The sequence below is a fragment of the Triplophysa dalaica genome, chromosome 5 (genome assembly GCF_015846415.1).
Source record: "Triplophysa dalaica isolate WHDGS20190420 chromosome 5, ASM1584641v1, whole genome shotgun sequence".
Classification (NCBI taxonomy): Eukaryota; Metazoa; Chordata; class Actinopteri; order Cypriniformes; family Nemacheilidae; genus Triplophysa; species Triplophysa dalaica.
In genome coordinates, this window is record NC_079546.1 from 11,973,831 (window position 1) to 12,118,009 (window position 144,179).

Genomic DNA, 144,179 nt, shown 5'->3' on the forward strand with positions numbered 1-144,179 from the left:
ACACAATTTCCATGTAACAAAAACTTTATGTAACAAGTATCTCTAGATCATGCATTACAAATTTTGTGCCAATTGAACAAACGGCGTAGGAGAATTTTGAAAAAGGTTTTATAAATCAAAATAGCGGAAAGGAAGAATGTTGCATTATGATTTGCGTCAAATTACTTGTCATGACCCGTCAAATTTAATTGGGTAACATACCATTATGGCAATATATTCATGTTATTAGCATTTTTTATACACTTTATTTTGACAACATGGGTCTTATAGTACTCTCTAAAAAGACTGCATTTTATGACAATTAAAATAGCCGACCCATGAACACTGGGTATCGTTTAACTCGGCATGATTCAATAAAATAAATTAAATCACGGTGTAAAAAATTTATCGTTTCATATTTTCATATTTCTTGTACAATTTTGTGGTTCTTATTATTCCGGTAATATTTAATTTCCTGTAGTGGTGTATATTTAGCTCAAGAAAGTTTTGAACTTATGTCATCAGTAATGATATATATATCAGTATTTTGCAAATAAACTAAACCTGTACAATTTTTTTTAATTAAAGAAATTATTTTCCAATTGTCACTATCAGAAAATTCTAGAAATTTCTGTAGCACAGGGAAGGTGGGATGAAACGATGATGGGTGACCATGTCTGGAACTTGGTTAATAAGGACAGTAATAGTTAGAGGACAAAAACGATCAAATGTACACTTCTGAAGTTTTGACGACTCTTTTTTAGTAACTGTCATGTTAAACTATTGTTTTAAGTTCAGTGTTGAGCCACTACCTTGTCATTTTTGCAGTAATAATATGGAAATGTATAAATGTGTGAATTTTTTTTTTTGAGTACAGTCACAAAAAAAAAAAAATCATATCCAGCATGTTAAACTCCACAAAGAAACAGAAATATTTAAAGTGAAACAAATTAAAAATGAATGTGTTGCATTGATTTATGAATGATTAAGAATGAATTATCTTATATGTAACAAGGAGATTTTTTATCACTCCGCTTCCCAGCTGTCAGTGAATTGCCCCGATATTCAACCATTTCCAGGGTTGTGCAATTATCAATATATTTTGAGCATCGGCCATCACCATCCCAAAGTTTAGTTGGTCAGTGCGCTTGCATTTATGTTTGTCTGGTACTCTGATTCAGTGTACTTGCAAGTGGGATGAGACACAACCTGAGGTTAATAGTTTGTCTTTATTCATAGTTTTCAGTCATGTTACCTGTGCAGTGAGCTAGAGAGCAAAACAGTGGCCTTTTCTTAAAACAGCAGCCAATTTTCCTTCCGTTTCAAGCCATGAATACTTGGATCACTTTTCAACAGAAAACAAACCCAGATTTGAGCCCCAGCAATCCATATACAGCACCCGTTGCTGTTTACAGCAATTAAAAACCAGCGGCGTGCGTAATATTGCGTTGTTTTGTCCTCCAGGGGGTGCTCCCCCACGTGATGTGAAAACTGCGAATAGGTGCTATGCCGTGTTATACAGCATCCGGCAATGAAGCCATCCATGAGGCTTATTTGGAAGAATTGTATTATGTATTACAATAAGGAGTTTATAATTAAACTGAATTCTACATTTTATTGCATGTTTAACTGCGATAGTTTGTTTAATATGATACAAATATGATGTAAATATGAGAGAATGTTCGTACTGTTTCATGTGAGCAATTAAAATGAATAACTGAAAGCACAGTGAAATAAACCCTTGCTTCATAAGAACCATGTCAATAAAGCTTGTGAATTCTTCGCTCAATAACAACCTTGTGCACCAAGGGCGTGTACACACACACACACACACACACACACAATATTCAAAACACACACACAAACATGAAACATTTTTCATTTCAAGCATTTAATTGCAAACACAGAAGCTACACACACATTTATTAAACCTCACACACACCCTGGGGATAGCCATGCAATACTGCAAAACAGGGTTTATTCAAGCTGAGTAACTGACCTCTCCGTCTGGTATGAAACAGGCTGTTCGCGTCAGGCACCATTTCCCCTTTCTATTGTACATGAGCCCAGGGCTACTTTAGACTGTTATTGGACCATAAGCTTCTAGAGATGGATAATCTATAAAATAGCTCCCTGCTGGCCTGGAGTACCCCCGAGTCTACACACGCACACAAACCCTACACACACAAATATAATCCTTTCACAAAGGTATCGCAAAATTGTCGTTTTCCACCTGCATTCACAGAACAGTATTGTGCAAAAGCAGAAGTGAACTACAGTTACATGTTGCAACCTGTGAACCCAATGCACCACATCTCTAACAGATACTGTACACGTCTTTAATACCGTACATGTTTCACTCTTGAGTGCATGTTTGCGAGTGTGCTTGTGTTTATCATAGGCAGAAAGCACCTGCATGGATTAGAGCATTTTCCCAAATCAGCTAATTACAACAGGCTTCTCTGTTCTCTCCAGTAATTAAATCAAATGATCAAGCGAGACAACAGCTCTCCCTGAAATAAAGACTGGAAACAACAGCATCAGCAACAGATAAACACCTGTTACAGCCTTGCGCACATACATACTCTACCCCCGACGAGCAACAAAAGCAATCTACACAAAACAAAATACACGTTCACAAGCTCAGCGTTGAAAATAAGTGCGGCGCAATTGAACCCGAGCAAAACGACAGCACCTAACAAAATGTCTCCGCCAATAACCAACGGTTTCAAGTAGGTAGATCTTTTTTCCACATGTCTTATTGAGGCTGCCACTGTCTCTCTCCTTCTCTTCCCCGTTCTCTCGCCTCGGCTATTGTCCCTCCCTCTTTAATTTGCACCTGTCTGGATGTACTGTCGGACCGGCCCTACGGGAACCCACAATCCTGTTCGGTAAAAAATCCTACATTAGGGTCCTCTGGGGACAAAGAGAACGATTTCAAAGAAATGAAGAGATGGCAGGAGAGACAGGGAAAGAGAACATGCACTCAAATTGAGCTCTCTGCAGTCGTCACTCGCCCCCACACTGTAACTCTCTTGGGGCTTGACTATACTTTGCCTAACCACAGTTCGCTTGGAGACCGAGTGGACACTTCAGATCCGTCAAGAGGGCAAGTTACAACATAAGCCAATGACTGAAAAGCAAAGTCAAATTGTGCGGGGACTGCATAAAAAAACGTGATATTTGCAAATGGCTAATGATTAGTACAGTTTGCAATATAGGTCTGTCAGTTATTGAACGTTACATTTTTATTTAAAGTATTTTATCAGCTTATTTTTTTACGAATGCAGACAATCTGCGATGAAAACCCATTTATTGGTTTTAAGTTAAGACGTGACGTTACGATGCTGGGAACCGACGGTTTAATGTCATGTTATTAAAAACATATTTTTTTCATTTAATTTTGGTGTAATATTAAACTGTGCCTGTCAAAATGTGTATCATCTGGGTGACCTTGTGTTATTCTTTTTAAGTGTTTTATCTGGGAATACCTTGGAATGTCCTAATTGGTCAATCAGAATCTAAAATAGCACAGCATGAAAGACACCGATGTCATTTAGAAAAATTATCTTTCTCATGAGGAAAACAATTGAGCAAGGGGAAATATATGTCGCATTTGGCAAATACATGGAGATCACTGTTGCAGATGGCTAACAATTAGCCGCTAAGTACAGTTCTTATATAGTGACAAAATGAATCGGATTTTGTTTAGTTTAAAAAAACGGCATTTAAAGCAGGGAGTCAAATTTGACATTAAGATATTAAACATCAGATCGCACGTCATGGTTACATGACAAATAAATACCAACTATATTTCTATGAGGAAAATGTTTGATGACAAAACACTGAATGCGTAAACGCACACGATTAGCTGCAAAGTACAATATAAAAAACGCCAACCTAAAACAAAGTGAACAGTGAACAGCCCCATGCCGAGTTCACCTACAGTTCTTAGAAATGTCAGGCGAGCTTGCAAAAAGGTCTCCGGTCCACAGCAAACAGGTGTAGGTAGGAGGAAAAATTGAAACGTCTTGATTTTCACACTGCTAATTTCATTCCGATCAGCCAATCTCGCCGCCCATGCTTTCTCGCCACTTGCTTCTGAACGTGTTAATTATGAACTCTCGCTGACGTGAGCGAGGTTTAAAGGCTAATTAGCATAAAATCCTACATGTTGTATTTTTACCTCCCTAATCAACACCCTCACACAGACATGTTTTTATAGATGTGTGAGGGAGAGAGAAACAGAGAGAATGCTTTGAAGCAATTAAAATGCGATTTAACACGCAAACACGACGGGGGTTGGAGACGAAAAGCATTGTACATATTTCTCCTGAAAACACTCTTATTGTGGTTGCTTTCTCCATGCTTGTTTTTAGCACAGAGTAGCAGAAAACAACTCGACAAACGGTCCAACATTATCTGGACCCTTTACGACATGGTCACTTACTCCTTAAACTGACAAATTGATGTTTTATTTCTGATCTATACCAGGGGTTGCACGAACTGGTCTGACACGACATTCAAAGCTTGATGTCGACTAGTTGCAGGTCATGTGATTTCTGACACTGTACCTTTAAGAAGACGGCTGACTGTTCTAAGAGACCTGCGCGCGGGACAGATGTCATTTCCACCTGCTTCAGCGGGATTCTGTCACACTGCAGGCAATAATATCTGTTATCTTGCCCTGCTTCCGCACGCATCATTCTCAATGTGTCCTGTTTTCGTCGGCAACATTCACGATTTGTTCAGACGCTGCAAATGCTTGCAAGAAAAGCCTAACGTTTCATTGTGCTAGATCCATACGCAGATCTTTTAATAATATAGGCTATTTTTGTACTTGTTCCCCATTTAATAAAACATGAAAGAAACTGAATAAATGAAGAGCTCTTTTCCAAAACGCATTACACGCCAAATTTAAAAAAAATGAGTTTATCCTGCCATTTTGCTGTGTACTTAACCTATTCACTGCTCCATCAATGTTTCATGCCAAATCGCTATATTTCCTTGTTTAAAATGTACTGCAAGATGCAGTTTGTAGTGGAGTAGGCGGGCCGAGACCGTGGTTCGAGTCCGGTGAGTAATTGTGAATTAGCGCCAGCTATGCACACACCGGGCTCGAATCACGTAGGAGATTGGGAGCATATAAAAGGAACGAGCGACCGGACCGTCGAAGAGAGAGGTCCAGGACCGAAGTTATGTTAAATTTGTATTTATGTTTTGTTTGCCGGCGGGCTTTTATTATTTCTGTTATTAAATGTTTAAATGTTTGCCGGTTCCCACCTCCTTCCTTCCATGTCTGAATTTTGTTACATTGGCATATAAAAGGTCGCTCGTTCCTTTTATATGCTCCCAATCTCCTACGTGATTCGAGCCCGGTGTGTGCACAGCTGGCGCTAATTCACAATTACTCACCGGACTCGAACCACGGTCTCGCCCCGCCTACTCCACTACACAGTTCCTTTCCAAAACACTATAAGTGCCGAACCTGTTATTAGCCTAATTGCGACATGTCCTCTCGACCAATTAGAATTCGCTTGTTAGTGGTATTTGTATGCGTGTTATTTTTTTTTATTTGGTGAATGTGGTGGAAAATATTGAAACATAAAAATTGAAAATATTTATTTTATTTTACTGTTTAGTTTGTTACTATTTATTTTATTTGGCTGTTTCTTATTTCATGCATTTGCATTTATTTGATTTATATTAATTAATAGTATGAGTCCCTGATGTCATTTGCTGCATGTTCTCTTGTTTGTTTGCTTTTTAAAAGACATAAACCGACATAAAAAAAAAAAAAATGAATTTATAATCGACAATATTGTTGTTTCATTTAACAATCATTGTTTAACATGTTCAGACTGAGCCAACAGACCATTTTAACAGGATAAATTGAATATTTACAAAATGCATGGGTCTAGGTAAAAAAATGACATTTTCATGAAAACTATTAAAATGGATTTATAGCGTTTTGGAAAAGAGCTCTTCAAATAGGTTTCTCATATTGGCTGCTGTGTCACTGAGGTGCTGCGTTTGTAAATCCGCTGTGATTAAGCGTCTGCTGCATTATGGGAATAAATATATATTGACATTGTTTTAAAGTCATAGGCCGGTACAAACAAACTCAACATATTTTTGTGTTGTTCTCAATGAAGCAAAGGTGAGAAAAAATTAAAAGGGAGGGAGAAATGCGCTATTGCGCTAGCTGGACGGAAGTGTTTAAACGCGGCGTTCACATCTTTTGAAGTGCCTCACATTGAGGCGGGACGAGTGTTGTGAGCTTTGGTTTACGAAAGCATGACATGGCAATTTCTGTTATCAAAGCGTGTCTCGAGACACTTGCGTCCTGAGCGCTAAGAAGGGATATGGCTTTGACGTATGGTTCTGTTGTTCTTCAATTGGTTAGATATAATTGGTTCACTATACAAACTATTGCTGTGAAATCCTTTTAGAGAGATTGCTTTTACTTTCACTTCTTATAAAGGCCATTGCACATTTGTATCTGAAATTTCCGCAACGTTAAAAAACCTCACACTGTGTCAATCACATTTAAATTGATCACATTAATTCCATGTACTCACTACTGCTATATAATTCAAACAAAAATGTTAGGCAATGTGTGGGTCTATCACCGACCTCACTTATTTAAACAGTTTTATTTTAGTTTAGTTGTTGCTCTTGTGCAATTGATGAACAAGTTTTATATTTGTATTTCGATACTATATATTTAGAGGCTATTTTGCGGGAGTCCTGCCATTCTCCCACACTCGCACACGAGTGTCTCACTACCCAAACCCATCAAATCTTGTTGAATTTTTTTTATTTATTAAGTCATAGACTAGTGAACTACGACGGAACTTTTATCACATTAAATTCGACTTAAAGAAATCAGAGGTCGTTCAATCCCAAATCTATACTATTCTCAGTATTATATTATATGATCTGATGCTCAGAGGTTGCCATATTGGGTGCCACCTGGTATTGCCAGTGGGTCTTGGGTCATGCCACTGCCTGGCAGGGAAATCCACAGATGGGTTGAGCTTCGGGGCTGGTCAGAATGCGATGAAGTAAGGGTACTGAAGGAGATCTGTGCACTTGAGGGACGCTTAAGGGTGGGTTGCAGGGATATGGATAATATGCCATATGCTTCTGCTGACCTTTATCAATGTTAATAGAGTAGTCGAGTCCGTTTTTGCCTTCCTGCTTTTTTTGGTGTAATCACATTGTCATGAAATTAGGATAACCTTTGAAAGTAACGTAAGGTACACAAAGTAAATTTACACTTGAACAAGCCTTGCAAGAACATGACACATGACAACGTGCAACAAATTCTTAACCTGCTCCTGTCGCTACTATACAGCTTTATTTTAATTTGCATCAAATTTAATGTAGGATGTTTTACAACCCTTTATTGCACTTGCTTGGGGATTTGGTTTGGTTTGAATGTGTATTGATTCATAGGCAGTGCTGATTTGAGGCAGGGATTAAGTATTGAATTTAGAAAGGTTCCCACTCTGTCCGTCTCAGAAATATTTTTTGAGACACGTCGATAGCCATGCCATAAAACCTCAGAGATAGATTGTGATCCTCTGTCCCAACGTTGCCCTGCATCTCCCACCTCTTGCAAACGCAGATAATTTGGACTCCTATGACAGGATCCGATGACCCCTAAGGGAGACATAATACCCGATTCCACCATCCATCCACACACAGCGTCTCATTTTGACCTGAATCGTAAAACAACTGTACAATCTTTCCTTGCACCAGTCTGTAAGCAACACACTCCCTATATCTTAACAGGCAGTAAACTAGGTGAAAACATCTGCCAGCTCTCTGAAGGCATTGCTGCCACCCATGTCTCAAAGGTAGAATGAGAGCGAGAGAGAGAGAGAGAGAGAGAGAGAGGTGCACGCCATCATGTGTAGGTGGTTAACACTGATGTCTGAATAGTTTGGCGGTCACAGGGGGTAGGAATATGGAGATGACTGAAGCCTCTGCCAAGCCAATTAGCACGTCTGCATTTAAATAGAATGTGTTAGAGCCACCCCCACTAATGATGTCATCGCTCTAGGGTCTCCACGGAGATTGGAACACCGCCGACCCCAATAAAGCCAAATCTTCCAACGTCACTATCTCTCAAACACGCGTGCCATTATCCGGCGAGCACATACCATCTGTGTACTAAGAAACCCATTACATTATGCATTTATTTGTCCTGATTCACAAAACAAACACAGATCTCACAAAGAATTTGTGTCATCCAGTATCAATGTCGCTAGAGATGATTTTTAAAAGATTTCCTCTAAACTGTAAACTTTATTCTCTTAATTTCACACATTCCGTTTTATCGGTTAAAACCTTTTTGTTCTCAGCTTTTTTCCTCACACACTCACTTAGTTTTTTATGTCCTCTTTAGAAGAACTGTTATGTTGTCCAGAGAGCCACAGACTGTAGTGGGCATATGGAGGGAGAGAAGAGCTGCTCCGAGAGTCCCCAGAGGCCCTAGATCTATGAAAGGACCCAAATGATGTTCTGAGATCAGGATGGAGAACAGCGTGTCTCTGATAACACCCCAGATGCTCTTCTCAGATCAGTTTCACTGTGAAACGGTGGCAGGGGAGAACCCTCCGAGCCTTCACACACCCAAACACACGCTTGCACTTAAACACACACACAATAGCAGGGTCGAGTGTACCGAAAAAAAAGTGGGCATTAGGAGAAAGTCAAATTTAGATTTTGTCAGGCACAATAAAACAATGCAAAACAAAAACAGTATTGTTCTTGTTTGGATAAGGGCTTCAAATTTCTCCAAAGTATGATATTAAATGGGTAAAAATACTGTTAACTTACATAGAAGGGAGGTATTCAGCCATATCTGAAGACCAGACTGGACTGCAAGTTACAAACAAATCCCCTATGAATTCATAGTAATGCAATTAAAATATCTCACAACTGCATAGCAACTGCAAAGCAACACCCTGGCAACCGCATGAATCTTTGAATTTTTATATATTTATTAAAGGTTTTGTTCTTTATAAACATCTGTTATGTCTTTAAACTAGAGCTGTCAATAGATTAACATTTCAATCACGATTAATCGCACACGTTTAGTGAAATTAAATATATACTATTTATTTTGTTTAACATGTTTATTTTAGTCCTGTCAATCCATTACAAAAGTTACTAACGAATCACACACAGCATTTATGATGTTAATTATACTTTTGCATTGTAATAATTTCAGATTTGATCTCCAAATGAATGCAGTAACAACACATTTCTTTGACAGCATCATTTTATGAATGAAAGCTAACATTGTAATTTTGTTGGCTTTGCAACTGATGTCTCTTTATTAAACTAGTCATTTTTTCAACTAATCAAACCTATTACAATAAGTGTGCCTGTCTAACAGCTAGGAAATAAAAAGAAAGTAAATAAAGTTCTCAAACACTTTACAGTCTTTTCTGCTAAATACATGAAATAAAGAAGAATCCTCATTAAAGCTACACAATCACATTGATTTATTCTTTCTTTTGTTCTCTTATTAACATTAGTGACAGGAGTCACTGCAGCACGTTTAAGAACGCTGCCCCTTTAAAGGGGTCATATGGCGCGAATATGTATTTTTATGTGTCTTTGGTGTGTTATTAATTGCCCATGCATGTATAAGACAATTAAAATTGCAAAAATCAAAGTGTCGGTAGAAATTATGCATTCTACCTAGAAGCGAATGTTAACCCAGACTTGAAATGCCTCGTGTAACCACACCCCCACAAATTTATGTCAGTTTGTGGTATGATTTGACTATGACCACCCAAATGTATACGCAAGTAAGGTGGGCGTACCTGTCAGTACAATTGCTTCGAACCCGATGTTCCAAATATGGTAAGAGGCGTTACATTTCTGTCACACGCTTGCAGTATTCAACCAATCCCTACGCACTAATTAACTGGCCAATCATAGCACACCTCGCTTTTCAGAGCGATGAGCTTTGTCAAAAATCTACGCTTTTACTGAGGCGGGGCATATAGAAGACACAAACATTCATGATATGTGGAAAATACAGTTTATATACAAACGATAATAATCGTTTTGGCCGTGTCATACGACCACTTTGAGAGCTGCCACTCACAGCAGGTCTAATGCACTTTCAATTTCTCTACTCTTTACATTCATTTAAGACTTAATTTAACTTGTTGAAGACAGTGCTTGCGAAAATACTACAGAAAATGTGCTTTCTTGCGTTTTCTGTGCGTTTTTGTTCACTCAAGCATGTAAGAGAAGTTAATACTGGTGAGCTGTGAGAGATTCTGACCAGCCTTTAGCTCATATGTTCACCAGACGGGACCGCTGTCGTGTTGCGTTGAACCACGTCCCACAGCCAAAAGCTGTCAATCTATACTGGACATGTCAATGCAACCATTTAATTTTGTTTTAAAGGTCATTTTATGAATAAAAGGGTGGTTATATAATGTAACGATAGACAATGATGACAGAAAACTACAGCAAAGTTTTACAGTCTCGCACATTTCACAGCTTGATCTCAGGTTTTATATAGCATAACATTTACACAGTAATCCACGAGTGAGAAAGCGTTCTGTAAATAACACTCTGTCACACACTCAGTTACACAGTTGCTCATGCATTTATACTTTTGTCCTCTTGTTTTGGTGACAAGTTGCAGCAGGTGAACTTCAGCATCTTAATGTTGCTATGAGACAGTTGATGCTTTCTCAACAGTTACCATGGTGAGGCGGACATAACTGGACACTTTGACCCAACTCTGAGTTCACCGAGCACTAGGAGCTGTGACAGACACTCCAAAATATCATCTGCTTCGCAGAGCACAACATTCATAACCTGCGTGTATGTTGAAACAGTGCTGGAAAGACAAATTCTCTCATCATTTACTCACCCTCATGTCAACCCAGATATTCATGACTTCCTTTCTTTTCTGTGTTTGTCCATAGAATACAGTGAAAAGGACTCAAAACGTTTAAGCTCCAAAAAGTCATAATTGAAGTAATGTGAAGTAATGGATTAATGAATGTCTTCTAAAATAAAATATTTGGTAAAATATATTAATTTAGTAAAGTTTTTAATTATAATAGATATTATAAAGTATTTCTCAAATCAAATATATTACTCAATGTTTGGCTCTAAAAGCAAAAGCAAGTGATATGAGCATATTTTGAGTTTTTATGTTTGTTTGTTTGTTTGTTTTAAGCCATACCAGCTGCAATGGCTATTTTAAGAGCAATATTTTTTTTCTATATTATATTAGTTGTTTATTATTTAATTTGAGTTTTAAAAAAATCATCTTGAAAGATGATCAAATTATTCAGGATTTAAAAGCAAAATGTAAATATTTGTTGGTTCATAGTACATGTTTATAGTAAATGTTGTTGATTTGTTGTTTGTCAGTAACTCAATGTTATAACCATATAACATATTGAAATGGCGATTTAAATGTATGTTTACAGCCCCGATCATATATAGCATCCCTTGATCAGGACTGACGTCTTGCACCTCTCTTGATGGGCAGCCGTATTTTGAAAAAAACGATTTAAATGAAATCCGAGATGGTGAATCCTTGATGTGGTTTTAAGGGCTTCAAACTGATTCAGTTCAATGGCGCATCTATCAGTGCTCATAAATAGAAACATCACTCATGGCTATTGTGTTTCAAATCACTTTTACTTTATTCTCAAGAATTAGGACTTAATCCACATAGTTTTGTCATTTTTCCTTTTAAAATATTCTTCCTTTATTCTCATAATTTTCGACTTTACTGTCATAATGCACTATATTTTTTTCTCATCCTTTCAACTTCGTTTTCATAACCTAAGATATAAATAACCTGGTACGCCACCCTAGCACATATGCTGTTGATACAGCTTAAGACGGAAGACTGGATAAGGTTACATATTGTGATATGTGCTCCGAATGGACATGGGGTTGGAGAAGACTAGGGGTTATAGGTGACAGAAGTGAACCTTCACACAGACGATTACACAACCAAGAAAGGTGATAAGAAGAGTAAACAAGCTCCATTATGCCTAGAGAATGTTCTAGCATGTCTGAGTGCAGTCTGACTCACTGGCCTGCGTGGGTGCTTTAGACCCATCTAAAACCTCCTGATACCTTCACCAGGAGAAAAAGGTCTGATATTGACTTCAAATGCCCTCTCATGTACTTCAGGGAATTTTCACATGTACTATAGCGAAGAAATAAAGAAAAACTGCAGGGCAAACAAAAACCCAGGTTGTCTTTAGGAGACATTTAGTGCTACCTTGGGCAAACCAACCTTAAGGCTTGTTTTATACAATAAAATTATAATTACTGAATTTTCATTTCTTTTTTCTTTATTATTATCATTTATTTATCTTTATTGCCCAATCATGATTTCGGCACAGCTACTTTGCGACAATGCAGATTGTAAAAATCACTATAGACAGTTTCCTCGGACCTACAAACCCTGGCCCGAGGTTCCCTTCATATATACATTCTAGGTTCAGAGATTCTGCACTTTTTCCCAAAGGTGTATAACAGCGCCACCTGCTGTACAACAGTACAAACACCGATTGCCCTAATAATTCGTCTTTGGCAGGGAACTGTTGATTTTTTAAATGACAATATACTCATCAATGGTGGGGAAAGAGTCAATAAACAAGAAACGATAAAATGTAAAGACTGTTTATACAAAATGACATATCACCTTTTTATTAAAGCATTTTAGGTATTTGTTTAAAGGTGAGATGAATAAAAAAGTAAGTTTCAGAACTGAAAACGCCCTTGTAACTGAGTTTACATCTGTTAGGCCCAGCGAACACCAGGTTCTGGAATGCACCTATCTATGATGACATCGATAGGTTGAACACTGCCTCCATAGAAAAATATCAACGACTACTTCTCTAGGCCCCCCACTGGTTTGTGCATGACAGAACTCAAGTACCACAAGTGGCACGTGCCATTAAAGAAAGCTTAATATTGTGCCATCCCTGGTTGTGGAAGAATACAGTCACTGCATAACCCTCCTTGGATTCCGATATTAGGAAAGCGGGGTTAAAGTTATTTTTAAAGACATTCCAGCTCATGTGGAAAAACCATACAGCATTTGTTCATTTCATTTCTCAGAGGATTCCTTCTTGAACAAGGCACAGGTAGACACTGGATTTGTGGAGAGACTGAAATTAAAAAGCAGTGCTGTGCCGTCAATACTGGAACCGATAGGAATGGTGCAGCAATCTTATGCGAGTAAAACATTTCTCTGTGGGTCTCTGTGATTTGACAGGCTAAAATATAATTTTCAAGGTTTTATACACCGTTTGCAAATAATGGAGGCTGTTTTGAAGTGTTTTGCTATTATTTCGGGTGCTGGGTGAAATGCATAAGTTACCGGGAGTCTCCCGTTTGTTTATTTATCATGGAAACTCACATAACATTTCAGACCCCCGATCGTGGTGATCTTTTGTCCAGTTCGCGATCACGGGTCTCAAATGCTGACAGGTTGCGTCACATGAAATACTGATGTGGGGAGGTCATTTATAAATCACAGGAGGTCTCCAGTTAATACTAATGCCGTGCGAAAACTGTGAATGGTGATAATGTGTAACCTAACCGTCTCTAACCAAATTCAGGCTCCAACTACGCAAACTGCGATTCAGTCAAAGCAGTGGGCGTTTACTTCCAAATTAAGAAAATAGCCAATTCCTTATTGATTTTGATGTTGAGATTTGTCCATTCGTTTTTGCATGTTTCGTCACAAATCATAATTTATTTGATTCAAATGCAACCACAAATAAGATATTCGGTTCATAATGACTTTGTTTCCCAATTTGCTACAATATGGCCTATTTGTAATACATATTTGTTTGAGATCGATGGGTCTGGTTACTATCCAGCTTTAATATTAGAAAAAGAAAAACCTGGACATTTGACGTTATATAACTTTCATATATGTCTTTCTTTGAGAAGTGTCATATGGGTAAAGAATGACAAAAGGGTTATTAAACAGCAGGGCATTTATAAACCAATCATTAAAGACACCACCTATCCTGTGAAAGTTTCCAAATAGTCTTAAATATAAAAATGGTTCATATGATGGTGCATGCAGTATCATCAAACGCCCTACAACATCTTTTATCATCAGATATTTAAGATTTGATCTATGACGACTCAAGTCCACAAACTGTATTCAAGACAAGAGCGTCATTCTTAGTGAACTGATGTTGTTGACATACAAAAAAATTATAATAATATAAAAAAAAAAAAAAATCACGCACATATTATAGAATAGGGCTGTCTTCCATTATGCCCTCAAGTCATGTGCTTTTATATAAGTACCCACATGACCAATGTACTTCCTAAGTCTAGAATGCACAAAAGAGTTGTGCAATTATAGCAGCTTTTAGATATATGTATATGAGCATAACAGCTTGAGCGGACATTTCGAGAAAAATTACAATGTGTGGGTGTTTGTGCAGCCAATAATGACACTGTGATTGCAATGACCAACAGTGTCCAAGCGTGAGAGAGGAGAGAATTGAGAGAGAAAGATAGAAAGAGAACGTAAATCATGGTATTTAATGGTCGGTGAGACAAGCCGCACAGCATCTCGCAACGCTTTACAGCACCTCATTGCCACTGTAATGACAAAAGCACATTCCCTGAAAATTGATGAGGGCCTTTATACGGTAGGCTCTAATTTGTGTTAATAACCAGCCACCCCTTCCCCCAGGAAGACGCCCAGGCTGGTAGTTTTACGCCCTGAAATCCACAAAAAGGTCACCATCCATTATGTCCCCAAACAGACAGCGATCAATGGCATCTAATATCGTCGCCTTGTAACTTTGTTGTTGCGGCTGACAAGAAAATCAAAACCATATTTATGATTGCCATTTTTCCTCCGGCCGAGCATTAAAGGGACTGTCTCCGCATCGGCAGATGAAAGGCACAGCCCAGCGGTTCGCTCACCCCCGTGTTCTTCGTCATTTAAATTGGGAGACTATCCCGCTCGCCCTACCACTTTAAAGCCCAGTCGTCCTTTAAACATTTAAAGAGCTAAACAACGGCAGCAAGGCCATTTAGTTAAATCCAGCCAACTGATTGGGGCCCAGGGTAGGCAGTTCCGGAGAATCAAAGCACCTGGGCTCTGCTGGACTGGTTATAGATTACGAAATGGTGCGTCTGGGAGATCATTAGATCAGTTCGGGGCCGGAGACACACAAAGGCATGAATATAATAAAAGCTATAACTCAGCGGCATGCCTGCAGAATAGCCCGGGGAAAGAAAGGGTCAACTGTGGCGCTTATGCCATTTTAGCTTTTTATGCTGTCATGACATTGTAATAAATACAACATAACAGGTATTACAAAGATCACTCAAACCATCATGGCTGATTATGTCTAAAGTGAAAAAAAAACGTGGCGTGCAAGGTGGCTACAATGTTAAATGTATTTTAGGCTAAAATACTGATAATGATACACATTTTTAAGTCATAATGATGAAATGTACATTTCATTGACCCTGCAGTCAGTGATTTGTTTGGCTTTTATTCTTAATACAGTAATTGGTAGCTTCCATCTTTCATGGTGGACATTATGTTGAATTGTGTTGTGAAATTCAACGGCTGTTAATAACCTAAAGTAATTTACTGTAAAATAAATTTCAAAGGAACTTACCCAATACTCAGACATCTTCCAGCTTATATCCACAGGAAGAGCGTCACATGATTTTATGTGTTCCCGACCTGATGGGGCAGAATAAAGACATGTATTGGAAACTAATATGAAAAGTGTGTTGGTTAAATTTTATGGTCTCTTACAAAGTAAACACAACTGTGTCTTATTCCCGTGGAACCACATTTTTCACGAAATATGTCTCTTAACTTCTAAAATGATATGTTTCAAATGCGATTTTATGTTCAATCTTTATCATGCATAAAGCGCAGAATTTTGGTTTAATGTCTTTTACAGCTGTACAATGATAAGTCGTGACTAATCGACAGCAAAAGAAACGTTTTTGTTTACATAATACATGTTTATGTACTATGTATAATAATTATGTACATGTTAACACACACTTGCATGTATAAATTTAAGAATTATTTACTGTACACATGCAGACGCATTTTATTTATATATTTACATATATAATATACATTATATAATTACATTATATATGCTATGTTTGTGTTTTTTTAAGTTTGTGTCTCTATTCGTGGATGTAACGATTCACTCACCTCACGATGAGATTCACGATTCTGATCTCACGGTGCGATTTAATCACAATGTATTTTTTTACAGAATGACTTAAGTATCATTTAAAATGAAAAACCGCCCTTTCATTAATTCTCTAATGCTGCAAAATTCTTTGGAAATTAAAAATATATTTTATGTCAAATAAAAAAACTAAATTGCAGTTTTAAAACAAATTCCAAATCAAATGAAAAATGAATAATTCAAAAGTCTCTTTAATATAAACAAATAAGACTTTGTCTCTGCTTTTCCTAACTTTAACTTTTTTAAGAAATATCAGCATATCCAGAGTTTGATTTAGAGTCATAAAAATGTACAGAATGTGTGCAACAACCACCACAGTTATTGTACAAGAGATTTGGAGTATTAACGAGATACAATGGCACATTGATTGAGCATGTGTCCCGTAGCCTCACTGTTGTTTTCCCAATACAAGCCATTACAAGCACCAATTCAGACAGAAAACATCAAAACAAACTTCTGTAACATTGCAAACCAGAAAAGAAAAACAGCAGAGAGAAGTGCAGAGAGAAACAGTATGCGCATATTTTTTATTTCAATGTGGGATCATTACAGTCTAGAGCATCAATCCAACATGTGACTTTGATGCATGGCTGTGTCTACACCATCACAATTATCTCCCTTTGTGCATCTGATACAACACACACGTACACGGTTTGATGGATAGATTGAAGCTGGGGCCCAAAGGCTGGTTTTGATAGGAGTGTGATCCATTGCTCCTTGCCACCATGGCCTATTACTGTGCTTTTCTATGGTTTTCCATTAGCTTTAGTCAACAGTTCTAACTGCCACCACCCTGATGAGCTACAATCATGCCCAAAACACACACGGTGAGAGATATTGGTCACTATCCTCATTTAGAAACAATTTGTTTCCAAATGAGGATTGTTACTTTGTTTTAAAACCTAGTGAGCTGCCTACAGAGACAGCATTTTCAATCATAACACACTTTCCAAACGAATGATGTCTTATGGTTGGCAGTTTAATTATGATGCTTTTGTTTGAACCAAATTTAAAGGCATTTTTTCTTTGCGGGGAATCCCAGAATGCACTGTGTTAATGGAAAAATAATTCAAGATAGCACAAAGACAAACGCGCCTTTGTTTTAATTGAAAAAAAAAAACATAATTAAGCAATTAAACATATGCAAAAATATGCCATATATGCCTTTTTTTAACAAGCTCATTGTTCAAGCAAGTTTTTGCATGTCTTGCGAAGAGCAACACACTGATGACTTTTCTTTAGGTTCAAAATGTAACTTAAAATCTTTTACATTTTTGAGGATGCTCAGAGTGGTGCTCATAGAGGGGGTTAGGAGTAATGTTTGTTGGTTTTATTCAACATTGAAATTGAATCAATAATTATTATTTTTGGGCTGGAATGACGCGTCATTAAAATCGATTAATTAATTCAAAGGTAAAATGGCCTGTTTTCTTTGCGGGGAATCTCAGAAGGCACTACGTAAATGACGCCATCAGGGCCAACCTGGCGTGCCGCACATGGCTAGGAAAGTGAAACCAAAGCAATTTGATCGCCCCCTGATGGCTGGCTGCAGGGGGGTGTTCACCATTTTGGGGGCCCTAAGCAAAGTCAAGACCTGAGGCACCCCACACATTGCCTAACATTTTTGTTTGAAATGCACAGCAGTGTTGAGTATATGGAATTAATGAGACATATATATATATACAAATAAAAACTAGATTTATTTAAAGTTAAACCACATAACAGCAAAAAAACTTTACAGTTTGTTAAACTGTACCTTCTTGGTTTTGGGATGAAAATTTTTCCTTTGTTTTATTCAGAATAATACAGAATGCTTTAAGCTACATAAGAAAGTAAAAGGTGCAAGATTCTTCTTTTCATGCTTCTTTTCAAATAATTGTTTTGATATATTAGTAAAATTAGTATTAGATTTATTTTCTTTTGCTTTCTTTCATTTTTGAGCACCGCTTTGATACGTTTGCGTCATTGCGTATATCTGAGTGTCTAAATCAAGCGTCAAATGATTTTACCGCCTGTAGCCACCAGGGGGCCCCCCAAGCATGCGGGGCCCTACGCATTTTCGTCCTTGCTTTGTGGTTAACAACGGTACTGGCTGGCTGCAGTATAACTCATTAACCCCCCCTCTCCATGACAACAACGTACAACGAAAATAAAAAAATTAAATAGCGTATATGAACATAGAGCGATGTTGTCTGTCCACGAAAATCTCAGACAGCTCTATTACATCCGATCCCCGTAATGTCTGTAGGGAACAATGGGGATTTTCACTGGGACGCTTAAAGATGAACGCAAGATTACAGTCAACAATTTACGAGAAATTATCCAAACACTGCGTCATACATCGACAACCAAAAAAAGAGAACCACTTCAGGCTTTCCATTTCAAGCTAGATTCACAAATATGAAAAAACGTAAGTAAACGTTTGCACTTACTCGAAGCTTGATCACAAAGGCAACTAACAATGCTAAGCTGTAGTGTCGTATGTTCGTTTTCTTATTAAACGCATTGTAATTGCTTAGTGAAAAATTCCCTCAGCGCGAAGTGGCTTAGCTGGCTTAGATTTTACTTGAAGTACTTCATCCCTCTGTGTGCATATATATCAATGCAACCAATTCAATGTTCGTTTTTAGAATAACTTTGGATTTAGTTATATGATGTCACAAAAAATATGGTTTTGTGTTTTCTTCATTTCGTGATTTCTCGCACTTACTACTGCGCAGACTCTATGTCCAAATGATGTCATCGCCACAATACGTCAACGACCATATTTTCCAGTGGAAGTGAATGGGGACAAAAAAACAGTGAACCTAAAGTAGATTCTAAATTAAAACACTAGAAAACAGACCATGTTTTATGTTTAATATGACGACCTACACAAATATTACCCAACATCTTGTTTTCTACCCAGTAAGTTACAAATACATCTATTTCCGAAGTTTCAACCTTGCTTAATTTTCCGCACCCGGGGCCTGCGATTTAATCATCACAATATCAGCATTCATACCTTCCCCTCAGCTGAGACCAAAAGCCACAACTTCATTAAAAACCACGGCTTCTGTTTACAACTGCGATATTGCATCAGACAACAAAGACGGACAAAAAGAATGCTCCTCGTTCACTGCTTCAAGAATACAACCCTCGCAGTATATGAAAGCAAACTCTACTCTGCCATCTTCAATAAGTCAAAGATATTTCTGTCTGCCTCTCATGTAAAGACATAATTATTTCCCTCTCTGTCATAATCTACACCCGGCAAGCAGGGGAAGCGATCCTGATCCGAACGCCGATGATTCCCGCATTGCTCCGAGGGGTCCCGGAAGGGTATTGTCTTTGAAATTGGATTACGATAACCTTTCGGCTGTTTTAATTCAGAAAGGTATTAGCTAAGGAAATGACAGGCAGAATGGAGTGTTATGAAAGGAAACATGTCACAGATACGTTAAATGTTCATTTCATTTGAATGCTTTTTCTAGTGTCTGGACCGATGCCAACGAGAACGACCTCTCACAAATGCATGTCATTTCTGCAGGTCTTTGACATAGTGCCCTTTAAATATCCATTAAATGTGAGGGCTCTCCTCCTCTCATCTCTCTCTACGTATTCGCTCTCTCTTTCTCAGTCTTTTAGAGGGCCTGATGTCTGTCTGAAAGGAATGGGGTTTCAGCATTTATTTAGATTTGTGTGTCATTTTATCTTTCAATCGGTTCTCTGTCATTAATGCACATATCAATTTAGGCTTAAAAAATGTGTCGATTTATCAGCAAATGATTGCAACACTGCTTGGAATATCTACAGTATATGGAAAATTGGACCAATCTAGTTTCATTCCATTAAAGTTTAACAACCAGAAAGGGTCAAGACATCTCAATAACCTCTCTAGGCTATAAATGAGCAAGGTGGGGGATAAACCAATTCATATTTGGGCTTATTTAGAAACAAACATATATTTGTGACCCTGGACCACAGAACCAGTCATGTGGGTAAATATTTTGAAATTCAGTGGGTAATTCCTAAAGAAAGGGCAGCATCGAGTGAAGTTTGTAGGCGTGTATCCGGACATTTTTGTTTACAAAAATAAAGTTTTGATATATTTACGGCAGGAAACTTACAACATATCTTCATGGAACATGATCTTAACTTAATATCCTTATGATTTTGGACACAAAAGAAAATTCCATATTTTTGACCCATGCAATGTTGTGTTGGCTAATGCTACTAATATACATGTGCTGGTGACTGGTTTTGTTATTTTTATTTAAATATGCCATCATGTTATTTTCTTATGGTGAGTCAACGTTGCCAAGCTTCAAAAAGCGCACACATCTATTAACAAACTCATCCGAATGACCCCAGGGGGCTATAAATATATTCTAAAGCAAAACGATACATTTGTGAACGAAACTGAATAGCATTTTGAGCTTGTATAGTAATCGGTACATCCCTCACATTCATTGCAACGTACAGATCCGTTTAGTAACATCACATACGATGCCATGTAAAAAAACAGATTCTTATTGGTTCTTGTGTGTCATGTGTCTAGTTGTCATATGTGTTTCATCATTACATGCATTTCATCATAAGACACGTAACAACCATTGAGATTCCACAACTCCGATGTTCCGACATATCTATGGTATCCAACACAGTCTCACCAGAATGCATGACTTTGTCACAGATGTTATCCATTGATTTATGTTCATACAGTAGACACAAATTTCCCCTTAATATAGTATAGCTCACTACGACTTTCAATCTAATATATTTTAATTTGCTGTATCTTTCATATAAACATCAACGCAATCTGATGGGAATTTGTCCCTATTTCTCATGGTGCCTCATTCGTGAGAATTCCTAGGATCTCATTTGTGTATTTTATGTGATTTGACGTTGCCCCTGTGACGTTAGGTTTAGGGGCGGGGTTAGGTCAGTGCTTAAAAAACTCGTAACTTGTGCGTTTTAGCAAAATTAGCCTTCGCAGCTGTGATTTTCGAGTTTGAGGTAAGGTGAGGTGTTGGTTAGCCACCTCCTTAAATATGTAAGACCTCCTTTGTTATCATGCTACAAATTCATAAAAGTTTGACGTAGGGTCGGTGTATTGAAAAACCGTGCTAAGTGACATGAAAAAAGGGGGAAATTTGTGTCCATGTCGTACCTAGGCAACGAACTTCCATGACACCTGGTTGTGGTCTCATACAGATCAGTGTGGTAAGTTTAAATGGAGAAGCACATCAACAGCGCTGAATCACATAGGTTCTTGCACGCTGATACAAGAGATTCAACGTTGTCATTGTTCCACTATATTTTGACTCACTGCCCTGATCTGTATGTTACCATGGATAAACCATGTAACCTTCGCCAAATTAGCTCAAAATATTAATCGTTTTCTGCTTTTTGTGAAATCGCCATATATTGACCCCCAATTCAATAAAATATTAGTCATCTGTGTTCAACAGAAGAAAGTAATATACACTCACCTAAAGGATTATCAGGTAAACCTGTTCAATTTCTCATTAATGCAACTATGGTGGTGGTGTAATTGTGTGGGGGATGTTTTCCTGGCACACTTTAGGCCCCTTAGTGTCAATTGGGCATCGTTTAAATGTCACGGCCTACCTGAGCATTGTTACTTACCATGTCCATCCCTTTATGACCACCATGTACCCATCCTCTGATGGCTACTTCCAGCAGGATAATGCACCATGTCACAAAGCTTGAATCATTTCAATTTGGTTCTCCTGAACTGACAATGAGTTCACTGTACTAAAATGGCCCCCACAGTCACCAGATCTCAACCCAATAGAGCATCTTTGGGATGTGGTGGAACGGGAGCTTCGTGCATCCCACAAATCTCCATCAACTGCAAGATGCTATCCTATCAATATGGGCCAACATTTCTAAAAAATGCTTTCAGCACCTTGTTGAATCAATGCCACGTAGTATTAAGGCAGTTCTGAAGGCGAAAGGGGATCAAACACAGTATTAGTATGGTGTTCCTAACAATGCTTTAGGTGAGTGTACATCTGGGAGTACGCGAACATTTTCATATTTGCATGAACTACTGTTTTTCTTTACAACCCAAACAATCTTTATAAAATATTCTGCTTGAGTAAATGTGATTTTATCCCACTTGATTCAAATAAACCACACTTAAACATGTCTGAGCATAACTGCACAAAATGTCCAAATACCATTTGGGGCTACTGCATCAAGCATAAATAATGATGTTCTTTTTACTATTGATCGTCATACTTCATAAGTCCAATTTAAAAGCCAGAAATGAAAAAATGTTAAAGGTCTGAATTCTTTCTATACACAACAAGGATTCTGACAGCAGAGAATGTACACAACAAAAACACCTATACACAGAGATCTTAATTATTTTTAACAAAATACTGTATATTTGAAGCTTCAACAATAATAAGGGTTAAAATTCCTGTGCAGAGATGAAAAACATCTTTCACACTTTATAAATGCTTATAAAACTACCTTGGTGCATTGTGGCTCTTATAATCTGTAATGAAATGGAAAATCTTGTATCTAGAGTGTCTAGTGGATAATATTGTAACTGCATACTTTTAAAAAAAAACAGCTTTATTAAGGCAAGAATCTGTGTTTTTATTGCTCATAAGGTTAGAAACCATCACCCAAAATCCCAAAATCTTTGTGCCTATTTAGATTTTTTTTTTTTATGTCACATCAGAGTGAAATATCACTGAGCTTCAGGTCACGGAGTGCTTTTGGGAACATGCCAGAAGCACAAATCATTTAAAAGACCCCAATCTCTCATTTTTTCCATCTCTACCTTGTCTTTGCACTGTTCATTTGCCAGTGACTGTTAAAGTGCATACAGCCAGAATAACTAACCAAGGAAAGAGAAAGATGTGATGCGTTTATACATGAACTGCTGCAATAATTCAAATCTCAATGGAGAGGCTACGAGATGACGTATTTTTGTAGGCTAACCCAGAAGTTAGCGCCGCGCTGGCTCCCTCGAAAAAAAGCCTATGCATTTTCCCCATGGACTTTGGAAGATTGCAAAAAATAAGCTCTGTGATATCAAAGGTTTATGATATTTACACGTTTTGTCTATCAAGATAATCCTTACTAATTAACACAACATTTGTTACTTTTGAAGCCGAAATACTATCGGGAGAAGTATCAATATCAACATCATCACCACCAAAAATTATATAAAAAAGTAATTACTCCATGAATGAATCCGCATCTATGTTTTTATAGATTTGTGCTCATGTTGCATTATGTGTGAGATTTATATGCGAGATGACCTCTAACAAATGGATCAACAAATGACACAAACAAAATCACACTTCGGTCAAACTAGACTTTTCGTTCCATTGGCTTTCAGTCACATGGATGCAAACACTGGAGACCGGAAATGCAATCTTATGCGGAGAAGTTTCAAGGTGAAAGTTCGGTGAACTTTGCCCTGCGATTTTTATGAGTTGAACATGTGTGACCAGTAGAGGATCGATACTGTGTAACCTCTTCTTACTATGAAAATTTAAGTATATCAAACAATTCAATTTGTAAAAATTCAGCTTTAAAAAAATATGATCAAAAATGACTTTTGAAGCACAGTTCAATTCATAATGCTATTCCAGCCACTTTATTTTCCATGTTTATCTGAAATGTTATTTTTAACTAGATTTGCATTTCCTGGAGGAAATAGCATTGCTGCAAGGCAGAAAGAGTTGTGTTAAAGTTCTGGGTTAGTTTACATTTTGCGCGTTTGTTTCGTGTAAACAAAATGCAGCAACTGAACATCTTTTTGAAGTTGTGACACGACCGAGGGTCTTTTTGCAGTTGGATGCACACAAAGCTTAAAACAATTACTTTACAGGGAAGATTAGATCAAAGATCTCAAAAAAGCAATACAGATATCCCTATGATGTCATTGTTGACAGTTACATTTTGAATGCTAAACACTGTCAATGAAAGATTTTTATCATAAAGTAAAATACAACAAACTAGGTGTCTTATGTGGAGTCCATGATATTATTGCAAATTCTCTTCTGACTTGTTGATAATATATCTTAAGTATCTCAAGCACATCTTGCAAGACTTGCAATAAGACCATAGGAGTTTTACTCCAATTTATAAAGTGACATATAGATATAGATTGGTATGTGTGTGTACCTTTTATATTTCAGATTACTTTTGAGGTTATTCTGTGTGTGTTCAAAAGATGTTCTCTTTTTGTTTTTGGTATTTCTTGTACATCTGCTTTAGTGCAACACAAGATGTAAAAAGTGCTATAAAAACTAAACTGACTTGACAGTGCACACAGCAAAGTGTATGACAGAGCTGTTCAGAACATGGACGAAGACTTTAAACTGAAGCCCACCATATGTCGCTTGTTTGAGGGCAGGTTATGTCGTAAATCATACAAAATCCAGCACCCTCAAACTAATCTATTTTAATTTAAACAAGCAAAAAATCCCATAATATTTATAGTCATACGATTAAAAGGACAACATCGTTCAAAACTGTAAAGGGTCCACTTTTGTGTGCACTCACAAAAAACAATATTTTCAATAGTAAATAAAAATATATGAACAAAGAGGATAAAAATGTCTTTAAAGTATGACGATCTCGGTTTAAAACATAAAATTGTTGGTTATTATATTATATTTATCTGGGTTTAGATCAAATGAAACTGTGAAACTGTAACAGACAGCTAAAATTCGAAATAATTATTATAAAATGACGCTTGCAAATTGGGGATAACTTTTTGCTTGAACATTTTTTATTATTTTAACTCTCTCAAAAAAGGATGTGTTCATTATTACTACATTGCTTTGTATTATGCTTTTTAACACATTTTGTACTTATTTTGCATAAAATAAATGAAAGGGACAACACAACTTGAATTCAAAATAACACAAAATGTGTTGTCCCAGAAATAACAGAGGTGTGTTGTTTTCAACACAACTGTTTTTAGAATGTACCAAAAACTAATGAGTTACCTGGTTGTTAATTCAACTTAAATAATATTAGTCAAGACAACGAGTTTGCATCAAATTAAAAGTCTTAAGGAATATTAAAAAAATTTTTCATTGCGCTTTCAGGATGTCGTCCTCTTTTTCCTTCCTTTCTTAACAATCTAGGTGACTTAGATTACCCCATTTTGGCCTCACAAAGTAGGCGAAACCTGGCCCGCGTACACACGCACAATTACACAGAGAAGCGAAAATCTTTCCTCAAAACAGAAGAGCTGCTTCAATAAAACCTAATCATTCAGAAAACATAAAAAGCCTGCACCCCTGCTCACACACCCGCACGCATACCCCGTTTCATAATTTCACACCACCGACAGAAGATTAAAACCAGCATCCTTGTTTCATGAAGACAGATCCATCAGAAAAGCAAGCCGAGTGAGGACCACAGACTCTCTCTCTCTTTCTGTCGTACGTCTTTTTTTTAAAGCATTGATTCAAAAGTTGGCATCCTCTCCATCGCTGCAGCTGCACTCGTCTTTTGATGTCTGTGTCACTGTCCGTCTATACATCTCTCTTTAAATTAATCACTGTGTGCTTTGAACACATCAGGATAAAGCCGCTTTTTACCGCCAGAGGGTGAGACAGAGCCAGGAGTGGGGGTGACATGGTTTGTTGACTGAACGGATCTGCGCGGCACTTTATTGAACTTAAATGAAAGGAAATAGGAACGCTGGAGCCGAGGTGGGAGCCAAAGAAATATGTTAGGTAGTTCTTCTGTGACTTTAGCTCATCAACACGTACCTTCTCTGAGTCCAGAGATAACGGCCAATCGTGTGAGGTTCTGGCACCCGTGGACCAATCAGAATGCAGTTGGGTTGCTTGTTTACATAACTTTCCATCAGCCACCAGTGGGTGACAGGGCAGGGCTGCGATGAAGAGATGAAAGAGAGCAGAGAGATCAGACGTGAAGCAAAACGAACATGTGAGAGATGCAGCCTCTCCGCGGAGCCTCGTAAGCTAGTGCATAAAACAGAACATCGGGCTAACAGACACAACCAACCATGCTTGAAAACACACTTATACTGACTTAGAGAGACACAGAACTCATTACAATTAACCCTTAAGTATAACTTTTGTAGAAATATAAATAAGAAAACATATTTGTAAACTCACTATTACTTCCTGTGCTTTAAAATAGAGTTTTATTGAAGATGTTAGGCTGCATTATCTTTACTCAATGTTGGTGGATGACCAAGGCAATATTACTCTTTTCAATTTTTAAAAACTATTTTGGGCTACTTATGGCTTCCTATAGTATATATGGATTACCATAGAATACATTTGAAGTTATATTTTGAAAAAAATAGTAGTTCTAGGACGAAATGTAGTGCAATTCTTCGCCACATCCGAAAGCCAAAGGGCACACTCGAAACTCGGAATATGGGAAACAGAAGAAGAACGATTTACACACGGAGTTCCAGGAAATGCCAATGGTCATATTCTATTGCTGTTCTTCAAATCTTTCCAGATATTTTAATAATAATAATGTATATTTATAACGATGATGTGTGACGAGTGATTCTTTTTTCGAATGCACAATATAAACGATTCAATTTCATAGTGATTTTAGATAGAGCGGTACTTCTGCTGATCAGAGCCTCAGTTCATGCAAGACTTGTGCATAAAACACAGAATCGAACCCTTTGCGATTTCAGAATCGCACTAGACAGGTATGATTAGTGTGAATCTCGATATATATCGTGCCAGCCCAAGGAAACATGTTTAAACCTTACAAACAAATACTATAAGGACAACATAGACACCATTACGTCTCCAAAGAGAAATAGATTAAGGAAATATTTTAATAGGAACCCAAAAAATAGCTCACCAAAATAACTCTTAGTCTTATGTTATTCCAATCATGACTTTCTTACAATACTCATTCTGTTTTGCATGGAGAAGGAATATTGCGTCTTATTTTTTATTTATTTTTCTAGAAACTTTCAGTCGCTTACATGCAGCTAAGCATGTCCTTTGGTAGCTGATGTAATAAAGAGAATCATTAAGGTTTGGAACATGAGGGTGAGTAAAGATTTTTTTTTAATTTTCCTATTTTTTGCAGGAGTGTGGCAACCTACAACATAATGTCTTTAGGTCAATCTGGATGAATAGCTACAGGAAATAATCAGCACAAAAGCCAGTGTCTCTCTCCTCACCCCAGTTGCCCGCACGCAGGCAAACATTCATCACATTAACGGTCTATCTCTCTCACTTTATCCTCCCGTCTGATCCCGTTTCTTTATGCCCGAACATCGACTGTAACTCTTTTCTTCAAATGCCTCTTTAACAAGTAGCAAATCCTTCAGCGTCTTTCAAAGCAGATTCTATTTTTCTGATTCCCTCATTCCCTGAAACGGTGTGTGTCAAGGCCAGTTTGTCAGTGTCAGTAGGGGGGTTGTGATTGTGCCTAAGATACTACTTAGCTCTAAAATCTAACACGCATGCACACACGATCGCATTCTTTAAAAATCAATGTCTTTCAGCGTGCTCATGTTGGGTCGTGAGTGAAAATAAACAGTGCTGCATTTCATAAGGAATCAATGGCAAAGGACAGATGAGTGGGAGAAAAGGAGGACATAGAGAGATGGAGAGATTTAGATAAACAGACAGACAGATATAGATAATGCACAGATGCAAAAATTTCCTATATCAATGTGTCACAATAATTGCAGAAGTCAATAATGCAAGCAAAAATACACAATTTGCTCCTGATATTAAGATGACTAATGTGCTGAATTGTTCGCTATTAAATTGCATGTCATTTTATATAACAAATATACAAATTGCGTAAAGCTTCCAGAGTATTACCATAAACCGTATGCATAGACTTTTAAACAAAGGCGTTTCACAGTGCTATAGGAGAAAAATCATGTCTGGCTTTATGGTTTGATAAGGAACGTTTAACATCCACAGAACCTTTATATTGCACATAATGTTCTTTTAACTATTTTTGATCATGTAAAATGTAATAATTGGTTTGTGACTGAAACGGAATGGTACTTCAGGCAACCAAAACACGGTTCCCTCATAGCATCACTGTGAAGAACCTTTTGTAGTATATTCTTTAAAAAAAGGTGCACAATGCCATTTGTCTTAATTGTTCCACAACATATCTTTAACATCCGAAGAAACTTTCCCAAAAGTTATTTGTGGTGAAAAAGGTTCTTCAGTTTATGAAAAGGTGAGAAAGAGATGGTTCTTTAAAGAACCTTGGACTGAACAGTTCTTGTGGACCCAAAAATGGTTATTCTATGGCATTGCTGTGAAGAACGTGTTAAGCTCCTTTACTAGAGCTTAACTTTACTTTCAAGAGCGTAAGTGGAAATAAGAATACTGTATAACTTTTTGGACTGGGGGTTTGTGGGACCATGCTTTCACTTAATGGATGAATGCATTTTCCAAAAATCACTCTACAAGAGCAAGACATGTGTTAATTTTAATGATGACAAATAGGTTTTGGATGATCTATCTCTTTAAGAGAAAAAAGAAAGAAGGCTTTAAGACATCGCAAAAAGCTTGATAAGATGGAAAGATAGGAAAAAAGCATAGATGCAGTAGTGTATTGTTTTAAATGGTTGAGTGACATTGAAAGCCCCAGGAGGTGAGCCTGTTTCTCTCTTTCCACTGAGTAAAGAATCTCTGCTGCCCCTTAGGAAACATCCAGGGCTTTAATTAAACTCACATTACAGGTGAGTAATCTTATCTCAATAACCATTTGTAAATGGGAAATAACATCCCATTGGGGGCCAAGGAATGAAGTAGAAAAACAAACAAACAAACATACACACACACACACAAATACAAAGATAAATGCTTGCCTGGAGCAAACACACTTAAAAACACATTTGTGTCCAATGACTAAAAATATAAAGGTTTGATGGAAACAGTGCACATTTCATAGTATTTAATGTAACACACACACCTTTTAAACCGTGATGGATCATAACATTGTAGTTACTAAACCAAACACTCCACAGTGGGACATTGCTCTCTTATAAGACACCATGTGCAACCAGAGGCAACCGCTGAGTGAGCGATTATGCTGCGAATAATATCATTCTTCCTAAGGATCTCCATTCCTCTTACATGAACACAAAACAGATACACATTTAAGTAAAGCGCATGCAGGACATCAAACAGATCTCGGGTCTCGTGTGTGGCGATATTCATGCTTTTCCGGACTGCTGTGTGTGTGAGAGATGTTTAAAAGAGCTGAACGTGAAACGGAGTGTGAGAAGATCACTGCAGACAGATGGAAAACATAGCACCAGCGGAGAGGAGACGAGGGGAACTGTTTAAGGTGAAAGCTCTGGATTTGAGGGGAGGAGAGACGGAGACGGAGATGAAGAGGAGTGGAGCGGGACGGAAAAGAAAAGCTAGGTAGGAGAAGACAGGAGAGGGAAAGGCAATGGCAAAGGCAAGGAAAGGAAAAGCAAGGAAAGGAAAGGAAAGAAGAGGAAAGAAGAGGGAAGGAGAAGAGAGGAGAGGAAAGGAGAGGGAAGGATAGGGGAGGAGAGGGAAGGAAATGAGAGGGAAGGAAAAGGAAGGATGGCAAAGGAGAAGGGAAAGGCAAGGCAAGTCAAAGAAATGGCGAAGAAAGGAAAGGAGAGGAAGGAAGGCAAGGGAAGGCAAGGCAAGGGGACGGCGAGGAAAGAAGAGGGGAGGAGAGGGGAGGACAGGGAAGGAAATGAGAGGGAAGGAGAAGGAAGGATGGCAAAGGAGAAGGAAGGATGGCAAAGGAGAAGGGAAAGGCAAGGCAAAGGAATGGCGAAGAAAGGAAAGGAGAGGAAGGAAGGCAAGGGAAGGCAAGGCAAGGGAAGGGCGAGGAAAGAAGAGGGGAGGAGAGGGGAGGACAGGGAAGGAAATGAGAGGGAAGGAGAAGGAAGGATGGCAAAGGAGAAGGAAGGATGGCAAAGGAGAAGGGAAAGGCAAGGCAAGGCAAAGGAATGGCGAAGAAAGGAAAGGAGAGGCAGGGAAAAAGAAAGGCGAAGAAAGGAGAGGGAAGGAAGGCAAGGGAACGCAAGGCAAGGCAAAGAAATGGCGAAGAAAGGAGAGGGAAGGAAGGCAAGGCAAAGGAAAGGCGAAGAAAGGAGAGGAAAGGCGATGAAAGGAGAGGAAAGGCGAGGAATGGACAGGAAAGCAACTGAACGGAACGGAGAGGATATAAAAGGAAAGGTGACATGGGAGAGGAGGGTTGGAGAGCAGATTTAGGAAGAGTAAAAGAGAGAGCAGAAGAGGAGATGGACGTTTTGAAAAGGAGGGAAGAAATTTGAGAGGAGAGCAGGACAAGAAAGTGTGACAGAGGAGAAGGAATCAAAACTCTCGAAGAAGAGAGAAGAACGTAGGGGAGGACTGGAAAGGAGAAACGCTTTTTGAGGAGAGGGGTGTAGAAGGGAGATAGGAAAAGTAACGTCAGGAGAGAAGACAAGATATCTAAGGAGTGGAAAGGTGAGAGCTGGGAAGGAGTGGACAGGAGAGGGCAAAAGAGAAGAAAGAAGAGGTAATGGGACATTTAAGAAGAGGAGAGATGAGATGAGGAGAGATTCACATTTAATGAGGAGAGGCTGCATAACTGTCTTGACAGTCTCTAGACTCAAAGCACTCCACAAATTGCTGAGCACAGAGTCACAGACACACACACACACACACACACATCCTAATACTCGATGGAGAGTAAATCTCCTACATCCGCACTTCATAAGTAAATTATTTTGAAAGCAAAAGCTGAAATAAAGACTCTTATTAAGGGAGCAACGACTTGGTACAAAGCAGCGTTAAAAAAAATAACGTGATGGATGCCTAAGATTAAATTTTTATAAACTAAACTGTCCCGCACACACATATTACACTATCATCTAAACGCCACACTCTCTGTGTTCAGCTCCTAGCCATACAATTATGCTCCAAACTATCGACATCTCCAAACAATAGACTTCATTCTTCTTTTTAGCAGGTCACGTGACACAGACTTTATTCAAGCAAATACCAAGCGTGAAATAAGCCCACACGCGTGAACACACACACACACACCTAGTTTATGGGTTGTAAATGGCCATTTGGAACCATGTGAAAAGACATTAGCGCCCTCTGTGAGAAAAAACTGGCACTGCAGCACTGTAATGCCAAAAATCCCTGTTAGTGCATTTCTGTGTGGATTCACTTGAACGGCCTTTGTAAGAGCAAGCTTTACATTACTTTTGAGCTTTCAGACAAATTTGCATCATAACACAATAAAAAAGGAGAGCTTCTGAGGCTCTAAAAAGTACATTTCATGTACAGTTATGCATCTGGTAGACGCTCTTATATGAAATGAATTACACACTGACAAAATATATACTTTGAATGCACTGTGTGTTCCCTGAGAACCAAAGCCATGACCTTTACGCTGCCATTGCAATGCTCTACTAATTCAGATACAGGATTAAAGTGCAATGATAGTATCTTTGCGTATTATACTTTTGTATATTGGAGTTCCATGTGAATCCCATATAAACATATTCATTCATCACTTTGGTGTCTTTCCAAATGTGACGAAATCTTTTTTTCTGTAAAACTAAAGAAACGTTCCTACAACATGAATGAAAATGTTTTTGATTCCAAATACATTCACTTAAAATCCAATATAAGAGACTTTGGATAATACTGCCTGCCAAATGCATGAATGTAAACAAACACAATTGAACGTAAAAGTCAGATTTCTGTTTTTATTGAAGGACATTGAAAGAGCTTTCGAAAATTGAGGTCATGTTGGGAAAACACAGATCATAAGGTTTTGCACTTCTGGAATCTCGTGGAATCAAATGCATGTTGTCATTGAGAAATTCCAATTTTTTAGTATGTTTTAAAATTAAACTTCACATTTTAAGTAAAAACTATATTAAATGAAAAAGACCTTACATATAATTTACAATAATGACTTAACAATAATAAAATCAGTGACTGGTTATAAAAAAACAATATGCATTTATATAGTTTATTAGGGTTATGTGTAAATCACAATGAATTTAGAGACGAAAGATTAGCATATTGCTACAAGATAAACATCCGTGATTAAGAAATACTGTACAACTTAATTCCATGACTGACCAATCTGAATCTAGTTTTCCTGAGATCTGTGCAAAAAGAAGAAAAAAAAAAATCTCAGGTCTGGTACCATTTTAAAATTTTAATACTGTACTCAGATTTTTTATGTTGTTTTCATTCATTCTGTTGAATCTATATTCTTCTCGAATGTTGCCACATTCGTTCTCCTGTTCTTCTGATCTTCTCTTTCATTTCTTATCTCCGTTTCTTCAGCTCACTTCTTCAACTCCTCTCATTTGTGCCCTTCTTTCGTTCATCCATTTTGCGTTTTGTGACGCTTTGGTCTCTCCATCAGGGACGGCTCTTGGATCGATATTGTGTTTAACATCTTTTAGCTGCATGCAGCCTCTAGCTAACAAGTCCAGCACTGGTGCCCTTTGACCCGTACGATCGATGCTGACTCAGACCCTCGTGGGAGTGCTGCTGTGGTATGGGGGATTCTGATAGGTCTACAAACCACTACAGCTTCACTTCCGTTACTGTTTTACGAGGACAACTAACAAACTATCAGAAACAGGAAGATGCGTGAGATGGTGGTCTAGTGGGTTAAACCACTGAACTGGTAAATCAAAGGTTGCTGGTTCGATCCCAGCAGCCACCACCAGTGTGTCCTTGAGCAAGACACTTTACTCCATGTTGCTCCAGGGGGATTGTCCCTGTAATAAGTGCACTGTAAGTCTCTTTGGATAAAAGCGTCTGCCAAATGACTAAATGTAAATGTAAGGAATGACATTTTTAGATTACACAATTTTTGTCTGTTACAACAGTAAGTGTGTCAAATTATGTGATTTTGACCATGACCTGACCAGAATTTCGATGACAGACTGTTCGTTGCTTCCCAACAAGTACAGCTTTACATCTTTTAGAATGTGTGATGTCACAGAGAAAGGCGGAAATTTTAAAGCGGCCCTGCAACGATGTGTCATGCATTCTGACTTCTTCACAATGTTAAACGTGGTGTCTTCTCATGCTTAACATGGCCAGCTTGTCAAAAAATGAGTTGGGTGTATTACGTAGTATTTCTGTGCGATCGTACAGGTTTCGGAAGGTTTTGTTTCGAACATATAAAACTGTTTCTTGACAACTTTTCTTAGTTCTTTATTGGACAATTCTCCCGGAAAAGCACGTGGCACGCAGTGCGCAGACGTCACTTTCACTTGTAAGCAGGAGAAAGAGAGAGGTTCAGGTGTTTGTTTGTTCACTGCATTTGGGTGATGAATATTATATAAACGGTGGATATAGCGCTGGATTTGGAGATTGTTTGAAACTGATATATGGAGCTATCCTAGCGCTAAAATATGCTGGACATGAACCTCATGCAGTGAGTGAAACTGATGTCTGTGTTCTGTTGACAATGGGTGTGCACGTGCTTTGGTTCAGCCTACCCCTCCCCCCCTCACGTGCAGTATGTTGTCTGAAAACAAGAGTAAAGCTGTATCTATCTTTTATAAATGTGATCAAACTAAATACTCTTCGAAGATACGAGGAAGGCATTACTACTCTATAGGTACTGAAGATTAATATGAGATTGGCAGAAACCCTGTGTGTTACCCCCGCTTTAAACAACTTAAACATAAGCTAAACAAACAGTGTCTTGCTGGCGGTTGCATCATCAAAATAAACTATTTAGTAGTTTAATGTTCAACGTATAATCAGCTATATCATTGTTTCTTTTTCGTTTTGCTATGTTTGAAAGTTGTACACGGAAGAGCAATCGAGTATTGAACAACGAGGAAAAACTTTAAACATGCTTGTATTTCTGTGGGGACGAAATAAACGAATCTTGCATCCCTATGCCCCACATTGTTTATGAATTACTGACTAATTCTTTGAATACGTGTCCTGTCATTTTTGTTTCACTGTTGTTAAATTCCAGCACAATGGCAAAACAGAAGTTGTTCTTCTTGTTTGCTGCAAGACGGATGTTATGATACACTGCTTTGCGAAAACGCGGAAGTTAAGTTACGTCATTGTGAAAAGGGCCTTTTCGCCATGTTCAGTCAGCCATTGTAATGTTTCGAACAGGAGGGGTGGAGTGAGCAGTTGGCTGCAATTCGCAACTTCCCTGTTAGATTTGACTTACTGGACGTATAAATAATTTTAAACGTTCATTTAAATGTCTTCCAAATAAATGTATTAAAATAAAAAATCTGTTAAGTAATGTAGTCTACATTTTTTAATTGCACTGTGCATGTATATTGACAAAAATGTAACCTAGTCTAATATCGTTTCTTTGTGGTTTTCTATAAAGTTATCATAATGTAAAGAAAACAAAAAACAAAAATAACCTTGATATTCTAAGATATTGACCAAATAACCTCATGTTAAGACTGAAATGATAGTAAAATAAATGGTTGAAATCAATCTTTAATGCTTGTCATCTCAAAATTAGATTTTGAGACTTTAGCCTGGATTTCACAGAATGGGTCACATTGTAATATTTTATGTTACTATAAGAAAAGTGTTTTGCATTAAGTTTAAATATGCTTTTTTTACCTATCTATTCATACTTATGTTCAGCACCCATAACTATATTCATGTCAAGAACTGATTAATCGACACATATTAAGTGTTTTAAAAATCTGTAACTTGTATATCTGTAAATCTGTAATCTGTAAAATTACTGTAACTCAATAAATCCCCTATGTCGTCTTCCCTTTTTTTCCCTTTTAAAAGTTTCCACATCTATATTTAAAGTGTCAACTTGAACAAATTATGGTTGCATTTGCACATTGCCACATGATAAAACCAATAAAATATAAATGCATATGTCAAACACTGCACTAATCTGCATCAACATCAACATCAAAACACATCTGATATTAAAGCTTTCTCATAGTCTCGGCTAACATTTTTAAATGTCATCACCATAGACTTTAATAAACTCTGAGACTATTTCCCATTCATAAACGTATGTAATTACATTTCAGTGTGTTCATACACTTCTCTGTTTATTTGCCATTTGGTTCTAAATTGAACCCAAATGACAGCTCGCATATAAGTCTATGTATGTGTGTGTGTGTGTGTGTTTCTAAACTAATAAAGTAGTGCATTAAAGTAGTCAGCAACTAAAGTGATTGTACTTCAAATGCCTGCTTCCATTTGCGGGCTCTTGTGTTTGACCCCGCCCACACAGCACCTGTTGACTGACAGCTATGTCAGCCATTAAGCAGCCAGAGGACCAACAGGCCGCGCAATAACTGCGGTTACATGTCTTACAATAGTATGTGGGCCACACACTTGACAACCTTCAATCCTGGTAAAGCCAATAGGGAAACCAACATCAGCGTCCATTACAGCTCTCACTGAACACAATAAAGTACAGTCTGCCATATTGGCGCTTTACTCCCTGACCTCTTTTTTTCCCTTAAAAAAGTGTGTTTTTTTAACACCAAATGAGAAGTTATGAGTGATTTTTAGCCAGGTCTAGTAAATTTAATGGTGATTTTTTTGGGGAACAGTAATTGTTTGACGGTAGAGGGCTCTCATAGCGGGGAGCTGATGATAGCTAATAGTGCCCCATCCTTAGTAGGTTTAATAACCCATCAAAACCCTCATTTACACACTCCCCGCAAAGGCACTGGGATAATGTATGCAATCAGGCGGCGACAATTACTCGTAAGATTTGAGCATGTGTATGCTTCTGTGCAAAAGTGTTCTTAAAAACATCTACAGCATGCAGTAACATTATTGTGCCCTTAAACTTCTAATGTGATCTAAAAAAACATAAAACCCAGGCCTGGTATCAGGCTGGGGGTTAATGACATGAATGCATTTCTGAAATAGACCGTTATTTAATAGATAATACAAATAAGTTTTTACTAGGTATTTAATAATAATAATTATTATTAAATAATAATATTTTTTAATGATTTTAATTGTCAGGTATTTTTTGATTTTTTGGGCCCAAGCAAAATCTGTAGGTGCAATGGCAGGATTTTGGATTAGAACACAATGGCAAGTTTTTAAACCATTTCAAATATAGCATTTAAAAGGGGTAGTTTACCCCCCCAAAAAATTCATCATTTAATTCATCATTCATAATTACAAACCTGCATATTCTTTTTTTATGTTGGTAACCAAACAACAGTGGTAACCATTGACTTTTGCATTGGTTTTGTGTCCATACAATAGAAGTGAATGGGCACCGTCATTGTACGGTTACCAACATTCTTCAATTCTTCAAGAAAGCCTATTCTAGGTTTTCTTTGAGCCCTGACTTTCAGAGTTGGGTTGTTTCATTTAAAGACTGCTGTTTGGGTATTGATCATAATTAGGTTCCAATTGTAAATGTTGACTGTACAATTTAGCGTACAAGAATTATTTACATCATTAATAAAGAAGATTGATAACATTTGCAAGAAAATACTGCTCATTCAGCAGCTTTATGAGGCTTGGGCGACAAATCCTCCCATCATTCTCTGTGGCAGTACAAGAATGATAAAATACATACATAAAAGCATCAATTACACACCTGTCAGTGAGTAAAAAAAAGATAAAACCGTTCAGCCTGTCCAGTTTTTTCCTGGTTTAAAAAATACCTGAATGCTCGTGACATGTTAAGTATGCATTTCAAATTCATAAATGGTAACTTCCCAGGAGGCCTTTAGGCAACATAAATCTTAATTCAAAGAATTTAACTGTCCACTGAAGGTATATACAGTTGAAAGAAAAAGTATGTGAACCCTTTGGGCTTACTTGGATTTCTTCATAAATTGGTCATAAAATGTGTTCTGATCTTCATCTAAGTCACAACAATAGAGAAACACAGTCTGCTTAAACTAATACCGCACAAACATTATACGTTTTCATGTTTTTAATGAACACAACATGTAAACATTCAAGGTGCAGGGTGGAAAAAGTATGTGAAACGCTAGGCTAATGACTTCTCCAAGAGCTAATTGGAGCCAGGAGTCAGCCAACCTGGGGTCCAATCAATGTGATGAGATTGGATGTGTTGATTAAAGCTGGCCTGTCCAATAAAAAACACACACCAGTTTTGAGTTTGCTGTTCTGAAGAAGCGTTGTCTGATGTGAACCATGCCTCGCACAAAAGAGCTCTCAGAAGACCTACGATCAAGAATTGTTGACTTACATAAAGCTGGAAAGGGCTACAAAAGTATATCTAAAAGCCTTGATGTCCATGTGTCCACGGTAAGACAGATTGTCTACAAATGGAGAAAGTTCAGCACTGTTGCTACACTCCCTAGACGTGGTCGTCCTGTGAAGCCAAAAGGGTTCACATACTTTTTCTTTCAACTGTAGTTCATCATAGATATAAAAGGAACATACTTTTGATTATGTAGTAAGACAAGTGATAAAATGTATCAGTCGTTTTCTATTCACTGTAAACCCGGATGGGTTGGAAATACTCAAACATTTTGAGGCAACTCGAGTTTAAGAGGTCCTTGGCTTAAGTAAGCAGAACTTAAAAACTTTGATTACTGTTAAGTTAAAATTCTTACAAAATCTTACCAATGCAACTTAAATATTGAATTTATCCTTTTATGAAATTAAGTAGACAGAACTTAAATACCTACACGAAAATTGCATCTTTAAGTTAACTAAACTAAATTCTTTCAGTTTTTTTATTTTACATATTTCTTAGTCTTAATATGCATAGATCAAACACTTTGACTTATGCATCCCAAAATGAGCAAGAAGAGACTGATCTCAGAACTGGCATTATCACAGTTCCTGCTCACTGGTAATATAACACATGTTACAGGTCAAATGTAGCTTCGCAGAGACAAAGCACATGCACCACTCTTCTACACAATGGTAACCACAAAACTGTCAAACTCTAAATTCACTCTCCTAATGCTGTCTGACGCACATCATGCTGGGAATTGGAAATCCTTCTTGACCAATTGTGTTGAATTAACTTGTTTAAATTAAGTTATTGAACAAGGCGTAAATCCATTTTTTTTGTTTTGGTAAAAACTTCAAGTTAATCAAAAATAATCATTATACTTCACTCAAAAGTAAAAAAAAATCATTTAGGACTTTTACAAACTATGTATCACTGTAGAGGTACTTTACATAGTATATATCATGTCACTACTGTAAATGATTACCATAGTTATATAGTCATTGCATGCACAACATGATATTAAATATATATATTTTAAATTGTGTAACAAATTGCATATTGCGATACATAAAAATGTAAGCTATACTGTAGAGCGATATGTTTGAAAATTGTTCTACAATATGATACTAGAGTGCTATTAAAAGCCCAAATTCATTAGACGCCTTAAACAGCATTCTTCTACATGCACAGGGAAACAAGTAAAGTTTTACTTGTGTTAATGTTTACTTTGCTTTCCAATAGAAGACGTGTTACATTATTTAAGCATACTGCATTAAGATTATTAATTTAAAAATGTCTTAATATTAAATGAAGTAATGCAGTACATAAATCATTTATAAAGCATATGTACGCCAAGTATATGAACGCAATGCTACATGCATTTTAGAATGTCCCAGGGCCTCACATTGCATTTGCAAGTTATATAATTGATTGTAGTATACATGAGGGATCATGTTTTTCTATATATTCTATGTAGTATTATGTTATAAAAGATGAAGTGCTATGCACATGCCATTTAAAAGTTTATGGCTTTACGAAACATGCACCATTCAATACATAACCCTTATATACACATATTCAAAGAAAGAATGGTTTCTTTATTTACCCTTGCAATAGAGGCAGGGTGGAGTTATGCAGTTTTACTGACCGTACTGAGGATCTAATGGAGTTACAGGGTTTTGTCGCAAGCTTTTTTTAAACTGATTTATATTTCTGATTGGTTAAATATTTGTCAAACCCACAGACATATGTCAGGGGTCACTTTTAGAAAAGATAATCCGAGTAGGGCTGTCAAATGACTCATCGTGATTAATCACATCCAGGATAAAAGGTTTCGTTTACATAATATATGTCTGTCTACTGCATATTAACTTTGAATTTATAAACACATAGCTACACAGCTACACATACATGTAGGCTATACATATTTAGGAAACATTTGCATGTATTATTTATATTTAAATTATTTATAAATGTTTATTATTTTTATGTTTTATATTTTTTTCTTTAAAATATGCATGCATGTGTATGTTTTTGTAAATACAAAATTAAAATATACAGTGCACAGCTATGTACTGTGAAAACAAACTTTTATTCTGGATGCGATTAATCGTTTGGCAGCCTTAAACCTGATAAATGATAATGCATACGTTGTTTTTTTTAACTGCATTCCTTATGTTGCATGTGTTAAATAGTTTATTCTTCAGTGACAGACCTATTAAATCTGCAGTAATGTACATGCGGTTAAGTTGAATTAAACATGAAATGTTGTCAATTCTTAAATAACAAATCTATGAAAGATTGGTTAATGTTTTCAAATAAATCAGTCATTTAAATTCAAATTTTATTTTTTATATTGTTTTGTATTGTTATATTGTGATACAATCAGTAAATTAAGCATTTGTTGAAATACATATTGGGCTATATGCCACGGATAGAATACAAACTGGACTTAAGACTATGTTTCTCTCTCTACATGTCCCACAATGCTTTGCTATGTTTTTCCAATTGACCATGTTTGATCTACTTACACATGTTTTGTGTGCAGACTAAGAAAAACAAAGAAAGCCTATTTGTGATTTTGTGTGTTTTAAGTGTTCTACGGCCTAAGTGTCTGACTATGTCAACTTTCTATTTTGAGCATGATCCCCTATGATACACAGCAAACAAGGAACTCTAGAGCGAGCGACTTTACCAAGGGAATGACTTGGTTTGAAGAGGCTTTTAAGGAGACAGAAGGAATCGATTTCAAAAGAACAACTCCTCTCAGTTCTGCTTTCCCTTCAAATATGTTAGGTTGGGTTTGTGAGCAAACAAACAGCTGACCAAAGCTCAAATGATTGTCCGTTCTGACGTACAACACACATAACCATTTCACAGCTTGAGTCTGAAATGTACAAACAGTAACAAGCTTTCTGGGCCACCGTTTGGGTCACAGGATGTTTTATAAGTGGTCCTTCCCTTGTTACCAGCTTTGCCTTGTCCAAATATGCATAGTTTGATAAAAAACCTTTTGAAATTAAAACCCATCAATTTGTTGACATTTATTGACTATTAAACCTCATTTGTATGCTGGACGGTTAAAATGTTTAACATACATTAACATATTTGAAAAATGCCCTATTAACGTGAATGTGATTGTGAACAGTGCTGTACCGTATGGTTATAAAAAGGAACAAGTTGAAAGACACTGATTCAAATGGATTGGACAGAGACTTATTTAAAGTAAAACAAAAGGGAAAGAGAGAGGGAGGTGATAAGGATGGAGTGTGAAAAATCGAGCGAAGCTGATAATTAAAAATGGCACCCTAATCCAACATGGCTGCCATCCAGAGCCCTTGGCAAGCAGGTGCCACTCGGGTGAGAGAAAGAGGAGAGATTCTAAAAAAAGACTTAAGGCTGAGCAATATAGCTACAATACTTACTATGTTTATACATGAATTTGGTACGAAATGGCTTTTTTCCTCAAAGAGATTGTTTTACTTCTGTGATCAATGGACAGTTTAAACTGATTCATTAAAAGTAATTGAACTTGCCAACCCTACAGCGTTTTTGCTAGCTAGTTAAAATCGAACCTTAATGGCCAATTGAAAGGTCCCAGCAATCTTTCCAATTGCAATTATCGCAAAAGTCATGATGTTCTAAAATACTAAATCGCGAATGCAACACGGATGACATATGACCCAACCCTAACAGAGACTATTACAAGCCCTTACCCTCAAAACTGGTAAGGTTACAGTTTGACAGTGTTGCCATCTTACATGCGCATATTAACACTGTTAATATTAACACTGTTAACACTGACACAGAAACCAAGAATCAAAGTAAAAGCCCTCGTATATCAATTCAACCTGGTTAAGTTCTTGACCGTATTAAAGCGTGTTGTTATTTCAGGAGGATATTGAGGTTGCACTCTCTTTGCACTTAATGCACAGGGGACTCGCTGCTGTTGTACACCACCATTGTGATGTGATATGAAATTTGTGAGACCTTTGGGAAGCTCTTAAAGCGGAGCTTTAGTGTGTTTGTGTGTGTGTTTGCTTTGTGTGTAGGTGGACCACTGATGGGCGGAGGGTCAATAAAGGCACGGAAATCAAAGTGTCACATGGATAAAATAGCAGCAATGAAAAAGAGAGAGAGAAGTGATGAATGCAGTAACAAAGAGATGCTTTTTTAAATGAAAAAGTAACAGGAAATGAGGTAAAACATGTGAATTTGTGAAAAAAAGACACCAGTCACACATTCCAACACCCTTGAAGCACGTCCTGTTCTTATTTTTCTAAGAAACATTTTCATGTTTAAAGATTTGATGTTTATTGTTGGCAAGCAATCTAAAAGCGTATATATTGTAAAAAAAAGTGTTTTTTTTTACAGATTTTCCACATTAATTGTCAACAAAACTGAATTATTTTTGCTTTTTTTACACATTTTATGTATTTTTAAAATATATTTACAAGAAAAACCCAGAAACCATGTAATTTTAAAGGGAAAAACACTATTTTAAAGTTTATGTCAGGTGCAGATAATTAAATTTTTTACGAGATTACATTTTTGACAGTTTCTTTTTTAACTACGGTCAAAAACTGTAAAATTACTGAAAGTACCGCAAATTTACAAGAAAAACGGATTAATCCAATTGACAGAAATTGTTCGTTGTTTTTAACAGATTTTTTACTGTGTAGTATTAATGTGCTGTTTGGGATTAAACCACTATACCACAGCCACAACGTCCAGCCTTTTCATTGTATTAGACAATGACTATGCTACAGTATGTTAATACACCTTAAAAACACACAAAAAAATAATGACTTTACATGGAACAAATAAAAAACAGGTAAAGTTCATATCTCATATCGACATTCAAAATTCATTTCTTTAGCTTTTGCATTTTCTGGGATTTCTGTGTCAGCATTAATATGATCATTCTGGAGGTTTTCATAAAACCTTGTCCTGGTTACACTTCATAAACACACACTGTGTGGGTATTTATTAAAATGAAAAATGTGTGAGCGGATCCTCGCTCATGAATATTTATGCAGGTTAAATCTTATTCACTCTGCCTGCAAAACATTGCAATAGAAGTGAGACAAATAAAAATACAATTAATACAGGATCAAGAAAAGTCTATATTAAAAATGCAATATCTAAGGCTATAAATATTATATAAAAATGAAATATGTGTAAATATACAAGCGTAATTAAAAGTTGAAGGGTTCTCTGCCAAAGAATGGAGATTCAGTCATCATAAATTTTAAAAACATGTGCGACTGATTTATTTGAGGAATGCAAAAAAAAATGCTTTTCCATGCACATAAAACTAGAGCTCAACGATTAATGGATGCAAATGCAATAATAAAGAGAAAAAGTTGTCCATATTCAGTGTTAATTTGAAAGGAAATGTCCAATAACTATGTGCAATATCTTGTAATATTGCATACATTTTGACAGTCATGCATTTGAATCTATTTTAGTAAACAAAATATTTTAGTTAAAAATGTCAAACCATATGAAAACCATCATACATCAAAAATGTATAAACAGTTTATAAGTTCGAAAAAAAAAAGAAATAGATGTGCACATCCAAACCTAACTAGGGCTCAGGTGGAGAACAAGAAAACAGTAAACAATAAATAAATGTCGGTTGAAAGTAAAGAATCTTTTTGTTTAATTATTATTTTATTTTAGTCCATAGGTACTGAATCTAATTTAAGTCAGTTGTACGAAAGAAAATGTCATAATGGTTTAGCACGACATATATTACGAACAAATTATTTTTGTTTGAAATTGATTTATTTCTTTATTATGCAAGTATCCTTCTCTACATTTACTACATCTAAATACAACAAAAACAGAGCAGTTGCCTATGAATATAACAGCCGGCTTTCATTGAACCTTTTGATTATCAATTTAGATGCATACCTGGCACACACAAAACAAATATCTAGGTAGGTGGAAATTTCGCTAATCAGGTTTCATGCTCCTCTGAGAACTATGAGTGGGTATCCACTTCATTTATTTATTCATTTGTTTATTTATTCATGTAGTTGGTCCATTATCTCACACAATGCGGAGATTTTCCCTTGTAGACCATCGAGCAGCAAGACAGATGAACGTTTAATTGCTGTATACTTCAAAAGACAAAGAACTCTCCGTCACACTTTCACTCGGGCTATAAAGCACAATGGTGCTGGGACTGGCACTAGAATAGAAGGACTACAAAATTGGACTCTTCATACACCCAGCATCATATTTACAGTATATCCCAAATAAAAAAGATTTTCTCGTCCTCCCAACTTTAATAGCCTACATTTTAACACCGTGAGTTCACAGTCAAGATGACATGTTAAGTAGAAACTGCTGACGACGGCCAAATGAAATCTTCTAAACCTCATGGGTGATACGGCCTGTGTTCTATTACATCACTTCCTCAAAGTGATTAGGTTAATGTGGATATATTAAATCAATTAGTCAAGACAAAGAGAGGTGTGCTGTATTAATAGGTGTTAATAATTACACAGCAGTGAATGCAAGCCTGGCACGATAAGTTATGCTAACTTCTCCAGATCATCTTACAAGCCCCCCCAAGGTAGACAGACCTCTTAAAGAGCTTAAAGAAATGCGATCATTTTACGTCTGCCACACCACACACACACATTAAAACATAATTAACCTCTCTCTATCGTGCCACTCAACACATTACCTAATACCATCAGAACAATCCACTGAAAGATGGTAGTGTACACACTTCCCATAAATCACTGTTGACACACAGATCGCTGTCTGATCCAAAGTAAACACAAGCTAGTGTTGTGTTGCAGATGAAACCCACTGAGGATAAAATCCCTCTAGAAAGAAATGTCCTTCATGAACAAAACATACCGGAGGATTATTAATCAAAAGGTACACAATTAAAAAAACACAATTGGATTGCTTTCTCCAGAAATAGCAACATTTAAAATCATCCTAACAAAAGTAATAAGACAGACTGAAGTAGTGATTCGTAGTTGCTTGTGCAAAAGTCACTGCCGAGTTATGAACTCACTGTACAGTAGATTGTTGCTTCAGATGATTTCCAAATAAGGTGTTTTAGGGTGTTGCTATCTACTGTACGTTTATTGATATTAGGGTGCTCTGTGCATTTCCCTATACAGGCCCAAAACAAAAGTTTGTGTAGGGAAAGTTGACAAACAAACCATACACACAAGGGCGAAATTTGGGGTTTGGACACTGGTGGGGACATAAATAAAATTGATCTGAGGTGCCGCATTATCACAACAGTTTAGTGCAGTTTCCTTGACTTATCTAAACAATATAATATTTTAACGTTTTTTATATTTAACCTTGTTAATGTTACACAAGTCAAAAACAAAAAATAAACAACAGGTCCATTTTATTTTTATGTTTTGATTTTTGATTTTTTGTGATGCTAGGCGGGGCAAATAAAAACGTTACAAGCAGATTTCGTCCAGGTCTGCTTCAATAGAAAAAAATATAACACATTGCATCGTGTTGCCAGGGCTTTGGCGCTTCGTTCAAACGAATGCCGCTTACATCACACTTTGGCGAGAGAAGTCAAGGGCTCGAAGCCATTCATAATGCGACCTGGGTTAGAGAGGCAGGACTTAAAAAAGCAAAGCCAATCCTGTTTTTTATTTGTTTGATTAAGTGTTTTATAGTCGAAATACAAATAGTCGACTATAAGGTGGAAAAGACGTAGTTTATTCGAGGCAATTTGTCAAGTAATGTCAACTCATAGCAGATTTTACATCACTGCACTGAGAAAGTAGTCTGTAAATTTAGGAATTATTTTACACAGCCTAATGAGGCCCATTTTTTAGATGCGACTTTTATGCTATGAATCACTCTTCATACACTTTAAGCATGAATACTGCTCCCCCTGTGCTAATGAAGGCATTGCTAAAGACAAAAACCCCTCGGCGTATGAATATAGATACCGCTTAAAGCGATGGATTAGACCTATGAGCTCTAAATGGCAGACCGACTCTTAATATCATGGGCGCACTGAGTGACATGCGGCTGGTGTGGCCTGTAATTAGAGCCTGCGGCGTGTGTTTGGCTAAAGATGAGTAATTACTCATCACTTGAAGTGGCTGGCCTCTGATAAAGCACTCATTCTCTATGGCTTATCAAGAGGTCAAAAGAAAATGGTGCGTGTGAGGGGGGGCTGCAAAGAGAGGGTGGAGAAAGATAAAATGGGATTGACAGGCAGCTAGTCCGGCTAAATGCTAATGCACCTGGTGACATTTAGCAGTGTCGTTAAATGCCCTCCCCACCAACCGCTACCCTATCACACACGCACACACACACGCACACGCATTAAAGATTATGTCCTTAGTTGTGTTAGGAAAGCTACTTGTATTATAAATAAATTCAACTACAGTCAAGCAACTCTTTTCAAAGGGTTGTTGGCTACTTCATCTTAGTAGCTTGCAGTGTAGCCAAGTGCGTGATGCTAGCCGGTATCTTTTAAATAAAGTTTTACCCAAAGTCTGTTTGGAGACATTGTGCCACTAGGCGGCCATTTTTGAAACACCTTCAGTCCTATACTTGAAGACAAATATTTCTATAACAAAAAAATCACAATTAAATAGCATGTCCGACCAAACGTTAAACTTAATATTAAATGTACCATTATCTTGCACTTAAAACCAGGGCTGGAATGGGAAGAATAATCAGCCCTGGCTTTTTGGCCCACATCGGCCCCCCACCATATTTGTTGACGGGGGGGTGGCATGCAAATGTGTCTTTTGCATTCATGTTGCGTGCATTCGCATTAATAATACGTCAATCTTAGTGGCCCAAGCACGTTAGCGGCCCACCGGGAAAACTCTCGGAACGCCAGACGGCTAGTCCGCCCCTGCTTTTCAATGTCACTTCAGCAACTGCGTATGACAACAGGTTGGCAAGCAGCGTATCTTGTTAAATGTCCCTAGATGATGTCACATGCTAATAAACATATTAGCTTCTGGTATGCTTCTCTTTGCTACTCTATGAGCTTTCAGATACAGTATTTTTTAAACATAATACAGCCAAATGGACATTACCATGTTGTTAATTACTTCTGTTTACAGACATCAAAAAAGTAATAGTAATTGAGTAAGCTCGACCACTTAAAACTATACCACAGCAGTCACTTTACTGCTTAAATTTATATGTGTTAATGTTTATAAACCAAATCAATATGTGTATAAAGATGTGAGGTTTTATTAAAAAGTCATTTTTTTTAATAATGCCATCAAATTCATATTTATTTTCCATTTATCATTTTCAGTCAATGAATCACTCAAAATACAAAATTTAGTGAGCAAGAGAGAGAGAGTCTATATTCATTGTGGGCCCGAGGCAAAACTTTAAATGTGTGCTGACTATTTTAATATTAAATGTGTAGTATTAACAATATATCAATAAACATAATTTTAACTTTCGCAGTTTTTATCAAAACCAGTATATTGTGACATCCCTAGTTACAGTACTTCCCAACATTGGTCCTAAATTGTTAATGGGGCATGTCAAAGCAGATTCACACAAACCCATCACATCAAGGTTTTCTTTAAAAAGTGATCGAAGTACAGATTAACGCCTGACTAATGGATACCTGAGTTTAACAAGTGATCACTTCAATGCTATCTTCCCTATTTGTGCTGAGCATCTGCCATTTGAAGTTTTTTTCCTGTTAGCCTTAATAACAATGACTCAGTAACAAGGCCTCACTTTAAAGTCGACTTTGATGTTTCAAGACTAGCAATTGTAAAAGGACTGAAAGCTTTAAAGACGTTGTGAGAAGAGCAGATTACAAGATTGAGGGCTTCTGCTTTTCTTCACCGAGCTGACGGAATTCCCTTGCAATTGGGTTCAGGTAGGACTGTGTGTTGAAATAACATAGAAACTGGGAATTTCAGAATGGTTTCTGGGAACATTGGCCAACCGTTAACAACAGAGGAATTCTGCTATGGCTGTAGTGTACATGGTCATTCCTGCTATGCAGTTCATCTTAACTTCTGCATTAAAACCATTACAAATTAATTTGATTACATAAAAAAACAGGTTTGATAAATATACTGCCGTTGTTCGGTTACTAACATTCTTCAAAATATCTTCTGTTGTGTTCTGCAGAAGGAAGAAAGTCATACACGTTTGAAATGACAAGAGGGTGACTAAATGATGCTTTCATTTCTGGCTGAACTATCCCTTTGAATATTCTACTCCGTATATTAGGACAATAACGCTCGCAGGCATAAAAAATAACTGCATAGTGTGAGCCTATTATTAATATCGTACATCTACAGTGTTTTTCTCCCTGCCAGATTTGCTTTCCAGATAGTATTTCTGTAGTGAAATTTCAGTACAGAATCAGCAGAGAAAGTTTCTTGCATAATAAACGAAGAAAGTCGCATTTCACACCTGAGAGAGACATCAGACGTCTTGTTTTTGATCATGTGTGACTGACTTGCGGCTTAATTGGGTTATTTTTACCTCACCGGTGCAGGAGGAAGCACCTGGTCGCTAATGTCACTCTTAATGGACTTTAATTAGTGAGGCATAGGGTAAAAGACAGAGAAAGAGAGACGTATTAGAGGTTGAATGCAAAGATTGTGTTTATCGTCTGTCCAGCACCGTCTAATTGCTACTTTGCACGTTTACGCTGTCTTGCAGAAAGCAGGCAAATTGGTGCGTGTAGGTACTTTTTTGGAGCATCAAAGTCTCCCTCATTCCTTATGAGGCAAAAAGTAATCTCTGTGACCTTCATTTGCATTTTCTGCGCAAATATTGTGGAAAATGGATGAAAACATGGTAAATTTAATTAAAAAAAGAAATAGTCTAACCACACTGTAAAAACTTAATGTAAAATAAAATATCAAGAACACAGTATAAAAGATTTTACTGTAAAATTACACGTTTCCCGTTTTTTTGCTGTCTTTTTCTGTACTTTGAAAATTTTTGACTGTTCCTTTTATTTTATTTTTAGGGCACCAGAATTAAACCATAAATGTATTTCATTTCGTCTTTCTAGATATTATCCAGTCTTTTTCTGTAATTTCAAAAGTATGTAAAAAAAGCAAAATTCCCCCAAAAATTTAAACAGACATTAGCCTGTGTGACTTCGCCCCTTGATAAATAAAGGGAAAATTTTTAACATCTTTACTAGGGTGTTTTGTCTTCAGTTGTTCAAAGAGTTTATAAAAGCGAACCTCTTCAAGGACCATATTTTTTTAAAGGGGCGATTTTTTTCTAATTTTACACAAACAGAATCTAAATCTCAGGGGTCCACATAATGTGTCTGTGAAGTTTCAGCTCAAAAAACATCACAGATCTTATAATATACCATGATCGAGATGCCCACTTTTGCATGTGAGGAGAAACGCGCGTTTTGGTGTGCGTCTCTTTAAGTGCAAGGGAGCTGCTAGTCTCCGCCCCCTTTTCAGCAGAAAACGTACTGTGAGCCTGTGCTTCCAGCGACAAAACAATAAATTGGTGTCATGATTTGTCTTTTTTCACGTTTTCTGATTTGTCAATTGCACAAGAGACCCGATTTTAGCATTTAAACATGGAAGTTCAGTTTTTCATGAAATCACCCCTTTAAAGGTGCTGTGTGTAACATTGACAGAACTACAAAACAGTATACCCAATGTTTTGAGAGCTTTATGAAGACCTTACCTAATGAGGTGATATGTTTTTTATTTGATAAGAATGAGCTATTTCTATTTAAATACACGAAGGTCCCCTTACATTGAAGTTACCATGTTTCCACACTATGTTGTCTTTCTTAGTGTTCTGTGTTGGTCACCGTACTGCTTCAAAAAGGAGGAGTGAGCAGTGGACTGAGCTGATAGTTGCGATTCGCAACCTCAACGCTAGATACCCCTAAAATTTAAACAGTTCAATCTTGGCCATGTTCTAATTTCATACTTCCTCTCTGCCTCCTTATTCTGGGCCGTAAAACCCAGAAACCAAATTCTATAAAATGATCCTCTGAACAGAGAAATCAGACGTGACAGCTCAAATAATTTGTTCATTTTTCAGTGATCAAGTTTATCATTACAAATCGAGGTAAGGTAAGTAGACAGCTTTTACATTTTTTATAGTAGCTTAATAACTGATTGTTGTGGTCTTTTAACCACAAATAAACAAATAACACATAAGAGGCATCTGAATTTTCTCCAAGTTATGGTTTTGGCTTGCTCTTGAGTTCTCTGTGGGCTCGCAACTATAGTCCTTCCATGCTCAGTGTTCTGCATCCTTTTTATGTCCATTCTCTTCTGGTCTGTTCCTGAACATCTCTCTCCATAAAAGCCAGTCTTGCAGACACTGAGTGATGGGCAGCATCTATCGCCCTGTCTGGTGCTGACTGCCCCTGTAATTGACGAGAGAGGTACGTGCCCTGCAGAGGACATACACCTGCCCTACAGACAACAGATTTACAAACCATTTAACAGCCGTTCTGTTCCTCTTCAATGGTCAATCTGGCCTCAGGAGGTGACTTGATCTACACATGCAACAGTAGACATATGTCAATGGTAGATTAAGGCCTAAAGTTATCGATCCGATTCTCACGTTTGTGTGTGCGCTTGACAGTACCATGTTTTGTCATGTTGTTCGAGATAAGAGCAGTGCATAGCACAATGCAAAATCCTATTTAAACCTGCATAAGCTAGAGTTTTATGAAGACTCTGTACAATTGCATTACCCCTGACTTTTAAAGCAACTGTTGTCCGATAGATTCAATTTACACTAAATGTACTAAATAATGTCTGACTACCTGTGTTTAAATTTGTAGCTTTTCACTGTTAATAAAACAGAAATTTGCTGTCTGAAGCACCGGAATCAAATTTATCCGTAGCCTTAAGCACAGTACAGACTGCTCTGATTCTATCAATGTGTCCACACACAGGTAATAGTTCCAGAGACATGATTCTCCAGTAATAACACACATTAATGTAACTCCCGCAAGCATGTTCAAAATGGAAATTATTAAATCATTGCATGCCTTACAAAAAGTACAACTCCAAACTTTATAAACACGAGCATCTTGCAGAGGCATGTCTACCACCAGTCAAAAAAAGCAATGTTAAACTGTTTAAAAGGCAACATTGCGAAATGATCCACTGGCCCCTAATAAGATCTTTTTTACGGTCTTCTCACTCTTTTCGGTCTCTCTATCTCTCACTGTCAGTTAGGGGAGGATGGTTTAAGCTGATAACACTATGGGTCACTTGCAGTGTTATAGCCATCATCGATCTTGGCTCGGCGTCTCGCCAGCCACTGCTGGTATGTGTGTGTGTGTGGTCTGTGTTTTGTCTGGAAACTGTAAAGGTGTTGCACGTACAGCAGTGTTGTATCCAAAGAGGCAAGACCATAATAATCGACCATACCTTAAAAAATGTAAGAAATGCTACAAAATATGAGAGTAGGCTTCTCATTTTTGAGACATGTAGTGATGCTGTTCAGTGATACAAAAGTATCAAGATTCACAGCACTCATGAGATCTGTTCATCATATTCACAGCTGGTCGGCGCCGTGGTGTATACCGGGGCCTGAATGAATCCAAGTGGTGGAAATGGATAGACTAACTACAAAATAACACATTGAATAACTGAATATACCTGAATCTGTCCACCAGACAACACTAATGTACAGAACATTGTTGAAGAGGTCTAGTTGTCAAAAGACAATAGTCTCGCGTAGCCAAACTTCATACTAAAGGTCTGGGAACTTTGGCCGCGTTCTTTGGCCGGAGATCATGTAAAATTCAACCAATCAGATGACAAAATAAAAATGTGCTGAAGTGTTTCCAGAAAAGTATGCCTTATGCATCAGATGTTAAGCCAATGGTCCGTGGGCGTGTCGTCTGAGGCTGAGCCTATAAGACAATAACTCAATCCATCACTTTGACATGAACATAATAAACCTGTGTGCATGCCTCTGAATTTAAAAGCAACATGACCTCCATCCTTATTTCAAAGTTACAACATAACTGTGCCTGCGTTCGTGGACTGTCCTTAACTTTCGGTACGCATTCACACACAATAACAAGCGAAAAAAAACGAGAAACTTGCCTCTTCAATATTTTCTATTTAAACTGCGATATGGCTTCTTTAACCCGTCAAAACAAAAGGTTTATTTAAAATGAACATACAACCAAATTCAACCAATTGTTTATTTAATACGTATCACACAATAAAATATAAATATAAATTAATATTAACACAAATTAAATAAAATATTAACAGTTATATTATTAAGCACTAGCCAAACACAGACCGGAAGTTAACTGCAGTCAAGGCGCGCGTCAACGTCACTGTTAAAAATGATTCAGTGTCGCAGTATATTTCATGGAATTAATTGAATAGACTTTACTTAATACAATTGTGTTCTTGTTTTTTTAACCAAAATTGAAGTTAAAATTATAGAAAACATCTTGGAATTCTAAATGCATAAATAATTGTTTGAATTAAACTTAATTGCATCATGTTCAACCCACTTAAACTTATATAAGGGATCCTTACTTAATTATTTTGTGGAGGGACTTCATTCAATTCAGTTTCACCAACTGAGCAGTGAATCTAGACTTCCCAGCAAGCTTTGCATGCGATAGCATTAGGAGATACATTTTTGTGAAAAAGTTATATTTTACAATAAAATTAAAGACGTAATAGTGTTTATTGTTCAGTTATCTTTAGAAAATATTTTTTTTGAGTTTCATGGCACATGGTGTGTGTTTTTTCACTCAGTGAACAGTTATGTGCTAATGCCAGTACAGAGACAACTTTCAGCTTACTTGTATTTTTCTTTACAACATATATAATATACATGTTAAACTGAAGTTAAATTCAGTTCTCAAATTCTGTGATCAAATAAGTATTTTTATGGGACATGCTTAAATAATTTAGGTAATTTTACTTGATTTATTCATGGAATATTGTATTACAAATAAAATTAAAAGTACTTAAAATATTTTCTGTAATATTGTTACCAATCATTTTTTTTCAGTAAATCTCTGTGTTATTTTTTACAGTGTATACGCAAAGTGCATTCATATGTAACATTATGTAGTCTCTGAACCCACCCAGAAGCCCAGTGGCCTGTGTGTGTGCCCATGAACGCACTTGTTAAACTACAATGACACTCTAACTCCGAGAGGCATGTTATGCGACTAGACTCTCCCAAGCCTTTAGCTACATATATCTGTCCACTTCCATCTGATCAGTTGACAACCTAAATAAAAAAACTCCCTCTCCCCAGTATGGCATGTCCAGGCCAGTTACCCGCTCCAGGATTACTTCTCTAAAGCCGGGCCACACAGAGCATGGAGATGGACCACCGGACGTTGACCTGACTTGTCCTGACTCACAGGTCGACACATTACAAGCTCAGAGCTTGTTTTAATGGGCACTTTGCTTGTGTGTGTATAAAGAGGTTTTACTTGTTAGTCATTACTGCTAAGTGGACTAATGTTGTCCAATGGGAGTTTTTAGTGTTTTCAGCAATATCTTTGAACCTTCTTAGCTTGTGATACTATTTAAAGTGATAGTTCCACCAAGCATGAACATTTTTCACCATTTACTGACCCTCTTGTCATTTCAAACCTATTTGACGGTCTTTCTTACGCAGAACACAAAAGAAGATATTTTGAAGAATTTTAGTAACCGAACAACAGTGGTACCAATTCACTTCTATTGTACAGTATGGACACAAATCCAGTGGGTACCGCTGTTTTTTGGTCACCAACGTTCTTCAAAATACTTTCAATGGAAGATAGAATGCCATACAGTACATGTTTTATATGACGAGAAATGACAGAATTTTCATTTGTTGGTGAACTAGAAGCATTTCTCTACTCGTGTTGCCAGATCTAGCAAAAAAAAAACTATGTACTGCAAGAACTGAAATGAATGTAAATGTTTATTTTAAAAATAGGACTTCATCATGATCAAAACTCTGCCCACTTTTATAACTCCATAAACCTTTATAACTCAATAAGCGCCTTATGAAAAAAGGCCAAAAAAGTGAAACATGGGAACACTCTCACAGTTACAGCGAAGCCTTTTTTTATTGCAGCGCTAATATGTCATTGTAACGAAAACTGACAACTTGTCTGTTTTTAGAAGGCTTTGTATCTTGGTAGTTTAGAGCTGTACTCCATACATCGATCAGACAATTTTTTTGGTTACACGAATTTGAAGCTCTGATAACTGTCAGATACTTAAAAAATAGGCTTAATAACTATACCTTTATTGCTCAAAGCTTACTTAAACAGATAACTATTATGCAAAAAATGGGAACATTGCTCACAGCAGGCAATTTGATGTCGGACAGTTATTGTCTCGAAATGTATTGTTGAAGCCAGTGAATTTATTACATAAGCTGCGTTTCATTGGATGTAGCAACATTGCTGTAAAGGAGATGAATTTAAAATACAGCTTTTCCAGAATGTCTTACTGTGCTGTTAGTTACTAACAGACTATTAGCATATTAAAGCATGTGTTTGTAGTTTAAATCTGATGAAAGGGGTTTCAAAGCACTGACACTAATATTAACAAACGTAAGAAATGACAAAACCTACATAAACTCATGACCTCAACTTATTAGCTTATTCCTTACAATATGTTACCTATTCGACATTGTCTTTATTTTAAAAAGTAAATCCACCTTTATGTATGTCTTGCAGAACAGCGATTTGATTGATTATAACCCCAGATCACAGGGACATGTACCTATTAATCAACTTTGACTAACCCACTTAAATAAAAGAACTCTTTATTGTTATGAAGTTAACACATATTTTTAGCTCTCATGTTTAATTCAATACACGCATTTTATTTTTTATTTAGCCATTGTGGGCGACATAATCAAAATGCCATCATCGGAAAGTTTCCGGCTAACAAAATTTGCACATTTAATAAGCAAATTATTTTAATGAAAACCCCTCATGCCAAACCAATTAGTAATGAATTATAATCTTATGATAAACGATCCTCTGTTGACAGCCGGGGGGAATTGTGCAATCAAACATTAATTATTCATTTGATAATTAAGTTCATAGGTGTTTGGAGTGGAGTATTGGATGAGCAGAGAGGACAGGCCAGCGGTGGCAGACCTCTTTCAGCGCTGACCTGTTTTGTTCGCAGCACTGCCTGCTGGGATACATACTACTGGCTATTTTGGGGAAGTTGGATTATGCTTTGACATTTTTAACGTTGCTGGACTTTAAGATGCAGATGGTTTTTGTATATTACAAGTGGGATCTGCTTGTGATATCTCTAATCATGTTCATGTCATTTCATTGGGAAAGAAATTTTTTATGCAGTAAAGTAGAGAGTTTTATGGCATTGGCATTATTGTAATAATTACATAATAACTGATACCTTTTTATTTATTACAAACTTCAAATGTGATTCCAAAGTGACCAAAAATAATTAAAGTATTTATTCATATACAAAATACAGGCATATGTATTGTTTGGAATGTATGCACATTTAGCAACAAGCTTTCCTACTGAACATTTTATAGCTCAGGAGACTGAAATATTTGACATTTGGTTGGTGAATGTGGTAGAGTCCATTACGGCAACTTGGTTATTATAAACTTAGACAAGCAAGTCTACATAACAGAAAACATTAGTCTGATTTACTCCTGTGATCTGAAATAAAGACCGTTTCACCGGACTTACATGTGCCTGACCAACAGTTATCTCCCGGTTTGTGTTTGGCTAGTGTTTAATAATATAACTATTTATATTTTATGTATTTATGCAAAAATGTATTTGTATTATTATTTTACGGTCTAATTATTGCATTAAATAAACGATTTGTTGAATATTGTTGTATGTTCATTTAATTAAGTAAACAATATGTTGAATGGGTCCTGTTGTTCCGTCGCATTTAAACAAAATCGTATGGTACATTGACATCTAGTGGTTGAGCAAGGTATTGTAGTCTAAATCAAAAAGTCAAAATATTGAATAGACAAGTTTAGCAAATTAACGGTTCTTCTCGGTTTCTTTTAAATGTTATTAGAAATAATCTACAGGCACTCTTTTGTTTGTGAATGTCTACTGGAAGTTCAACTGGGGTCACAAAAGTGTGCATCCGCAGTAAGTATGGTGTTAAGACGAAACACGCGAGCTGAAATTCTCCATTTGCTTTAAAAGGGATACTGCATCCAAAAATGCAAATTTCATGAATTACTTCGCCCAAGTTATTCCAAACTTGTATAAATGTCTCTGTACTGCTGAACACAAAGAAAGATATTTGAAAAGATGTTAGCAACTGACATTTCTGGGACATCATTAACTATCATAGTGAGAACAATTAAAAGGGTGGTCAATGGTGCAACAGAAGTTATTGCTTAAAATCTTAAAAATAGCCCATTTTGTGTTCAATAGAACGAAAAAAAAAATGGTAGACAATGATGTCCCAGAAATGTCAGTTGCAAACAAGGTTTCAAATATTTTTACATTTCAAAGAAATGTATAAAGGTTTGTACAACTGGAGGGTGACTAAATGATGACAGAATTTTCATTCTTGGGTGGAGTATCCCTTTAATATCAAGTGTCTTATGTTGAAATAATGTTTTACTTGTCGTAATTTATAAATCTCTGATTCCTTGCAATCCCCAGTTATTCATTTTCCTTTTTCCACAATGACGCATCATGCACCAATCTTAGTTACAGCGTGATTATACAATCTGTGCTGTGATCCTTCGCGATCCATACTCAAAGCATGGCTCACCGTTGAACCAGTCAGACAAAAGCTCATCACCCATTAAAAATAAAGGCGCTATAAATAAAATCAGCACGTCCCAGAACTGTCAGAGTGGGGTGAAAGGCCAGCCCATCCAACAAACACCATCACGCCTCACTATTGATCCTGTGTTGATCACACACCCAGCTGAAGGCAATGAGGAAAAAAATGAGATCACGCCAGATAATGGTGCTTTGGTGATCTGGGACAAAACAGGAAAGGGATTTGAAAACTAGACCACTGCATCATTTCTTTTCTCCAATGACTTTCATTTTGTAAATAATACCCCAACTGCTCTCAACAAGCTGCAATATTCGAGTTATCAATTAGGTTTGTCTCACAAAATAAAAGGACAAGGGTTTGTTAAACCCCAAGTATGTGCTGTGGTAAAAATGATGGTCGCAAACATACCTAAGATAAGCAGTTCTCTAGTTTTCCCTTATACCTTATTAAAGAAATAAAAATTCTCTGCAATACTCCAGTCCCTTCTAAGAAGTATGAAAACACGATGATTTTGTCTTTCAAAGCAAGAAACTGCCATGCTTGCAAATCTGGCATTTTCTTGACTGACTGTTATCCTCTGTTAAGCGTCCATCTGCTGGTTGTTTCTCCCTCTCTCTTCCCGTTTCTCACAGCGCAGAAGGGGGATCATCCAACATTATGAGGTCACAGCCCGAAAGATTTCCCTGCAGAAGGACTGGATACTTGTTTCTGAGCGAGTAGAAGAACTAGAAGACTGCCAGAAAGAAAAAACATCCACCGGGTGTAGATTTGCTCTATTGCGCTGGTTGCTCCATACTGAGCTGCAATGAGAACTCGAACGCGAACATGAATGTTGACCTTTCAGTGGGACACCAGGAAGCAGTGCCTTTCCCATGTTATCTGTCACATCCATTAACATCTACATAGACTACGACAGCAGAGCACCTGGAAACATTGATGCTTGCCTGCTACACCAAGCACTTTAACAACAGAAAAAGGTACAAATGCGAATGGACGCCACTACAACAGAAAACATCAGAAATTATTACCACATTCGAAATTTCTAGAACGACAAACTGCTGGTACAACATATTTATTTACTAAAGGAACCATTTGCCAAACAACTGATATAATAATGTTAAATAAAAATAGTAATTTCTTGACCTGTGATAATAGTTCTGCAGATCAGTCTATTGAATTCTAATGATAATTAAATGAATCATATTTTATGCCGTACTTTATATAAGTTTATGATATGTCTTTAGGCTTGTCAAGTCAAACACACATTACATTATGTGACTGCACAACCACCTACGTTTTCCTTTAAAACACCAGAATTTGCAATTTGGACTGAAAATTTTCAGTCTCTGAAATCGTACCATTTATCATTTTTATCGTAAAACCGTTGGATTTGTTATGTTTGCCTTCTCACATATCACTACACAATCAAAGTCATTGTCGCCGGCTTGCAGACGGTCTTCTTCAATTTAATTGGCTGAACGTTCTGTCTTTAGTTATATTTCCTGAAATGCTGCTTGGCCTGTGATTTGATTGGCTGGAATTCCGTTAAACCCTGCTTGATTGGCCAATGTGTTGAAATTTGGTAGCTCCGCGCCAAAGACACTAAATGGAAAGCCTGCAATCTTTAGCCAAAAAAACGTAATGGTTAAAGCTAACACTGTGGCTCTAACGAGTCACTCATACAATAGTCTTCATACTGAAGGTCTGGAGCTTAACGCCGCTTTCTTTGGCCAAGGCACGCCCAAGAGGCGATATGACTGACAGGTAAAGCAACCAATGATGTTTTGTTTTGTGCCTCATCATGTTTAGAGGTGTGAAAATGTGCCCGCAATAAGAGACCGGTTTAAATTCACGAACATGTCAAAAGTAAACAGAAACAACAATGATTATAACTTTATGCCATGAACTTCGCATACTTTGAATTAGCCGTTTATTCGATCGTGATTAATTCTTATAGCAACGGTTGAAAACACGTCAGCTTACTTATAAGATCAGACGGCTTTGTGTTGTTTCCAGGCAGACGGTTAAAGAACTCGACACTCAAAACTCCTGGAAATCCTGTAAAATTCAACCAATCAGATGAAGACTTCGAAAATGCTGAAGTGTTTACAGAAAAGTGTGCCTACTGCATCACACGTTTAGACAACGTTCCAGATTACTGCATATCAGCGCGTACGGGCCCACATTATGCACTGATTTTGTGTAATGCAAAAAAGCTTGAAACTACTCGACAAACATGCTTTTCTTTTGTTGTGTTTACTGTAAATTTGGTATTGACCTAGAAAAGTGTGATAAAAGTTCATTCTAGGCTGCAAAACTCAAAGCAATAAGCCCCAAGATACCATGTACAGTGAACAGCTAGGGGACATAGGTGGGCACAACGTTAAGCGATTATTTAATATATTTAGTAAGGGTTCATAAAAAAAACAGCAAAAAATATTCTATTACAAAAAATATTTTGCTTCCATGAATACGGTATCTAGTTACTGGATATATATCAGAGTGCACCAGGCACATAGACATGCCGCCATTTTGAAACGTTGCTAGAATGCCACAACTCTGCGAAGCCATGGCTGTGAAAACCAAAGGGATTCAAATTCCTGAAAATGGGAAATCCCTTTGGTTGTTGTCAGTGTAAGTTTAGCAAACATAATGTTTGGGTTTACACAAATGTGAAAGTTTTCATAATCATGCAGGTGTATAACTATAGTTGCACACTGGCTCACACCATTCGAATATGGCGGACGACCTAATACAATTACCTAAGCAGCCTATATCTATGATGGCTCTGCCAAACAATGTAGTTCCTCAGATTCAAATACAACAAAGCGGTTGCCAAACCACAAAGACGCGGCAACATTCAGTACAGTGGCGCACTGATACTTATGTGAACGAGTCATGTGGATGTTTTAAGTTATTTTACAACGGCTTATAACACGGCACAATCAGAATCAAGGACAAGAACTAACAGTTTTATCATTTTAATTTCATGAGATCTTAAAGGAACACTTTTTTGGAGACAGGCTCATTCTCCAACTCCCCCAGAGTTAATAAGTTGAGTTTTTCCATTTTGGAATCAATTCAGCCGATCTCCGGGTCTGGCGATAGCACTTTTAGCACAGCTTTGCATTGATCATTGAATCCAATAAGCCCAGTAGCATCGTGTTCAAAAATGATCAATGGGTATCGATATTTTTCCTATTTAAAACTTGACTCTTCTGTTCTTATATTGTGTGGTAAGACCGTCAGTAATATCACGCAGCGCATGTAGAAATAGGCTAACTTCCGTCAACATATCCAATGTGTAAAAACTGCTTGCACAAGGAGAGTGATGTCACTTCGCCTGTTGCAGCCATGTTACGACAGCAAACTGCCTTGATTATTATTATTGCTCCTAATCATATTGGCATAGAAAATCGCAACTTTTCATTTTCCGGCTGTCATAGCACACGATATAAGTACAGAAGAATAAAAATTTTAAAAGTAAAAATATCGAAACTCTTACACGATGCTACAGGTCTCATTGGATTCAATGATCGATGCTAAGCTATGCTAAACGTGCTTTTATGAGACCCGGAGATTGGCTAAAGCCTGTTTCCAAAGAAAGTGGAGTGTTCCTTTAAGGGTTCAGGGCTGGTCCTGAGGTGTAACGGGAAGGTTTTAGGTAAACCAACTACAAAAAGGGAATAAAGGACCACCAACATTGTGACCTTGAGCAAGATGTATGACTCTAGATAATAAAAACAGTCCTGTACACAGAATAGGGACTGAATATATGTTATGAAAGAATCAAAGAATGAGGGATAGAATGAAAGAACATTTTATACACATACACTGGTTTTGTGCTGAACCTTGGAATGGAGATCACTCAGTATGTTTAAACTTAGACAAGGTTAACAGTTTTTAGAGAACCACTTCTAACCACCTGACCTCAGGTAATGGCATCTCAAAAAACGTATGTTTTCAATAAACATATCCACAAGCGAGATATATAAAGAACATACTGCTATTAACGACCATGAAGGACGTACAGAGAAACAGAAAGAGGATTCCATTAGAAGAACTGACTATCAAATATTTGTTCTATGTGTTCTTTTGTTTTATTCCCCTATGTATGCCACCCCCCGAGACAAGATTACTTCAAACCTCCTGGTAACCTTCAGCATTACAATGGAAACATTAATACAGCTCTTGGATTAACAGCTAAGGGTGAAGTCGTATTGTCCCTTTGTAATTTGGTGATTTTAAACCACAGCATGCGCCATTTTGTAGACTTGTGGGATAGGAATCAGTGGCTCTCCTAAGTGAAATCAACAAAGCACAAAGTAAAAAAAGACAGTTGTGTACACAGTGCCCCACTTGTTTACGTAAACCAGTATTGCAACTTGGGTCCAAGAATAATACACATGGACCACAACAAAATGTAACCAGATATATTCAAAATCCTTTCGAAAATTGACATGCCTAATGAACGTCACCAGAAGCACTCACGTCCGACTATTTTCAAACTGTTTTTTAATAAAAGGCAATAGATAGGAAATATGGAAAAGAAGAAAAAGTATGCACTGGTGTTTAGCATGATTTAAGATAAAAAAACTGTTCCTAGATCAGGTTATTCAAGTTACTATGCTATGAGGGATGTCAAAAGCTCGAAACCGGCAAAGGGCGCTGCAAACGGGGTAACAAGATTGTTCAAAGGGTCTGTGTGTTGCCATGTCGATATTACTATAAGCGGCTTACTAAAGAAGCACTGGTAGCTGTTGCTAGGCGCCTGGGAACTTTCACAGTACAGACTGTCTCAGTATGCCTCCAGTACAAGAACATTATGATCTCACGAAAGCAAGATGAAAAGTACAGTAGAGCCAGATGAAAATCTGCATTATGAGGAGCGCCTAATGCTAAATAAAGAATAAGAGTTATTCTCAGAAAGAAACATGACGCTCTCGAATACTCAAATCTGATTGGTCAGTCGCAAGATTATTTTAGTTTAAAATTAAAACTTTGAAAACACTCCTATCCGATAAAATCAAATAAAATATTGATCTAAAGACTACAAAAAAAAAACTAAACTAACTGAAAAATTTTAAATGTTGCCTCAAATATAAACTCAAATTAGAAGTAAAATAACACCAAAATAAAAAAAGTATTAATCTTACATATAGCAACATAAAAAATGAACAAATTAATTATAAAAAATTAAGAAATAAACGCTAATTGAAAATATTCATAAAAGTAAATAAAACCACAATCAAATATTAACCAACTCTGTCGTGACTTTCCAAAGTATGTTTTTCCTAGATAACAACCTTACAACAATTAATAATTAATAACATCTGTAACGCGCCTTATTTATGATGTATAAATGTTTTTTCCTCACTGAAGGTTTGTATTTATTACATACGAGCTAAACTAAATATTATTAAGTGTGGCAAGTTGTTGTGTAATATGTGGGATAACGTACATCCGTCAGGCTGTAATCACAAAGTAAACAGGAATAAATCCGGTGAATAAAACATTGTTTCAGTTTCTAATGGTCAACGATGCACTTTAGGCAAGAAAAACAAAATAATTAATTACATTCTGAACACAGCATGCTCGACCGAATGTCATGTGGGTTGCAAAGAAACGAATGTCCCTCCCCGTTGTATCCCTGCTTTGGCTGAGAAGAAATCCAAGCATAAATGCTTACACGCCATCATAAATCCACAAACCTTTGATACTTTTGTCTCATTACTGAGAATCCATATGCCCCTGGTGTAATGGGAACATTCCGCGACACCGTCCTGACCCTTAAACGCGCAAACGCAACCTCGTCCCCATTAAAGGTGCGACTGCTTATTGACAGCAGGGTGCAATCAGGCCTCCGAGATCTATGTGTAGCCGGGCGCCCATTACGGCTCAAACGCGGCTCACCCGTTGAGCAGTCAGCGAGGTACAAGCTGCAATCGCATTAGGGCCAGTGAAACCAATCAGTCTGACCACCTCATGCTCACTCTTCCAGGCATTGCCACGGTAATTGCCGGCCAGCCAATTGGAGCTTATTAGAGAGTTTGGACTCTTAATTGCCTGGTGGTGGGAGCTGGATCAATGGCTCACTTATTAAAGGCATTCTTCCTGCGTGCACACGTATCCATATGCACTTCCGTGACATTGAGAATGGGCCTGGGGAAGGGCTTTTCTTCCCTCCGCAACCTTCTCCCCAACCTCGACTCTTGCCGAGTTGTTGAACAATCAACTGCAGGGCTGTTTGAATTGTTGAGCTGAGCTGGAGAGACATGTCCGGGGTAGTGAAGACAAAATAAATATCACTTTAAAAGTGGATTTTTCAGACAGCCGCCGGTCGCCGTGGTCGAACCAAAATTTTCGGATGAAGTAGTCTTTATTAGGACTCCGTTACCTCTTTGCTTATTTAAAAATGTGAATCGGGTCTCAGGAAATGAGCCCTTATTAAATCTACATGATCCACCAGTTCGGCTGAGCTGGTAAGAGGTTCAATGAATTCAGACGACTGATTTGAATTTTAAATGTTGTGCGTTCAAACCAACAGAGGCTTGTTAATAAGAAGAGGCATTGGCATTTACATGAGACATTGCTTGTGATATACTGACATCTAGTGTTTGGAATAAAATAATACATAAAATAGAAAGGCTGCTACAGGTTTATTCATATTTTGTAAATATTTCAAAGTTTTACTGTGAATCCTGAACGTAGTAAATGGCAGAACAGAAGAAACAGAACTTTGGTTTAATAAATGGTATCAAAACGTACTCTTAAAAGGAGAGTTCACCCAAAAAGGAAAATTTAGTCATCATTTACTCAATCTCATTCATTTCAAACCTGTATTACTTTCTCTTGCAGAACACAAAATAAGACATTTTGAAGAATGTTTGAAACCGAACGGCGGTGGTGTCCATTGACTTGCATTGCATTTTCATCCATACAATTAAAGTAAATGGGTACAACTCTTTTTCAGTTACCAACATTATTCAAAATATCGTCTTTTGTGTTCTGCAGAATAAGGTAATAAAGGGTTGGAAATGACAAGAGGGTTCTATAATGACAGAACTTTCATTTCTGACAACTGATGTAACATGAGCTGATGTGCTGATGTAACATCAATGATTCCACAACCTCCAATAACATGTGATAATCGTACATGCATATTGCTCTCAAATGCTCTGCATATATATATATGAAGAATTTGGTTTCAAAATGAGATGATTTTTGTCTTAGTTAGCGGTATTTTTGTTAGTTATTGTGGCATAAATCATAACAAACCGACTGCAGTTTGATAAATATCAATTGGAATGCACAATGAAAAATATAATTTTTGAAAAGTTGTCATCTCATTTTGGAACCAAACTCTTCATATATATATATATATATATATACACACGCACAATATATATGATTTTTCATGTAGAAGGCAGAGGTTATCTGTCAGCCTTAAAACCGATGAAGCTACAGGTAGCATGTGGAGAAAGACAAAGAGTGACTTTTTGGTTGGTTGAAAAGCAAACCAACCATGTCATAGGCATCCAATCTTGCTCCTGGATGGTCACTGTTATGCAGAGTCTAGCTCCAATTCTAATCACACACACCCGCTGTTATTTTCAGGGAATCTTATGCTGCTTTCTGTGTTCTCGGAATGATCAGAAATAGGAGTTTCAGAGGTGAAAATTGCACACGAACGCCCTCTGATGTGGAGTTTCTCACTGGGAAGTTGGGAAATCATTTTGATAGCCGAGATGGGCGAGCCTTAAACTTTAAACATTTCAGACAAGAGAAGGATTTCTAACAGTTAGGCCTATGCTTTATTAGTTTTTCACAAACAGCTTCATTGTCTTGTCATTAAATTATTAACATATCTTAATAATCATCTGAAGCATATTGTACCTGTTGAAAGAAACAATAGTCCCCTGACCAAAAATTTTAATGGATTTACGTGTATTTGCACATATATATACTCTTGTAAACAAGAGAAATAACAAACAAAGTGGATCGGACAGATCCACACAACAATGCAGCTGGAATCATGCCAATGATATTATTTGTAGAAAGATGGTCGGCTGATATATAATCCAAAAGAACAAGGTCTAAGAAAATTTAAAAGAAGTGGAATGATCAGACAAGAGCTAATAAAAACGTAATCTATTATGAACTGGTTTTTATGAATATTTATTATTAATCCTTATTGACAAACAATTAAGTTTACAAATACATAAAAACATATTAGGCTGTTATTCATGACGAAGTAGCTATTTAAAGAAAACATATTTTACCGTTATTATTTGAGGTAAAAGTCAGAATTTGAGGTTAAACTGAAATTCACAGCAATGCAATTTTATTTAAGGTGAACGAATTGAAGGTGGTTGCCAGTGAAGAGAACTGCACATTTTTATACTGCCATATTCATAATATGTTATTTTTCATTATTAATTCTACCAAAGAAAGTTTTATAGTGTACTTCAAAGTATGGTATTTAATGTTTTACTTTCAGACATGCTTGAGGGTCCCTGGGTTGACTGTGTAAACACCAGATTACTTACCACTTGATACATTGAAGATACAAAGACCCATAGTGTTGCAAAGACCATCCACAGGAGATTAAACTTCATGTCCAGAGTGATTGGAACCTGTTAATTAGAAAAACAACCACATGTTAAAAAGTGTAAAACTAGAGCTTACATAGTCACTCATAATATTGCAAATACAAATCTACATTCAAACCAGATTTTCTTTAATGAACACGTGAATTTAGTGAGAGCAAAGTTCATGATGCGCGCATGTGAATGCTATAAAAGCAAGTCATGACGTAATATTTACCAAAAACAGGAGTTATAAACTTTATAATAATATTATTAGCAAACATTATTCTAGTAAATATATCACATATTTAGTTAAAAAAACATTAGAAACAGAAAAGCAGAGCAGTTTTGTAGATGTCAATGAACTTTTGTTCAATAACCAGCATCATGGCCATGCAAAATAAACCGAATCTGCACTTACTAGTGTGTGTTTGATCTTTGTGAAGAACTTCTTCGTCTGGATTGCTATAATCACAGGTGTTGTCATGGCCTTGGCCAGTTGATATGCACCCCTGTTGTTTGTCTATCCATCTTTGTCATTAATAGCGACGCTCGCTACGCAGGTGTGACACGCAACGCTACACGACACTCAATGCAACTGCTCGCCATCTGCTGGAAGAAAAACGCACGCCAGCTGCCTTATTGAACAAATGAAGAGTTCATTTGCATAAAAACTCAGTTTTTAAATATTTTAAAATATCATGTTTTATTGAGTTATAAACATAATCAAAATCAACCCAACTGCAGTTTAATTAATATTAAAATGTATTAAACGATTTTAAACATCAAACACATTAAATAGGCTGACTCAAGTATAAGAGTTCTGTATAATTTGCAGGTCTTCAAATGTATTTAAACAATATGTGAATAGATTAAGAAATCAAGAAAACCTGTAATTTTATTGACCCGAAAATATATTTTTTATGTATACAGCATGTATAATACAGCATGTATTTTTCATTTAAGGCTTCCAGTGGATTTCATTGGTCTTTAAAAAAACTTTACCTCTTTTTATTGTCCTTTTATAAAGAAGTCAGGCCACTTTTGAATCCGTTTTTTGACACTTTAATGGTTTCCATGACAACAAATATTATAACGAAAAGTTAGCCAGGGGTCCATCACAAGTTTTTTGTCTTAAATTAGACCGATTTAAGATTTTAAGCAACTGAGTGAAAAGAGATTTATGTAACCGGCCCCATAATTCGACGTTAGATGTTGAGGGAAATAGAAAGTTTTTTTTAATAGTAAGATCAACATGTTCCTGTTGAACAACATACTGCCATCCGTACAACTGAAGAATAAAAAGGTAAATCTTCAAAATGTTTTCACACACAAAAAAATGCTAAGAAACGCTCTTAATTGTTGTGATCGATAAAAAGCTAAGATAAAGCAATAAGCAGTGGGTTACAGTGCAATGTATAACAGCTAAGGGCGTTGTCGCGGAGTGCCTAAAACCGCCGTAGCTGTTTTAAAATGCGCTTTATAAAATGGTAATTCTCATTGATTCTTATTGGCTGAGCCGAGTTCTAAGCGAAACTCCGCTTCGCGTCGTGCCACAACGCCCTTAACTGTTATAAAGTGCACTGTGACCCGCTACTTCTTGGGGCTTATTGCTGTAGTGAAACCATTATTCCATATGTGCAGCAAGGTTTCATAAAATAAAGTAAATAAAGTAATATTTAGGCTATGTAATGCGGTCAGTCGTTATAAATAAAAATCGGGGTATTTTGTAACGGCTTAGAACACACTAAGAATTGCTGGGTTAGAAAATAACCCAACCTTAACCCAGCTGCTGGGTAACTATGGGACAGAACACGCGCTGGGTTATTTTGACCCAAGTGCTGGGTTGAACCATTTGACCCAAAATGCTGGGTTGTTTGTTTGACCCAACTAGTGGGTCAGATTAACTGTGTTTCTGGGTTAACATAACCTAAACATTGGGTTATATGTTTTCCCCATGCCTTGCTTCTTTTATATTTACCAATAAAAATAAATAATCTGAAGGGAATGTAAAATTATTATAATTTTTCTGTAATACAATTACACAAAACAAATGCAATTGTAAATATGCGTTTTTATTAAATTTATTTCTTTAAATTTATTGAATGGGTGCAATAGTCATACATTTCATCCAACACCTACAGACACATAAAAACAAGTTTTTGTAGATCAGTTTCTTTAAAAACACAAAACTGGGTGAAAAGGCACTGTAGATTCCTATTCTATGTCAACATTCGCAGCATTAGAACACTCAAAAATATATTATTGGCACATGGGAATCAGTCCAAACAGTGTGCCATCAAAACTAAGCCAAACAAAGACTCCAAACAACAGACAATACATGTGACAACTTAAAACATGTTACAAGTGCCCAGAAAAAACTGTTGTCCTCAAATACTTTCCACATGAAGACTCATGTCCATCAATACGATAAACTGCATGCTGGAGAAATTCCTAAGTAGGAAGAGACTGCTTAGTTAACATCAAGCAAAAAAAAGGACTTGAAACAGATCAACTCAGCAACAAGTCAGTTTTTCAATGGCATGTCCCGAAACAATGGCGAAGGTCTGGGATGTCGTTGCTGCCTCGTCCCAAAGGCACAAAATGTGCAGAATACATCACTGTTATCTGCATTTTGCAAGTATTCCACCATGACAGTCCCCACCTGATAAATATATCACAGTTAGTCTTAAAACATAACTAACATTTAAGTTAAAATGCATTTAATGAAAAAACACAGTGGCCTTATAAAAATGCTAATTTTAGAAGAAAATTTCAAAAATCACTTTTAGTATTTTACTTCATTCACTACATTCATACTGTATATCATTTACTTCTGAGGATATGCATATATCACACAGTGATGGCCAAAATTAATAGAACACTTGTATTTTTACCAGCTGGAAAATCTATTGTTTGCTGTCCTGTGTCAGAAGGAAATTTTTGTTTAATTTTCCAAACATTATTTTTGTCATTAATTGTAATAATCAGTGAGATTAAGAGGCATAGCTTTTAGCTAATGCAGCTAACGGTTACGTTACCTGAGGGGAAAAAAGCGCGAAAATGCTAAATTTTAAATTATTGCTAGTTGGTTGGATCCGGCACGTCACAGACACTTGAAAAAATGTCCCCTTAGATTAAGTTTTGTATGAAATTATCTAATTCTGACTAAACATTACAAAGTCATATACAGTAGACAAACAGTAACCGAACTATACCATGTATTTCTGAACTAAGGCTTGTTCATACAGTTCCATGAGGATTTAACGTGAAGGATAAAACCTTTTAAAGTAAAAATATGCACACGTACACACATATATATATATATATATATATATATATAACATAACGATAAAGCGATTGTTAAGGCCTTTTTTAAATTAGCATGCTAAACTGCTAAATTACTTAACGTTAATCAATCACAGAATAAAACACTTCCTCCGCACAGCGACAGATCAAATACTGCATTAAACAGTAAAATCAGTGTGCTCTTACCACAAGTTATTAAAAATAATCATATTATCATATTTATTTACCTTATATAATCAGCATGCTGTGATGTGCGTTGCCGTCTGACAATGAGACGCGTGAAGGATCCAGAAGGTTCGATGAAGTGGAAAAATGAACAAACCGGTTGGGTCAAAATAACCCAACCCAGCTGTTCAGTGGTGAAAGAACCCCTACAGTCCATTTGACCCAGCATGAGCAACCCAACTGTGTGTTTACAGTACCTCAAACAACCCAAAATTATGACCCAGCACAAATAACCCAAAAATGTGTTTACAGAAATAACCCAGCATTTTTTAGAGTGAACTCTGTCAGCCAATCAGAATCTAGGAGCAGGTGACGTTTAATAAACACCAAAAGGACATCATAGCGGATGAATCACTGAAAAGACGCGAAGAATGTGTTGACAGTAGCTACGAGATGGGGGCGTTTTGTCACAAAGCATGTCAGAAATCTAATACCTTCCGAATCAAGATGTGAAAACAAGACACAAATCACAAACACCAGTTACTGTTGTTAAAGAGTAAAGGCCTAAAATAAATAATTTGAAGTAAAACGCAGTACTAATAATATATTTATACAAGCTACTTATCCTATATATATAATATAAAATGCATTTTACATATAATTATTTCAACTCAAATACTGACCCAGATTTGAGTCCCTTAAATTACTGCTTCAAGATGACAAGCAGGGCCATCAATCTTTTATATGAAAGAGTATAGTACAAGCATCTTCAACATGAATATTCAGAAAAACACAAGTTGTCTTTAAAACCTGACAGACCAACTTGCACAAACAGATCTTAAACAGCCGTCTGAAAGCATTAACCAAACCACACATTGTTTCTAAACAGTACACATTTTTTTTTATAAAAATGACAAAATACAGTTTTTCCCCAAATGGGATTGTGGACAAGAGAATCACAACAAAAAATACATACACTGTCTAGGGCTGTATTTCATATACAGGTGGATCTAGCCTTTTATCCAGCAGGACCAATGAGGATTCCCTCATCTTCTGGAGAAACTTCTGCAGCTCCTCTTTAGAGAAAACCTGAAGAACAAAGATGAAGTTCCGATGCAGAACTGGGCATTAGTGATCACATGCCTTAAAGCCATACATCAGCCTTGAATCAACATTCCCCCACGATTTATTCACCCTCAAGGAATCCTTAGTGAATACGACTTTCTTCTTGAAGAAAAATGCAGTCAGAGTTATCATACCACATATCCTTTTACTTCCAAGCGATATAATTTTGATTCATGGCTGAAGTATCGCTTTATCTGCAAAGCTTTTATATGAAAAAATTAAAAGAGTAATTATATAGGCTCTTCCTGTCCAAGTGGCTGGTTTTAGCTAAATCTTGCTGCAAAAAGCATCCGATGCTATAGTATGCAAGACGTTTTCACTTTGACCATTTCCAAGTCAGATCTCTCAAAGTTTGTGTTGGTCAGATACTATATGATGTCAGCGAGACGCAGACTCTCCTGGTTGCGTTCGGTACGGACATCATAGGCAGACAAAAATGCCGCAACGGAGCCATCTGATGACCGCACTCTGAATTACATAATAGTTCTCCTTGGTTGCCTCGACAAACCTCTGTCAAAATAAAATATTTGCAAAAAAGATTAGAAATGCAACATACCACAATAATAATTTACACAATAGATAATTTACTATCCTCACAAGACTTTCTTTGCATTTATTTTATCAGAATCACTCTTTCCAAAATAACATTCTAGATGGGAACATTTATATTATATATTTTCGAGTCAAATTCAAGTCATCTTCTGCCAATCTCAAACAGCACATCCTCCACACACTCCTAGGAGAATTCCGCCTCCTGAACACAGAAACTCAATGTGTATAGTGAGTGATATTAAAAAAAGCAACAAATCAAGTTCTGTCTGTTTTTCTAACTGTTGTACACAGATGAGCGTGTGTTGACCTTCACTAATGTTGGGGTTATGGTACAGTTTCCAGCCTTCTAGAGATGAAGCATGCTAGGCCTGATCACATCGCTTACACAACCCTCTGAGCCAACAAACACACGCACACACAATGAGAGAGAAATACAGTACTTCTTTCAAACTTTTAAGGGGTCACAAAATGTTTTCTTTCTATGAATATATGAACATGAAATATATCAAACTACAGAACAGAGCCTATGCACATTTGATTCTAGAATAATAGAAAAAGCTGAGAAAATTGCATTTTTATCAAAGCGTTCATTCAGATTGGATTGAGAATGATTATCAAAACATAGAGCTCTGAGCTCATCATCATCACAGACACCAACCTCATCGGTCATGCCTGCTCGTATGAGGTTGAAGAGGTTTTTCAGCATTCGCATGTCATCCTCTCTGTCCAGGTCCGCAAGTGGACTCTTTTGTCTGATGGGAGCGTCAGGATCCATTTCTGTGACTGAAGGCCTACTGAAGCCACTGCTGGACTGCCTCCTTAACTTCAGCATCTGAAGTGTTCTCTCTACACACAAACACACTTTCATAAAACACTGACTCACATGCATTATATTAGACTTGGCATCTGTTTAAAGATCTCTAGTAACTCAGTATCATCACTTACCAGTATTCAGATTTTACATAGTGCTTGATATATTTCTGAGAAATCTTGTCTTTAGCTTTACTCTCCAGCCAGTCCACCACCAACTAGAAAACAAAACAAGTGTGAGATGGTCCTTCTATAGAGAAACGTGTAGGATAGTTGGATGGATGAAGGTGTACCTGGCTCTGTTGCACCATGCTTTGCTTCAGGAAGAAAAGCTGCATTACTGCCTTCTCACTTTTGCTAGGGGCCTTCTCAGATAACAAAAATTGAAAGATTATAGCGAGATTATTACATAAACATTTATTGTGCTACAGTATCAACAAATATATGATACTTAAACCAACACAGAACAACAACTTATAAGTTGATGAAATACGTTTCTATAAAACTGGTCTTTAATATAAGGATGTTTTGAAATATATATTGTCTTCCTAACTAAAAGTTGATTGTGTGTGGTTGAATGATTTTCTATGAAGGCTGCTCATTAAATGAATGTTTGCTACCCTTTTCCTGCATAGATTGTATATTAAAATGACTTTCTGACTGCAATAGCTTCAAATACAACTGCTTTCGCGGTTTGTCCAGCTTAAACCCATTCAAACAGGCTGACAGTGTGGAACTATTGAGAGCTCCATGAACCATATCACCACACGGCGGCGAGATCATGTGTTTACCAACTTTGTTTTCTTGTGGCTCTGTTGTATAGTGTCATTTGAGAGACAACTTCTGTGTTACCACACACTTACGGGAACAACATGAAGACTGAAATAGCCCCTCTAAACCCCCTCATTCACAAGCCACTAAAAATGGTTGTCCCCTCAAAAAGCGCACTATATTAGGGTAAAGGGGGGCTATTTCTGACAAAGCCGTTATTGTCAATGGATCAAAGATTTCACGGGTCACTATGGAAAATGCTGGGAAGCTTAAAGATTTTGACTATGAACATTATAATGTTATAAATCAGCTATTTTTCATAGAAATCATAAATCTGCATCAGTGTATAAAGTGTGATAAAACCATATATATCATATTTATTTTATATGTTTTTTAAACTATAAAGGCTATAAACTAGATATTTAATTAAACATTAAAATTGTTTAGATACATGTTTAGATACAAATGTGTTCTGTTGCATGTTGTGTTCAATAAAAACATGAAAACGTATAATGTTTTTGCGTTATTAGTTTAAGCAGACTGTGTTTCTCTATTGTTGTGACTTAGATAAAGATCAGAACACATTTTATGACCAATTTATGAAGAAATCCAAGTAAGCCCAAAGGGTTCACATACTTTTTCTTTCAACTGTAGATAGTTTGAAACTGATAGTCCCAGTGCTGAAAGAAATGAACTCCACGTGGTAAGTATAACTAAGTCATATGTCTGTGTTTTGTTGGCAATTGGAGCATACGTGCAAAATAACAAAGGGATTAATGCGATGATGTATTGTGTGCTCATGCTGTAGTTCTGTCCACTCTACCTGCCTCCAGCAGTTCTTCTTTTACCGAAAATAATCAAACAGCTGACAGCTATATCTCTCTTTTATAAATTTGATGAAACAAAATACTCTTTGACGATACGACATATGCAATACTACTATATATATATATATATATATATAGGTACCCAAGATTAATATGAGATTGGCAGAAACTGCCTGTGTTACCAGATCTTTTTAATGATTTTTTAAGATATGCTTGAGGGTCCCTGGGTTGACTGTGTAAATAACAGGTGACTTACCACTTAATACATTGATGTGGCAAAGACCATCCCTGGGAGATCAAACTTCACATCATGAGAGTTCAGTATAACTCCAGTGATTGGTACCCGTTTACTACAAAAACTACCACATATAAAAAAAGTGTAAAACTTCAACCGTCACAAAGTTAGCTATAATATTGCAAATACAAATCTGGATTCAACCAAGACTTTCGTTGATCAATATGCTTGCATTTAGTGTGAGCAAAGTTTATGATGTGCGAATGTGAATGCTACAAAAGTAAGTCATGACGTAATAGACACCAAAAGTTGTGTGAACATTATTATTTTTTTGTTATTGTTTCTTTTACTAAACCTATTTACTTGTAATTTATTTTGTAATTTATTGTATCTGTAGTCTTGATTGACGTGCAAATTTATACTACTTTGTATTTTCCCTTGGCTATAAAAAAACATGTTAACAAACATTATTCTATCTAGAACATGTATACATTCTTTAGTTAAAAGGTTTTGCAGTTTCGTACCATTTCAATGAACTTTTGTTCTTTAAACATTATGGTCTGATACAAGACAAATCTGCTCTTATAGTGTTAGTTTAATTTTTGTGAAGAACATCTTTGTAGGCCAGAATCTTGGGTGAAAATGAAAAACGTATTCTTCTGACATAAAAATATTTTAATATTTGTTTTGCCTTTTATAGTAAATCTATAATGCTCCGTAGGTATTGCTTTAATGTATATAAAGAGAGTAAAAAATAAATGAATAATGTATTGAATATGAGAGTTTGTGTCAAAAAAGCACAAACAATATTAAAGGCCTGGTATAAATAAATTGCAGTAATACTCGTAGACTACGAGTATTAGAATTTATATACAAGTTTTTTGATCATACACCTATTATATACTAAAATGCATAAATGGTGGTGGATGTACTAGTTGTTCAAGATTCATATTTAGAATCCCAATATAATGTAGTATAATGCATTTCTTTGTAATTCTATTTGGCCATTCTAAAGCAATAAAGTCATGACTTTTTACAACTTACACAAATGATAGCATATTAATTGAATTTGTACTTTGTCACACCTCATGGCTATTTAGGCTAGGTGATCTACAAAAACAGGACTAAAAAGCAATACATAATAAATGAATAGCCTAAAATGAAGAGAAATATCCTTTACCAGCCTATTATCATCCCTACACGTGCACATTATCTTATCTGTGTGTTGCATCTTATAACCTGTAATTTGATTATCATGTTTCTGCTCTATTCCTTGAAATGCAAGGTGCAGAAATGTTTGACATGCATTACACCTAACCTCCACTGGATGACAGTGTTACTCAAGCCAAAAGTCAGCTGGCTTTCTCAAAAGCACAGAAGGCATCAATACACAGTACATCAGTTCTCATTAGAAATAGAGGATACTATGTTATATAAAAGCCCACTTTAAGATCAAACCTATTGTTGAAAGTTCACATGTCAATAGGAGAAAAACTTAGTCAAGACAAATTGCTGTGTTTGCTTACAACAAATATTTGATGCCGACATCTGACATCATGATGTTTTGTTTAGGCCCCATTAAGTGTCAGCCTCGAAGTGCATGACACACAGTGTGTACACCTCAACCAATTATAAATACAATAAAAGAGAACATTTTATTATCATTTCATTCTTTGATATTGTAAATTTAAGGATTTGGGCTGAAGAGGGATGCCACTCATTAAGATTTGTGTCAACAAGTAAAAGCTGTCTCTGTGGCTCATGATGCTTCGCAGGTGGTAGGAAAGTAGCTCAGGAAGCTCTGCACATAAAGATGGGTGGGGACCGGCTCTGATCCCTGCGATTAGATAATCCAATTCATTACATCAATTATATCATCTCAGAAAAAAGGGGGAAACTGAATTTGGGATGATCTTTGTAAAACCGGGAAGGTTAATGAAAGGGGGCTACAGTTTATGGTTCACAAAAGCAAACGACCAGGAGTAAATCTCATACAGTAGAGTGTAATGTATACTTTCAACATATTTATGTAATGTGTATTTCGATTTTAATCATCACTAAAACACATCTAGGTTTTACAAATTTATAAAAGGTTACAGAAATATTTTGTGTAAAACAGGCTGCACTGAACATCATAAAAAAATGACCAATTATTATGCTGTTGGAAAAGCTGCACTTTCGTATCAGTCACTTTGTGAAGATTTTCTGTGTAGTATGTTCAAAGTCACACAAAGTAAAGGGAAAACTTTAAAAAAGTCATTACACATAGAAAGTGTGGCATAATTATCTAAATATTACACATGTTTTCACATACAATACATACAGTCGTGTTCTCCTGGATTTAAACTTTGTTGAAATTCTCAAAACAGCACTGTATATGAGAACGCATAAAAGATGGAGAAAACAGAATAACAAAATCTACACTTCAACAATATCATTTAACTTGGAATGCTTGTTTGAGAAAGCAACCATTGCAAATCTTCATCTAACAACATGTTTGCTATGGACTCCCAATGTTCTGGTAGTGATTTGACTGTTTTATGAACAGTTCTCAAGTTTTACAAGTTTTTGATGGGAATAGGCCTATAAAATGGGATAAAACAGAATGTATTGCAAAATTTAACTGAAAGAAGGCTTTGAGCCATCTCACAAGATAATAATATACTGTAAACAAAGATTATATATATTAACAAGATGCTACAATGAATGGAGAGGAATGCAACAAGCCCCGCCATCCAGTAGAAACATCCAATCGTCAATCGATGGACAAGGCCGCCGAGTTTTTCCATAGCCAAGATGCTGGAAAGGGAAACACTAAATAGAAAATATGTTGAATAACCTGAAAAAATTATGTACATCGGTTTCACATAATAATGTTTTGTTTACTCAGCATAATTTCAAGTCGTCAAACATGCCTGTTGCTTATATGTTTTAATTTGTTTATGTTTCATATTTACATTTAACGTTCTCAACATAAATGTTTTAGATTAACATATTTTCATTTATCTCTAACAATATATTAAGTCAACAGAGCTTATCAGAAATATCAATTACTAAATGTAACCACCCATTATCTAAGCAAAGGCAACATCTTTCTGAACAATGGTAATTACAAAACAGAAAAATATGAATAACTCCTCTAAATCTCAAAGATGAATGAACATTAAACACTAAGAAGTATTTCTATTTAAAACACATAAAACAACAAATAATTAAGAAAATAACTCTGAAAAAGCAGTCTTATGCAAAGCATGTTGTGAAATATAAATCCTCTGCCTAGTTGTAACAATTAGATGTGACCCTGGATCACAAAACCAGTCTAAAGTAGCACGGGAACATTTTAGGTAAAAGCCAAAAATACATTGCAAGGGTCAAAATTATAGATTTTTCTTTTATGCCCAAAATCATTGGGATATTCAGTAAAGATCATGTTCCATTAAAGATATATTAAAGGTATATTTCCGACCCTAAATATATAAAAACTTTATTTTTGTGAGTGCTGTGCTATCCCGGCCTGCTATCCTGCCCGACTTTCTCAATATTTCGATTTCGTCTCAGATTGCAGAGTTTTAAATGTTTGTATGTCCGCCATTTTGTCATTTCCTTACAACCCATACATCAGTAGAAAGCTTTATTCTTCAGCTTTCAGATTATGAAAAATCCCAATTTCGAAAAATTGACCCATAAGACTGGTTTTGTTGTCCAGGGTCACATATGTTAACACAACACAATTCATTTATGTAGTGCCAACATGAATGGATTAAATTACGCAAATGACCCAAACCTAACAAATATGGTGTTGATTTCACTTATCAAACTTGACAAGCAGCAAAAATATTTTTTTTCAGGTACAGTAACATGGACTGGTGTGTATAGTTAAAACTGGGAAAGGAAATGAACCCAGAAGCTGTAGAGTTCACTTTGTGCTTTGTCTCATCCCAAGAAATTTCCTTGGTAAAGATAATCTGTAGTGCAAAATCGTCTTTGAAAAGTATTCTTATTCTGCAGTCCTGAAGAGAAGCTCAAGTGTGTTCCTATTTCTAAACTGAGAATGGCCATGAGCAGGAAACACATGAAGGTTTTTGAACAAATTGCAGCATCAGAAACACTTAAGCTACTGCAGTAAAGACACATTTTTCAAGAATTTGAAACGGAAAGAGGCCTAGAGGTCAGACAAACACACAAAAATATTCTGTCAGGGGAAAGTGCTTGTGGCATGCGCGGAATCAACAAGCATAGTTTAGCATTGATCAGATGTCTGTTTGATAAACACGCTGACTGATTGGAATGTGTCAGTCACGTTGCGTGCATCTGATTGAGACCTGAGGCGTGACGATGGCACATTTTTGACTGGTGAACCTGTGTTTGCGTGTTTACCTACAATATTCTTGAATGGATGCATCAGTGGTGGATATCAGAAGAGTTCCATTGCCCAACTGCCCGGCGACAGCCAGTCTCATGACATCACAGCGGCAAGCAGTCGGGGGGGGGGGGGGGGGCGAGTGGAGAAGTGGTACAGAGAGAAGAGATTAAACGGAATGATAAAAGAATGAGTTGGGGAGAGAGAGAAAGCTGATAAGCAAAGAGAGAGTTGTGGAGAGAGGTAATTCATCGATGTGCTGAAACAGAAGACCGCGGCCGGGGATGGGCAGACAATTCCATTTTTTATATGTTATTATCAGCAAACATTTATTACTCCTGACCACTTCCCCAAGCTCACCGACTGACCACAATCCTGCTCCCAAATTAATAGAGAAGAATCTTGGGTTCTTTGCTTGAGAGATGAAACGGGTCTGTAGGAAGAGCATTCACAGCAGGCCAGAGAGAAAACAGTGTGTTGTTGGTAAGAAAACGTTGAACTGACTGTAGACGGCCAGTGGGCGACTGCAGTCTTGAGCGTAGCATGCTCGCTAAGACGTTATCGGGATCTGACAGGAAGATATCGGAGCATCTGAGGCGTTCGTATCAGAAGCCTCTACAGCTCATGCCGTGGCCTGCACCATCAATCACTTGCTGCTAATACCATAAACAGAGCTAGCAAGGCTAACCAAGTATAGTCATACCGGAAACACAATACAAGGCCAAAGAACAAACATGTTGTTCGTTTTTTGTTGATACATAATACGTAATATTGTGTGATATTTGCTCACCAATTCAGAGTTATGTAACCACATACCAGACAAGTCTACCAAACTTAACAATGTCTTTGGAAAATAAATGTTTTTATAATAAAAGTATGGTAATATCATAGTTATCCCTTACGAAAATGAATTAGTAACCATGTTTTTTTGGTGCATTTATTACTTAGGGTGAAACCATGGTTTTACTTCAGTAATCATCGTTTACTATGGTTTCTACAAAAAGCACGGTTTTCGAAACCATGTTTATTTTGTGATAACCATTGTTTTACTAGTAGTAAAACCAAATTATCGTAAGGGTTACTACAAATATCAGAATTAAACTATAGTTGCTGTAGTAAAATGATGGTTCATTTTCGTGGGACTTGGTCTGTAAAATAAATTCTATTGCTTTAATTCCTGTTAAAACACACTTTGTGTTAGCATTAAGATGGCTTTATTGTGGCCACTAAGGGAGTGACTGTAATTTTGACACTTAATTCCATCTCTCTCTATATCTTTTCGTTTTGTATTCTTTTGGAAGTCCAGTGATGTGTTTTTACTTTTACCATATGAGAAAACTGTAATGCAAAAAAGTATATTTGTCGTCCATAAACCGCAATAGAAGATTACCCAACCATGCTTTCCTTGCACATTTTGAATCCAGAATTCTATAAGCTTGCCTTACAAAAATGAAGCATAGTAATCATAATTGACTTTCTTTTTTGAAGCTGACTTTGGACTTTGATATTCACCTTGGGACTGTAGAACAGGCAAAAATCAACTTTCTTTTGAAGCAAGGACATGAACTATATCATCATACCTGAATATCAGAATATAAAGAGAATTGGGGGCTATTTTGACGTGGACGGGTCACCACCCAAAATATGATAGAAACCATGCAGCAATGCCCTAGAAACACCCTAGCAACCCTCAAAACAATGTCCAAGAAATGACCAGCTTCACCATGATAACTGAATTGCAATGGGCTCAAAGATACTACAGTTTCAACTATATAGTATACACAACTGATAAAATTAACATTACTATATAAAACTGACATACACTGTGCTAATGCAAATGAACTCTGTAATTATTAGCAATGAAAAAGTTTTTCATCTATTAAAAAAATACAAAAAGCTATGACGTTTAACATACAGATTTACAGCGATGTTACTATGGTAAGAAATCTTTGGGGGAAATGATTTTCGTAGTTAATTAAAACAATTCACTTCCAGAAAAAATGAAATAGAAATAAACTGAAATCAACCGAGTGGAACGTACATCATATGAACATGAAGCATAAACACGCATTAGAGGGAAATATTAAAAACAAAAAGAAACATCCGGAACAGAATTATGCGAGGCGTGTTCATTTATTATTGATGCGTGATGAATAGCCGGGTCTCCGGTGCACCATATTGAGTTTCACTCCCTCTTTGCTGCCTTTAAATATTCTTCTAGACTGAGAGCTTCAAAGTTAACTTCAATTACAGACGTGATTAGATCTACACAAGCCTCCATTAGCGGATATTTAAGCTTCAGGCCCAGAAAGCCCTCAACGCGGACTGGGTCAAACACAAGAATACGCCATATTGATTTACTTACCACTAGTGTTTTTTTCTGGGTTTTTGTCTATTTAAGAATTATTCTATCAGGGTTTCCCTTTGTAAGAAATGTAAACTGACTGCTTGTTTCTGATTGTTTGAGATTTCTGATTGTCAGAGGTTTCGCTGTGTACTGGTTGTGGTGCAACCGTTGACGAAGTTGTCATACAAAGCCTCATTTCCAAAAGGACTGACATGCTGCTGTCTTGATGTTCTGTAGGCCTAATGCTAATATTTGTCACTTAACCATTATCTTACAATGATGATTTTAATCACATTTTCTTTCATTACGCCATAAAAGCATGAGTCTCCTGCTGTATACATTGGTCGTCAAGTCTGAAGTCTTTAATAAATATTTTTTTTGACAAAATGTAAAATATTGCATAAGAATGGGCATTCACACTTCTCTTAAGTTTTCAACCCTCAAAAACAGAGACTTTTAGAAATGCAGCAGACCACATTTTAGTTTGAACTCTCATGGGAATTCATAACTGTTTTACGATGTAGAATACGATCTAACCATGATTTGTTTCATGCTATTGACTTTAGTGCAGGGGTGTCTGGATATGTTTTTCTAATAATTGTTCATTTGTTGTATGATTGACATTTACCACCTCATAAAATTGTTATAAATTGAAACCATTGGACCATTGCGTTCCTTCACTGATCCGTCCATCCCCTATCATACGACCATTACCCTACCGGAAGATGACAATGATCAGCTTCAACAATCATGTAAAAATGTCTTGGATAATACCTCATCACCTGTCCACATGAAGACGTCCTTGTTTTTCCTAGCCATCATGGTCATTGTTGTACATACTGGTCTATGACTAGTTCCCAACTGTGTGAACAACCAACTTCTTCAACATTTTCAGAAGGACAGCTAATGTATAGAAACATACTGTTAATTTTCATACATCTGCTGCACACTTAAAAACATTAGGTAAAAAATGCACAAACCCAACCGTTGGTTTAAATTAACCCAATGATGGGTTAAAACAAACCCAGCATTTTGGGTTGAAACATAGTTTGAATCCTAACCAAACGGTTTTTTATAGCGTCATTTTCTGTCAACTTAAAAGAATACATTAGCATCCAGATGCTGACATGAACTAATAACCACAAATTTCCAATTTTAAATTCAATGAGACTTAAAAAAGTGTGCAGAATAAGGTCGCCCCAAAAAACAGGCCCTCAAGGAAGCCAATCGAATGGGAGACAACAGGAAGGAAACGGAGATGGTGAGAAAAGAAGATGGAGAGCGAGGGAAGGGGAGATGTAGGAAGAGAGAAGGGGAACGAGATTAAAAAAGGGAGGGAGAGAGGCAGAGGGCCGCTGAAGCGGGAGAGGAGGGGAAGATATATGAGCGTCCTGAATGATTGTGACAAGCATAGACCATATCAGCCACTGTTTGTTTGCACACTACCTCTCTCGCGCTCTATCCCCCCACATCACATTAAAGCGACCTGTCTCACTCTCTCTGTCTCTCTCTCTCTCCCCATCTCATCACCTGACACACAGCCAGATGTTATAGACTGATAAAGGCCACGGGCCCTTCCCTTCACAACCGGTACCTACACACATTTATAAAGCATAAATATAGCCACACACACTCATGATCAACTGATCGAGCCCAGAATCAAATGCATTATGATGCTTCAGCCATTTATTAAATAGGAGAAAAGATGTGACCAGTATAGAAGAGTGAGTAACGAAAGTAGCGACACTACTGACTTAACATTTCCTCCAGTAGTGTGACTGTAAAAAAGTTTTCAACAGAACTGAACATTTCTGTCAGTTGGAGCGACAGAAATATACTGTAAAACATTTCCCCCTGTAAAATAACAGTATATAAGGATAAATAATATAGTTTTCCCCGTGTTTCTTGTCAATTTCAATTTCAAAAATGAAAAAAAATAGACATTTTCTGGCAGCTGGGGCGCAAGAAATTAACAGCATCCCTTGTAACAGTTAAATGTTTCACCGTTTTCTTGTTAATTTGTGGTATTTTACTGTAATTTAAGTGTAGTTTAACAACTCATTTGAGTGTAGCTTAACTACTAATATACAATTTAGTTTTTGTAAGCTTGAGCTACTTTTAGTGGGTTGCTTGTAGCTGGGGAGGCTATAGTTTCAAGGTATGCCCCCGACACAGAGCAATATGAGCAGAAAAGGTATAAAAAAGAATGGGGAGAGATATTGCGATTCAAAGCAAGCAAGCAAGCAAAGACGGGACCATCACACAAGAAAAGACAGAAAGGGAAACGATATAAATGGGTTCACCGTTAGCTTCCTGGCTCTTCAATCATTTTTCTTTGTCATAATCGGTTTATTCCATAACTGCTTCTCCTCACATCATCATTAGTCGCTGATAATGACATTATTCAATAGGGGAAGGAGAATTATGCTGTCGCCGCGCTATCAGATGAGTTTTTTTCTCTGTTCACAGCCATTTCCGCGGGTCTCTCATGGTACGCTTTCAACCGATAGAGCTTGTTTGCGATAGTAATTACAATTTAATGACCGCCATGTCCGTTGCTGTTATTGCTGGAAAATAACGTCATTATATCACTTTTTCATGCATTTGCCACAGAGTGGGTGTGTTCCGTAAATACTGCGGAATAAATTGGAGCGTCTGAAAATAAGTGAACTTGATTACTCTGATTAGATTGTGATGTCACAATGCAAGTGCTTCTAGAGGGGTTGGCAATAACTGTGGTGGTGAAGCAGGATAGTTGCAGTAAATCAAGTTTGATAAGGCTTAAAGATGAAAAAACAGCAATACCGGCAAAGCACGTTTTTACATTTTCTGAAGAAAATCACTTGATTTTTTGCTTAAAAGTATTTAGACATTTTGGTTAATAAGGACACTTACACAATCATATAGAAGAATAATTTTCGGCTGTACGGTTCCATACAGAACCTTTAACATCCAAAGAACCTGTTTCACATAAGTTCTGTTTAGTCGAAAAGATCAAGTAGTAATGGTTGTATTAAGCATCTTTGACTGAATGGTTCTTCGCAAAATGGTTCTTCTGTCCTCCCAATGGAAGGATGTCTTGCAGCACTATTTTTTTAAGATCTTGGTTAAAATAATGTCTTCGGAACAAAAAATATCAAGATTAAGGTTAAAGTTAATCGATTCTATATATTTTAAGGGAACAGCCATTTAAAACCCATTATTATTACTTAACTCAACGCAACATGATATGGGTTAGATTTTTTTCTCTAATGTTCCAGTGTTTCTTCTTACTTTTATCACCTACCATGCAAATACATATTTTTTTGGATCATTTGAGGTAATATTCATACCATTCCCAAAATGAATATGGTATGAAGAACAGTAAGTATTGCTTGCATCAGCCAGCACCAGTAATGATAAAATGAGAAATGATTGCAAGCATTTTGTTTAAACTTACATCATGGCATTAAGAGCAGCATCTTCGTTAGATCCAGATTAAATAAAAAAAAAATATGAGATTTGAAATTAGCCCAAATAGTTAAATCTTTGTTCAGGACTGATGATAATCAGGCTATGAGTACAAGCTTTATGGATGAAAACATGACAAAGGATTAAGACGAACCCTCTAAAACACAACACCGACGCTAATGGCCGAAACACCCAAACAACACAAACATATGAGTCTCCCTGCACATACGTTAAACCTTTAGAAGACATTTTGTGCGTCCTAATCAATGCGACAAAGATGATAACAAGCATTCAGCCTCTGTCGGAGACCCCAGCTCTCCTCTATCGGCCAAAGTCATCAGCAAAATTTTCTACACTCGGGGGGGGGGACACACACACACGCAACGGCGCAGCGTGACAAATACGGCAGGGGGTGCGTCAAGAAGATAAGCTCCAAATAATGCCACTCTGACACGAGAGAGAGAGAATGGGCAGATGAGGCCAAGCCATGCCATTCTGACAACACAGAGACGTTTCAGGCCCCGTTAAATGTATTAAAGCGCTTAATGCAGGCATGCAGATGGAATCCGTGGGGGAATCGGGGGCGTAGAGTGTTTTATCCCATCTTCCGATGGCCTTTTTTGTTTTCCGTAGGCAATTAACTGCGGAGTGAACGGCGGATGAGAATCAGAGTGACAGTGTGAAGAGAACATACCTGTCAAAAAGGCCCTAAGGAGAAAAGATAGGGTGGGAGAAAGACAGATTCTGCTTGAATGTGTCCCGAGAGCTGTGAAAATGGAAAGTGAAAAAGATAGATAAATATGGACCAGATAAAAGGTGTTTATTCGATTAGGAGTGGAACATGGGATCCACAATGCCAGTATTGTTAAGGATGTGCTAAGTGCGTGTGTGTGTGTTTCCCCCTTTGATGTTCTGTTTAGTCTGACACGTCGCCATGCTGGGATAAACTGGAACTTTGTTCACACATTTAAGCATGACAAAACTATCCCACCAAAGTTAAACACATCATTATCTTTGAAGAAATCCAGAGGCTAGGGAATATAGAAATCAGACAACATTCCACAATGCTCTTCAAACTCAACATCCAAATCAAAGCTCAGTAACTCACACACACACCGTTACATACCATAGACTTCTGTTGTTTTTGTATATTGTACATCTAATTTATACAGATTAATAAGAGAAACCCTATATCCTACAGTGATAGTAGTTGCTTCGTTTTTTCGGAAGAAAGTTTAATAAAGAGAAAATGAGTTAGATTCGCATCGTTCGTTGTTTCAGAAGAGTAGACAGGTTTAAAGGGATACTTCACCCAAAAATAAAAGTTCTGTTTTCATTTACACACCTTATAGTTGCTCCAAATTTGTTTAAATTCTTTGTTCTGATGAACACAGAAGACAGATATTTGTGAGAATGCTGAAAACCAAACAGTTATAGGACCCCATTGAGAACCATAGTAGGAAAAATGACTTTATAATTGATTTTCTTCTGTCGAATACAAAAGTAGATATTTTGAAGAATGTAGGACAGCCATCTGTTTTGGGAAACCTTTGACTTGTCAATGGGGTCCAAGAACAGTTTGGTTTTCAAGCTTTCATACTGTGTTCATCAGAGCAAATACATTTATGCAGGTTTGAAACAGCTAGAGAGTGAGTAATTCATGAAATAATTTTAAAAAGTTTAAAATTGTATATTCAAAATACAAAAATATTCGTTATTATGATTTGTTTTATAATTATAATGAATTGTATGTATTAATCTGTTTCACCATTCCTCTCAGCAATGGTGATCAGCAGATGATATGATAGTTTTTTATTTTTCTTTCAGATTCTCTCAGAACTTTCACTTTAAAGGGTTTGTGCATAACAGGAAGGAAGGATGTGATACCTCAAAAAAACGTACACATCAAGTAATGACTTTACATTTTGTACATTTTTTGAGCATATTTTAGTAAATTCTTTCCAAACAGACTATATTTTTGTATTGTATTAATTTAAAAACAATATTTAATTGCACTTAAAGTTATGAACTATGAATGCTAGCCTTAGCAAGAAAATGGTATGGGCCATTTTATAAAAAATATGTTTAAACGAGTCATTTTGAATGAACTGCATAAGAATGTATGAATTTCTTAAAGGCCATTGAGCCAAAGGTGCCCATAGTTTACTAATATTAGAGACATACACATGCATCTCACCCAAATATTATAATATTTGTGCTTTCATATAAAAGCATATAATTAAAAGAAATATGCCATCTATGATTTGTGATTTTCCCACCATACAATAAAACACTCTACATGTCTCTGTATCTCGCTCTATCTCTCTGCCACTCCGTATTAACATATTTTGGAAAATGGGAGGTTAGACATCCTCTCACACCCTATGTTTCTATCAGAGAGTTACTGTGTCCTTCTGAGTCACCAGGAATTAATTAAATTCCTTTTAAACTTGACTCAAAGAGACATCAGTGGGATGGATCAGAAGCAAACAAGAGGAAAAGCAAAAGACATAAACAGAATAAACCCAAGTAATCTATCTCTTGTCCCAATCTGCTTTGGCAGAGATTTCAGGAGCTCTAATGCCAGATCAGGCCAACACCAAACACAAAAATCCTTATCACTTCTTACCGCACAGATTAAACACGACCTTGTCGCATCGTGTTCAGATACCGCTTTGCCGCCATTGGCTATGAGGAGTTTGTGTGTGTTTAGATATGTGTGTATTTGTGGTTTACTGTCTCCCAAAATCCACTAATGTTTTCAGACTTAACATTTGATACAGTATATAAGAACTAAGTACAGTACATTTAGAAGAAAGTAAAAAAATGTCTCTCTAGTTTCACCGACATTTTTCACTGTCTTTGAACAGCTTGCATCCAAAGGTGAACTTCTCAATTCTGAAGTAGGTGTCTTACAGTAACCAAAGGTACAGTATAGTTCATGTCTTCATGTATTAACTATGGCATGTTCAGCAATGAGAAAGTGTCCAAACATTTGTCTTTAATCTGAACATTATATTGCTTTGTATGATTTAAAACGTTAAACTAGCATCCGTCTGAAAAATGCCCTTGAAAATTGTGTGGTTGCAGTGTCTTTTGTTTTCTTGGTTTGATATTTTATTACCTTCAATGTGTAATTTTGTCTGTTTTGTAAGGGATAATGTACAGGCAACCGGTCACAACCCGACAGTGTGATCAGGACCCGACGCGAAAAGGGGGTCTTATTTCACACTGGAGGGGCTTATTTCGCGATTACAGCCAGCTGCTTGTACATTATCTCGCTTATAACACAGCTACTTTCCAAATTAGAAAATAATTTTCATGAAATGTTTGCTTTCGGTTTTAAGGTAAGAAACGAAATTCATGTCTCGAACAGGCAATTTGGTTAAATCATTTGTAAATATAATGTCATAAGTTATTAAAAGACATATATATATTTAATTTGTCAAAAAAACCAGTCAAAATAATTTGCTGCATCCGGGTTACCGTGTGTTATAAGTTTTAAGCGGTTGTTTTCTAGGAATAACGAATCTGCAAATTTCATGACTGGCCAATAAGAAACAAGCATTCCAACAAGCTATGTAATAATCATTTTCAATTTCTGCATCATTATTTTGAAAATCTTTTTTATACTTTTATAAGTTTTGTGTCTACAGGCCAATAGAAGGAAATCCTTTTATGCACAGGCATTATGGGATGTCTTTATGTTACGTTTTCATGTCATGGCAAGATATAAAGCTTGTTAAAATTGACGTACTGTTGAAATCTTAAATATTTCTTGAATCTTAAACTTGCAAAATCCTGACTCTCAGTTTATTTCCAAGTTTAAATAATCAATAAGTAACCAATCCAACCAGCCAGCCAAAGTTTGTTCAATTTGGAATATGGATCAATAAGAATAGTAGTTGGTTTTAGAGGACAGCGGTAAGAACTGAAGGGAGACAGAAAGGAATGAAGAGAGTGGAAAATAGAATAAATTTGAAAGAGTTTTTAAAAGCAGAGTGGAAAGAAAACCCTCTTTTAAAAAACCTACTGGAACCACAATCTCCTTTCCCACCCGACTGTGTGCGTGTGTGATTTACCAACAAAGAGAAGCGTACCACCCCGGCCAGGTCCAGATATACACCTACACCCACACATACACAACTTCACAGGACTTTCCCAACACACATGGAATCCTTAAACCCACAAAAACAGGGATAGCCAACGGGCACACTCACAAACAGACTCCTACAACACCATTATCATCTATGACAATACGATCACCACACCAGCAACAACTTTAGAGTAGATAGACCAACATACTTCAAACATTGTAACTATATTTCAATATAAACAGTTCATTCAATAAGCTGGAAAATGTTATATACTTATAAAAATACTAGGATGCAGTTAGATTTTGGTCATACGGCACACTCATGTTGTTCATACAACACCTCTTTTGCATGCAAAACCCACATCAGACTTCGACAGCACAGTCATATACCCAAAAGCAAAATGCACATGGATGCATACCGTATTATTGTGTCCTTGATTCAAGTTGCGTATGATTTGTGATAATCTCTTACTGTCCTTGAGGATTACAGATGAATGTATTGCTAATACGCAATAATCCTCCCCTCAATACACACAGACTCCGAATGACATCACTGTATGCTTTATGACCTCAAAGGGTCATTCCCTTTCAAAATAATCTTGATGCTACAGGGTTTCTTGGTCTATTATTCGCTTGTATTTTATGACTTAGTATCTTAAAACCCACTCTTCATATTTTTCACCGCACAGTTTTCACCGCTTCATCTCCCTTTTGCTCTGGGGTCTTAGATCGGGACATATCTTTCTTGGTCCCTCAATAACATACAACAAAACACAAGGGTCTACTGATAAAAACACACAAACAGAGAGATAGCAGAGATTTATGAGTTTATCCACCCCCTTTCGCCCTGAGCTTACTCATTTCTTTTGTTGCTCTCAAGTTTTCGGAAATGTTGCAGCTTTGCAAAAACATCGGCTTTGAATTTCACAACTGTTTTGGGGGTTAAAATATGCCTTATTATACAATAAAGTATATACCTAAACATGGGTAGTTGACGATAAATTGTACATGTTTCCTGTGGTGTTACTAAAACAAAATTTTGAGATCAAACTGTTAATATTACATTGTTTTATATTAATAGTGTTTATATTTATATATATACATTTTTGCATAATATATGTATCTTCATTGTTGTTGTTTGTTCTATATTTTCAATGACAGATTTGCATGTCAACTACCCACATACATGTTTAATTAAATAATTATCACAAACACATAAATAATCTTTAATTTGATTAATCTTTTTTTGTGTGTATGTTATCTTGATGCATCTCTGTATCTCTTACACAGACAGACAGACCAATTTCCCCCCTTATTTTAAAAAACAAGGCATTTTTTCAATCTAAGGTCTTTGGTATTGGTATCGCAAATGGCTTTGAAATATTTTTTACTTAAAGACGAAATGTGTTTTTTTCCCAGACTAAAATTCACAAAATTCCAGTTTATCAGGCAGACAATTGCACATTTTCAAACCATCGCCGAACTATTGTACAATTCTTAATAAGTTTGCAAAAAACAAACGTCACTCATTTGTATGAGGTGATCCTGGTAGAAGAACTTTTATCCTCATCTTTAACATAAAAAAGAAAGACATTGCACCTGAAAAACATGTTAAACCAAATAACAAGTTGTTAAACAAATGAAAAAAGTACATACTTCAAGCTGTTTCTTTATTTGTACCTTGTAAAAAGTTGCTGTAATTTCGCAGCAGGTTTGCCAATAACTTACTGTAGGTTTAATTTAGAATTTCATTTTACGCAAAAAAATCGTATTTTAAGAAGTTTCTCAAAGTCAAAGTGTTTTAATATTGATTTAAATAATTAAAAACATTACAATTGGAAAGTAGTATTAAGTAGTTGTTAAATCTACGGTAAATTACCGGCAAACCTGCTGCAAAAACTACAGCTAAGTTTTACAGTGTAGACTTACATGCCATACTAATAAGAGCTGGATACATTCAATAACACATTGAGATATGCAAAGGACAAGACTTCTGCATGTTCACACTCAAGAAACAGCATAAAAGTTTTCCAAGCTGCTCTGTACTTTTGCAAAATCCTCCATATAAATTAAAGAAACATCTGTGGAGTTGACTGCAAACATATGCTTCATATAGATGCGCAATAACTTGCAAATTGTTCATGGCCAAATACCCATGATGCAGTGAAGTATCAGAGCTGTCGCACACGCTCAGCGCTGACCGGAACAGCGTATGTTAGCGCGGCAACGATTCGCTCTCTGAGGCATCAGCCCTACACCAGTTATCGGGGCCTAGCACAACTCTCATTGCCACACCAGCATGCGGGAAAGTTAGGCACTGCAGAGGATTGTGGGGATCAACATTTGTCCGCCGTTTCTTGCTGTCACTCATCATTAGGGCTACCACTGTCAATGTAAGGCGTGGATGTGTGTGAGTGCGAGTATATGTGTCCAGTGTGCCAAAGAAGAAACCGCTCGCTGAATGTGTGGTCTTGGTGCAATTGGCTTTACTGTATCCCTTACACACACAGATACACATAAACATGCGCTTTTTTACCCCATCTCAACAGGCTGTTTACGGAAGCTTCGGCACTAAGTAGCATTTAGCGCTGAACGTTGTAGACGGTGAGGGGGCGGTGCTAGAGCCCGAAGGCATTACAGTCTTTTATGTCTATGAGAAATCAGACGTAGGTTGAAGAAATGGGGGGGGTTATGTGAACGAAAAATGGCCTCCAACCACTCAGTCGAAAACAAAACTCTCTTTTCTGGAACACCAACGAGACCAACACCCCATGTGATTTCCTTCGCACTATACTCTTTAATTGGTGTTAACCAGATTACCGGCGTCAAAATGTTGACGGTGCAACAACTCCAAGCCCTGTGGCGAAATCCCCCTTGCAATGCAAGAAAAAAAGGTTTCATAAACACAAACCAAGAAATGAAAGCTGAAATATACATAATGCTCTGACAATAGCACAAATACAAAGACCAAGGCTAGTGGTTCAATACGAACAAAGCACTTGGAATTGATATGTTCAGAATAACATCTAAATAACATCTCATCTCACAAACATTCAGCAGACCAAAACGTCCCAGCGTTTTGTGAAGAAAAGCCCCGAGGAGCTTGTGTCGACTGATAGTCTCTGCGGGATTGAAACAATAATTACAGATTCGTTATTTTCCGCCTTGTGGGTTTGGAAAAAGTTACCGAAAGGTGATAACAAGGACAGAGTGGGATTTGAAAGTAAGTGAGAGTGGGTGTGCTTACCTATATGTATTTGCAGTGTGGCCGCCAAAGTGTGAAACTGCAGTCTACTAGTCGATTGATGGCCTACACATTGACTCAAGCAACTAAACTACAACTACACTCAAAACACAACCAAGACACCAATACATGTGACACAAATCTACATTTCGCAACTCTATTTAATATGTGTATTTGAGTAACACAGGACAATCAGCATAAAAATATTATATGGGGCTTCATTTCATTCGATGGTTATGAAAAGTGAGTACACCAATATGGAGACAAAACTTACTATGAGTTTGTTGCCTGTACCCAGTTTTAATAAGGTGTGACTGAATTTATCAGTTTCACTCTCTAGAGAATCTTAACTTGGCAAAACTTTGAAGCAACCATTATTCACTAACATTTCACTAACTAAACATTACCTTATTATACAGTTTTATATATTTGAATTGTCTTTACAGCCTTCTTCACATCAAACAACAAAAGCATCATAAAAGGACTGTGCACTTTGAAGCAAGTTTATGAGTAACATTCACTGTAGAATCCTTAAAGTGATAGTTCACCCAAAAATGAAACTTCTGTCATCATTTGCTCAACCTTTCAATTTGACTTTCTTTCTTCCACACAACACAAAATAAGCCATTTTAAAAATGCCGCACCCATTCACTTCTATTGTATGATCACAAAACTAATTCAAGTGAATGGGTGCCAGTTACCAACATTCTTCAAAATATATATTTTTGTATTCTGCGGAAGGTAGAAAGTCATCCAAATTTGAAATGACAAGAGGGTGAGTAAATTATGAAAGCATTTTCATTTTTGGGTGAGCTGTCACTTTAAGATCATGACCTGTAGATATACTGAAACACAAACATGATCCATTATGATTACTTTTTATGCTTATAGTGTTATTTACAGTAGTGTGCAGAAGTAATGTTCAACTTTAGACAATTGACATCTTTTCTTTTAATTTAAATATATTATTAAAGATGCATTAAAACTTTTGTAGCATTGTGTAAACTAATATTCAGCTTTAGGAATTTATGGAGGCTTGTAAAAAATAACATACAACTCATGTGTTGAGACAACGTCCAGAAGAATGACTAAACTATTACACAAAATACAAAATAAAGAAGATCAACAAATATTAAAAAGACATAATATTATAGTTAATGCATGCTTTATTTCCTATGCTTTTTGTTCTTCTATAAATGATTGTGAGTAGTCAATCATAGTCACAAATTGCATGAAATGTTGCAAACGCATGAAATAAGGATTGTACCATTTGTACCATACACCTCATATTTTGGTGGTTTCATTGAACCTGAGCAGGCATTTAAAGCAAATGTTTTCCAAATATAATGGAAGACCTGGAAACCACAACTTCCCATCGATAAGTATGGTTGATGGTAATTGTTTGAAAATGAAATGTTAGGATGGTATTACAAGAAAAACCTCCATTCCATGGAGCTATAGGTCAAATTCTGTCGAAAAGAGGAGGGTCTCTACGGACCAAACAGAGTCTGCCAAAATAAACCCTCGCAAAATTCAGGAAAGAGCCCCCTTTTTCACAGGAAATCAAATTGGCTGTCAACCAGTCGCCCCTGACATCCCCTGCCCCGTCTCCCAGGTTACTGCGTATTGTTTACTCACTCTGAAGGGGTCAAAGGTCATCCAGACCAAATCTATTTCCTCTTTCGTTTCATTCTTTCTTCCCCCGAGCCAGGGAGGAATAAAAGCGAAGGGCGAGCAGGGGGGGTTCTGAATTAAAAATATATATAGAAAGAGAACGAATGATCAGACGGGCGAGATAAGAACCGTGGGTAGGAGGAAGAGGAAGAGAGAGAGGAAGGAGAAGGGGGGGTGGGTAGGCGGCTTCAGGGGTGTGTATTCAACTCCACGCTGCCTCCTCTTATGCTAATGCAGCCAATTTCCCCTTTTATTTCATTTCTCGAGCTGAAATCTGCGATCTTTGATAAGGTTGCCACGGCGACCGCCTCTCGGGCGGGCGGATGCGGGCAGGCATGTGATGGAGATGTGCGTGTGTGCGAGCGCAGGAGCAGTAGGGATGAATAATTTAAAATGGCAGCAGCCCAGAGAGATAAGAACCAGAGAGCTGCTACACACACACACTCTCGGAGCTCAGCGGACAAAGACAGGTGACCCCACAAGGTCGGCTGGGGGTGTGTGAGGTGGGTTGATGATAGAGGGATGAAAGATGGAGGTAGAGAGAGAGACACAGAGAGGACAACTCTCTCTGGAGAGGGACGGACTGAGGGTTCAAGTATTGATTTGAGACTTTGGAGTCACTGGGCCTGTTGTGTTTCGCAAAGAGATTCGTTTTCAACAATCTGCTGTTGATACACATTTACCACTCACCTGTGGACCGAAAGCTGGTACAGCTTAAGCAAAGCTAAAAAAGCACTCGGAATGCTTTGACCTGGCATGCGCGTTGGAAGGAATATAATTTGAATATTCCTCAATCGTTGCTCTTAGCAATAAAGCAAGGAAACTGAACGAAGTACAGGATGAAACCCCAGTGTGAGACTACAGGGGTCTTTTTTCAAGGAAACCTTATTTTCTTTATTTTCACTTAATTTGATCTCATGATGTCCTGAAAAAGAAAACCAAGATTCTTTGTTTCGTTTGAATTCCGGTTTCTTCGATTTTCTCCTAAGAGGGGAAGCATTTTCACATGGTCTAGAGTTTGAAATCAGATCTCAAAAGTCAGAAATTTCAATATAAGATCTTATACAAAACTCCCCATACATTCTTCAAACCATGTCTGAGCTATGTATATGTGTGCCAGCAGTAATTTCTGTACGTTTGCATATTATAACTTTGGAAAAAACAAAAGAAAATAGACAAAAGTTAATACTTCAATGAAACGCCACGAAAAAACAATAACTAAAACTTTGTCTTAAATTATGGAGTTACCTCCGAGTAAAAAACACACTTTCTAACTTGGCGGCGCCACACCCTCTGCGTAACCCGGTGAATTAAGGTTCATGGCTACAGTTGAACACTTAGAATTTGTGAACACACCCATACAAACTTACCCAAGCATTTAGTGTGAGTGTGTGTGCGTGTGTGTGTGTGAGTGTGTGTATGAGACATGCAGGTCCATTCTGTTCTGACTCCAACCTGTCTGCTTCCGCACATTGCTTTTTTTCTTGCACCACACACACACATCTGCAGGTCATGTGCAGGTGAGCAGTTCAATCAGAGGTGTATGAGGCCGCCGCCTCCTTAAAACCGGCCAATCATAAACGTGCCACACAGGGTGAATTCTGGGAGCCCGTACGCATGATCCTCATCCAAGCATGACTAGATCATCCGTGCTGGCGCCAGCCAGACCATAACTACCTGCAGCACACTTGTTGCGTATGCGCACGCTAGGCACTATTTTACCCAAAATACTTAATGCGGACTTATTTTTTTATAAGCTTGTGAATCAAATAGAAAGACATATGTGCATATACAATTAAGGAAACAAAATGATATTCTAAAGAAATGTTTTTGTATAACATTGTAATAATTTGAAAGCTGTTTGGTAAAGCAGCTCTTTGCCACAGGAAGTCACAAAGGGGACATCCTTTCATGTGGTATGATCTTAAAGGCTCTTGCGTGTCCGTTGGATTCCATCAACACTGCAAATCTTGAAAGCAGATTTGTACAGAAAAGATCCCCATCAGCGTGTTATGTCTTCTTGTGACATGCCTGACATTCCAACCAATGTTCCTGTCCCCTAAACACACGTAGGCCTATGTCAGCCATCACAATACAACCTGTACACACACATTCACAGTTATTTAGCAGCAGACTTGTTGCATGCAGGTTGATCCCATTTGCTTCATGTTTAAAATGGGTAAAGATCAAGATGCAGTATGCCGTGTTCGCCACGTGGTGGCACTAGGCACATTTGAAACGCACCCCTGGCAGGTTTAGTATTTCCATAAACTGATAAAAACCAAACAGTGCACATTCAAGCAAACAGATACTCCAGATAACAACAGTGATACACAAAAATACGACATTGCTCCTCTTGAAAATAACACCAGATGAACTTCAGAATTGATCTGACTGCTGACAAACATGATAATACTCAAATTGCGCATGGTTAATGGTTTAAAATCTGCCGAAATCAATGTGTTTCACACAGTTCAGTTAAATAAACGATTGTTAACAGCAAACACAATATTTTCCTTAGTTTCATGCTTCGCAAATGACCAAAAATATGTCAATGTATGTAGGCTAAATAAAATGAAGAACATTCCTAATAATAAAACGTTGAAGTTAAATTTAAACGTACAATTAAATAATATTTAGATGAGTTAAGAACGATTTGCAAAAATTCACCAAGATAAGGTTACGCAAGACGAGAGATGCTGTTCCAAAAAACGCAGGAGGAGGCAAATATTATGCATCTCTCCTAATCAATTTGGATGTTGCATAAAATACCCCTTATTGTGCATATATAATTTAAAGATAATCAGAGGTGTTTAATCGAATTATTTCGAATAAAATCAAAATTAATTAATAAAACTATAGAAACGTGATGTTTCGTCTCTTAGTAAAAGTGATCAGTCTTGGATTTACATCAAATCATTTCAAGGCGTTCTCATTATATTTGTCTGTATAATTATTACGTTTTGCAATCACTTTCTATTGGAGCATACAGTGTGAAAAGCAATTGTAGGCAAGCAATTAAATCAGATGTTAATTAAATCTGATCTTGTGTTTGTACATTAATTAAGCCGCAATTTTAATCTAGTAAACCCCGACAGTTTAATAAGAGATGTGGAAATGTGTGCAGGCACAGAATTAGCTCATTTCATGCCTGCAAATGCTGCTTTTTATTTGTTCATCTCATCACAGCGAAATCCCAGCACAGCACAATTCAAGCCTTCCCATCGCAATTATCAGACAAGTTAACATAAGGTCAACCATTATCTCCCTTCATTATTTCCTCCCTAATTTCTCAAACCAGGAACACCGCAGTGGAAATAAACCTGGAGCAAGGATTTGCAATCTGCAAACGACGAAAAGCACAGCCTATAAATGATTTACAACAAGAACGGATTATGAAAATGAAAGTGTGTGAGTGTATTGTATCAGTAGGTTATCAGACGAAATGTTGGTTTCCAAAACGCTCCCGTTCCTGGTAGTAAAGAGACATAGGAGAGATTAGTGTGAGAATTTCCCCCGTGGTCAGCATCTTCACACACTCGCACAGACAGATCTCACAAAACCAGAGGAAAAACACAACGCATTAGACTAATTACAAACTCATTCCAAGTTGGAAAAATATTGATCGTCATGCATTTCTGCTGGGGGTGAACACGAAATATGGCAGGTGCAGATGTAAACTGTTTGTTGGCGGTGGAGAATTTGAAATTACAGTTCAATCACGGGAGGGTGGGCGAAGGGAGGGGTCTCCTTCTCTCTGATCCCCTCTCTGCACGCTTAGTTAATATTTCACTGGGCGAGAATACGCCAGCTAGGGTGCATTTCACCCCCTGAATGAGAAGCAATCTCGCTCAGCCGACTCGAACAATAATTAGAATGGAGATTAAATAAAAATAATTAGAAAAAGTTCATCTAGTTTTGATGTATTAATTATTCAGTCGCGCTTTATTCCGAGTCTAATTATCTGCTTCAGTGAAAATGCAGAGATTTGCGTGACTCATAAAAATTACATTCGTGTAATTATGTCAGCAATTTGCGCGCGACTCAACTAAGCGACGCGTCAGCTTTCTTTCTTCGCCGTTCCCCGCCAGTTTTAAGCAACTTACTTCCAACTACTTATAACTTATACGTTAATACACTTCCCTTTCAACGCTGCCATCAAAAATAATGGAAGGCGAGTCAGGATTATTGACTCTAGAAATGGCAAGGCGTTCCCTTCCGTCTATTCCCCGACACTTGTACCTCTCCGACTACAATGAAAACAAGACGAGCTCCATCCTTTCTTGGTCAGTAGATGATCATTTGCATATAAATGGGAAATATTTATTGTGACCGAATATTAAAAAAGGGAAGGCGAGATGAAGGAGTGTTTTCGTTTTTCAAACCTCAGGAGGCGGCCTGTGATATGGATGTATTAAAGAGTTGTTGGGAGATGAAGAAAAGGAGGGAAAAGAAGTGCGCGAGGGTTTATCGCGCTGCGGGACGCGCGAATGAAGCGAGGTTGTGTCGGCGAGGCGCTGGAGATCGCGCTATCTCTGTCTGCTCTGGTGTACACACAAACATACCAACTTCAATATCAACTCCGGCTCACACTTCAACACTTTACATCAGTGTTCATTTTACAATGCAAGGACAGCTTAATGGTGACGAATAACGTATTTAATGTAGATTCATGTTGTGTGGAATTATGTGGAGAAATTTCTAAAACACTGCTGGTTATTAATTTATATGTAGATTAAACCATGTACTTTTTAATTTTTCTGTATATAGGCCTAATATGTGACCCTGGATTACAAAACCAGTCTTAAGTAGCACAGGAGCATTTTTAGTAGAAGACGAAAATACCAAAAAAATCAAAATTATCGATTTTTCTTTTATGCCAAAACTCATTAGGATATTAAGTAAAGATCATGTTCCATGAGGATATTTTGTAAATTTTCTATGATTAATATATAAAAACTTTATTTTTGTGAGTGGATGGCCTGCCACAGTGCCCCTGATAAACAACTTCAAATGACATTTTCTCAATATTTAGATTTTTTTTGCACTCTCAGATTCCAGAGTTTTAAACGGTTGTATCTCAGTCAGATATTGTCCTATTCTAACAAGTCAAACATTTATTAATCATCTTTCAGGTTATGTAAACATCTCAATTTCGAAAGATTGACCCACAAGACTGGTTTTGTTGTCCAGGGTCACATATAATGTAATATAAGGGTGAGTTTAGGTAAACTGGAGACTTAATGATATTGAGATGACTATCAAAATCTGAATATAATATAATATTAACAAGGTGTTTAAATATAATACCGTTTCATTTATTTATAATTTTTTATCGCTATTATTTAATATTAGTTATATTTTTTATCATTATGAATTATTTTATTGTGTATTATGTCTTAATCAGACACTTCTTTCCTAAGCAACTCAGAGATATCATTGTAAAAGATTTTTATTTCTTTAGATTCATTTGAGCTTGAATTGAACAGCAAAGCTTGATGAAGTCACACATGTATCTGCAAGAGCACCAGGCAGCAGCCCTATTTATTTACTCAGCACCTGATAAAACTAAAGTGTAGATGGAAAGGATATCAACATATTACACATGTACTGTACACCTTTTAATTTCCCTTTTCTCGCTTTTATCTAGTTCCCCTCACGCATGGAAGCAAATCTCCCAGCATAACCACATTCCCCTGTGGGACACCGTGAAAAGATGAATGTGCCCGGTGTTGGTCAAATCTACAGTCTATAACTTGACAGTCAGATGAGGGATCCGCAGGCCTGGATGCTTACTGTACTTAATATTTTGTGTGTGTGGCCAGCCGGGCATGTGGATCGGCCTGAAATTCCATCATTGAGTTTTATCAGATAAAAAATGTTTGGAAAAGATGTTACTGGAAAAAGTATGACAGAAAGGTGATGCCTGAAACAACTCTGGCCGCTTAAACGGGCTATGAAGTGCTCCCTTATTCAGACAGACACTCATAGACTCCCTCTCCCTCCTGCATTATCTAACATCAGTGCTGATGCAGCGCGTGAGCCAAAAGTTATCTTGTTTTAATCAATGCCTGCAACGATACTGCGTAATACAAACATTATAAATTAACCTCAAAAGAGGAAAGCAGCCTCTTTCTTTTGCCACGGAGGAACAGAACACATAGGTGTGCATGCATGTTTTGTACCCCCACAAAATGAATGACTTCTAATTAAATATTAATGACATCTAATTCAATCTTGTTTGTATAAACTGATTTGTCAGTAAATGTTGAGCGAGAAAATGTACATGAATTTCAGTATAAAGAAATGACAATTCTTTCTTATATTTAAAAGTTTTGTTAGTTGGTACTTTGAAAGTGTTAAAGTGCAACTAACTTACTTTTTCAGTTTTAATAAGTTTTACAGTTTACAGAAGAGATTACAGTTAAGAAAGAGAGAGAGACTGGAATATAGAAGGAAATAAATAAATAAATAAAAGTAAGAACACGCAAGTGAATAATCAAAGAATATGTTGATAATAGTGGGAAGGTGAAAAGATGTCAAGTGAATGAGGGCTGGTGGGACTTCTAAGGTCGGGCCCTCCTTACCCAAACACACGCACGCATACTCTCAGCACACAGAAATTTGCTAATAAAATAAATCAAGGTATTTCTAATGGTTAGCAATGCTGATCCGACACACATTCTAAGAAGTAATGCTCATTTTACTTCTTGGCAAAAGTGACCTGAGTCAATTTCGACCTTGTTTTTCACCTATCATTTTTCCCCTGTGAATGCTGTTGCGAACTGAGTGTTAGGACAGCCACAGCACTCTAAAACTTCATTCTCTTCCCCATGTTAATGTCAAACACTTATACCACACATTTAATCCGAAGCACATGTTGAACTTCCCAAAAAACACAACCTCCGTCTCATGTACCTCCCTTTACACACACACACACACATATAAGCATGCACCTCACTGGCCCGCCAAGAATAACACTGGCCTATCGGCATGGATCAAACCACAGCGCAGAAAATCATTACTGAAATTAAATAGCCTTTTCCTCGCATGGAAAGGAAAATTCATAGAGTTCGCCCCATCTGAGCGGCCATCTAAGAACCGTCTTCCTGTTGTTTGAACATGCATTCTGTATTGTGTTGATACAACGCCCTCCATCCCCGGAAAAATGGAAGCATGCGATGCAAGAACTCCGTCTGCCTGGGGTTTTATGACGGGACCCGAGGAGGAGGATGAAATGAAAGACAGAGACTGAAAGAAAGGAAGAATGTTTTCTGTAATATGTTTGCTTTGGCGGCGCCTGGACTTGCAGTTGGGCAGGCAATCGAAAAATGGCCTATCAATTACTGACCCCTCTCCCCATTTACGATTCCTCCCCAGGGTCCTAAGGACAACAGCCTAACCCTGCTAACGTGAGAAGTGTTCCCGGGGTGGACATTCATTTACTAATGCATTTGTTGCGTGTCCCGTGGGGGTGGCACTGAAGAGTGGCCCTCCTGGGACTCCGTAGTCTTTCTCATAACAGGACCCAGGCGCCAATCAAAAGAGGGAGGTAATGGCTACCGATGTAAAGGCAGACTAGATGGAATCATGTCAACCAAACCACAAATGCGCCAACACAAATCCTCGAATGACGCAAATAAGCCTTTATTAATATCGCATCCTGTGGTGTCGGGGGCGGGTTAGAGTGTTTGCTTTTGTTTCTGTCTGATGCGAAGCCGGCGAAGTCATCGATAAGTCTATTTCTGAGCGCTGTGTGTAATCAAAATTTACATGTGCGGTTGTTGTTGCATCAGCCTCGGAAACAATTTTGGAAACATTTGTCAGCCTATATACACAAGTGTCAGTCACCCATCCGACCCGCAATGCCATGGGGGGGAAAACATTGCCAAAATGGCTCTCGAAAGAGGAATTTTAGATCTGATGAATTTGCAATTGCGCCTGTGATTAAAATATTTAAGTGGCAGAAGAATGGAAAGTTATTTGGAGGTTATCAAAAGGTTATCAATTGGTTATTATGGCGTTATAGAAATGTTATTACCAAGTAGCTTAAAAGCGGATAAAGAAAATCGTTTAAGGGAGGTCACATCGAGGCTATAAGAGGGTCAATTTCAGGTCATTTAAGGGGTCACATGCCTGTTAGACATCGGCGCCTAGTAGCCCTAAAATTCTAACACGCATCTACAATGAAAATGATTTTAAGGTAAATATAACTCCAAAAACACACACATATACACCCACTCACTCTAAGATGATGTGGACGTATGACCCCAACTCTAATTAATGCATTAGAGAGGGCAAAGGTTATTTAAACAGCTTTTTGTCAGGGTTAAAACGGGAGGTGTCTATGTGCAAGAGTTTGTGTGTGGTGGTTTCTTTGTAAATTGCTCTTTACGTGGAACCACTGTGGCTGATCTGATGTTGTGGTTTGTTGGATCGCGGGCCATACAGGCGGTCGCAACCAACTTCATCCCCTCCTGCTTGGGTAGGAGGAGATGCGGCGCCTGCTTACTTTTCAAACAACTTTTCAAACTCTGGAGTATAAAAAACACTCTGAATTTTGATCAAAAAATAACACCAAGTTTTCTCTCCATTGACACAACCCCCTGTTGAGCACGACCCCTAAAAGCTTCCCCAACTTCAGAGGGTCCATAAACAGTTCCTCTTTTCACTATAAATCAACTTTGCCGTGTGGCTCCTTCTCATTCTTTTCCCGTCCTTTTTCTTTGAGGAGGAGAGGTTGTAATGGATATGCAGGATTACAACTATGACCCCCCTCCAGCCTCAGAAACGCCTCCCCTTCTTTTCACCACAGGGTAAAATGGAGATGGAACAGAAGTTTTGTTTGGACAGAGGCCTGTGCAAGGAAAAGTGATACAGACACACGGACAAGCTTTATTTACTGAAACCATTTCTCTTTATTTACACTAATGGTGCCGTGAATGGTGCATTATGGGGCCTTTCAAGTGCTGAGTGGAGGTGTCAGACTGTGCATTTGTGCGTGAGTGACTGTCTACTGGTCATTAACGTCTCCTTTTTGCATTGCCTGCAGGCAAGGTTCAACATTTAGTTAGTACTTGGATATTTCTTTCACTTTTAAGCCATTTAGGAAATGCGAGTTGACCTCTCCCTTCCTACAAATCATGTAGAGCCTGTTAACTAAAGACTTGTATAAAAACACGCCACACTTTGTTAGACTCCTGTTCTCCTATGATTTCATTTCACATCTCTCAGAAATACTTAGTTGTTACATATAGTTCGTATTTTGCATACTCTACAGTCTCTAAGCATTGAATAATTTGATCTGAAATCAGTTTTATTTCATTCATCTTTGCAAAATAAATCCATTAAGAATGATTTATTCTGCGTTGATGTCTAATATTTTATTAATCTAAGAAAAATCTGTAAAAATGAGCTGGAGTAACAGAAATATACCGTAAAATAAAATTTGAACAGTGTATTCCAAAAAGAGATAACTCCGTTTTTTATTTTGTTTTCCTGTTTTTATTGTGCTTTATTGTGTTAGTTAGCTGTATATTTTGAGTTGTTACGGCTTAACTGATTGATTGATATTAATTGGAATGCACGATAAAAAGGTAGACATTTTAGACTCTTTTGGGAAATAAACTCTTCATTTATTCATGTAAAATTACAGGGTATACGGATTTATATTAAATAGCCCTTTTTTCGTAATTTCACATTTTTTATCGTATTTAAAATTGACTGCCAAAAAATCTTTTTAAAAACTGAAATTTTCTGGCAGCTGTGGCGTCAGAAATAAACTGTAAAATAATACTTTTTTCCCCATTAAATTACAAGTTTCCACTGTTTTTCTTGTAAATGTCTTAACCCCTTTTTTGAACGTATTTCAAATGAATAATTTGTTTTATACATTCTACGCGAAAATCTGTAAAAAAATCTTTACATTTTTTAATTATGTTTTTTTACAGTGAGTCATCTCATATGCAACATAAAATTTCAGTAAGTTATAATGTTTTAATTTTTTTTAAATATAAATATCCAACACATATAAACCAAGAACAGCATTATTATTTATATAAATAATCACACAAAACCACACTTTTACTAACATTTAAAGACATTTGTAAGTAAAGTGCACATACACAAATATTTTTGGATCAACAGTAGTGTGTTTTTCTATGTTACACAGTAACACTTCTAGTGTGTTGTAGTTAATTCACATGCATAGTTTACATGCAATTTGAGGAATTAAGATTATTCAATGCAAAAAATTGCAATTGGCCTTTTTCAGACTTTGCTGTTGTTGTTTTCAATCATGTTCTCGAAGATACATTGAAAATGTATCAGTGTTAAACCAAAAACATTGTTTGTTTACTTTACTAACGAATTTCTTCAAATTAACAGCTTATATTTAAATCGTGTGTAAATTCTTATTTTAATTGAATCAAATCTACTTAAATTAAAAAATGTGAAGGTGCGTTTTTTTATCTGATCAATTTGTCATCTTTGTACAGGGTTTTTACCACAAAAGCACAAGGGAACCATTTCCTGTGTTTCTTTGAAGTGCCGCCCAGTCTCACACTGGTGGTCTTCTTGTTTTGAACAAACACAAAAAGCGTGAAAATACATGTGAAATGACATTTGCGTACACACACAAACCGTGTGACTTCATTTGAGTTTAGCCGTATGTGTGTAGGTAGCATTGTTTTGCATAGCCTGTAGGATGAGATTGCAGTGGAAGGGTAAACCCTCATAACGGAAGCAGGGTCTTTGACACTACGGGCCAAATGCTCAATTTCACGCTATCTGTTTTAAAGGACCAACATCCTACAGCAGGTTAGCCTGACCCTACCTCTGCATTTAGATTCATTGCTCTTAGATGTTTGTGCACTACTTGGTCCTGCACTTCCATCACTCATTGTGAAGTTCAAAGAGAAGAGGAATACGATGGAGAGATGGGTGGAGAGTGAAAAGAATAAACAGTGTTGAATTCTAAACAGTTTGTTAAAGAAGGACTGGACGAGAGAGAGAGAAAGAGAGAGAGAGGAGGGAGAGAGAGAGAGATAGTTGAGCCATATTTCAACCCTAATTAGAACTGACAAAATGTTTTTTGAGGGATCACTCTCTCCCCAGCTTTGTTTGCTTTAGCAAGTCAGAGCCAGATTTATAATGGCTGCAAAACATTAGAGCGATCGGAAGTACACACAGGGAGTGTGACAGAGAGAGAGAGATAGAGAGAGCATTAAGCATCACTATTACCCTTGCTTGGGAGTTTTACAAAATCCTATGTTTTAAAGGGACAGTTCAAGCAAAAATAAAAATTCTGTCATTTACTCAACCTCGAGTTGTTCTAAATGTGTATAAATGTCTTTGTTCTGTTGAACACAGAGAAATGTATTTGGAAGAATGCTTGTAACCAAACAGTTCTTGGCCACCATTGACAAACATAGTAGGGAAAATTACAATAATAAAAAGTGCAGTTTCCTTTACTCCATTTTTCAAAATATCTTCTTTAGTGTTCGACAGAACAAATACTTTTAGAAGAGCTGTTTGGTAACAAGCATTCTTCCAAATATCTTTCTCTGTGTTCTTCACAAAGACATTTATACAGATGTGGAACAACTTAAGGGTGAGTAAATGATCTCAGAATTTTCATTTTTGGATGAGATGTCCCTTTAAGGTCTGCTGGTTATCACTTCCAAATCTGCCTGATCAGAATTCCGAATCCAAAGCTGTATGTTATTTTTCTTATTATATTGCTATTTACATTTTTTGTGGAAATGTTGACTTGAAGATTATTTTAATAATTCTTTAAGAGAAACCAAACTATTTTGTCTTGGAGCAACCACAAATGACAACTTAACAACTTCTTATCAATTCCTTAAAAACACTGAGATCTCTCAAATAACAACTTGTTTTAAATAGTTCACCCAAAAGTAAAAAAAATCTCTTATCATTTATTCATTCTCATGTCGTTCAGCTATTATATTATGTATTGTACCATTCATTTTTTTTTTCTTTTGAACACAAAAGAAGGTAAAGGAGAAATGTGTCAGAGGTTTGCATCCATACCATGGAAGTCAATGGGGGTTAATGTTGTTTGCATACCGTCATTTTTCAAAATATCTTGTGTTTGCAGAATAAAGTTAGCAACTCAGGTTTTAATTGAAACGATAGTGAGTGAATGATGAAAGAAATTTCATTTTTTAATGAACTATCCCTTCAAGTATAATTATAAAATGTATATATATGTATAGATATATAATTACAAAGGTAATAGCATTTAAAACAGTATGAAACATGAATGTTCTAGCCTTTAATAGGTGATTTTTTTATGTGATCTAAATGTATCAAACAGATGCTGTCCATGCACATAGCTAGACCCACATATGTTTTTAGTGTTAATAGACAGTATGTGCGTGAGCGTGTATGTGTGAGTGTAGGCTCCAGTCGACTGTATTGTGCTAACCTCGGTGCGACCCTAGACTTAAGCTCTTTTTGGAGAGAGAGCGGGCCATTCTGGGGTCAGAGAGTGTTTAAGTGTGTGTATGTCTGAGTAAAGCGTTGAGAGCTATTTAGTTTGGCCGGTCCTATTGACTATTGATGTTATGAAGAAGTGAGTTTAGGCTGGGAGACTCATCAAACAAAATGATCAACTTTGACATAAAATCAAAGCATTAGTCAATCAGATTTTCATGGTGTTAACCAATCAGAATCAGTTTCGGAGATTCATCCCCACTAGACTTTAAAAAGTGACACTGTGGGAATTATAGCAGGTGGAATAGCGATGAATGAATCACAGTTAAGAGTTTCTTAAGAACCTGAGATGGCTGGTCCACCCCCCAGGAAAGTAAAATCACAAATGAGATCTCAATTTTTCTCATCTTGAAGAGCAATGATATTAAACGGTGAGCAAATTGATACGTTTTAATAAGGTCTGCTGGGTTACAAAGCGCAAAATGTAATCTTGCGTGTCTCCTTTGAATTTCATAAGACACTCAAAATTGGCATACTTGCCAAGATACTAAATTTGGGAATCATGACTTGATTTGATTTACAGGGTATGTATGCTTTCATAATAATGTTTACAATATCGTTCTTAAACAATCATTGCATTCGTTTATATGATTTCCAGACAGAAGGAAGTCCATATTTCTGTGTTGGGTAAATTACTCTGAAAAAGTAAATAATACCTAAATACTAATTCAATTATTCAATGGTGTTATTCAATTACAGTACAAATTACTCTCTCCAAAAAATATTTCTTGTCTTGGTACTAATTACTTTCTATATCCCATATCAACCTTGATAAGAAGTGATTCAAGGATAAAACGGCTTATTTAATTAATTGAAATAAATAATAAATAACTACATAAAGTATTCTTATTAACTGGCCAAAGTGTACAAATGTGAAAAAGATACATTAAAGCATACATTTTAAAGTTTGACTTACAGTTTTGATGTCATTTTCACAATTGAATATATTACACAGTATTTCGTTCAATTACATCAGAAGTAATTGTAATTCAATTGCAGAAAAACAAGAGTAATCCCTCACTTTACTTTTGCAAGGGAAAAGTATTTAAATAACACAAACTAATTCCTTAGTAACTAGTTACACCCAACACTGCGTAAGATTATATGATTATAATCAAATCCGTATGTGTGTTAGTTTTAGGGGTGCATTGTGCAGGTCAGGGGGTCACTTAAAGGACACACTATCGGTGTATCTGTTTCGATTTCTGGTCTGTATTACTCTAATAAGATCAAAATGAAATGCAAAACAAGACTTCATCCCAGAATGAGCCGCGAGTCAATGCCAGGTCCTGGCGGAATCATTTGAGGGGACGGATGCGAAGATCAGGTGCAGCTGGGATTGTTTCCACACTTAGCATAAGGAATGCGTGTGTGTTTTTATGCTGATTATTGTTGGATTTTATACTGTAACGCTTAATTTGCTCATGCTGATATGTGCAGGGGGGCACACATAAATGTCTTACAGTGACACAGAAATAGAAAGTTGCACCTCATTTGTGGTGAACTCAAATTTACCTGATGACCTAAAGGAACAGTTCACCCAAAAGTGAACCCTCATAATTGAATCGTGTTCGTGCCATCACAGGTTTGTTCGTCATTCCATCCATCATTAATCCAAATAACCCAGTGGGTTAATGAATATATTCTGACGTGACAAGGATAGATGTGAAATACCTTTTTATTTATATATTTAGCTTATTGAGTGAATTTAAACCAAAACAAATATGGCGTCAGACCTATTTGGCACTTACGTGTCTCATGAAACGTTATATCCAATGGAATCTTCCTGGAATTTGTAACTACTTTACATCTTGACTATTAAGGCAATACGTACAATCTTATTTGTACGTTTTGGTACGCCTTTGCAGCAGTGACATTAAGTTTAGAGGAGTGTTGGGTGTAGCTAGTTCGTGAGAAATTAGTTACTGTAGTTGAATTACTTTTCACTCGAAAATGTAAAGTAAGGGATTACTCTTATTTTTTTCTGGAAGTTAATTACAGTTACTTCTGATGTCATTGAACTAAAAACTGAGTAATATATTCGATAGTGGAAATGACATCAAAATTATAAGTCTAACTTTAAAATATATGCTTTATTGTATCCTTCTCACATTTGTATACTTTGGTCAGTTAATAAGAATAATTTATGTAGTTATTTATTATTTATTTGAATTAATAAATAATCTGTGTGATGTCAATCCTTCAATCAATTCTAATCAAGGTTAGTGTAGGATGTAATTAGTAATAAGTAATTCAATACTTTTTGTAGAGAGTAATTTGTACAGTCAATCTAATGACACTATTATATATGTAATTAGTAACTTGTAATACAATACTTTTCGGAGTTACTTAGTTAGGGGAAGGCTTTTTACAATGCTTCTATTTAAGAAAACTGTGTGAATTCATGCAAATTAGCCACCTCGTAAAATAGTTATGAATTCTTCATGAAATAATTACGAAAGGTCAGAGTGAAATATCATATGGCAACTAGTCATGAGGCATAAAAGATTAGGTTAGGATATAGGTTAGATATGCTTGCTTTGGTAAAAAGTTAGATGTAAAAGTTGAGTTATTGATCTCTGTCACTCTTAAGTGATAAAGCACCCAAAAATAATCATTCTGTCATCAACCTCGCCCTCAAGTTGTTCCAAACCTGTGTACATTTCGAAAGATATTTGGAAGAATGTTTTAAACCAAACAAAACCGTTTAGTTTCCACATTATTCAAAATATCTTCTTTTGAGTTCAGCAAAACAAAGATTTTTATATAGTTTTTGAACAACTTAGGGGTCAGTAAATGACGACAAAATTTGGATGAACTATCCCTTTAATGTGCTGGGCTATACTAGTCAATCATTAGGACATATACCAGCTTATTAGTAAGCTAAATGAGGACTGATTTCTTGAGAAAATGAGTAACAAAATTACAATACTGGGTCAACCAAACGCCGGTGTTTCTTTCTGTTGAAGGAAATAGCAGATGAAGGAAGTGTTGAGGGGAGGGAGACCTGTTTGAAACCCTTATTATTTTTGCAAATCCATTTAGTGACGCTAGTGCTGCAGAAATTATACACTTCACCATTAAATCATACAAAGGATTATAGGAAAAGTCTTCCTGGTAATTCTAACTGGTAATATTCTAACATAGCTACTGGTAGCATCATATTGTGCATTTAATTGTATATAGTATGTGAAACAGCATGCAATATGTAAACATACACTACACTGTCAGATTACATTGTTAATTTTTAATTAAAATTAGAAAAACAAAATAATTATTGGAAGTGCAATTAGATAAAAAATCTGATAATCACTCGGCGAGAAATTTCCTCGAGCAGCGGCTGCTTGCCCTACCTCCCTTCCGCTACGGGAGCGAAACTGCGACCATTAAATGTTCAAAGTTTCACACTTCGTATTTTCAGTTGAATGAGTGCAACATGAGGGTACCTAAACTGCACTTCTTTTTTTAGAATTTTCAATGTGAATGCAATACTCACACTTTTTATACTACAAAATGCAGAAGTATAGTCCATAAGTGCGCGATTTGGGATGCGCCTCAAATCAAGAAAATGTGCACACTCAATATTCGCACTACTGTATATACTGAAAAATTATAGGTAGGAATAGTACAGTAGTACACTGTAGAAATCCTGTAAAAAAATAGCAATCATTTTCTGTAATTTGACAGGTTTTCTTACCGGATTTCAAAAATGTACAGTGAAAAAGGTAATTTTCCGGCAACTGGAGCATCAGTAAAATACAGTAAAATAAAAATAGTGTCATGTTTTACACATTGTTTTCGTAAATTTGCACTATATGTCTGTAATTTGATGTTTTTTTACTGTATTTAAAATAACAGTTTTGAAAGTTATTCCAAACAAACATGTAGCATTAATAATGTCTTTTGTTTTTGTTAATTGATAGGATTGGCACTCATAACAATGACTCTATATTGTATAGATTATGTTGCATAATAAGTATTTTTATGCTATTTTATGTATAGTATTATGAAAGCTACTGAGGTGAAAAGCATCATTCCTTTTCTCTGCGCCATCATAACAGATGGTCTAAGACACACACATAGACACATGCATATAGACATAACATTCAGTCTAGGTATAGAGGATTACAAAGCTAGCCCTGTTTTCGCACCTGCTGCTTTGACCAGCATCAGGGGCAAAACCAAGACACGCACACCCAGGGAAGAGAGTTACCTAACTACATGAAGTTCACGGCATGGTCATGAGCACGTACATGTGTGTGCATGTGTGTGTTCCATTAATAGACTGAAAGCATGATCCACAGGTGAAGGTGAGCACTGCTCAATGCTGCACCTGTATCATTGTCAATGTCACCTGCTGTCAACCCTCTGAACTCCGACCCCTGACTTGTAACCATAGAGCTCCCTTCTAGGGTCACGGTTAGAGATACAGACCCCTCTCTTAAGGCCATGGGAATGACATCTGGAAACCTGCTATATCTATTTACTGCTCCTAGATGGCTAATGCAGACGCAACTAAACAAAGCAGCGAACAGTAATGAACTTGCACAATGCGTCGGTCGATTCAAAGATGAAGGTGGAGGAATACGGACGTCGAAAGAAAGAGAGGAAGGATTTTTAGCACAGCTGTGGAAGACATCAGGGTGTTAGCGACAGTGTCATTAGCTTATGGCTGTCAGCGGCCCTTTAAGACTGCCGGAGGTTTATTGTTGTCATAATGAGTGGTGATGGACTAAAGGGGGAGGTGTGTCCAGGGAATAATCCACTAGTCAACACCCACATTAAAGCCCTAACAAGCCGTCTCGCACAGTCAAAACACACACACATACATGCTTTGACCTCTGTCCACACTGAAAGGTGCTAAATGGGCATGTCATGACCAAAGTGTGACTTTTTCTATGGTGTGGTCTTTCCCCAGGTCTGATTCCAGCCTTACGGGGAGTCTAGTGTTTCCAACCTTTAGTTTCGCTTAATGTAAATATCCTAGAGTGAACGGTCAATTATGTGTGAAAGAGAAAGGGAGTAAGGGAGAGAGAGAGAGATTCTCTAATAACCTGCCAAGAAATGGTAATGGAGTCCATAAGATTTCATAAGGAATAATGAAAATTCATACTGGCAAATTCTGCGTCTCACTGGTGTTTTGCTACACACAGTCAAATTGTGTTCTGTTGTCTTGTTTCGGATGACCTCAACAAAAGTACATTTCACTGTAAAATAATACAATAAATAATAAATAAAATAAAATAAAATAAAATAAAAATACAACACAACACAACAAAACAAATGACTATATTGTACAACTAAATAATACATAATAATAAAAAAATGACATACCAGTGACAACATGACTTTCGTATTTTTTTACAATTCCATTACATCACAGATATTTGGGAGTGTTCCTACACCCCACTGCTATTAATTTTAACTGTTAAGTCTTCAAAGGAAACCCAGAAAGAGAGGGCCTGTCCCTTCTGCTCTGGTGCAGGATGTTGGGCAGCTGTTAAAGGGGGAGTTTGGACGGCACTGTGGGGAGACCCCGTCTGGTCCCACCAGGTTCTGGTGTGAGACCCCTGATGACGCACTGGCCTCAAGTGTTTGTGTAAGCCGATATTAAGGTCACATCTCAACCTCTACAGCTCAGTCTCTTTTAATAGACTAAACACATATGTCTCTCTCTCCGCTCAGAACGACTCTGTCACTAATATGTGTATCTAATGGCACTAATGGAATATGACAATATGGGACAGGCACACATTGGCCAGCTCTCCTCGTGGGGATTTCAGGTCTCTGAGGACCCCATCAACTGTCACTTCCCACAAAGATCACAGATCATAGGAAATATGATCGGCAATTTCCTTGACGGCTTGATTTGTACACTTTTCTAAAGAAAACGGGAGCGGTGCTTGCTTGTGCAAAACCTGGTTGTGGGTGGTGGCAAGGCATTGCTATGCGGTTGCTAAGTTGTTTGGTGTGTTTTTTTTGGTTCACTACATCCGCTTGTAGTTGCTATGGCCTTCTGGGTAGTGTCTATGATATATTGGTTGCTTTATATGTCAGGTAACTCTGCATAAATCCGTGGGATTTTTGTTCCAACAAGCTGCAGAATATGAGACTTTGTAGCACAAACAGTGATGTCATCATGATGAGTTTATCATAAATTCAAAAATAACTGCACAAATCCCTCAACCCTAATAAAATTAGCCAAGTTAGACAAGTCTGGCTCATCGTTACTTATAATAAATAATAATATCACGAGAATTAATATTCTGAGCAAATTCCTAAGAAATGCTCTTTGCAGCCTTCTATCTAGAAGGTTCAAATTTTCAACGTTTTACAAAAAACATGACTAAAGTGTGTTAACAAGTGCATGTGATTTGAAAAGCTTTGGGTTTGCTGACTAGAATGATAGTTGATCCCGTTTGCATCTCCAAAGATGTTAAATAGACCCTTAATGGTCCTGATGTAAAGCAAACTGGTTTTGGCGCTCACACATCGCAAGCTGTGCTCCTGATGATGAACTTGGCCTTCCCCTCTCTGTGTGGAAACCTAACACTAGCCCAGGCAGACGGTTGAATGACAGAGGGGCTACGAGGGGTTCTGGAGGGCCTGCTGAGGGGGGAGTGGATGGACGGCTCAGAGGTCTACGGGGACCCAGAGTGCATTTCAAACCCATCAGTGTCACTTATTTCACTAAGTGGTGACATAACCACCGTCACCACGGAAAAGCCTGTGGGACCAGCGGAAACAGGCCTGACCAGAACCTACCCTGAGACTGTGACTATATGGTTCAACATTTAAATATTTATGCATTTGGGAGACGCATCCAAAGCAACTTACATTGCATTATACTACACCTTTGTTTCTGTGTAGGCCTATGTGCAATCCCTGGGATCAAACGCAAGAACTTGGCGTTGCTAGAGTCATGCTCTTACCACTGAGCTACAGGAAAGCTAGAAATCAGCTTCAAGAATGCTTAAATGGAAATAGGGATGAATTGAGAGTTGAAGAGAAGATGTATATGCTGGTACAATGTTTTACCACAGCCTTGATATACTCTGACTATGACACATAAACGCAGTCGGAGGAAGTGGAGCAGCATCAGAATGACTCGCCGGCTGTCCTGTTTGACGGCGGTTTCGTTTTGACTTTTCCTCCCCCACGTTACAGAAAAACAAGCCGTCTTAGCTCAGCTCCAAGAATGTTTTTCAATATTTCATTCCAGGCCGTTCTTGGTATTGAACGACGTGATTCATTTTCATCCTAACTAAATGCCAACATTGCATCACAACTCACCACACGTACAAACACATCTTGTTTCACCTAGAAAAGTGTGAATGGTACAATTTCCACAACACACCTACACAATGTTCCCCTTTCACAAACTGAAATTTGTCAATAGAGATTTACACATTATACACAATCCTTAAACTATCCTTGTTTTAATTCAACTTCTGTATCATGAAGCATTTACCAAATGCTATGCTCAAGTAATTTTTTCTCCTAAAATTGCCTTTTTATTTGATTGTACATTTTAACTCCACTATTATGGTTTCTCATTAAACCTTCTTATTTATTATGAAACATTTTGAATGAAATCAGGATCTTGGGGTTTTTAAGGTATATGGGTTTGTTAATGATGTTATATTATTAGTTCTTCAGATCATTGTGTTGGTACATAGTTTTTTGTCAGTGGACAAGATGTATTTTTAAAGAATCGTCGCTTTGGATAAAAGCGTCTGCTAAATGACTAAATGTAAATGACTAAATGTAAATACAGAATAAAAAGTGATTGGAAAACATTACGTAAAAATGTTATGGTTTAAATGGTCATTTTTTTAAATGTAATATGGCAATATTTTGGGTGCCTCTGAGCACTAGATGGCACTCATGATTGTATATGTTTGTGTGCAAAAGTAAGTGCCAAAAACATTATATATGTACTCATAGGCATGCAGTTTTCCCTGTTCTTTATTTTTCATATAAATACAATAAGCACACTTTCAGTTCTACTACAGTACATGTACAGTTACATTTTTTATTATTTTGAAAGAAAATACCCCGGCAAGAATTGAACAACGTAAGTCAACAATTTTTCAGAAGTCATGATTAAATCCATAATAAGTAATCTTGTAGTCTCAAACTCATGCTAATTCACACATACACTCTCTAAAGTAGGAATACATCGTTTGAATAATAAATTTACAATTTATCTGATACAAAAATTCTGGGAACCAATCCCGTCTCATCAAAGTGCAATAAAAACTAAGCTCCTAAAAATGAAACTCTCAGACCAAAAGTTGTAGATTTAAGGAAATATGACAAATCTTGACATTCCAAAGAATCGATTTTCGTTTTTTAAGAACATCCAGAGAGCCCACACGCACTGCTGGTGGTGTAGACAAGATTAAATGATTGCCTGATGGTTTTGATACCCTGCCTGATACGCTCTTCATATCTGTAGAATACTTTACGATTTTTTTAGTTTGGAATGCATACTTTTTCTTCAAAGTCACAGGTTGCCTGAGAGGACCACATAGAATGAGGCACCGCATACGAAGAGGACACGGGTACCTCATGTGTGGCCATATCAGAGCTGGAAATAACACAAATTCTCGTCTTGTCATTAAGGCCACAGAACAAAGATACAATCAGAGTGCCCATGGCGACAAGTTGCTCAAACCATTCTCACTCGCCTGGCTAATAAAAGAACAAAGATAATAAGATATTGCAGATAAATAGAGAGAGTGAGGGAGCTTATCTCAAGGTGGACAAATCTTTAGACAGTTGCAGACATTGTCCTTTAAGGTCAGCTTGCGAGTCGGACCCCTTGATGTGGTTGAAAAAGGACACTTGAATGCATGCAAGTGTGTGTGTTTTTTGTGTGGCCTAATGTTTTGCTATGTGTGCATCTTTGCGGTGATAACCAGAGTCACGAACGCTGATCTGTTTCTCACACTAATATAGACCCCCAAAATGCCGAATTGAGAAATGATTGACTCAAGTTATCATTAAGTTTCTATGTATTTTATTTATAATTATGTATGTTAAACCAAAGTATTGTCATACTGTAATTGGTGAGTTTTTACAATGCGTTTTAACAATTTCCCTTTCAAACTAGCTGGGTATCAATAAAAAAATACAATACACATAGAAAAGACCAAGAAACACTTTAGAAATAAACATATAGATTTTTTTCAATAAATATTCAATAATCTAAAATAATAAAAATATTTTATATAAATATAAAATAATAAATAAATATAAAATAAATATAAAATAATAGACCAATAATATCAAGATTAATGAATATTCATATTGCTATTAGCTAGAAGGCACTTGATGTATTCTCAACTATTTTAACGTTCTGTGAAAAAGGTAATTAAAAGGTTAGATATTAAATGTGACAAAATAGGAAACATTTGTGAGAGGGGCAGACAGGTAGGTAACCTCAATGACACAGGCTGGAATTTTGCCCATCTCTATTTACCACAAACAGCCGAAATATGTTTACTTGTTGATAAGATCCCCGCGGTGCATGTCTGCTTAAAATATCTGTGGAGGTGAATCAAGCATACATGCAGATCAGCAATATCTATCTCCAAACCACCAGTGACTCCAAAATTTCAATCTTTAGTAAAGTAAAGTAACAAAATATGTTAAAGAAAAACTGTTTGTGAAAAATATAGATAATCAAAGCATTTTACACATAATGGCTTTCAGTACTTCTATGCTTGAAGCATCATTGTAACATTTGCATGCTAGCACTAAAGAAAAGTAGATTAAACTGCTTTAGAGAAAGATTTTTTGTTAAGACATTTTGTTAAGATACGCGTACAATTCTACATTTCCAAAATTATTTCCATCTGATGTAGTCAACGTAGGTTAAACATTTAATATCAGATAGTTATACTCCTGTGAATTTCACATCATGTACAATTACACATGGTATCAGTTTCAACAATTGTGAGATAAGGCCTGGACTACTGAATAATTGATTGCAGTTGCATTATAATTGAGTGATTAGGGATCTTCAGCAACTTATTCTTTAATAATTAATATGTTAAAAAAATATATATATCCATTCTTTAGGAGAAACAACGTAGGGGTGACTCACATATGGTGCTAAAACATCTCTGCAAATATGTACATAAATTCCATATTACATTTAAAATATGTACATATTTATCAGGTCTTTAAAGGTTTTTCAATGTAGAGGTGGAGGTAACCAAGCAAACCAAATCTCAGGTTTCATAATATGTGTCATGCATACTAAGAAATACACCTCATACTTTTATCAGTATTCAATTTCATTCGAAGTCCGAAAAAGAAAAAGCAGAGGAAAAAAGACAATAATAATTATGATAGCCTACTGTGTGACCTCACATACCCAATATAGATGCTATACTTGTATGTTCAGTGTGGCATCAAAGAAAAGTCACACAGTGCCAGTCGTTCTATTTAGTCGCGCAGGAAACAAGTATCTTTGTAGATAAGTCTCTCAAAAAAGACTTGTAATGTAAGTTAGCATATTTTCCCTGTGAACAGAGATACAAAAGCCACATTATGTGTTGTACTTTTTTTTGCATACTTTGTAAAGCAAGTTTTAAAGGAAACTACGAATCAGTTAAATCTGCCAGCGCACTTAATCAGTTTGAAGGGTAGGACTTTTTCCGTTGTGGTACACTTTAACAAAACAAGCACATCTTGAAAGAATGCTTTTGATTGAAAAGTTCGAACCTTTTCCACGTTTATTTTTTGTTTGTATGTTTTATATCAGGCTGATGGCAATATTTAATCTATTTTCAGTCATTAAGTAACTATTCAATAAAATGACCATCCTAGTAAATAACTTCTTTCAACCACTACCATACACATCATTTCCCTAAAAAAATACAGATTGTTTGTAAAAAAATGGATTTGATCAAGACTAGAAATTAATCACAATAATAAACGTGATGATTCTTTTTCCCACTAATGACAAATGAAATCGAAGAGAAAGAAGGAAAATGGGGTGGGGGGATATTGTCATCCTTCGGCTTAGTTAGGATTAAACAGACTTGTCTGTATGTGGGTGAATGTTCTTTAAAAAAGCTGTTGTTAAAATGACAGGGATTCTTAACCATTAACAAAACAAGGTCAGGATAGACACAACTGCCCATTAAAAATACAACAACACATTAACATCTATACATATCTGTGATATAAATCCATGATGTTGGCATCACGAGTGTCACGCTTCACAACATAGAAACGGTATACAGACACAAGCATGTACACTCATAGACAAATACTCATTGACAGAAAATAAACATTTACCTCATTTGTTGGATTCTGCAGTTGCTGTGTGTTAAACTCCAGAAAGGGTAACACTTAACTTTTTCTAAATAAATAACTCATTTGTTAAAAACATTCATAACAAAATAATAATGAAACATTTAGTTTTTCAGCATGAAGTTAATATCGATACGACTATTCAGGTTAATGATGCATTAACTAAATGTTAACAGTTACAACCTTTGATTTTAAAACTGTATTAGTAAATGCTGAAATTATTAGTTTATGTTAGCTAATGCATTAACTTGTTGTAAACAAATATAACATTATTGTAAAGTGTAAATACAAAATTCTTGTAAAGTGCAAAGTAATAAAACAGCTGACTCAGTTTCTCCACATTCATCCTTATTCTATTTCATTTGCAAAGTTTGTGAAATTGACTATATAATTTGCTTGGTACGGGTGCCAGGGTGCTACCTACTTTCATTGTTTTGCTATGAGAGCAAAGTGCCCTGAGAAAAGCCTGACCTCATGTCATATCTCAAAATCGCTACCCCAAAAGCTTACCTGATCATATCGCACTATTTTCCATCTATTGAAACCCACTCTTGTGTATGTGTGCGTGTGTGCATGTGCATTAGGGTGTATCTGAAAATCTGCAAGTAGCGAATCGCTTCATCAACAGGAAGGCTTTGATAGATGAAGTTTATTAACAAATGTAAAATGTGCTTACTTTTCAAAACATTCCAGTAGCGATGACTAGACGTTTTTGGGGTGATGTTTCTTGATCTGACAGATAAAAAAATTTGTTAAAGTTAACCTTTCCCTTTTTATTTGAATAAATAACAGTTAAATAGAAACTAAACTGCTTATTGTTCAATAAACCCATAGAAAATGAATTGATTTAACAGCAAACAACGGTTAAAACTTTCACATGTGCTCAACTGTTTGTATTGTACTGCAGGGTTCCCTTCAATTGATTGTGAATCAATACTTGCATACGGTTAATATTCTGTTTATCTATATAAAAGCCTTTCATGATATAAAGAGTCTGGTTAGAGTGGGCTTACACACAGGACAGATATAAACAGTGGCTGAGATCCTGTCAGATAACTGTAACAGCTCTCTGCATTGATGTCTATGAAAATTTGCTTTATTTTGAAATATGATTGACTGTTTAAAAATGGAAAAACGTAAAATTGTAAAATTACTTTTGGATTTTGTGAAACTTCTAAAGTGGAGTGATTTATGTGATGTTATGTTATGTGTGTGTTTATACATACGTATATATATATATAAAGAGTTTATTTCCGAAGTGAGATTACGCCGTTTTAAAAATAAATAAAAAATCATGTTGTTTTTTGTGCATTCCAATAAATATCAATCAAACTGCAGTTGGTTTGTTTTGATATAAGAAAACTTAATAACTGAAAAACTAATCTAACAAAATAAAACACAATAAAAACATGATTACATAAAAATCTCATTATCTCATTTTGGAAGCAAACTGTCCATATACTGTATATATGTGTGTGTATATATATATATATATATATATATATATATGTATATATGCCATCTTTAAATAAATTATCAAAATCATGACCTTGACCAAGTGCTCGTGTAATGCTTTTTTTTTACAAAATAATCAAAATGTTCAATTTAAATATAGTTTTTAATGAAATAAATAGAAATACATCTAGAGATAGCCATTTCTTTTGTATTGTACATATATATCAAATAAACATTAAGTCCAAAACCCTGGGGTCTAAAGTCAAATTAGAAACTGACAAAGAAACCTTCTAATGAAACCTTCTAATCCAGTATCTGAAAGGCTCTAAATAACAGGGGCAGAGGAATAAAAGTGAATTAAAAGGTCAATAGAAAGCGGAGCCCGATGGAGAGCGAGATTCTGCCACGAAGAGAAAAGAAAGAGCAAAGTGTATGGATGGAGTTTCTCAAGTTTCTCTTGCTCATTTAGAGGGACAAAGAGCAGAGAGAAGAGCAGCTCGGTCGGGCAGGGAGGGGGTGAAGCATCTTTACACATACCCTGATAGCGACTTCGTGTGTGTGTTTTGGTGGGATCACGGAGCGCTGCTGGGGTCAGTCGCAATGCCTGACTGGAGAAAGCGGTGATATTCATCTCACCTGTGGGATACAGCGACACCAGCACACACCTGAGATCTTCTGGAGACTGACAGACATTTAGAGAGGAGAGGTGAGGTCAGGGTGGGGTGGGTTAAGGTGACCACCTAACATACTGTACCAAATGGCGGGCATTTGAACATTATAAGCTGTGATGTTTGGTTGAATGAACAGTTCAATCAATATTATTTGTATTATTATTTACTCATCATTGTTTGATTACAATCCTAGAAACACCAAATGTATGCCTATTGTTTGACTTGTGTGAGAAACATAATAAGAGTAATCATTGATAATCTAACCCTCCACCTAAGATAGCGTCTATGTACTTGATAAATGAATGACGCCGGTGCATTGCATCGCTATTAACCAAATGCACCAAATGCCGCTCTTTTGAATTCTGGATAAGAACACAGGCATTGATGCACTGATGCAAGATTAGACGGAAAGAACTGCTTTTTTCGACATGTGGGTGTGAAAATTGCAAAATCGAAATTGATGAACTATTTCTTTAAGTGTGTGAAATGTTAGCGCAAATGTGCAAGCGTTTTTTTTATAACGGCCGAAGCGTCTATATTTGTTTGTGTAGTGTTGTGCAACCAAACTGTGTTTGTGTTTGCGTGAGTAACAATGAAATGTATTTTTTAAACACTGAATGCAAATCAGGTCAGCAATTTTTCTCGTAATGTTCTTTCAACCCTAAAACCAGCCCACTATATCTGAAATGTGCAACATGCACAGCCCAGAACTGCTGATTGCAAAAAATAAATGAATAAAAACTAACGGTGTGTGTGGATCTATACAGTATGCTTGTGCGTTAGTTGTCTGTAATTTTTTTGTGCCTTATATTGTGTAGCGCAGGAGATTTAATTGATATATTAAAAACATAAGATTAATATTATATTTATTATTATTACAGATTTGAAATATTTGAACAAACTTTTCTTTGTACTGCAGTACTTTTTTATAATCCTGTGCATTATACAGGATAAACACTACTTCAGTTCTTAATAACCCAGTTGCACACTTCCTTGTGCACCAACAACAGACACACAAGGAGTTTTAAGAGCCGTGCCTGTACAACCGTCTTATACCAGTGCAGCTAAACTAGGTCAACAATGACTTCCTACGACTGAGAGTGAGGCTCAAAAAGAACTTATTGCTAATAGCGACACATCCACCGAATATGTACAGGGGTGTAAAATATTTCCCAGGAAATAAAGATACAAAAATGTGCACATTTTTATAAATGTATTTGCGGTATTAGACAAATTATCAACAAAGCACCATTTAGGGTTCCTCAACCTTTATACAGGCATTTCTTAAAGACCTTTAGGCACCTTAAACAAATCTCAAATATCTTATTAATGCTCTCAGGAAAATTTTAGTCCTCTAAGAACCGTTCTTTAAGCTCAATACTGTCAACAGAGCCTCCAGCCGCCCAATCATATTGTACTGTAAAGCCTATAGGTACAGATTTGTTTATTTTCAATGCGTGTAGGTATTAACCACATATCTTTATGAAAAATATTGAATTATCAAGTCATTTATTTGACAGAATAATGGCAGGTAAATTGAATGGCTATTAATTATAAATAGCGATAATTGTGCCATGTCTATGTAAAGCCTTGGGTCCTAAAGTGGGAAGAGACAATTTTACGGACGTATAGAAGTAATCATTCCAAATACCATAATAAAACAAATTTCTGAGACCCATTTTTGGGAAAGATTAACTAACAAAACCTATGAAAGAATGATACATTTGATCCAGTTCAGCTACTGTATACGACCACACAACTTGGATCTCAGAATTATGAGACATACTGTACTGAAACTTGATTTCTGTTTTGCTCAATCACGAACCTAGATTTATTTTTTTAATTCTATTGAACAACTAATATAAAACGGCATAAGCAGTGTCCACTTAATTTCTATTCATTTTGCGCTCTAGATGTAGATGTTTAACCACCATTTTGATTTTAAGAATCAACATGCAGACACATTTTTTGCACCTTAAGAACCGCAGCTTTCTGAGTAAGATAGTGAAAAGAAAAAGCGGTACAAAAATTGTACCCTCTCCGAATTACCTAGCACGCTCAGCCTGAGCCAGTCAGAATGAGAAAAATTCAAAGAATTATCAGCATTCACTTTTCTGCTAATTTGACCTCTGTGTCTCCCCAAATGAGCAATAAACTTATCTATAAATTCTCACATGACAGAAAGGAAAAAATCAAAGAGTCTCTCTAAGAATGTTGGCCTCCTCAATACGAAGAAACACAGCTCGGGGAGGCAGCACAGTCTCAAAGTTTCCAGCAGAGGCTGTCATCGCCGATTCTTTGATGCTGACATTTTCACGGCCGTAGAAGAGGTCAAATTAGGCCTGGTGTCAAAACGGTTCAAATAGGAGGAATTGAGCTGTGTGTCAGGCCTTACGCGGAAAGTACGTAGCTCGCAGTACAAAGCGGTTGCACAAGGCCTCAGGAAGTCATTTACCACATCATATGTCTGCCACCAGGAAATGAAATGTAAAATCGGCTTTAAGAAACTACGCAGTACAGTAAACGCCAAAGATGGTCATAAAACGGTTTTGTGAAAAACAAAAACTACATCTTTATCAACCAATGTATAAAAAAGGAAAACACTGACAATACAAATACTGAAAAAATGAGATTTCCTACAATTTGTAAAAAGTAAATTCATCTTTTAATTTTTGTGTACTGTCAGCGTAACACTGGGTTATAATGTTTTTTTATCATTTCCATAATGATCAATCTACATGGGTTTTTCAATGACTGATCTGAACTACACATTGCATATTTAATTTGGTTACGTTCTTGGAATGAAATAACATCAACAGAAAGAGGAAAAAACTCTGAACAGGTGTGGGGTAAAAAAGTCGAGTGTGGGTGTTTTTGCAACTGCTACAGGAGGGCAGGTTCTGATAAAAGCACAAACACATGAAAACGTAGTCAGTTTTACCACTGTTCCACCGCATTGAGTCAAGGGGCTCAGACGTACAGCGGAGCCCACAGACAGTACAGAAGAGCCGGGTGTGGTTTGGTCTGTCCAGCAAATAAAACAAGTCTGGGCCTCCCACAAAAGACACGTTCTCAAACACATGTGGCTTTGGCCCTGTCTGCCTCTAAGCCAGAAACTGTGGTCATCCCTAAACTTCCTGCCCGCCTCCTCGTTACACTGTTTCCACGGCGACCCTCACCTGCAGCGCACCTGTCAGATATAACGTGCTGCAACTGTTGTCATACGGCAAAAAAGCACACGGCCGATGCTTTTATGTAACCGTTACCAAAGACCTCTCTCTCCCATATACACGCACGCCTCCAGACAACGAGGGGAAATTTAGAGTGAAAAGGACACACAGACGGGTGAGAAAGAGAGAGCGAAAAGGAAGCAACAGAAAGAGAGAGAGAGAGAGAGAGAGAGAGAGAGAGAGAGAGAGAGAGAACGAGAGAGAGAGACGAGGAAAGTAAACGACTGAAACTCCACACCGGGTTTCCAACCCACTGTGGAAAAACAGGACACGAGTGTATGCGAAAACAGAGTAATTCATCTAAATCTGACCCACAATGCACTGCTGCTCATATATGTTACTACACATAGTACACAAAAGTGTAACTATCTCACATAATCACATGATCGTAACATTTTTGGGACCTTTAAGGGATAATTCAGCCCAAAATGTTAATTCTGTTATGAATTACTCAACCTCAAGATGTTCCAAACGTATAAAGATATTTGAAAAAAATATATTTGAAAGAATAACAGTTCTGGGGCACTATTGACAGGTAGAAAGAAAAATGACTATGGTAGTCAGCGCTGCCCCAGAAGGGTTTTACACATTCTTCCAAATATCACCTTTTGTGTTGAAACGCAATTTATACATATTTGAAACATCTTGAGGGTGAGTAAATGAAATTTTTGGGTCGACCTGCCTTTTCTGTACAGTTTTTGACCTGAATTACATACAATTTTATGCTAATTTCCATCATAGTGCCCCCTATGGCATGGCTGCAAACACATTATGTACTTGAATAACACTACAAATCACCTTTTGGAGTAATTCACTTTCTACATGAAAATTCTATCATAATTGACTCAACCTCTTGTCGTTTCAAACCTGTATGACTTTCTTCCTTTCGCAGAACACAAAGCAAGATATTTTGGAAAATGTTGTTAACAGTATAAGTATAAGCATTGGTTACAATATAAGTGAAGGGGGCTGTGCTGTTTGGTCATGCTGTTTGAACATTGTTTTAAATATTTTATTTTGTGATCTGGAGAAGAAAGAAAGTCATACAGGTTTGAAATGATAAGAGGGGATGTAAATGATGACAGAATTTTCATTTTGAAGGTGATTTACTCCTTTGAATGGTGGATTTAAGCTGTTTCATGTTTCTGACTTGTGCTGGCTTCTCATGTTTAACATGGTCAACTTGTCAAAAAACGAGTTGGACGTACTTTGTAGTATTTCTGTGCTCGATACACTCCCCCAAGGTTCCTATAGGTTTCGGAAAGTTTTTTTCGAACATGGAAAACCGTTACGTAACAACTTTCTTAGTCCTTTAAGGGACAATTCTCCTGGAAAGCACGGCAAGGCGAAAGAACCGCGGTCCACGCGCAAACCGAAGAGCGATAGGAAGGCCCGTTTACCATCAAGATTGTCCGAGCTGCGTCAAGATTGGCTGCGCTGTGAGCCTGCAGCTGGTTACTCATGTGATAGTGAGAGAAGTTGAGGTGTGTTTTTTTATTAATGCCATTTCAGTGATGGTAGTCATTCAAACGATAGATATAACGCTGGATTTGGAGAATGTTTGAAACTGATAGAGGCTGCGGATCCAGCGCTAAAAGATGCCGGACATGAACCGCACAAGGTAAGTGAAACTAAGTCATATGTCTGTGTTTTGTTGATAATCGGCGTGTTCGTGCATAATGTAAGCAACACAAATTTATAGTGAATCAAAACAGTTATGCAGGGATAATGCGGAGATGTATTGTGTGCTTATGCTTTAGTTCCTTCCCCTGCACAGCCCCAGGATGTTGTATGTGTTCGGAAGTAATCCTACTTCTGTATCTATCTTTTATAAATGTGATCAAACAAAATACTCTTGCTAAGTATGCAATACTACTGTATAGGTACTCAAAATGTATATGAGATTGGCATAAATTATCTGTTCAATCGGACCTTTTAACATGACGAAAGCCTGTTTCGGGTTTTCTGTTACAGACAAAGACACACACACACTCCAGGCACTAAATCCACACTCCTCTTACTTTTGGATTTGACCCACGTGAGAATTCAAACTCATAATTAGCTCGCAATTACGTCATAGATAATGATCATACTCATTTCAGTCATAACGCTAAAACAACCGAGAAAAGAGATGAAAAGAGAAATGGGCAGACATCTCAGAGGACGCAAATAACAAAGAGGCAGAAATGAATGAGAACGGATGATATTGGGTTAATTAATTAAACTCATTATCTCTTATAATTGCGAAAGATCAGATCTCACACCTATTACACGTTTCTTTTTCATGCGTCTTTCCTTTCAACACACTCTCCGACACAAGCATACAAATTCTTATAGACGTAACGGTCACATCTACTACAATAATTACAGTATGTATTCTTATATTGCTTATACAGAGCATGTAAATAGGAGCATACTTTTGGTTTCTTGTGATTAAAAAAATAAAGCAAATCATAGTTGCTGTAGACTAACTCAGACTCTACAGTAAATTTGCTTCTACACCAGATGCAACATACAGCTTGTTCTTGATTGGTTTGTCATGTCATGTCGCACCTTATCCAGTGTGGACAATTTTTTTTATTATAATAGGCCTATATTGTCTTTTAGACAAGCCCTTAAGTAACATTTGTTTTTTAGTTAAAATCATCCCTTAAAAAGGTTGCGTTATGTTTTTCAAACTACTTCCTGGTGGAACATTCTTTCTAACTCAGTCCGGTCAACCACATCTCTTACAACATTCAAAAAACTACTTAAAACCATCTCTTGATATATCTGTGAATACTTGAAAGACAGAGAAAAAAATAAACACTAAACCTCTCTCTTTCTCTTAACAGGTAGTGGTCTAGTTTTTGTTGAAACCAGTAAATTTGTATTGGCACCTATTGTATCATTGCTCCTGTATTACATATCACGTATTGCTTCCTAAACTCTGTGTAAGTCGCTTTGGATAAAAGCCTAAAATGTAAATGTAAATGGACTTTTACCATTACAGAAACATCAATACATGTAAAAGCCATTACCACTATAAGGTCTTGGGGTTATTGCATGTGTATGTGTGTGTGTGTGTGCATGTGTTTATATCTTTGTCTCGGCTTTAAACAGAATATGAAATCAACATGGGAAATTCAATTTATTAGTTGATTTGCTTGAAACTAACATGTAAACACACACACCATGTGCTGAGAGGAATGTGTGTGTTCATTTTAAGCCTTCCCACATCTGGGCTTGATTTCCGGTCGTGTGTTCGTAGAAGTCTCTCTGTCCCTCACACACACACATACATACACACAGAAGCATCATGTTTTTGGTCCGTAAAGAAAGCTGATCTCATTCCATCACAATCACCCAGAGACCACATGCTTCAAAATTTCAACAAATGTAAGTCATTCACACATGTATTAGGGTTTGGTTGAAGACCTACAAAAATTTACAAAAACAGAATTAATATGAACACTTTTCAGGTTAGGTCGGTTTCTTTAAAAGGCAAAAAGAAGAGTCATCTCTTGCTCACTCCGATGTCATTTTCTTTTGCCAAGGAACGTAAACCATTTTTTATTCAAACATGTCACTTCAAGTTTGACATCAGTGACAACAACCATCATTAATTCTCACATGTCACAACCTGCCTTGTTTAAACTGAATACCATGAGTGAAACAGCCCCCTTCACCTTGCAGTTTATTCAAGTTATTAACAACTTAAAGGTCCAGTGTATGAAATTTAGCGACATCTGGCAGTCAGTTTGCAAATTGCAATTTACGGCTTACTCCACCCCTCTCCCCTACCTTCAAAGCAATACAGTGGCTGCCAAAGGACTAAGATGTCGTCACGTTTTTGCTTCTTTGCCGCAGAAGATAACGTACTTACAAAATGCGCTCTGTGGAGCAGTTTGTCCATTTAGGGCTACTGTAGAAACAACATGGCGACTTCCATGAAAGGGACCCATGCTGTATGTAGATACAAAGAGCTCATTATAAGGTAATAAAAACATAAAGCTTCATTATGTTAGGTCATTATACACCTCTGAAGAGATAGATCCTTCAAAAAATGACTCACTGTACCTTCAAATTTTGTCTTTTTTTTAATGATTTTGAATGTAGTAAACTTGTTATAATTTGACTACTGTTGTTTAACAGCTCTTGGTCACTATATGCGTTGGGTGTGCAGACAAAAGCAGCTTGGAGATTTTGCCTCCACATTCCATTTTTTAATGTAAACTATGAACACTCTTGATGAAAACTACTGGATCAATGTCAAACCCCATCTACGTCACACAAACCACTCTGCGTTTGAGCAGATATGAATTCAATCCATATTTTCTCAGTGCCTTATTTTCTATGAATAATCATTTTAATCTAAATGGATCCATCTCTGGAAGGACACATTGGTTGTGATGATTAATCACCGATCAGTGTGAAATAAATTAATTTACATATCTTGGAACAAAGACATTATTTATTTCGGTTCGACACACCTGATCGCTACACCACTGCCCAGACCGTAACAAACCACAGGAAAGCACAGTAAAGCCCAGAGAGTTATGATTATCATCTCCGTCATAATGCCTGCGTCAGAAAGATGAATGCAGGCAGGAGCGCGTGGAGAGGCCGACTCTTGCTTTTAATAAATCCCACATCACCGCTCGCCAAAGCTCGTCACAGGAGCCATGACAACCGCATTTATTTTAGGACAGTTTGATAAATTCATTTGTTTTTATCGGATAAGAATACATTCACCGCTGAATTGATCTTGACTGAAAAATGAAACATGCACAACAAAGCGAACTCTCTGGCCTGCTTTGAATTCATGAGGCAGTTATGAGTCAGGTAATTGATAAAAGTAAACATTAAACTTCTCCAGATCACTCAATCTTCAGGACATTCGGTTAGTTTAGTTGATAAAACGGAAATTCCTGAAAGGAAAATAAATATTTCTTTCTTTATAGGAAAATATGCATAGACCTGAGTAGAAGACATTGTTTGGACATGATTTTGAAAGAGGTTTGTACATATTATTTCAGTACATTCATGTAAAAAAATGTAATCATGTTTTTATTGTGCATTACAAGTGACATCCATTAAACTGCAGTTCAGTTGTTTTGTAATAATATTGTAATTATTTAAGTTATAATAACAAAAGTTAAAAAAGTAATAATACAAAATACAGTTAACAATAAACAACTAAAACATAACAATAAAAAACATTTCTATGTTTGAAATAGAAAATGTTTAAAAAGTGAGTTAAGTGAATAAATCATTTTAAAGTCTGTCAGTTTAATCATTTAATTTTTTTTTATTCAAAATTCTTCTTTCAACTACTAACCCAGGTGCGCTTTAATTCACTTAAATATCCGCATTGTTCTATTTCATGCACTAATTTTGTACTTAAAGGTGTATTCACCTTAAAAATGAGAAGTCTGTCATAATTTCAAACACCCTCTTATCATTTCAACCCTGTATGACATTCTTTCTTTTACAGAACACAAAGGAAGATATAAAAAAGATGGGAACATAACAGTACAGCCCCCCATTCACTTTAATTGTAACCAATTACTCTTGTAATGTAAAAAAAAGTCTAAGATCTAAGTGAACTCAACTGTGCTATTTTGAATAGAAGTACAAAAACATATTTTTTTGCTACATTAAATATGAAATGAATGTGTGTCAATAGAGCACTTTCAGAAAATATGGAATTCAACAACAACAGTGTTGGCTACTTACTGAACGTTTCGAACGGGGAAACTTTTAACACCTAAACAAACCAAGCAGTACCCTAATGCACAGGAGGCACTTTTTACAACCTGTTGAGCAGCCATCAGCAGTGTATTTTTGTACTGATGGCTGTTTGTTTGTTCTTCACTCTTCAAGAGAAAAAAGGAAAGCTACTGAGAATGTGATAAGAGAAAACTCCAGTGTGCGAGAAAGAGAGACATATCTGATATCAAGCCACAGGTCAAGCAGACACACACTCGCGCACAGACACACTTGAGAAGACAAACTGGAGGAATGTGAGCTTGTGGGGCGGCCTGCCTGATGGGTATCAAATGGAGCATCTTAGATAAAGATGCTTCTACCAGACTTCACTTACACACAAACACACACGCACACCAAAACATCCCCGGACTAAATCGTCCCTAAGTCTTTGCCAAACATGCGTAGATACGTGCAGAGACACACACGCTGCATCCTTCACAAATAAGAGCACACACTTTGACGTATTAGAAACCAGAATATGCTTATTTTGAAAATATCCATCAAATAATCTGCCAAATCCCGGCTCTCACAGGATGCATGCAAAGATGTTGGTTGTTATCGGAAATTCACATCTCAACAATATCAAGTAACTACACACAAATGTTAAGCATCGATGTGGAAATGGTTGTCAGGGTGCTTAAGTGTAGTTAACCTTCTTATCGTTAAACCCAGTGCACGTCGGAATCAATAATAGCCGTGCTGCACCAATCTCCATGTCCGCCTAGGTGAGGAGGGAGCCAACATTCCCTTCAAAATGGAGGCGCGTTGAAATGTTCAATCTCTGCAGCAGTATGATAAGATTGCTTCCTCCATTTTGGTTCAAATGCATCAGAACCATCTCCCCCGTGCCAGGTCTGTGTGGGATGTGGTGTAGAAGCCGTCTTTATCTCTAAACCCAAGAGTATCTCTGCTGTGTATCTTGGGTCCTCACACGAACGTCGAAGAAGGAGGGGGGAGAGATGAGGGATTATCTTCATCATCTCAGAGCCCAAATACGCAACTGAAAGCTTGCTCTTTCCATGCTTCACGACTCGTGACAAGGTCACCAACAAGGGCCCTCAATTACACTCCCCGTTAATATGATAAACGGGGGGAATAAAAATTGCCCTTTTTCCAATGTGTTTATAGCTTAAAATAATATGGGATATTCAATTAAAAAAATGTAGAAAGGAACTTTTTATGGCACTGTATACATTACGATGTGATGGCAAATTGGAAAGCAAAGTCTCTTCTGTTGAGAAAAGGGATAGTTCACCCAAAAACTAAAAACCCCTAATCATTTACTCACCCTCTTGTCATTTCAAACTTGTAGAAGGTATTTTGAAGAAAGCTGGTAACCCAAACTGTTGGTACCCATTCACTTGTATTGTATGGACACAAAACAAATTCAAGTGAATGTGTACTGTCTTAGTTCAGTCACCAACATTCCTTAAAATATCTTCTCTTGTATTCTGCACAAAGAAAGTCATATAGGTTTGTAATGACAAAAGGGTGATTAAATGATGACAGAATTTTCTTTTTGGGTGAACTATCCCTTTAACGACCAGCAGTTGTGAATGAGCAGACCTGGCAACATCACACGAAAATACATTTTGAAGAATGATTGTTTGTGCTTTGATGAATCACTGGCAATGGGTCCAGGAACATAAACATAGTGTCAAATTTCATTTCATGTTGACTTGATGCAACCCGTAGTTGTCTATAACTTTCTTCAAAACAAAAGACAGCATTCAGAAAACAAGCCCATTCTGTCCTGCACTGTGCAAATAACTATAAGTCCATTCATTTAACGCACTCTTGACAACAGCTCACCCCTCAATTCCTAATGTCATCTGAATTCTCTTTGATGGAGGCGTAACCTTATTTCAAACCATGTTAACCTTGGCTCTTCCTCCTTCCCCGTTCCTGCGTCTCGTTTATTTAGCCAAGAACTATCTGCACGCGGGGCGGTTTCGCGCTCTGATGAGCGCTTTATCTCTGGACCCACCTTTCGCCTCCGTTTCTCCTGCGTCGGGTATCGGTGTTAATTATCTCGCCGTATTCCCTCTCTCCTGCCTATCGGATGGCCTCATCGCCACTACGTAATTATACGCGGCTCACGGCTGCCCGCCCCTCTCTCACGGGACCTGTGGGGGAACCGCAGCGAGAAAGTGGGTAGGAAAAACAGACAGTCTCCATCCGAGGGCATATGAATTAGTTTGACCTGTAGGGCTATACTTGTGCAAACTGGAAAGACGACTTGATGCATACAATCGCTAATTGTATTTGGTATCTTTATAAATAACCCAAGATAGTGTTCGGTAAGATTTCAGCCATTTTTTTATTTTTTTATATAAATTTAAAGTCGAACCTGATCTAGTGGTGCTGCAGCTTTATAAGACCAAGTTTCATTTCACAGGTTCTCATCACCTTGCATCCGTCGCCTTGTTTCCATCAGGGCCTCCATTTATTTTGTCTCTCTTGTAATAAAGCTATGCTCCCCTCCAAAAACTCCATGACCTTCTCTCAATTCTAAGACTCCACTGTAACAATGAGAGAAGTAATTAATGCGTTATCCTCTCATCGGAGTATCTTGTCTTTTTAACGGAGGTGTACGGCTTCCTCGGTTTCCCACACACTCTTAATTAACTCACGCACCCCTCCGTCCAGACAGTTCTTTCTTTCTCTTCTGACCGACATTCATTTACGACGAACAATGGGGGATGTGGACTCGCAGCGAGTCGCTGCCGCACGGCGTTCTGTTGAAGTTGTCAAGTTGGGTGAAGAGAGAAAAAGAACAAAGGCGAAATTATGAAACAGGGAAGATAAATATGAAAGAGTTTAACGCAAATGCACGTCAGAGTTTAAAAAGAAGGACAAGAGTGTGTTGGTTTGATGTTGGAAAGGGAACAATCGCTTTAGGTCCATTCAAGTCCAAGTGTGGCATGGAAACATGCACAGCATTTTAACAACAATGCATCTTCATAAACTCCTTTACATGGAGTCTGAGGGAAAACATTACTATCTTTTTTTTATACACCGATGATGAAGATCAAACGTCAGGTTTGTACAGTTGTAGTGTAAAACACTGTTTTCAATTGTTTGGTCACATTAGACTGTGCTTAAGCTGATAAAACATGCCAATGACTTTCCTGCAGTCATATCGGACCTTGAAGGGAAAGTTCACCCAAAAATGAAAATTCTGTCATCATTTACTCACCCTCAGGTTGTTCCAAAACTGTAGAAATGAATTTGTTCTGCTAATCACAAAGGAAGATATTTGGAAGAATGTGTGAAACCAAACAGATCTCATCCGCCTTTGACTCCCATAGTATTTATTCTCCCTACTATGGCAGTGAATTAGGAATGAGATCTGTTTGGTCAATGACATTTTTCCAAATATTTTCCTTTGCGTTTAGCAGAACAAAGATATTTATAAGAATCTTGGGGTGACAACATGATGACAGAATTTTCATTTGTGGGTGAACAATCCCTTTAACAGAAGCAAAAGATATGTGATATATCCTATATTTCATTTATACATGTATAACCACGATTAATCACATCTAGTGTTTACACATATGTATGATATATGTCTATCTACTGTGAATATCAATTTTATGTATAAACACATACACATAAATGAATATTTCTAAGAAAATTTGAATAAATGTCAATATATAATTTCAATTATTGGTTAATATAAATAAATTCAACTATATTTTTTCAACAAAAAAAAAAATATATATATACACATCTATGTATATGAGTTTATATTAATATACTAAATTAATATGCACAGTACATAGACATGAACACACAAATTTGTATTCTGCATGAGATTAATCACGATTTATCGTTTGAATCCCACTAATATTCAATTGTTTTATTCATTTTCAAGAAGCCGATCAATTTATTTGAAAGAATGAAGGGAATCGTCAAGTATGAACACTGAACTCCGTAAACCACCATGGAATTACTTCAATTCAATATCTTGTTTGCAAATACTCTCATAGACAAGTTGCACTGGACCTAAACGGACCTTTAGACATATGAACTGCAGCAAACATATGCTGTGTGCCAAGCAGGAAATCATTTATTTGCGCTTTTGTGCATGAAACCTGACACTGGCCTCTTCTACATATATTCAGCCCTTACCCATTGTAAGAGTAAATGCAAATGTAGTCTCAGGTCATTGGCAAAGGGCACGCGCCCCATCACTAACACACAGCAGCTTCATTTTACCTCAAACTGACCCATCCAGGTGCATCACCGTCTGTGGACCTGCATTCACTCTCACTACAACAGTACGAAAGCTGATCTAGGATCAGGTTTCCCCGTGTCCATTTTGATAAAGGTTTCTATATAGAACAATACAATGCTGATCTAAAGAGAGCTCTCTTAAATAACGCCCCTTGATCCCTGTGCATTTGACTATGAGGTTCAGGGAGGTCAATATGAAGGTCTTATCCACCCAGACCACTGAGATGCATTAGCATGCTAAGTGACGGACAGCGTCATGTTTATATAAGCTTTGTTCAGGACAAACTCACCCTTGAGGGACCAAACAAGGAGCTGGGGTCCCCGTCAGGCCAAGGGTCAAAGAGCGATGACCCTCGGGCTGGCTTTGTCTCTTTGATTAAAGCACTCCGTTTTTCTAAAAGTGTCTTTCATTGCTGCGAAAAAAAAATATTTGCAGTGAAAAATGTTGATTCATGAGTAGCTGACAAACATGATGCTACAAACATGCAAAAATAAAAGTCTATGTGCAAATATTATACTTTGTGTCAACATTTCTTCTTGCCTTTTATGGAATTCTGACACATTTATCATAAATATGAAATAATGTTGCTCGACATTGTTTCATGAATCAATAAAGAGAGATTTTGCATTGATTTAAAATCTGATGCAGCTCTCCAAAGCTGACACAATAACCATAAGTTTGCAACATATATGGCAAATGACAGACAGATGGACGAATTCTATACAATAAGTTCTTTCATTTTGTGATGAATTTTGAACATGAACTCAAATGATATCAAGTGATTTTCACCAGGAAACAACTTCTATGAGAAAAATGTTGAATCTATCTGTAAACGAATAGCGGTAATGTGAGCCATGTTTAGTCTCATACCTCAAAAAATTCGAGTACATTTGAGTAAATGTGAATTTTCTTGAAGAGAGTTGTTATGATAGAGTAAATACTCTCAGAAGTCACAGTGCAATGTATATGATCTCATCCATGCATATTTTCACACTGACTTTAATTAAAAAACAGTTTTAGGGTATACCGATTAAAGAAAATCATTAGCCAGGCTGTGTTTATGACATCGTTTTATTTTGCTTTTTGAACTGAGCAGTAATAAATTACACACTAGTGTGGCAGGTCTGAGCAGCGCCTATCTTTCTAATTTTCTAAATGCAATTCATTGCACCGAACACGGGCTCGAAACATTAATTAATTTGTATTTGATAATTTGCACATTTCATAGCATGACATGAGTGAATTTCGCCTCTCTCTTTAAACTTTGCTCAGCTTATACAAGTTTAATTAAGCAGGATCTCCCTGCATTATCGACAGCGTGAATTGTAGGCTTTTTAAAACACACGAGGTGTGGATAGTGGATTTTTTATTTTGAAAAGAAAGAGTATTTGAAAATGAGGCAGGGATTGCTCGAGGAGGTGTACATTTCAACTGAATTCACAAGGATCGCAAAGACTGAAAAATAAATAAGGCAGAAAATCAGACACGCGCACACGATTGTGTGACTTGTAATTAAACCGCTGTGTGTGTGTGTGTGTGTACACATTGGGAGGAGGGTGGTTAGGTTTCTGGGCCTAAATGGACCTATATGTAAATTTATATTGTATGTATATATGAATATAACTATGTCGTATATATATACAAAATCTTCAATAAATATGTTTTTTTATTGTGCATTGCAATTAATATCAATCAAACTTCAGCTGGGTCCATAAGCCATAATAACTAAAAAAACTACAGCAAACTAACACAATAAAAAGATTATAACATAATTAAAAATGTGATTTAAAAAAAATGTTACAGAGTTATCTCATTTGGGAACCAAACTCTTCATATGTGTGTGTATGGGGGGGACAATTAATATATAAATTACTGATGTAAAAATGAGAAATGTAATCACTGGATTGTGTTATGTTTATAAAAGTGCGCTGATGGACTTTTTGACATGTTGAAATCTGTTTCAGCAATATCAGATACGATGATCATGCTCATGAGATTAGCATTAATGCTCTTGTCATCTGACACGAAGGATGTTGATACAACTTTAACTTGCACAGAAACACACGTACAGTTTTGGTCCTGTGGCTTAGCTATTTTTCATAACCTAATCCAAGTTGGATCTGCCACGATTGCAACATTTACGCAACACAACAGATGAGAATCTCATCGCTATGATAAAAGTGTTAAAAAATGAACACAACGTTTCAATTAATGAAGCACAGATAGCAAGATCTCCCTCTCTATTTCTTACTCAGATTACTCCGAGAGGAGACACGGGAGTCGTATAACCCTTGTTCTGTTCTCTTTTCAACCTTCTCCTATCTCAGCATCCTTTGCCCATTTTGATTCACTGCAGATGGTTTATAAACATCAGATTTATTTCTTCTCTCTACACTTTCGAGTAGTGTTATGATGTTCTGGGTTTACGGTAATACCATTTGACTGAAATGTTTGTAATGATCTTAAAATGATTTTGATCTCAAATGTGCATTTTTTTATTTTGCCAACATATCATTTTCTTTCAAAACAATAATGCAGTGTATTAGATATTTTTGAAATAGAGAACTATGGCCAAATACAGAGGAAAAAGCAGCCAGTAAAGAGCCATTAATAGATTAGGAAGTCTTTTAATACCTTTTTAAAAAGCTCCCCAGAGTGAGAACTCGAGAAACTGGCTTACAAGTGAATGATTTAGCAAATTCCAGTGAAATTTTGATGATGCTAATTTGAGATGCTTTTAGTCACGTTTAGATGAGTTTATTTAATTTTAGGTGGTTTTAGGAAGTGTTATCAAACATTGTCTGATATTGTATGTCCAGACTGTTTGGTGTCTCCAAGAGTGTACATCACATACAATAATCTATTAAATGTATTGAGGTCTTTATCTTAGGTCTATTTTAGGTCCTAAAACAAATATACACTAACTACTTTTAACAATCACAACTACATGACCTTTGAAATGTTAAATTACCTATTGTTTGATGAGGAGTATTGAGCTAAATGGTCAGTGATAATTCTCTAAAACCTTAAACAGACCCAAATGGAGGGTTTAAATGACTCTGATTTTAAAGGGAAAGTTCTCCCAAAAATGAAATTTCTGTCATAGTTTACTCACACTCAAGCTGTTCCAAACCTGTAGAAATTACATAAGGGAAGATATCTGTAAAAATGTTAGCAATTTTCATTTCTGAGACATCATTGTCTGACCACCATAGTATGAAAATGAAATGGTATTCAAAGAATTGTTTGCTTTCCTAAATTCTTCAAAAATTCTATTTTGTGTCACAGAACAATGAAAATTATATATAAAAAATATTTTTTTCCAAATGTCTTTGTGTTCAACAAAACAAAGAAATGTATACAGGTTTGGAAAAACTTGCAGATGAGTAAATAGTGACAATTTTTTTTAGTTTTGGGTGAACTGTCCATTTAAGTAACATATTCTGAGTTTGCCCAAATTATGTCCACTTTATATTCTTTCTTCAATGCTCATATAATAGACAAATTACCTGTGTTGCTATGTTAGCCACAGCCCTAGTGAGTGGGAACACCCCTTGACACAATGTCCTCTACTCGCTATCTCAATTATTCACAAAACCACCTGATAAAGAAAAAAAGATTTAAAATGAATTGACCTGACTGAAGGGGTTTCCTTATTCAGTCCAACCGCCACAATGACTCCACCTCAGTCTTTCCACCCAACACCTTGATAAAACCTCTTTTCTTTTATTCTCTATGTCTCTCGTTCCCCTCTTTCATTTGCTCTTCGATCCCACGCCACCAGGGAACACTCCGGCCTTTGTTATCTGAATTGGTTTTCTGATGTTTCTCTTTCTTGGTTCCCTCTCGTTTCTGCTCGTCTTTTCTTTTGGGAGAGCCTGATTTATATCGCCCGTAACACGGAGTTGTGACGCTCACGTCCCCTCTCGGCCATTATTTTACTGCGTAAATATTCACTGAACCCTAATACCCTGGAATATTACAGTCACAGCGTAATGGGATTTCGGCTTGGAATATGAAAAGCGTGAATTTATGCATTTTTAAATGAAGGCAGAATAACTCCAGTGGCTTGTTAATGAGACTCGCAGAATTCGTATACGGGACCGATGATGTGAAGCTCTGATGTAGCATTAAAGATTCATGTTCAAAATGAACAAAGAACGTGAAAAGCAAACAATCTTGTATTTTTCAAAAGGATGAGGGATAGAGTAATTATGAGAAAGACTTAGAAATTGTTGCGAAGTATGACTTTCTGCTCTTGAAAAGAGACTTGCTTATAGCTAACCTCACACTTGCAAATTCTGTTGAATGGTTTTAATAGGGTTTTGAGGATGTGTTATTTAGTAAAACCAGTTGACTTACCACCTTCATTAGCCGACAAGCATTGGAGACCATCTTAAAAAACTTTTAGACCGCAAAGGTATACAATTTCTTAGATTTAGAGTGGATTGTCGCATTCATTAAATGTTCTTGGGTGAATGCACTATGGCCCAGGATAGTCTCATTTATTTGCATGCACTGTGTTCATTATTTTAGCCGCCATTTCACTACTAAAGGAATCATGCAAATCAGGTAACGGCACAAACGGCCAAAAACAGAATACAATTTTTCATGGAAATCCACATTTGGCAAACTGGTTCAAACGCCTAGTTGTACAGTATACAGGTGGGAACAGCTGCATATTGTACTGGGAATGTACAGTAGCAGTTCATCACTGTGACACCTAAAATTTGAATGTGCTATGTTTTTGTCTACATATATGCCACGTTGAGATAGTCTTTCCATCGTATGTTTCCAACACAAAAAAAAGTATACCAGGCATCTTTATTATAGCATACTATTTGGTTTAAGCCTGGCTGTCTAAGAGCTCATGTAAAAGTCCAAAGTGATGACGGCAACTTTGTCAATGACCCGAAATCTACATTAAGCCAATTGACACCAAATAGGGGATGAGCTTATGCTGAAAAGAATCAAAATGTATTGGACGTCACAGTGCATGGATAAACTAGACTGTGGGGTGGTGCAACTTTTTGGAAATTTGAGTTTGGCCTATTCACACCATTAATCACACCACATATTTGTAATTTGCAGCACATTCTGTAAACAAATCAATTTATAACATAAACAACTTACAGTATACATTTACATTTTATATTTACTACATATAGTTATATATCTGAAGCAAACCTTTTATATATATATATATATATATATATATATATATATATATATATATATATACACACACAGTATAAATATATATATATATCCCTGGACAACAAAACCAGTCTTATGGGTAAATTTTTCGGAATTTGATATTTTTTTATCATCTAAATAATTAAGCTTTCCATTGATGTTGGAGTTATTAAGCATTAAAAATTTTGTCAGCGAGAAATTTGCCTTTGAAGTTGTCCATCAGAGGCACTGTGGCAGGCCATCCACTCACAAAAATAACATTCTTATATATTTAAGGTAGAAAATATCTTCCTGGGACGTGATCTTTACTTAATATCTTAATGATTTTTGGCATAAAAGAAAAAGTGATCATTTTGAACCATACAATGCATTTTTTGCTTTTACTAAAACAAAATCCCATACTACTTAAGACTGGTTTTGTGATCTAGGGTCACACACATATATATATATATATATATATATATATATATATATATATATATATATATATGGATAGATGGATATATAGATCGAGATAGATTATTTGCAAAAAGGTTCAGGTTACTTAACAAAACGAACTGCCAAATAATAACTATTTTACAAGGATGAATTCATACAATCCCATTGTACTTTATCAATTTGTTTTTGCACTGGTGAGAAAGATTTATTTAAAGGGGTAGTTCACCCAAAAATGGAAATGTTCTCTTTATTTTCTCACCCTCAGATTGTTCCATTGTCCCTGTGTACATTTCTTTGTTTTGATGAACATAAAAGAACAATGTCATTAACCAAATAGATCTCATCTCCCATATTCTGCAATAGTAGAGAAAATAAATACTATGGGAGTCAATGGGCGATGAGATCCATTTAGTTACTGACATTCTTACAAAATATCTTCCTTTGTGTTTAGCAGAACAAATACATTTTTACAGGTTTGGAACAATCTGAGGGGTGATGATAGAATTACAATTCTTTGGGTGAATTATGCCTTTAAGTTAGCAAAATGGGATTTTTTGCTACAACTGATTTCAGTGCAAAAATGTATGTATATGCATACACATGTGATTTGGTATCTACTATGTCAGTTCTATTAACTTACTAAAGCAGTAATGGGTTATGACCTTAAAATGGGTCACATATCTGGTCAGAGTTGTGGATAAGAAAACAAACAATGCTTGTCTTCTAAAAAAAAAGTGTCACAAGCAGCAAAGATATGAGGAGCGTTTCCTGTCTTTTTCTTGTAAATAGTTAATCTTGCTAATTCGTGTCACTTTGTAGTATGTATAAATAACGAAAAGTCAACGTGGACTGTTCTGAGATATGGCTATTTTCTTGAAACCTATGAACCCATGCAAGGTAAGAGAAAAACCAACTCTAAACATGGTTTAATGTAGTCCATAATATTCTAAAGTGTGTTGACTTCATACAATCAATCTATTTAATTGCAATGTTTGTTTATTGGATTTTTCTTTATTTTATACAATAATTTTGTGTTTTGGATTGCCATTTGACACAATGTAAAATTTGGAATCTGAAGCAACATTTTATAGATATTGTTTAACATGTACTTACTATGGTAATTACTATAACTGTGCAATGCTGTAAAATGAAGTGCAACTGCAAATGCAATTGCAATAAAGAAACTCGCTCTTGCACACACCCAGTCATTACTTAACTCTCACTCTTTATGCTCCCCATGCCTAAAGGTTTTGATAGACGAGATGGTTTAATTAATACTTTTCCAGTGCTTAGTGCAGAGAGCTTATAATTAGTCCTGGGTTTAGGAGCATAATCTCCTGACTCCATCCAGATCTTATCACACTTACACACAAACACATTCACACACTCAGGATTCCCACACACACTCTACACTGCTACTAGTCAGGAAAATAACAGTTGTGCTTGTGTGTGTATTTATATTTAATGCCTGTCAATCAAAACATATTTAAAAGTTGGGGCCTATCATAAACTGTTGGATTGTTGTTGTTGTTATAGGAAAGTGATAGAAGTAAAAAATAAGCCATTTGGAATATTATACTATTAATGAATCATTCAGTATATGTACTGTAAGCAACTTTTTAAACAGACCGCGTACCCATTCCAAAACGTCTATCACAATACAACATGATCAAAGTTACAAATGACATTACATTTGAGTATTTAAGAACATCCTTATTTTAACTCAATATTTCTTTGAACAGCCAGAGTTAAAAACAATAAACTAAAATTAAAATGATAGATAATTATAAAAAAAATCACACATAGTGAAACAGTAATAATGATGTACTGTAGACCACTTCACAAGATGTAAACAGAAAAGGCCCAGAAGCACATCAGTATCTGTTTTTATGTATTTATTATTAATGGATAATGTTTAAATCTTTAATATGTTATATATTAATAATATATATATATATATATATATATATAATTAAATCTTCAAAATATTTGTTTAAAATTTTATGTCAGTTATACATATTGTGTTGGTTGTTCGTTCAAAGTGGTCTATTGAACACATCGGAAAAATGTAAACAATGCTGGTCAAGAAGAAGTTTCAGTTTCTTAACTCTGTGCAAATGTTTAAACAGAATACTAAATTGTGAACCTGTCGAAACTGCGAGTGTGCTCCATGGCGCAACCCCCGACGACAAACAAAATACAGTGGCACTCTTAGCGGCACTTTAGCTCAAAATGTGTAATCTTTACCGAAAAACAACATACCAAACAGGTTAAACTCTTCGGACTCATGTTTCCTTACTGCTGTGGTCAGAGTGTTGCTATAGTTACAACTCGCAATATATGGGAGTAACGTCCGTTCCAAACACACAAGGACACATGGATTTAAATGCGGTTGTCATAATTTGTTTATGTAAAAAATACAGTACTGTGCAGTATGCATTACACTATTTTTGCATTACAGACACATGTGTCAAAAAAGATGAACTACCGCATGCACACACACACCCAGTAGTAGGCACTTCTGTTTAGTTTCACAACCCCAAATAAAGTCTATATCAGCTACACCAGCTTTTAAATTGGTTCCTGCATCTCACCTTTCCACCTCAAAGTAGCAGCAAATAAACGTATACAAAACTCTATATTAATTACAAACTTGTTTTACACTGGCTTTGTGGAATGCTGTATCATTTAATTGAAAAACTAATGATCCCAATTTCACTAACTTCTAATTAGAAACAGCAAAAATGTTATCATTGTCTCACTGATGCATGCAAACACACACAAAGGCCACGCACACTCGCTGAGCCAAGCACACAGACGCATAAACTCCAAAGGTTGCATCTCTCTGAAGCGTTTGTGGGTTTTATTTGGATATCAGTGGTTTGTCTTCACAGATAGAGTCGAACACAGTAGCTCACAATGAAAATCTGATAATACAGGCATATCTCGATACACTGTCTCCGTGTTTACACAGTCAAATCAATGTGAGATTTAATTCACCTAGCATAGGCATACAATCATACAGTGAGAGCAGTTCGTTGTCATAAAGCTGATCGTTTAATTAACGAAGAAAATTTGTTAAAAAGATAAAAAGTATACGCTTTTACTAGTGTTTTATGTTTTTTTTTTGACACTATGCTATTGGAGGTTTCTATGGTGTTCTGGGTGTTTGCAGCCCACCGTTATTTTATGTCTGAGGTGTTTATTGACATGCCAAGATTTCTGATTTTTTCCAGAAATAATTATGCAAACAAACAATAAGTAATGGGGCCTCCTGTTAAAGGAATAGTTCGCTTTGGCACAAAAGCAGATCATTTGAAAAACGGCAATTACTGCATGCCATAGTACGGACAGCAAATAATGAGACATATCCCAAAATATCTTCTTTGAAAGACACTAGGGTGAAATATGGTGACAGATGTTTTTTTGCATTTTTAAGCTAGTTATGAAGCAAAACAAGCCAACAAATTCAAGTCAACACAAGCATCACTTTGATACCAAACTGTATTGCTTATGGCATTTTGACTAGAAAGACAGCCAAACTTTTTAAATGAAAGATGTGTCTTTTAGCAGGCAATAACTCTGATTTATAGTTTAGGTAATGGAATTAGGAATTTGGACCATATAAATAAATGGCAGATTTTTTTTTTCACTCCACTTACATTTAATGCATTTTTCTCAGAGAGCTTATTGATGACAGAGAGCATGATTTATTTGATTTGTCTAGACACTCCCTTTGCTTTCCCAAGGCAGAAGTATTTGTGTGCTTGGCATCTTTTTTCTCGATCTGTGTCATCTGTATTACTGACTTTTAGGGTGAGCTCTGCCATGAAGCAATAAAAGCTAAATAAAATCATAAGTACAGTGCTACAACAACACACTGTCAGGTTTAATTCATGATATTGATGATAACCATGGAAACCAAACTGATTCGGTTGTTATTCATTAGAAAAATAGCTCAATGTTTTTCTGGCTACTTCGATGTCATATATTAGTCATTTTCACAAAGGTCTATAGGCAGCATTCTCAAACCATTTTTACAATGTTTATTTTTACAGTAACCAGACAGGACTTTTATCCATTTCAACTATTCTCATGAATATTCTCAACACCTCAGGCCCAAAGTGCCAGGGTCGTAACTGCACAAGACTTCATAGATTAGCGTTAAACTATCGCTGAGTAATTAATTCTTAGCAGTCCACAATTTAAAATGTTTTGCCAAAAAACATATCCTTACTCTAAGCCAATTATTTTGTTTATTTTATTTTGTATCGGTCACAGTGAAAGAAAGAAATATATTTAAGAATGTACACACTCTAACATAATCGATTCTGTTAAATCTTCAATCTGTAACTTTTTTTGGTAATAGGATTTCTGTAAATTAAAATGTACAAACCTGAAGCAATAACACCAATTGGATGCCTCTTCACAGAACATAAAATACTTGCTTTATTTATTAGTTATAATACTATTTATATATTATTGATGTGTCCAGGAATATGTACCGGTATGGATGTGACAATCCTGAAAATGGCACTTAGCAGACTATGAAAAATCGTGCACAAAAAATAAAACAAATGCTTTAAAAACGCATAGACAGACCTCACAAAGTTATTTGAACCACCAAATGTTGATATGTGTACTGTTACCATGGTGAAAACGGTTCGTAAAAACTTCATGGTAACGTTGACATTTTCAAGAATTGCCCAGCCTTAAACAACATTTCAGTTTCCTTTTACTATTTCCTGTTATTTGATATGCCAGAACTATATCAAGGAACGTTCAAAATGCTACTAAAACACGGAAGGTTTCAAAGCCACACATACCAAGAGTCGATACCTACCAGGAAAAATAATTTCAGGGGTTTTCTCAAAGACAGGTGTGTTTGGAACACTGTGGAATGCTTTCCTGGAAACGGATAACCCTGAGCTTCCCCGTCCATCTATGTGAAATACTTTCTTTTTAAAGTATCAGTAGAAAAGAGTAAATAGAGTGACGTGTCATTCTGATGTTTTGGCTGTCATGTTTCCTGAACACATAATATATTGAGCGTATGAGAGTTTTGATGTTACGCAAACTTTTTGTGAAACTTTGTCGTATGAATACAGAGATGGAAGCCGTCTGAATTGCTTAAGCTAAGAAATAAAGATTACTACAGATTCATGACTGTCCAAATCGGGTTGAAATAACTGTTGTTTGAGAAAAAAAATCATCGTCAGGTTAAAGGCAGAGTATGTAATTATTTTTTTATGAAATATTCAACAACCACTTGCACAGCGTGATATATTTCATGCACTTGTGTTCTTACAATATCCCAAATGATTCAGAGAAATGTTTTTTTTAAATAATTGCCCGTCCATCGTCTCCCTTGTAATTGACGCATATCAGTGACTTAATATCTGCCTCCTCCGTTTCCGGTTGTAGAAACTACAGCGACACGCACATGCGGAAATGGCGAATATACAACATCTGGGATGGGTTTTGACTAGAAGGGATACAGGTTCCTCCACTGGGCACTTCAATACCGCATCATTTTTGTCATGCTGAAAACAGTTGATTAATATTTTATTTGTTATTTAAACGTTAGGTTTAGGGTATATGTAGGCGTTAGCTAATGTAATTTATTGTAATTATATGGCGAGATTTTATACTACAAGCAGTATCCCTTCTAGCAACAACCTCAGGGACACAGCTGTTTTGTTGTTCAGTTATGATCACGATATCTAGTGTTTTCGAAATGGAGAGAGCTTAGCGACCAACTTAGACTCGACAGATTCTCCGCTCACGCGTGTGTTTTATTAGACAGGTAAGCAAATATTTTTTATTATACAAGAAATGGTCATGCACAGATTATTTGAAAAAATATGAGTGCAGTTAATCAATTAGATACAGTATATGTCCGTATTTTAGTTATTACTATTGCTATAGGTGTTTTTCGACGAGACAGTCGTGTAATGTAAAAATGTCACATGCAGGTATATTGCACTTTGTTTGTACTTCAGTAATGCTTTTTATCAAGTCTGGTGAACAAGTCAATGGCAGTGTAATACAGTATGTGTTGCACAAAATAATGTAGCCAGTAACGTTACTTGTACGACTGTTTTAAACACGTAAAACTGCGCAGCGTTACGCTACCACTTTCGAAAAAGTGACTGGGTAACCTAGCCTAACATTCCACGTTTCTTGCAGCTAATTCATTACGTTTGACATAAAATAATGTTATCAAACATAATACATTTGTTCTTTACCTCGTCCGTGAACACGATGTGTGATCTCCACACACGTCTGGATGGTGAAAACGGCATCTCCCATCATCCCTTTCTCCCGCGTAACGTCATTAAGCTTCGCCTTTGTTGCTGTCATTTCAAAAGTGCACCATCTAGTGGTCCAAATTTACATATGGTGCCTTTAAGACACCCCTTAAAAGTCAGACTATTGAAACCTTGACTCATAGTTTACATCCCCGAGAAAATAAATAACATTTGTGGATGGATGTCAATGTGCTTGTGCATTTCGCCTGATCCTTACCGGACTCCCCAAGTCACATCACAGCGAAACAGTGGCCCTTCCTGTTCTCTGTTCCCTTATTTCCTTACCTAACCTGTCTACCTCTGAATTCCCTACAGACCGCTGCTCATCCACGGGATGACGGAAAAGAAGACCCTCTTGACGACAACAGGAGTGAGATAGTCAGGTAGGGATGATAAAACAGGGTGTGTGTAACCCTAGCCCTGGGGTTGTGTAAGAGAGTAGAGACGGACAGTAGGGCTGGCCCGGCTCCAGTCGTCCGGCCTGGCCTCTAATGGGGTCCCATTCTCTGCCTGCGCGCCGTTGTGCTCCCCTAATTGAAGGTAATTGTTGGGAAGAGGCTTCGGCTGCCCAGCGCCACACAGCATTCCCACTGTTCCCCTTCTCCCAGACGGGCAGACCCGGAGCGGGAGGGGGCGGCCGATGGGGCGGATCACGTTTCCGACTCGCCCAGGTTCCTGCTCCATGTCTTACGGCATGCATGGGCTACACACACACACATAAATGTGTAATTGTGTCCAACCTAAATGGGCATCCTGTTCTGGAGTGACGGCTAGCAGGGTGGGTGAAGCCGATGACAGGCGTACAGATCGAGAGAATAGAATGAGAGAGGGAGAGAGACAGATTGTGTTTGCGCTGATTCATAGGTAGAAACCTGTAGTCATCATCCGCAGTTAAATGCTCACACACACGCGCGGGTGATGAAATAATGTTGAAATGAGGATTGGACGCGCTGAATGAGAAACTGTAACCGTGTGTCAGTACGGGATGCATGGCTGCTACAGAACTGGGCTCCATGCCCAACCTGACATTACACCATCTACTGCGAGAGAACAAAGAAAGAGAGAGGAGGAGAGAGAGAACAAGTTCGGTAAAACGTTGGTCCATCATGCTGAAGCAGGTCTAAGAATGAGATTCACTGGATGTAATGAAACCACTGGAATTTTCACAAAAACGCATTGTGCAATTGTGTGACACAAACATATCGAAACTTTTAGCTGATGCTCAAAAAATAAATTTATATGTGACAAGCTAGATTATTA

The 144,179-nt window shown here is 36.8% G+C and overlaps 1 protein-coding gene across 1 annotated transcript; it reads left to right on the forward strand.

Moving 5' to 3' along the window:
* The first annotated feature begins 29,830 nt into the window (after positions 1-29,830).
* On the forward strand, positions 29,831-30,493 carry LOC130421251 (octapeptide-repeat protein T2-like). The gene has a single exon (XM_056749042.1). The coding sequence runs from the start codon at positions 29,831-29,833 to the stop codon at positions 30,491-30,493; it is 663 nt and encodes a 220-aa protein (XP_056605020.1).
* The last annotated feature ends 113,686 nt before the right edge of the window (positions 30,494-144,179 follow it).

Excerpts from the sequence above, each read along its gene's own strand:
- LOC130421251 (XM_056749042.1), top strand. The coding sequence starts at position 29,831 with ATGGCAAAGGAGAAGGGAAAGGCAAGGCAAGTCAAAGAAATGGCGAAG.